The 144,179-nt window shown below is 41.6% G+C and overlaps 4 protein-coding genes across 4 annotated transcripts; 3 read left to right on the forward strand and 1 right to left on the reverse strand.

Annotated features, from left to right (window-relative positions):
• The first annotated feature begins 11,135 nt into the window (after positions 1 to 11,135).
• mphosph6 (M-phase phosphoprotein 6) lies at positions 11,136 to 14,730 on the forward strand. Its single transcript, XM_086158328.1, has 5 exons — positions 11,136 to 11,326; positions 12,230 to 12,342; positions 12,484 to 12,574; positions 12,674 to 12,774; positions 14,450 to 14,730. Exons 1-5 carry the CDS (start codon positions 11,276 to 11,278, stop codon positions 14,577 to 14,579), a joined length of 486 nt encoding a protein of 161 aa, XP_086014454.1. The 5' UTR covers positions 11,136 to 11,275; the 3' UTR covers positions 14,580 to 14,730.
• A 5,927-nt stretch (positions 14,731 to 20,657) lies between these two features.
• LOC147227984 (glucose-6-phosphate isomerase-like) lies at positions 20,658 to 34,827 on the reverse strand. The gene is made up of 18 exons (XM_086158327.1): positions 34,607 to 34,827; positions 33,742 to 33,832; positions 32,611 to 32,679; positions 25,716 to 25,835; positions 25,551 to 25,634; positions 25,227 to 25,373; positions 25,078 to 25,149; positions 24,947 to 24,991; positions 24,127 to 24,180; positions 23,681 to 23,741; positions 23,103 to 23,146; positions 22,561 to 22,713; positions 22,339 to 22,468; positions 21,902 to 21,978; positions 21,683 to 21,811; positions 21,462 to 21,537; positions 21,275 to 21,341; positions 20,658 to 21,132 (listed from the first exon to the last, which is right to left on the reverse strand). The coding sequence occupies exons 1-18, from the start codon at positions 34,723 to 34,725 to the stop codon at positions 21,009 to 21,011; spliced, it is 1,662 nt and encodes a 553-aa protein (XP_086014453.1). The 5' UTR covers positions 34,726 to 34,827; the 3' UTR covers positions 20,658 to 21,008.
• Positions 34,828 to 37,998: 3,171 nt separating this feature from the next.
• Positions 37,999 to 67,913, forward strand: nup160 (nucleoporin 160). Its single transcript, XM_086158329.1, has 34 exons — positions 37,999 to 38,112; positions 38,865 to 38,973; positions 41,336 to 41,546; positions 43,285 to 43,510; positions 43,597 to 43,790; positions 43,919 to 44,155; positions 44,337 to 44,434; positions 45,076 to 45,160; positions 45,248 to 45,316; positions 45,425 to 45,508; positions 45,579 to 45,749; positions 46,288 to 46,387; positions 48,886 to 49,051; positions 51,180 to 51,313; positions 52,084 to 52,244; positions 52,414 to 52,550; positions 52,839 to 52,909; positions 54,536 to 54,683; positions 54,984 to 55,053; positions 58,530 to 58,628; positions 58,695 to 58,814; positions 59,388 to 59,483; positions 59,747 to 59,841; positions 60,021 to 60,117; positions 60,208 to 60,313; positions 60,448 to 60,608; positions 60,709 to 60,769; positions 60,906 to 61,016; positions 61,095 to 61,218; positions 61,409 to 61,510; positions 64,924 to 65,065; positions 67,033 to 67,158; positions 67,381 to 67,476; positions 67,760 to 67,913. Exons 1-34 carry the CDS (start codon positions 38,022 to 38,024, stop codon positions 67,841 to 67,843), a joined length of 4,182 nt encoding a protein of 1,393 aa, XP_086014455.1. The 5' UTR covers positions 37,999 to 38,021; the 3' UTR covers positions 67,844 to 67,913.
• A 4,633-nt stretch (positions 67,914 to 72,546) lies between these two features.
• LOC147227986 (laminin subunit beta-1-like) lies at positions 72,547 to 120,041 on the forward strand. Its single transcript, XM_086158605.1, has 33 exons — positions 72,547 to 72,778; positions 73,914 to 74,128; positions 80,443 to 80,575; positions 83,565 to 83,638; positions 84,767 to 84,955; positions 85,043 to 85,106; positions 85,197 to 85,399; positions 85,573 to 85,693; positions 88,188 to 88,376; positions 88,597 to 88,773; positions 89,595 to 89,707; positions 90,423 to 90,502; positions 90,857 to 90,992; positions 99,816 to 99,974; positions 100,051 to 100,178; positions 100,428 to 100,548; positions 100,620 to 100,821; positions 102,331 to 102,474; positions 102,607 to 102,838; positions 103,338 to 103,501; positions 103,833 to 104,054; positions 104,242 to 104,459; positions 104,637 to 104,733; positions 108,858 to 109,218; positions 109,289 to 109,473; positions 109,670 to 109,911; positions 110,039 to 110,221; positions 110,341 to 110,485; positions 111,248 to 111,455; positions 118,753 to 118,894; positions 118,971 to 119,135; positions 119,207 to 119,366; positions 119,539 to 120,041. The coding sequence occupies exons 1-33, from the start codon at positions 72,742 to 72,744 to the stop codon at positions 119,673 to 119,675; spliced, it is 5,346 nt and encodes a 1,781-aa protein (XP_086014731.1). The 5' UTR covers positions 72,547 to 72,741; the 3' UTR covers positions 119,676 to 120,041.
• Positions 120,042 to 144,179: the final 24,138 nt, after the last annotated feature.

Here is a 144,179-nt window from a genome sequence, read left to right on the forward strand (position 1 = left end):
TGAGCGTCTCCATTTGGCAACTGAGATAGTACCAGATGTCAAACATCTCCTGCAACACATAGGGAGCAGGCTTGTAATAATAACAATAATAATACATGGGATTTTTATAGCGCTTTTCATGACACTCAAAGACGCTTCACAAGTAAAAACAGAAAGAACAGAACATACACAGAATTATTGGGAAGAAGTCCATAATTGCAGAGTGTGGCGATGAGCGCCAGTCCAGGGACAAGCTGGAGGAGCTTCGCCAGTGTGCAGCTGAGTGTCGTGCTGCTGTGAGGAGGCAAGTGTTGGAGCTGGATGTCGGAGATGGATTTTTGGTGGAGGGAGAGATGGTGGAGCAGGAGGTGCGAGAAGATTTCGGCCGATGGAAATGCCGTCTTGCTAGGCGCCATCGGGATCCGGAGTTTCGAGAGGCTGGCCGGCTAGCTAGCCAGCTAGCCAGCCAGCTCAGGTCACCGTCGAGATCCAGAATTTCGAGAGGCTAAGAATTACATGTCTTATATTAAGGTAAAATAAATGGGGAATATTTACTGTTCTGGTAACATAAAAATAACATATAACATGCAGTAATATATAACAAATGACATATGTATCATATTATCATAATTTTTACATCCATTTGGTTATGAAAATAAACAGGAATGGTAAAACAGACTAAATGTAAAAATCAATAGATTGAAATATGGAAATGATGATTAACCCTCAAGACCAGCTGTCTACTTATTACTTTTGAATATCTTTGTGGCTCAGATGTTCTATAAATAAAATATACAAATAAAACAAACTTGTGAAATTACAGGCAACTTGGAAGTATGTCTCTTTTTACATGCCAGTCAGGGTAAGTGCAGCTAGACTTAACTAGGCATAATCCAAACGTACTATTGATTGTGATAAACATGATTATAATGTTAATAATGAACATAATGGAAATATGTTTCCTAAAAAATTATTTTGGTTAATTCTAACTACATAATTTAATGATTTAAAATTATTTAAAAATACTTAATTGAAATTTAATGTACTCATAATGTAGGTACAACTGAGTTGCAAACTAATATTTATTTGCAACATTTATGATAAATCCATAAGCACACACATATTCCTCTTCAGGAAGGGGTAGTTGTTCTCAGCTGTGCTAATAAAACATTTATCTTGTGGAAATCAGATTAGCATACACAGTTAATTCAGTGCAATGCTACCAACACAGAAAACTATGTGTCTGATAGAACAAACGGTTTATATCACACAGTTAAATGACCGCTCCGCAATGATATTTATTTTCAAAAAACCTACTGACCTGAGCAGCTGACGTATTTTGGTTATGAGTTTGAGTTGAAAAATCTGTGAAATTTACAAAACGGTGTCCCCATTTTCCTGTTTTGATAGACTATAGAGTGGCCAGCATCGATTATGGCCATCACATCAAGTTCTATCCTCTGAAAATGCTCAATATGTTCAATAAAATAGCTTCATGATCATTGATATTGTTGTTGTCTTTTTTTTTCTACTTCTTTTGCTTCTTCTTCTGATGGTTGTTAGCTATCTATATAAGGCTTTTATTTCCATGATAAGTCACTTTTGACTTGCTTATATGGGTAATAAATATGACTCATATTTCATATATATAGATACACATAAACTTATACAGTATGCAATTTAAATTAGAAAAATGCAAATCTGGGTTTAGCTTTGAATAAAATGAACGCAGTAACAGATGAGAATTGTCGTGGAATATTTCTACACTATACCATAACTTTTACTAATGACATCATTGATTATTCTTTTCTATGTCAAAGCTCTCCTACACTGACTATGATCTGACTCTTACTATGATGACTATCATAGCTTACCCAAATACTTATATTCTTTTCCTACTTTGACATCGCAGTTTCCCCCTAATCTTCCACTATAGTACCAAATCGTAGAAATCATCAGAAAACAAAAAATAGAACTAACATTTCTCCCCACAGTGCTCTACATTATATTTTTGATAAAAATTTTGATTTAAAAAAAACTTCTGTTACTTAACTGATATATTTTCAGACAGAATTCAGCCATTAGGCAGAAATATACAAAGGAAAAAAATGAGAGTACTAATGATAGTGCCAATTAGTATAGACTCAATACTTTAGCATGTTACAAAAAAAGGAGGATTTTGTAGTGTTGTTTACACAGGATGAGGGGATTTCCCAAACACATCCAAGGCTCTGATGATGAGTGGACTTGGCAAACGCCCTGGCAAATGCTGCCCTCCTTGCCCACCCCGCAACCATGGTGTCCATGGCTTTATAGACAAACAGGTCTGACATAGCCATGGGGGGTGGTCGTTGTAGTGAATGCATGCAACCACTTGCAGTTTTTAGCCACAAGCTGCAAGATAGCAAACACAAGTACAGCGTTTTGCACCTTGCAACCCATCATTTTCAGTTCCTGCTGGAAGGTCAATCTTTCACAACTTATGTGGACCATAAATCGCTGATTTTCACCATGTCTAAGGTGACTGAGCCGTAATCTGCTTGACAGGAACACCACCAGACATCCATCTAAGAATTTCCCAACTGACATTCTGCATGTGACTGGGATATCCAATCCTGTTGCTGATTGCCGCTTGTGTTTATGTTTTTTAGCCCCTTGGGAGGAAATTGGATGTCCTCAATGTCCAGGCCTCAAGCTAAAGGATGCAGTGGTGCAGGAAAGTAGTCCTGCCCTCCTCTGTGACATCTTCACTAGCCTTCCTCGCACCGAGGTTTCATGGCCTGGCACCGTCGAGTCCAGCTCAAATCAATTCCTCTGAAACCTTTGCAGTTATACTCAGAAACTCCCCATTGGTCATTGGAACTGAAGAAGCCTCGGAGGGGGAGTGAAACATCTTCAAGTGAAGAAATCCAGATCCATTGTCAAGACAAGAAGATTTCAACAAGAATTCGCCATGACCTGGGTGACTTAGAACCTCCACGGACACCCTGACACCTTTCTTCACCCATTCCAACCTGCTTGAACCCATTTCTTTACCTATTGTCCACACTCTCCATTGCTCTGGACTGTTGACCCTAAGTATTTGCAATCCTTCAAACTCTTTGTCGCCACTCCCTAATGCCTCACTATTGCACCCAGATTCCTCTCATTCACACACATATATTGCTACAACGTACTTCATTCCTCCTTTCCTGACAATATACAGTAACTCCACCTCTCCAGATCTTCTTCAGCCTGCTCCACGCTCTCACTACAGATCAGAATGTCATCTGAAAACATTATGGTCCATGGAGATTTCTCAGCCATCACCCTTAAAAACAGGAAGGGTCTCAGAGCTGATCCTTAATGAAGTCCCACCTCCACCTTGAACTTCTCTGTTACACTTACAGCACACCTCACTGCTGTCTCACAGCTTGCATACATGTCCTGCACCAGTCTAACATACTTCTCATACACTCTTCTACCAGAACAATGCACTGCGGACTGCAAAGTACGAATTTCACTTTGCAGGGAAACTCGTTTCTACACTGTACATGTGACAAGAAACACTTTGAATCTTGAATCTTCTCTGCCGTTCCAGACTTCCTCATACAATAACAGAGTTCCTCTCTCTGCACCCTGTTGTATGCTTTTTCTAGGTCTACAAAAGCACAATGCAGCTCCCTATGACCTTCTCTGTACTTCATCATTACAATTCTCAAAGCAAATACTGCATCTGTAGTACTCTCATCTCATCTCTTTCTAGGCATGCAGCCATACTGCTGCTCACAAATGCTGACTTCTGCTCTCCAGAAAAAGGTGGCATTCAATAAGGTGACAATAATATCAATATCATGTTCAGTAGAGCTGAGACAGTGGCGCAGTGGTTAGCGCCTGATTTGATTCCATCAAGGGGACCTTTCTGTGTGGAGTTTGCATGTTCCCCCCCGCGTCTGTTTGGGTATCCTCAGGGTTATCTGGTCCTCCAATAGTCCGAAAACATTAAGCAGGTTAATTGGAAAAAAAATTGCAAAAAATTGTCCCAAATGAGTGAGTGAGTGAGTGGATGGTTGCATATCTGTATATGTGGGCCTACGATTCACTGTTTCACCAGTCCTAGGATATACTCCACCTCTTGCCCCATGAAAGCTGGGATTGTCTCCACCCTGAGTGCAGGATAAGGAGCAGATGATGGATGGATGGATGGACGTTCAGTCGTGACTGTACTGTAATTTTGGAGCCTTCTGGCAAAACAATTTCCTTTTAGATTGATAGAGTTCTATTCTATTCTATTCTATTCTATTCTATTCTATTCTATCAGCAACATGCATAAAATTTGACTAATACCTGTGTTTATGTAACTGTTTGTCCTTTTCTTTGAACTCTCTGTGTTTTGATGCAGAGCCTTGTGTTGGCTCGGGTCTGACCAACTGTAACAGTAATACTGACAGTCAAAAAAAAAAGCGCCTTTTTTTTTTAGCAGCAAGCCTGACAAAATAAATGCGATCAACCCTAAGTCAATACCAATGTGGTATCTAAATGTGGTATTTAAACAAGATTGAAATCAGCCAGAGTAGATTGGTGACTTGGATTTGTGCTGCAATTCTACATTGTATGCTATTGTAACTCTGGTAGAAAAATAAATCAAAAACATAAAAAATAAACAATACATTTAATGCATGTTTTATTCAGTAAGTAGATGAAAATTTGAAAAATTGTGTCTTCTATTAAAACCCATAATGTGTTATGTTTGTAATCATCATCAGAATGCGATGTCCTGTCCAGACATGGTGGTTCTCCTGTGTTGGACCATCTGTTTGTACAGAAGTTGTTTTGTTTCTTGAATGTAGACTATCATTACAATCCTTAGTGCAGATTACAATGTACACCAAATTTTCGATCTTGTGTCTGGGTGTTTTTTCCTTGGAGTGCACAAGTCTTTGCCTCAGGGAATTGCAGGGTTTGAAGTGTACTCAATTGGTGTTTGTTTAAAACCCTTCTGAGTTATTTCGAAACACCAGCCTCAACACCAACAGCCTCAGGGGGCATGGAGCAGCGTCTCCCTGAGCCGGTCCCAAGCCTGGATAAATGCAGAGGGTTGCGTCAGGAAGGGCATCCGGTGTGAAACTTTTGCCAAAACCAAACATACAAATCAAACCTGATAATCTCATACCAGATCGGTCGAGGCCCTGGTTAACAACGACTGCCATTGGTACTGATGGCCTACAGGGTACCAGTGAAAATTGAGCTACTGTGGGTCGAAGAAGGAGAGGAGGAAGGCATGTTAGGAAGCGTAGAGAGAACAGAAAAAGTCTGGGGCTGAGAGTAGGGACTTTGAATATCGGGAAGATGACAGGAAAAAATAGACTGGCTTGACATGATGAAGAGAAGGAAGGTGGATATACTATGTGTCCAGGAGACCAAGAGGAAAGGTATTAAGGCTATAAGCTTAGAAGCAGGTTTTAAGTTGTACTACCATGGTACTGACAAGAGGAGAAATGGATTTGGGAGGAGTTTGTGCGGAATGTACTGGAGGTGAAAAATTTCAGATAGACTTCTGAGTCTGAAACTGGAAATTGAAGGTGTAATGCTCAAGGTTGTAAGTGGCTATGCCCCACAGGAGGGATGTGAGTTGGAGGAGAAGTTCTGGAATGAGCCAGATGAAGTGATGCAGAATATCCCCAGAAATGAGCGAGTGGTAGCTTTCGCAAAAGGATGGAAATGGCTGTAGTGAACAGAGAAGAACATGGGGTAACTTATAAGAAAACGCACCAGATGTCCTACGATTTCTCTGGAAGCTGATGAGAGTCATGTGGCAAAAGAAGGAGATACCGTCGTCCTGGCGGAGAGCTGGAGGGATCCTTATCCCCAAGGAAAAGGATTCATCGGAAATCTGCCAGTTTTGCCAAATCAGCCTTCTAAATGTCTTCTAAATGTTCTAAAAATCTTCTTCAGCGTGATCGCTCACAGACTAGCAGGATTCCAGAAAGCATACATCACAGGCTTCTCCGGGTGTGTGGAGCATGCTAGTGGCATCTGGCATCTGATCCAGCTTGCCAAGAGGGAGGGAACAGATCTTCATGTGGTGTTCTCGGATCTTGCGAACGTCTTAGGCTCAGTCCCTCACAACCTCCTGTGGACAGCCTTTTACTACTTCGGTATCCCACCAGCTCTTACAACCCTTGTCAAGGCCTACTTCCAGGACGTTCAACTCTGTGTGACAACAGCAGAGTACACCACAGCATGGCAACAGCTAGAAGTGGGAATCATGGTCGGCTGCACCCGCTCCCCGCTGGCCTTCACCCTGGCCATGGAGGTCATCATACAGGCCTCGCGGTGGGTGGTTGGCAGACAGCGAACAAGACCTTGACTGAGCCTACATGGATGACCTCACAACACACACCACAACCAAGGCTGGTACAGTTCGGCTACTAGGAAAGCTCCAAGATAACATCGAGCTAGCTCGCATGAAGATCAAGCCAAGCAAGTCCAGAGGCATTTCCATTGTCAAGGGGAAGCTGTTAGACCACCGGTTCCACATTGGTAAGGAGCCCATTCCAACAGTCTCTGAGAAGCCTGTGAAGACCCTAGGACATTGGTATGATGCCTCCGTCAAGGATAAAGAGCAAATAGAGCAGCTCAGGAAGAAGGTTGCCAGCGGCCTGGAGAACATTGACAGAACCCTGCTTCTGGGCAAGCTGAAGCTCTGGTGCATGCAGTATGCACTACTCCCACGCCTCCTGTGGCCACTAACCCTCTATGAAGTCCCTCTATGAATGACTGGTCAACTCGTATGCAAGGAAGTGGCTTGGCCTTCCCAGGTGCCTCACTGGGCTCGATAGCAAAGGGATGCCACACTTGCTCATTTCCTGTCTGGCAGAGAAGTACAAGTGCGCCAAGGACAGATTGGAGATGATGCTATTGGGCTCAAGCGACCTATTTGTATTCCAAGCGCCCCCCATCCCGACATCCTGGGAGGAAGTGGACCCTGCTGGCTACAACTGAGCAGGGAGAGGCAGCACTCAGACACAGGAATATCATGGGTCGAGGTCAGGAGGGGAGGAGAGGTTTTGGGCTTGAGGCCAGTACACCAGCCTGGAGCAAGGCCAATCCAGCCCAGAGACGCAAGCTAGTGGTCCAGGAAGTTTGCCGGGACAATGAAGCAGGAAAGCATGCTTGCTGTGTCGCAAGCTAAGCAAGGGCAGTGGATTCCCACCAAATCTCCTTATCTACTTTCCTTTCAGATGACACACTAAGTACTCCTCTACCTATCTCTCTGATAACACTAGCTGTTGTTGTCCAATCATCTGGAAGCTCTCCCTGATCATCCAGACCCTTTCTCAACTCCTCCCTGAAAACCATACAATACTCCTCCCTTTTAAGCTTCCACCACTTTGTCCTCTGCTGTGCCTTTGTCCTCTTGATCTTCCTTGACACCAGAGTCATCCTACAAACCACCATCCTATGCTGTCTGGCTACACCCTCAATAAAAACTACTTTGGAGTCACTGATTTCTTTTAGGTTACCTCGTCTATACAAGATGTAGTCTATCTGGGTGATCCTGCCTCAGCTCCTATAAATAACCCTATGTTCCTGTTTTTTCTGGAAAAAGGTGTTCACTACAGCCATTTCCATCCTTTTTTGCAAAATCTACCACCATCTGTCCCTCTGCGTTCCTATCCTGTAGACCAAATCTGCCCATCTCTTCTTCACCCCCTCTATTGCCTTCACCAACATGTCCATTGAAATCTCCGCCAATTACCACTCTCTCATTTCTGGAAGTATTCTGCATTACTTCATCTAACTCATTCCAGAACTTACCCTTCTCTTCAAATTCATATCCCACCTTGCGTGGCATAGCCACTAACAACACTGAGCATCACACCTTCAATTTCCAGTTTCAGACTCATAAGTCCATCTGACATTCTTTTCACTTCCAGAACGTTCCTGACAAACTCCTTCAAGATAACTCCTGCTCTCTTTCTCTTCTTGTCAGTACCATAATAGTACAACTTAATGCGTACTCCTAAGCTTCTCGGCTTACAACCTTTCCACCTGGTCTCCTGGAAACACAGTATATCCAACTTCCTTCTCTGCATCATGTCGACCAACTCTCTACTTTTTCCCGTCATAGTCCCGATATTCAAAGTCCCTACTCTCAGTCCCAGGCTCTTTCCATTCCTCCTTTCTCTCTGCTTATGAACAGCCCTCCTCCTTTTCTTCTTCTTCAACCCATGGTAGCCCAATTTCCACTGGTACCTGTAGGTTATCAGTACCAATGGCGGTCCCTGTTATCCCGGTCCTCAACCGATCCGGTATGATCTGGTTATGGTTGACGCACATGTTTGGTTTTTGCAAAAGTTTTACGCCAGTTGCCCTTCCTGACGCAACCCTCTGCATCTATCCAGGCTTGGGACCAGCTCAGGGAGACGCTGCTCCGTGCCCCCCAAAGGCAGGCTTGGGGAGACATGGGCCAGTGCCGCCCTGAGGCTGCATTTTATTTTTCTCACCTTGATACTTAAACATAAGTATCAATATAAGTAATCTTTCGAAAGCCGTCAGTCAAAGGCGGAGCAGGGCAGCGGACCTTCAGCTCAGGTAATGGCGGGACTTCCAGCACTGAGTGAAAGCCTGCTGGGAACTAATCCTTTAATGCGTGATATAGTGAGCTTAATGATCTTTTTGGATAGAAAAGAGGTGAAGTGACAAGTTCAAGCAGGTTGGAATGGGTAGAGGAAAGTGTCAGCGGTACTATTTGATAGAAGACTATCAGCCAGAATGAAAGGAAAGGTGTACAAGACAGTGGTGAGACCAGCGATGCTGTATGGCTGAGAAACAGTTGCAATGACGAAAAGACAGGAGGCAGAGCTGGAGGTTGCAGAGATGAAGATGCTAAGGTTCTCTTTGGGAGTGACCAGGATGGATAGGATGAGGAATGAGTCTATCAGGGGAAGAGTACATGGTCAGGGAAGGTCAGAGAAGCCAGACTGAGACAGTTCGGTCGTGGTTCGGTCATGTACCAAGGAGGGATAGTGAATATATTGGTAGACGGATGCTGGAATTGGAGCTGTCAGGCAGGAGGTCTCGAGGATGACCAAACAGGAGATTTATAGACGTAGTGAGAGAGGATATGAAGGCAGTTGATGTGAGAGGGGAGGATAGAGAGAATAGGCTTAGACGGAGACAGTTGATTGGAGAAGAAGAGTGATCTTTTTGGGTAGGTGGCTGCTCTCTGAGTCCTCTCGTTTATTTTAGGCAGGGGGAGGGGGTACCCTAGAACCAGTGGTGGCTAATGCATTTTACACCTAGGCCTTCAGTAGTGCTCCGAATCAATCCACCCCCCAATAATTAGTTTATGGCGATAAAAAACATCTTATAATGCAGAAATGCAGTATAAAGAGAGGTGCATCACAGATAGATAACTCCTGTAGTGTTAATATTCGCCCGCGGGAACACATCACGTGACGACAACGGGATGCCCAACTCTGTACTCTTCCACTGACACCCCCCGCGCGTAATCATCACGCACCCCGTGGCTATGTCCGGGGCGCGGCCCGGCACCCCAAGTGCCCAAATTCCAAGAGTGTGTAAAACAAGTCCTTATTAGGTATAAAATGGTATAAAATGGTATAGAATGGTATAAAATGACAGCGCCCCTCGACTCGGGGCCAGAACCTCCTCACCTACACATCTGCTGGACGCGTCTCAGCAGGTATGAAGAGAGGGTGAACGATCCTCTCGGGGTGACATTCATTGTAGCTCGGGATATCTCTGGCCTGTGATACCTCGTAAGTGTATTTCCTGACTTTGAATAAACCATTCTTGTTTGATCACTTCCTGACCGTTATGTCGTTTTTCCCTGAATGAAATCTGAACACACCAGGACAACAAAGTCCAGTCCCAGTGCGGGAGCCACAAAAACAGTTGCCACAATAAATGCCTTTATATCAAACGGCTGCAACACATAAAAAAACACCAATAATAACCTTATAAATTTGCAGTGTTATTGAGAAAATAGCAGCATTTTACTCACTGAAATTTCTGATCACTTGAAGACAAAATCCATCCTCCTTCCTTTCCTCAAAAAGAGTCCAATTATTCTGTCGTACAGACTATCCGTGCACATCGTCTCCAAGCACTCCCAGCAATACAATTTGCAGTGTACCTCGGAGCCTGTGAGCTATCACTACCGGTCATAGTTCGTGACTTGAAAATGTCGGACAAATCATTTTCCTGGTTGTGACAGGTTCACTACCTTAGATGTTGCCCGGCCTTTCTTTACTTTGTCCAACTTTTCTTCAAAATTCCATCTAGAAAATGGCTTTAACAATATATTAGCAAAAAAATATGTTTCTTCTCCTCCTGCAGCCGTTGTGGGTTGACAAATCGATATTAAACAAACACAACTTTATTTCTGTTCGCAGCTCGCTAGTACACTTCTCGCTGATACACTTGTCCACTCTCTGACCATCCAATCAGAGGGTGTGAATACGCTGATGTTGCTGTAGCCTGCTAGAAGGCTTTGATGTCGCCAACTCAAAATCTGATTGGTTGAAGCAACAGCGTCATCCACACATTTTTTTTTCTGTAAAGGGCTTGCAGAACCGATTGTGCCGCCCCCCCCCTCCCCAGGCAGATTTCTTTGACTTTGACCCTGCCTGGCAACAGATGATGGCTGAAATACGATTGGTTAAATGCTTTAATATGAAAATGCATGTCTGGAAGCTGCACAACCAGGAGAAAAAATATGAAATTAAGTGAACAGACAATTTGGAATTATTTAATAAGTATTAATTAACAAAATATAATGAACATCTGATATTTTTTTAGGCCAACAGAGAAGGTCTTGCAGGCCCTGACGGCCCACCACAGCCTAGAACTGGTGAATGTAGGGTATAAGACTAATGGACAAACCTACGCGGAATGATACGCTTCTCCCCACTCCAGTGTTGTTGTTACAGCGGCGCATTGATATGAGTATGTTCGATGGTGTCCGAACCAGCTCCTCAGTACACGGACGTTCAGCCCTCCCCCCGATCCGTCCCTCACTCTTCAAATGCTCTTACAAGATCTTACCACCGTATGAGTTATTCGAGACGAGGAATTGTGACACAAGTTTCGAACAGTTCGTCCAGGACTCGCACATCACTAATCGGGAGCTGCGGGCGGCGATTATAGCGGCACTCGATTGGCCCTGTCTAAATTCCTCGTTGCCACCGCCAGTGTGCATGCTGTCTAGGCAGTGGTAGGTTATTTACGTTACAAGTCCGTTTGATTAAAGTAACTAGTGTCTCATTTGATACGTTAGCTCGTGATAATGGCAGTGGCGGACTCCGTCAAACTTTCAAAAAACCTGTTACGCATGAAGGTGAGTGACGCAATGTAAAAAAAATCTTTGTATTGTACCGGTCACATGGGTGCTAGCAGATGGGACTAGCACTAGCTTGGTGCTGTGATGTGTCGAACGTGGTCCTGTATTGAATCGTTAAAGTTTTAAACTCATTGGGTTTCTTTATCGACGTGTAGAGCATTTATTAATTTCTTCCGTATTTCTGCTCAAGACTAAATTTGTACTGACAACTTTAATCTTAAGTGGCTTATTTACAATAAGACACGCTTTGGTTTCGCTATGGTCTTTTGGACTAGTTCATTGATAATATTGTATTGAAAAATACTTTTTTTGACCAACAATCTATCAGTCTGTCTGTCTGTTTTAAATAGACAATTGGATTTTGACCCAACAGTAGAAAAATATTTAATGATAAATTGCATTAATAAACGTGTTATTTATTCCAATGAATGTTGTGAGACAAGCCTTGTTCTCATTCCTGTACTGTTACTGTCAGTATAATACTGCACATGACCAATAATGTGTACAACCTTACATTCAATTTCAGAGAAATTAGAAGTAATTTTTTGTTTTGTTTTCTTTCTTTAGTTTGATTCAGTATTGTTATAGCATTTCTCACCAAATGACCTTTTTAGAGCAATGGAGAAATGAGTGAATGTTCTATCAAAATCTGATATGTATGTTTGATTAAGAATGCAGGGATAACTGAGTTATGAAATCTGTCAAAAAGTTAGATGAACAAACTTCCATTTTAAGATTAAATGACATTAAATGTCTCTTATTTTGCTGGGACACTTAAAATGTAACAGCTGTAAGAGGCACCTAATAGTTATAGCGGGTTAATGGATGCATCTTTTATATTTCCATTATTGGGTTCCTACTATGAGGAGATGTTGATAAAGGATTTGTGGAATATCGAAGTTCATGCAGAGGCGGCTTGATGTGGAGCAGAAGCTGCAGTTGGATGAAGATGAGAGGAGGATCATCAGTGATGAACGTTGGTATCTGGACCTGCCAGAGCTCCTGGCCACAGAGTAAGTAAAGTCAGTTTGAATTGCTCCTTACTGATCCTTACTAGAGATGTAAAGGTGTCTTTGTTTACTTGCATGAACCACTTGGGTCCCAGGCCCTTAAAGAGAATTAAAGTAGAGATTTGACAAGCATTTTGCTTCTAGGAATATGGTCATAGAGGAAAGGAGTTTTGTTTGCTGTGAAGGCCTGACATTTGGACGGATTTCCTTTAAAGGCTTTAATCCTGAAGTTGAGGTTTGTTGTGGTCATTTTTGTGGCTTTGGGAAGGGGTAGTGTGAGAGGTTATGTGATTGTGAGCTGTTTTTAAATCAGGTGTTTGTTGATATTGGACAGAAATTGATGCAATTGCTGAATTCTCCCGATAACAACCCACAACACAGCAGTAATCCTACTGGCCTCCAAACGGACATCACGGATGAGGAGATGGCGATCAGGTATTGTTTTGACAGTCCCTGTTTTCACAGATAAATCCATCCATTACCTACCGCTTATTCTACACTTAGGGTCGTGGGAGATCCTGAAGCCTACCTATAAATCCTACCTGTTTAATTTATTTTGGCAATACAGTTTGAAAACATTTTTGTTAAACAGCTCGATTTAGTAATAAGATCAGTTGAAAGTTTGCCATCAGATGTATCTTTTAAAATATATTCTTTCTAAACTATCTGCCATCATGTACCATCTGATCAACTGAAGGGATTAAGAAATATGGCAATTTTCCACTACATATTTCCAACCTCTTAGCTTGAATTTATTTGGTTTTGTACTTTGTCACTGGGGGTTGGGTTGTATCAGCACAATGGCTTGTAACTTCAGTGACTTTGTGTTATACATGACTAAACACACAAACGATTTGTCAAGTCAAATTGTATTCATCTACTGTTGACTGTATGTACAAATATTCCTTATACTGTATATGTATATGTATAAGTATGTATAAAACACCCTTTACCATTCAGCTTCAAGGCTTGCCACAGGGAATCAACCTCCTCCATCTAACTCTATTCCCCATATCCTTTTCTCTCCCACCAACTAACTTCATGTCCTCTTTCACTTTGTCCATAAATCTTCTCTTTGTTCTTCCTCTAGACCTCTCGCATGTCTCCTGCATGATAGGATCTGTCTACCTATATATTCATTATCCTTCCTCTGCACATGACTGAACTGTCTCAGTCTGGCTTCTCTGACCTTATCTCCAAAATTTCAGGCTTGACTGTATATAACCAATTAACAACAGAAGTACTTCATGAGTAAGTCACTATTTAAAATCATAAACAGGCCAATTTGGGTGACCCTCCTTCTCGGTCAGGAAAAAAGACTAGAATGCTAGAATGATCAAAATCAGGAATACTTTTATCCCAGAGGAAATTGAGTGATCGGTGGAGCTATGTAGTGGAAAACAGCAGTTGTGATGGTTATCTTGAGAGTCCTGACTTCAAATCTCAGAGGTATCATCACTAACACTTTTTGTGATCCAATGAAACATCTCTTTATATTGTTGAAGTGGGCACGCCATCTAAAATATTGGACTACCCAACATCTCAAAAATGATTCGGTCTTCATTGTATTTGAGATTAGCATATATGTCATGTGTGATCACAAGTCTTAATCATACCTTCTTCTTTTTAAAAGATAATAAAATTCTGCCCCTTTTCTTTATTTTTAGAAATAGTCCCATAGTCTTGTAGCGACAGTGACATTTTTCCATCTAATTAAAATTTTGTTGTCTTTGTTGTTTTACAACATGTAACATAATTCAGTCTTTATACAGAAGAAGTTCAGTAAGATTTCATTGAGCACAAGAACATTTTGTTCCTGATATTTCTTAGTTGGGTTCTTAAAACATCAACAATGGTATTTTATATCATAATCGTGCAAGTATCTGTTTTCCTGTCAGTGTCAGCTGATAGTTAGTAATAATAAATTATTGTAGTAGATATAATCAAAGCCAATAATTTACCAAAGCAATGTAAAATAAGGTCTAAAACATGTATTCCAAAGTTTAAATTATGTTGTATTAAAGTAGCTGGTTCAAATGTGCATATTTTCTGTTATTAGATAGTGTAGGTAAGGTCACATCATTCTTAAGCAGTGTGTTACTGTTTGTAGGTATGAAAGTTTGGTTGGAAGCATGAAGAAGAGGTTTGCCAGAAAGCGGGTAAGACCTACCACCATAGAAGACCTCAACCAGAACACAGTGGACGGTCCAAAACAGAATGAGTTTCTGACACCTCAGTAGTTAAACTGACTTTCAAAATGGAGCTGAAGAAAAAGACTTGGAAATTTTCTTTTGGAGGAAAACATGTCTCTAAGTTACTGCAGTTTTTGGCATATGTCTTTATGAAACCACTTTTTTTACTCATACTGACTCAATGTTTAGGGGGTTTCAATGTAAGAAATACCAGTCATTGTCATATTGAAAACACACTTTGGGTTTGGTTTTGGCCTTTACATTAATTTTCAGAACCCACTGATCTCCACAGGGTGAGTGTTAAATGAATGATGATATTTTTCACAGTATAGTGTATATTTTACATAAAAGACCATCTCTATGTAGTCTGGAGAATATGATTTCTGCATTTTTTGATTGTCTGGATCATTCTGATTAGAACTGGTCAAGAACAACTGGCGGTTTGCACAATGTCATCAAAATTTCCCTTCCTTATTCAGCCATATAAAGAATAGTTTTGTATTTAACTGAAATGATAGAAATATTTGTGTGGGTGCCAGGGTCTAGCTTATCTTGAGAACACATACTATACATATGAATACCAGTAAGATGACTTGATCATAGTTTTATGCATTTTCTTTTTATTTAATTTGTTCTTATTACATCTTTATCAGTTTTTCTTATCTTTGTCTAGAAATTACCTCAAGGATCCTCAACTTGTACCAATAATTGTTTTTGCAGTAAAAAATTCAATAAACCTACAACAAGACCTCTGTGTATGATTGAATGCAGAATTAACCCCCCCCTCGAATGTGGATCAGATCATAGTTCATCATGCCTGCAAGCAGGTATAAAAAGGGTCAAAGTTCCCATTGTATTCGGCAGCCAGTGAAGGGATATGAGTTGGACCCACAGGCAATTTAGAGTATTAAGAGATTTTGAACTCTGCAGTCTAATTTTGTATGAGTAATTGAGGCAAAGTTTTGGCAGGATACCTGAAAGAGTAGTTCCCTTTGGCCTCTTTGGAAAACAAGAACTTCTGCACAAACAAATGTGTCACCCAAAAGTGTGGATTATTTGTCTTCTAGATGGGAAGTGCACTGTTTTGACTGCAAACTGTAGGAACTTGTCTAAGTTTTCCCCTTGATTATAGCATCCCCTGTTGATGGAGATGCATGTTGGTGTATCCAATTGGCTCTTGGTTTTACAGAGCTTTGTGATGGTCTTGCAGACAATTGGACTGAGTTACATGGTCATAGGATGTATTGTTGACATCTACCAATAAGGCCCCATTAGAGAAAATTCGGGAAAAAAGAAGGAATCAAACAAAATTCCCTCAAAGAATTGCCTCTTAATTTCCATGTGGGTCATTGTGAAGAGGCCCACATAGTCTCACCAGCCATGGTGTAGTTGTGACTATTGACAATAGGTGTATGTAAGAGTCAGACTGATTTATAGATTCTGGAATGGATCTAAGAAAGGACCTTATATGTTTTATGTAAAAAGGATTTAAGAGGCAGAACCCACACAAAGCAGCAGGGCCATCCACCCTAGAGCACTGTGCTGACCAGCTGTCTCCAGTGCTTACTGACATATTCAGTATCATACTGGAGACATGCCATGTACCAGCCTGCTTCCATTTCCCCGTCCCCCAAAAAAACAGGGACAACAGAACTCCATGATTACAGACCTGTTGCCCTGATGCCTGTAAATGTTTTGTTCTTCTTAGGGGGGCGCAAGAGAATAAAATTGAGAAGCACTGCCCTAATCCAAAGACACAAGAAGGCTCTTATCCCTGACCTGGAGGGTGTGCGCTAGCTTTTTCTGGCTGAGGGCCATGGTCGTGGACATGGCTGTCAAACTCGTTTTGACAGAGGGCCACATCAGCATAATGGTTGCCCTCAATGGGCCGCATGTAATAGTAAGAGTAGAAATGTAATTACTACTCAATGTTAAAGAACTCTAAATTTATTCCTCATTCAAATCCAAGATATTACATATGCATTTCCATCAACCTCCAAACAGCCATCCATCTGCATCAACCTTTCTCTTCCTGGACATTTAGGGATCATTTATATTTCTCAAATCCACTTATTGAAAATCACATTGATGTGGACCCAGTACAATCAAATGGCAGGATGCCGTCATTTTGCGGGTAACATGATTGCCATGAATTGTGGGGAATGTATTTAATGGTTAATGCACACATTTGACTTATGTATTTTGAGACAATCAGACCTTCTAAGACATTCTCAAAGGCCACATAAAATGACGCAGTGGACCACATTTGGCCTGCGGGCCTTAAGTTTGACATATGTGGCTTAGGATTTTGAGGTGCTGATTTTCATCCCAGCTGCTGCACTTAAGATAAACTTCATTGATCCCCATAGGTGAAATTCCTTTGTCACAGCAGCGCAACAGTTATGTCAAAAATAAATATGAATATAGGTAGGCAGACCATAGCAAGAACAAATATGAACAAATAGACAGCAGGGAGAACAACAGTAACATCATCAGGGATAAGAATGGACAACATAATGGAACTGTAAGGGTGAAAAATAGACATACAAAACAAAATAATGTAAATGGAGTGACAATAGCAATAAGGAGAATAAAATAAATAAACAAAAATAGGCAGGATGGGTGCATACTGGGAACAACAAGGATAAGAAAGACTGCAGAGTTTGGGCATGACATGTGAATGGGTGAGGTAGTGAGGTTGTGGAGGCCGCACTGATGCACCTCAGGCCAGTCAGAGTTTTTAGCCATTCAGACTGCTGTTATACAGTCAGATGGCCGCGGGCACAAAGGAGCATCTGAAGCGTTCGATTCTGCACCGGGGTGGGATGAACCGTTGGCTGAAGGAACCTCCCATCAGCCACAGCTCATCATGCAGGATGTGGGAAGGATTGTCCAGGATAGCTCACAGTCTGTCCTTAATCCTCCCCACTACACCCAATTTCCTCAGTATCTTGTTATCCTATTGACCTCACCAGTCTTGGCACCACCCCACCAGCGCACTATACCAAAGAAGAGTGCGCTGGCTACCATAGACTGATAGAAGGTCTTTAGGAGCCCACTACGGATGCCAAACAACCTAACTCTCCTCAGGAAGAAAATCCTGCACTGACCCTTCCTGTATAGTGAATCAGTGTTGTGTGACCACTCCAATTTATTGTTAATATGGATCCCAAAGTACTTGTAGGAGTCCACTATCTTTACCTCTAAACCCTGGATGGTGATTGTTATCTGTCTCCTCTGATTCTTTCTGTAGTCCACAACCACCTCCTTGGTCTTGGAGATATTAAGTAGGTGGTGGTTCTGGTTGCTCTACTCCACAAAGCTTGCGTTCAGACCTCTGTACTCCTCGTCATTGTCATCGTTGATGCAACCAACAATGGAAAAGTCATCTGAGAACTTCTGGAGGTGGCAGGAACCAGAGTTGTACCGGAAGTCGGAGGTGAAGAGGGTGAAGAGGAATGGAGACAGGACCCTTGGGGCACTCGTGTGCTGCACGCCACGGCCTTGGAAACACAGCCATCCACCCTAACATACTGCAGCCGTCCTGTGAGGTAGTCCAGGATCCGGCTGGCTGTGTGATCACCAGGGTGAGGTGATGTGTCTAGTGCAGTCTGCTAAGTGAGCCATTGCATGTAGAAATGCATGCAATTTCCCGTCCTAAAGCCTCTACCGCTGACTGCCCCTGATGGGGTCCAGGAAGCAGTTCGTAAGTCTTCTGTGGTCAGTACATAGCCCCCCTCCTCACCAAGACTCTCACTATGCCTCCTTGTGGTAGCCTTACGGCCCCCGTTTTCGTGGCTGCTTAATTAGTGAGAGATCTCGGAGCTGCAGTGGTCCCCGGAGATGTCAACCACTGCCCCACTGCCACATGCGTAAACCTGGGATGGCATGAATGCTACGGGAGTAAACCCTGAACACAAATCTACAGACGGGGCCACGCAATAGGCGAAGCCTAGCAGACTTGACTGCCAGCCATCCCCTGCAGCTCGAACCAGAGTGAGGGGCATCATGAGTTTCTCATGCCACTGGCAACTACTCTGCTAGAGCAAAGAACATTGGGAATGAGGACTGCGCACCCACACACTCACCTTAAACTCTTCCCTTGTGCAAGCTCCTTGCTCCATCCATCCACCCCGTTCTCTACACCCCCATAAGCCATGTGGCAATGTGGAATGGCGGCAGGCACAGGCCAAGGATGTGGCTGGGAGTGTGTAATCATACACACAGGCAGCAGTGGATTGAAATGGCATCAACATCAATGTTGAACCCCCCCCTTGGAGCAAGTGTCATCATTGGACATCATCACAGAGGTACACACTGACATCAACAAGCTGTACATAACTGCACCTTTTGAACTGAAGCGACCGACTAGCAGCTACTCTTTAGTGCACAAGAGGTGGCTGTGCATAGATGTCAAGACATTTTTTTCCCGACAATCTGGACTGTGTCTCCAAGCTCGATGTCCTGGAGATGTCCTGACCCAACTACCAGTATTGCAGACTGCACCCGAAGACCTTCGAGAGACAGCTGTTGTTCCAGATCGTCAGCCGTCTCTCGTCCCCGGGGATTCATCCAGAGGACACATCACTTCTGCCAGCAACCACAAATCAACCAACACAACCGTCATCGGAACTAGTCCTTCCGTCCCCGGAACATCACAACACTGATCAACTCATTGCAAGGGGCTAGTATTGGTATCTGGGCAAGTATGAGTCATTGATCAGTGCTATGTTAGTGCTTTAATTGCTGTTTACCTTTTCATGCCTTAGGTCATCCCTACATTCCCATACCACCGCTATTGTCACCTTGCTAACTTAGCATGTTGCTACTTGTCTGATTCTCTCTCTGCTTTCCTTTCTTCCTTTCGAACATACATCCACGTACATTTACGTAGGACATTATTTATCGGCATCCAATTAATTTTGTTGTGCCTTCCGGCCACGATCACATGGTCGCAGGTGGTAGCCTTTTGACGCCAACTGCCACCTTTTACCGGTAATAGTTTTTCACTAAGGCCACCATTTTTGCAGTCCTTTAACACACGCACACACACACATTTTAGGTTGTTGAATTAACTTTGTTATATCTTAAAAAGGAAGTTTAACTGTATTTTGTGTGCGCTTATTGTGACAAGACTGTGTGACAGTGTCAGTGCTCAAATTTACACCTTCTTCATCAAAATATTATTGTTGAATATTGACAATTTTAGATAAATACCTATTCTTGACACTGTATTTAACCAGTTAGTTATTATTTTCCAGCTTTGCTGATGGTGCCCCATATGAAGGTCAGTATTTTGATGTAGTTAATGATATTTTGATAAAATTGATTAATAACTAATAATCATCATTTATAATTATTAGTAATTACAAATTCTTCTTCAAGAAGAAGAAGACAAATTAATTAATTCTAGCCTCGTCCACTGCAGCACAAATGGTGCTCCATGTGAGGCTAGAGTAGAACAGTGCACACCACTTCGGACATTCGGATGATATAATGACAGATTTGGTTTTAAAATAAAAATTATTCAGTTAAAATTTAAAAGATAGATTCACCCTTTTAAATCACAAATCATAATTTATCACTGTTAATGACAATACTGTGCAAAGATGATATCCTTGAAACTAATAATTTTGGGGGGAAATACAAACCTGCAACCAGACCTGGAGTCTGGGTTTGCATTTTCTGGTAAATTGATGTCCTACGTCTAGAATATACAGTTCTTAACTTTGTTCCCCAGGTTTAGGTATAGAAATGTAAAAAGTCCTTATTACTGATACAGAGAGTGTGAAATGTATGCTCCTATCTGTGGAGGTTCTCAGTCATGCAAGTCATGGTGAATTCTTGTCGGAATCCTCTGCAGATCTTCAGATCAGTGCAGTTGCTACAACAAGAAGATTTCAACAAGAATTGGGTTCCTTATGTAGGGGTCTTTACCTTCCTCCAGCAGTCCAAAATCATGTTAATTGAAGAGTAACTTTTTCATGGTTTTCTATCTTGATTTGTGGTTTGATCTATCCATTTGCTTCTTCACTTGGCAAACTGGGTGCCTGACTTTTGACCATGGCTTGCCAAAGATGTTTGTGCTCCCAATTAATATAAGCTATATGGCCCCGAAGAGAAAAATATTTTGGGGGGATTTTATTGTTCGGACATTTAAAAATGATACATTTCTTTACTGTTTACTGCCTTAATTTAAAATGTTCATTCTTTGGACTTGGCAATATTCATAGGCTATGACAATATTTAAGTATTAAGTAAAGAAAAGTGACAGAGCCAAACTTGACTTATATTTAAGAGACTCACACAATATATTACGAAGCCACATTACTAATACAAAGATGTAATTTGGTCAAAACTAACACAATTTGTTTTCGTACCAGCAAGGAAGAACTATGAGGGGATGCTAAAAGGTGGAGAAATGATTGGCTGCTGCATCATGATTAAGGAAAAACTGAATAAAGACCTCCCGGTGTTTCAGGCGAAGTTCTTTTTCAAGAAGTTAATAAGGCCATTGGTAGATGAGTCATGGGTTGTGACTGCTACATCATCCTTTAGCTCAGGTTCAATCTTCTTTGCAAGTTGCTTACCCAGTTCCACCCTGGGGAGATAAAGTCAAATGAATATTGACAGCATGTATTTTCATCTTAAAAGTTTAAATTTGGATCTGTTGGTGCATTCATATCTATTCTTTATCTGAAGGACGAACTAAGTTACTTGCAGGTGCTAGCAACTGAACTCACCCCCACTGATCGTAGCTGTTGATATCCCATATGATGCCCTGGACAAAGATCTTGTGCTCATACATCGCTAAGAGAAGAACAATATTCCTGCATCTTTAAATGCCCAAACTACGTTATCTAATGCTTAATTCAGATGCAATTCAAATGTTGCTCTTAAAGTATGAAGGCTGACAGATTCAAGACTCACCGATTAGAGCTCCAAGTGTGTAGGGGGTTAACTTCCTGAACACAATGGAATTACTCGGCTTGTTCCCTTCAAACACCTGGGAAAAGAAGTCGCAGGTAGAAGCTGAAGAAAACATCCAGAGCATCCACACAACCTTCAGAAAGATTGGCTGACTTTGTCCTGTTTTGTTTTTTAAGCTCTGGAAGAAGTGATGGGAACAGACACATGGCTGGCATCCTCACTTTGTGTGGTAGTAGTGCTTCCAGAGCAGGACCTTCAAGACCTTTAGCCTCCAGCTCTCTGCGAGCCTCCCCAGGGGTTTTCCCCCTCATCAAAGCCTCAGTCTGGGCAAGGAAGTTTGCAACAAGGATCTGAGCCCAAAAATACAATTACACACCTTACTGATTAAAAAGCCATTACCTTCACAAGTTAGAATCCTTAGATCTGTGTGAGTTTATTACCTTATGATGAAGATGGTCTCTAATTGGATGCTGGGACTGAGCAGGAATTAGGAAGTCCGCAGGAATCAAGCGGGTCCCTTCAGGAATGAGTCAATTTCAGATGATCACTAACCTTATGGTAAAGCAGCATGACAGACAAAACTAACTGTATAAAGATTCCCAGAGTACATTTCAATTGACTTCTTCTTCCGTCGGGAAAAAGGCCAAACCGTGAAAAGCAATATAACTTGTGGTGTAAAACTTTTGAGCTAAACCACTATGAATTCACTGACTATCAGTGAACATGCTGCAGAGATGGCAGGTTTTCCATCTTATTATTTTACAAAATAAGTTAGTGGAATTTAATTTTTTTTAAAATAAGTAATTGGTTCTGCAAGCAGGAAAAAATGTAAATAGCATCAAGTTTGGCTCTGGCACGAGCCAGCAACAGACCTCACCTTGGTGAATCAGTTGGTAGAAGGCATGTTGTCCATTGGTTCCTGGCTCCCCCCACACAATTGGTGCTGTATGGTACGTTACACGGCGACCATCTTTAGCAATTGACTTCCCATTGGACTCCATGTCACCCTAATAAAATTTGCACATACCCTTGCATGGTTATGTTATTGCCATTTTTTTCATTTGTGCAAATCTGGTGGTAAAATAGCCTTCTGGCTCACCTGCTGGAAGTAGGCGGCAAAACGGTGCATGTATTGGTCATATGGTAGTAAGGCATGCGTTTCAGCCTGAAAGAAGTTGATGTACCAGACACCCAACAGGGCAAGTAAGACCGGTAAGTTTTGGTCCAAGGGAGCTAAGCGGAAGTGGTTGTCCTGCAATGACAGAAAACATTTTAAAAGTGTGTCCGATGATAAAAATAGCACACCATGTTTTGATCTTAAAAATCAAACAGTATCCCATTAATTCTTGAATAACTAAACACTTATTTACTTAAATCTCTAACAAAAGTAATACTTAGTATTTACAATATTAATTTGAAGAATCAAACCTTCAAAAAGGTGTTTATTGAGGTTTATGTCCAAATAGATGAACATCTTTGTTCTGCTTCCACATTTGAATATTTTAGTTAACAAACTAGTACTGGATTTGTACGTTGATCAATTACACAAATGCTATATTAAAATATCCGCCAGAGATGCTATCAACAATTTAACATTTAAAAATAAAAAAAGGCTGTAAAGAAAGATGATTGACAGGTTACCATCCAATGAGCTCCAGCAAGGAGCTGCTTGAAGTTTTCATAGCCTAAGAAAAACAAAAAAAGACCAAATCATCATTGGATACGCTATCTAAAGGGCAATAAAATCAGGAATAAAATTGGTTAAAATTTGGAGAGGGATTTTTTTTTCATTTGTTGTGCTACCGATAAACTATCGAGTGAACACATCAACACGTATAATAATAACCCATTATGACTTACTTATTCACAGATTTCCTGGATATGATATAGAATATAGAATAGGATATAGGATTTCAGAAGTTAACACGTTGATCAAACAAATTCATCTTGTGGTTTTAAATTGAGAGAAAAAACAAAGTGTTAAGTTTGTGAATCCCTTTTTCATTCATTTTGAAACACTGGTGGATTGCATTCTTATTATTAATAGATCTTTAATAAGTGCAATTAAGTTTGAAAGTCAATTAAAGCAAGTTCCCTAATTCAATTTTCCTTCCATGTTCATTCGATTAATATTATTGGATACAATAAAAGTGGTAGTTCAGATTGGTCAAACAATCAATCAGCAGTCAACGTAATATCAGATATATGGGCTGACATACCAATGTGTAGAGCAATGGACAAACCAATGGCTGACCACAATGAGTAACGCCCCCCGACCCACTGGGAACGACATCACATTTTCTCAGGTAATCAGGACAGCAAAGCATTTTTTAGCATTTTAAAATTAAACCGACAAGTAGGAAATAACGACTTGGGCCACATATACCACATCTTGTTCCAGGTATAATATATCTGTAAATATTCTTGTCCAAGGAAATAGAAGTGAAAAAGTGCTTCAGCAACATGCAGTTGAGGGTATGGAATTGTTCTTGACCATCTCTATTTTAAATCTTTAAATCTTACATGTCCTTTTCAAAAGTAGTTTCCAGATGAAAACTAATCTAGATACATTTAACTTTGCTGGCAAATATATCAGCTGACTGACAGCCTGGGTATAGGATGTAGCCCTTAAATTCTACACAACGGGTACGGTTATAAAACTTACATCCCAAAATTCGAACATGTTGGCTGGGTCGATGCCAAAGTCCTTAACTTTGTTCTGTAGAGAGACCATGATTAACTGGTTACAAAATTCCTTCTTACATTTATAAACTATCAAGAAATTAACTTAGGCAAAACCTTGAAAATATTTCTTTAGTTCACCTACCCATAAGAGATTTGACCTAAAAATGGATGATGAGGCAATATATATTTTGTTTGTTTATATATTTTTGTTTTACACAGATTAGATTTTGAATGTTCACTAATTTATTTCAGCTTTAAAAGCACCAAGTGTTTTATTTTTGTCCTCATTCCCTGATCTTTTATCACTGAGAGCATTACATCTAATCTAACATGTAATAGTTTGAAAAACTTCTCTCTTGTTATTATGATCCTTTTTATTCATAAGTATTATTGATAAGTCATTTAATCTTTCACAAATTGTTCACATAATGTATACTTTTTCCTGCCATTTTGACTTTGCCTGGCATTTCTGTTTTTCTATCTGAATGATTTTCAATAATCCTAAATTTTTCAAGATGATACAGAAAATGTCTTCACTGAAATGCCTGCGTCGCAGTGTCTCTGACTACTGTAGTCAACTGGTAAAGTTCTAGTACTCTGATGTGAATATAGTCAAAGCTAGACTGAGAACATCGTTAATCTTATAGCCTATTACTTCACTTGTGATACCAATTATTGACAATTTGGGTTTTTTTGCTTCTGGAAAGCAGGATTGTAATAATCCTTGCTTTAATAGATTTGAATTTATGACCTGTTACATGTTGACTGCCAAGATACACACAATGCAGAGAGAGACTTACAGTATTGGTGGAAAGCGCCACAAAGTGTTTGGCCACTGCTGATTTCTGAAGATGAGAAAGAGATATAATGGAACTCAGGCTGATGACATTTAAGCTTTTATGTGATGTACTAAGACTGACAGGCCACTCACATCCTTGGAAACCTGGAGGAACCAGTCACGGGCAGACTCAGCATTGGTAATGGTCTCCTGGGTTGTGAAGGTCTAAGGAACGAGCTTATCATGAAATACAGACGAACAGCACCATGACACAACACAGAAACTGACCAATTGCACAATACCTTGGAGGCAATGATGAAGAGGGTTGTTTCTGCAGCAACCTGGGCCAGTGTCTTGGCCAAGTGGGTGCCGTCAATGTTAGACACAAACCATACATTGGGACCATCGGCTGAGTACTGCTTCAGGGCTTCAGTCACCATCAAGGGCCCCTGGGGACCACAAGAAGACAACGCTTGGGACCATATTTGTTCTTAAATTCGGAACCAATGATGACTTAGCACTTCAGCAACCAGCAAACGGTAACATTACTAACATCAAAGTCAATGGGATGTTGACTCATCACTGACACACTGATAACATTGGCACACCCCATATGTCTGACTCACCAAGTCAGAGCCTCCAATGCCAATGTTTACCACATCTTTGATGCTCTTCCCACTGAAGCCCTTCCACTCACCACTCCGTACTTTCTGTAGAACACACGCGTCAAAGGTCAGACCCTCTCACAAAGCCGGTGCAGAGTACCTTCTTTACATTGACAGGACACACACATGAGAGAAGTCTTCAATCTTGCCCAAAACACGGTTGACCTCTGGCATTACATCTTTACCATCCACCATGATCGGCTTATTGGATTGGTTCCTCAGAGCCACATGGAGTACTGCACGATCCTGAAACCATGCATGCAAGAACACACACACACAGTCAGAAAAACACAGATACAAATTTTTATTTAATGCCTCAATGTTAAACCACCCGATATGATGATGAATAAACAACGACAAAAAACAATATTGACGCTAAAAACTGTTTAAAATAAATGGTGTTTTTGTGTGTTCATACACAGAAGCCACTCACTGGGCCAACACAAAGATGCTGACACAAATTTGACATCTTGACATTTTCTTAAATCTGATCTAGTAAAAATCATTTAAAAAAAACTTAAAGCGGCTACACAGGCTACAATGTGATTATACAGATTCAATAGCACAGAGGTTTGGACTGGAAACATTCATAACATTTATGGAAATAAGTTTGTAATAAGAATGTATGTATTAAAAGATTATTGAAATACCACAAGCCTCAGGTCTGCCTTTCAGTCATACTGTTCCTACTCCCTAAACTGTTCTCTTGCTGAGTCAGTATATTTGGGTGGACTGTTATGGAGTCATTAGTTGAGTCAAAGAAATTAAAAAAACTGTATCAACAACCTTTACAAAGATAGAGTTCTGTAAATCACAGAAATTACAATCCTTCATTGGTTCTTTTTCATGTATTTAATAATTCCCATCCTTTTAAACTTACATCCAAACAGTGTGACACACACACACATTGTGTAACACTATTCTGCCATGGTGTCTTATCTTTTTCAACCTGATGAAATTTGTTTTTGTTCAAAAGTGAAGGTGAAAGCAAAATTTTTAAATCCAAGAAAATGTAATGCTATCATTCTCTATGTCAACACTTAGCTCAATGAGGACATCTATCTTACATTGTCATTTCTAAGCATTAATTTCACGCTGATTAAATAAATATATCTCACCCCCAAAAATGCATTTCTCTTTATTCCTTACTGGTGGAGTGAATAAAAGCAGATATTTAGCAGGATATAGCTGACAAAATCACAGTTTTTTCTGATGGTGCATATTATGCTAAATTCATTTAATTCATTTAATTTTAATCATTTTTAAGTTTCTCTAAAAAACAAATTGATAAAGACAAGCAATGAATACTCACCATCCACTTGACAAGTAACCTAAGTCATCATTGACATCTAAAGCTGATAGAAACTCCTGACAGAAAAGTTATTTTAACTGCAAGTCTCTAATCAAGAGGAGATGTCTGCACGCCTATAAATATGATATTTGGAATATTTCTTTTTCACTTAATATAATCCACCCTACAAATCAACTTATTTTCATATGCAAGACAGGAGAACTATTTGTTATTTTAATGGAAAGCTGCTTCTGTCTTGTTGTCACAAAGTGCGGCATAATTACATGCTTGTGTTCATAGACCTATTAATATAACCCCAATTCCAAAAAAGTTGCATAACGATAATGACTTACGTTAAACATAAAATCAGAATAGAATGTAACAATTTGCAAATTTAGTATACCCCTATTTTACCTTCCTGTAGAACCAAAACAACATATTAGAGACATTTTACTTCTCCTTTCGGCTTTTCTCTTCAGGGGTGTCGCCATTGCGAATCAATCTTCTCCGTCTAACCCTATTCTCTGTATCCTCTCTCACACCAAAAACCCTCATATCCTCTCTCACTGAGTCCATAAATCTTCTCTTTGGTCTTCCTCAAGACCTCCTGCCTGGCAGCTCCAATTCCAGCATCCGTCTATCAGTATTTTCACTATCCCTCCTCTGTAAAGGACCGAACCATCTCAGTCTGGCTTCTTTGAGCTTCTCTCCAAATAGACTCATTCCTGATCCTATCCATCCTGATGACTCCCAAAGAACCACAGCATCTTTATCTCTGCGACCTCTAGCTCTGCCTCCTATCTTTTTTTCATTCTAACTGTTTTTAGGCCATACATCGCTGGTCTCACCACTGTCTTGTGCACATTTCCTTTCATTCTGGCTGATTGTCTTATATCGCATAGTACCCCTGACACTTCCCTCCACCCCTTCCAACCTGCCAGAACCCGTCTCGTCACCTCTTTTCCACACTTTCCGTTGCTCTTGATTGACCCCAAGCACCTGAAATCCTCCAAATTCTTAATCTGCACTCCCTGTAGCCTCACCATTTCACCTGAGTTCCTGTCTTTCACACACATATCCTCTTGCTGCAACCAACTTTTATTTCTTTCCTTTCCAGCGCATACCTCCACCTCTCTGGATTTTCCTCAACCTGTTTCCTGCTCTCACTACCGATCACAATGTCATCTGCAAACATCATGGTCCTTGGAGATTCCTGTCTAACCTAAGAATCTCTGTGGGAAAGGGACAAAGATGAAGGTCCAAACTGGAATATCCTGCAATGAAGTCCCTAAACTGTTGAACAGCTAGTATCCTGCATCAGATAAATATGGAGCAATACACCTTTCCTAAAACTCCAGAAACTTGGATCCTTACTTCCCATACGTCACAGTTTCAGCATCTGATTCATTTTTTTGTTCTATTGTAAATAAAAAGCAGTTTTATGCAAATCATTGCATTTTGATTTTATTTACAAATTAAACATCGCATTTCTCTTGTAATTGGTGTTCTAAAAGACATTGAAACAAAGCAGTGTTTGAATTGTTCTTTGGGCTTGATACTTGCTGAAGACAACTGAAAATTGAGATTTTAAGAAATATTAATTTATCTTGAAGCCAAGGTTTCATGAAATATATACATGTAGCCATACGTTTCTACTCAAAGCAATCTTCAGTTTTTGTTTTAAAGTTGAAAAAGTAGACAAAGTAAACTAAGTTAAAAGCTTAACTTCGGGTGCTCTCTCAGAAGTTGACAGGGACCTATTTCAAATTATTTGAAAACATTTTGTGATTTTTTTTTTCTGCTTCATTATTTAAGCAAGCCTGGTGAAATAATTCAGCTACAGCATGGTGCTGTGTACAAAACATCTTAGAAAATGTCGATACTGTAGGCCATTATTAGTCAACAAAATTTTCTTTCATTTCAGCGATTACGTCACCAAAATACTTTTACATGAGGTCATGGCCTGGTCTGCTATGCACTTATGATCATAGATTTCCCCCCAAAAAACATGGGAATGGTAAAAAAAAACTTAGATTCAAAATGTGGAAATCAAATGTAACTAATCATTTTTACAGGGTCCCCTCAAGTCAGTGCTTCTCAATTATTTTCTGTTATGCCCCTCCAGGAAGAAAAAATAATTTTGCATATATCATTTGCAAATAAAATTGTTATAAATACACCTGCTTAACATGTTATCCTTATTGACATTAAAGAAAACAAAAAAAGAAAGAAATATAGATCAACTTACAACAAAGAATAATTTTATTACAATTGCTTTTTTAGAGAAAAAATTGAAAGTGCAAAAATTTGCCTGAAATAAAAAAGAAATTAAATCCTTACTTAAACTATAAACTTTTTTTGACCGACTTGAACCATTTGATACTTCTTCTTCTTCTTCTTCTTCTTCTTCTTGCGGCTTTTCCCTTCAGGGATCACCACAGCGAATTAACTTTCTCCATCTAACCCTATTCTCCGTATCCTCCTCTCTCACACCAACGACCTTCACCTCCTCTCACTATGTCCATAAATCTTCTCTTTGGTCTTCCTCAAGACCTCCTGCCGGGCAGCTCCAATGCCAGCATCTGTCTAACAATATATTCATTATCCCTCCGCTGTACATGACCGAACCATCTCAGCCTGGCTTCTTTGACCTTCTCTCCAAAACATCTAACATGTGCTGTTCCTCTGATAGACTCATTCCTGATCCAATCCATCCTGGATACTCCCGAACCTCAACAACTTCATCTCTGCAACCTCTAGTTCTGCCTGCTGTCTTTTGGTCATTGTAACAGTTTCTCGGCCATACAGCATCCCTGGTCTCACCACTGACTTGTACACCTTTCCTTTTATTCTGGCTGAAAGTCTTCTATCACATAGTACCCCTGACACTATTCTCCACCCATTCCAACCTGCTAGAGCCCATCTCTTCACCTCTTTTCTACACTCTCCGTTGCTCTGGACTGTTGACCCCAAGTACCTGAAATCCTCCAGCTTCTTGATCTCCACTCCCAGTAGCCCCACCGTTCCACCCGAGTTCCTCTCATTCACACACATATATTCTGTCTTGCTGCAACTAACTTTCATTCCTCTCCTTTCCAGAGCATACCTCCACCTCTCTAGATTTTCCTCTACCTGTTGTCTGCTCTCACTACAGATCACAATGTCATCCGCAAACATTTGATACTGAAAAATGAAATAAAATTAACCCAATAAATAATAATAAATTTAAACCGATCAGCAACATTAACTCGGGAGAAAAATATATTAAACACTTTAACGTACAAAACAAAAAGGAAGAAAACAATTTGTGCTGACTGTTTTCTTTTATCAAAATAAGGAAGTAAGGATTAATGGCTCCAATGAGCATATTTTGCAGTGCACAGCTTTTCAGAGCGGGATTTCAAGCAGCATACTGCAACTCTCAATTCCTATTCAATGTTTAGCTGGGACCTGCACTTGGTCTTCAGCGAGCAACAGTAGAGAAGCCAGTCTCACAAAGGTAAGATGTTGCAAAAGGAAGAAGAATGCCAATACCCTTCTGCCCCAAGAGTGGATACTGCTTCTCTGCACTTAGCCAGAATTCACTCAGTGTCTGTGATGTGAATTGCAGTCTCAATGTGGAGTCAGTCGTCATGTCAATGAATTGGTCCTCCTCTGCAAAGCTGGAACCAGTTGGAGCTGGTGCTTTGAAAGGATCTCTCACCCAGTCACACTGGGAACTGTTTTCATGGAAGTACTTTTTAAAGTATCCCATCAATGATAAAATATGCTGCTTGATATATGGCGTCACTGAGGTGTCATCAGTTAGTAGTGTCAACAAATTCCTGCAGGTTCTCAAATGAACCTGTGTTTCCTTCATGAAGTCGCCTGCCCCACATTGCAAGCTTTCGAGTGAAAGAGCTGATCTTGCCTGTAACCTGAGGGAGGTGTTTATCTTTTCCTTTAAGCTGTAGATTTAGTTCATTTAGCTTTCCAAATGTCACTCAGGAAGGCCAGTTTTGCCAGGAAGCTCTCATCACTAAATTTTTCTGTGACGTCGTTCTTGTGCTCCTGCTCCAATTACATTCTTATCTGCTCTCTGAGCTAAAAACTCAGGACAAGTCTGTTCCTCATGAAAGCCACCTTGCTTCACTGTGAAACAGCAAGGCTTGATTGATGTTCATCTCCCATCTCGACATGGATAGCATAGAACACTTTTTTTAGTTGTCTGGCCTTTATAAAATTGACTACACCAATGTCAGTCAAAATCTCACTTAGTTCAGAGGAAAGGTGCCTTCATCAAAGTGCTTCTCTGTGTATAACAGTGTGTCCACTCAGCTTTAGGTGAGACAGTCTTGATGAGTGCCTGAAGTCCTTTTCTCTTCCTTGCCATGGTTTGTGCACCTTCACTGCAAACACCAAGGCAGTTCTCCCACTTACTCCCATTCTCAGTCAGGAAGCAGTCAAGTATTTTGAATAATTCTTCAGTTGTAGCTCTGTCTCTGACATATTTACAAAAAAGTAGGTCCTCACACAGGGAGTTAGTCATGTCAAATCGTACATAAGTAATCAACAGTCTTCGCTGCTGTCAGTTGCGTCATCAAATTGTACGGCAAAACATTTGTCTTGGAGTTTCTCTACCAGCTGTTCTTGGAGATCTTTAGCAATGTCCTTTATACGTCTGGTGACAGTGTCATTGGGCAGAGGGATTGTTTTTACCTTTGCAATACTTGCGTCATCCAGCATGACAGAGACCGTGTCTACAACTGCAGGCGGTATCAGCTCCTCTGCTGTCTTTTTTTCTTTTTTTTTGCACTAAGCAATTTAGTACGCTTCCTTATATAATGCTAACAATGTTCGCTGGTTTACTGAAATAGCATTCACAAAGTGGGATGATTGTTGGCAATATTGTAACGTCTTCGCTGAGCAAACTCAAGCGGCTTATCATCGCGAATGGGGTGCAATGACTTTTAAATGACGCCTTCATTTATTTGGCTTCATGCTGTCCTCACAGTGAACCCAAGCGCTACATAACCTCCAACATATTTCCTCGTATCAGCTTTTGGTTGACTTTCGTTAGTCTCATTGTTTCCGTCTCTGTCCGCCTTTCTTTTCATCCCCATTTAACTAATTTTCATGGTTTCTTTTGAGGGTTTGTTCGTTACACTTCATACCTCCCGCTCTGTAAAGTGGGCGCGCATACTCGGTGCAGCAACACCATAGAGCTAATACTCTGCGCAAACGGACAATGAGAGCGCCACTGCCATCTACTGTGCTGGGTGTGCAATTACACTTTATTCTAGTACATTTACACCTGTCACTCATGCTACATTCATTTTTATAGCCAAAAATAACTGATTAAATATTCAATTTGGAAAAACAGGCTCTTGTATATGTTTATATGATGAGACCTATACAAAATGACGTGTCATCTTTTCAAAAGATTTATTAGAGTATTTTAACCCCCCAGGTTTAGCAGACTTTCATTATTTGGAGGGGGTGGGTTTTTTAAAGATTTTTTCAAACAGCTACCCCATTGCAATCTAGACCTTTGGATTCTAAATTTGAAAGTTAATAAACTCTACAACTCTATCTCAGTCTTGGTCAAAACCAAGAAGGCAGGTTTTCGTCTCAACACCCAAAAGAACATGTTATCAACATGTCGATGTTTGTTATATTGGTCTTGTAATGTTGCATTTACCATGGTCATAAAAATATTAGGAGGGGACAGACGAAGTGAAGAAACATCACCTCAGTGAAGTTGATCTTCTCACCAGAGAACATCTGCTCTCGAGCCTCTTCTAAACCTCTTGACCGGGCCTGTCAGAAAAGAACATGTAACATTGCTTTGTGTGAATATATTTGCCTTCCGTGACAACATGAGGAAGTGATAGTAAGAGAATGTGCTCACATTGTGATGCAAGACAAAGACACACCATTCCTCTTTCAAAATGAGATTTGAAAACTATCTGGATCCTTGAACCTTTACCTTCATACAAATTTGAACCACATATCAAGGTCTTATCCCATGTATGTGTCCAGGAGAGAGAAATCCAACGAAACAAATAATCTAAAAATGCTGCAATATTAAAATAATATTGCAGCATAGAATTTACTGTGAATTACCCAAATATTTCCTAAAAATAAAATAGGAATTGTCATGAAAGCAATATGAGTCAAACTTTTATTCAATTTTATTGAACAAAATGCAGAAATTGGGTCTGACATTGGGTTCATTAGCCATTACCACAATCACACCCGAAGTGGTTCTGTAACATATCTTATCTATGGTGGTTTATTTAACAATTCATCAAACCCAATTCCAACATCTGTATGTTAGGTTTCAAATAATACCTTTTGAGTCCATTATTGCAAAAAAGCTTCGATACCTAAATAAGAAACATTTTGCTGACCTTGCTGACCCTAATGAAAATCACTTAACCAGGAGATTGTTAGTTAAAAATAGCTCCTTCAGTGAGTGCAAGGTAGAGCTGTTCTTTCGACAAACGGGTGGAAAAACTAATTTGAAGATAAAGAAAGTTTATATGGTCAAACGTGAAGAAAGCTGTTTCAAAGGGGACTGTTGATGTTTTCTATTACATTGCTAAAGATTCCACAAGACTATAAAAGAGAAATGATGATAATGTGACTTGTGTTCCAGATATTATGGAAACTAAAATAAATGAAATTTTTAATTTATATTGGTGTAGAAAGGGCATTTTGTACAATCTGATGACAGATCTGCACTATTCAACTAGTTTTGAGTGAACGATAAGTGTATTTATGGTAGAGAAACTTGAGAAACTACAGCTTTAGAATGTGTGTTTCTGTGTTTGTGTGCGTGAGTGAGTGAATGAGAAAGAGAGCGCAAAAGAGAAATACCATAGCAAACAGCAAGTCCATGACATCTTGGTTAATGAGGTTCTTAGAATAGTCCAGGAGGATGTCTCCATCATCTGTCTTCACAGTTGTGCTGTCCAATGTCAACAAAGTGATATTTTTAATTTCAGAGACACTATAATAAAGGCTAGGTATCTGATGATGTGGGGCTTTAATTTGAAGTGTTGTGAAAAATATGATGCAGTTGACAAATATTGTTTAAATGAAGCGTTTAAACTTATCAAGGTTCATTCAAACATGATAGTTGACAGTAGAATAAACAATCGGGCTTGTCTTCCTGCTTTATACATTGATTATAACAATTACAAATGATAAATGCTAAAGCCATTATTTATTTACAGTAAAATTAACATTTAAAGTTTAACCTGGGACAGAATGATGCATTACATTTAAGTGGATCTGAGCATGATCATTTATTTAACAGTTTTTCCAGTAATTTGTCAGATCCAAGTCCGGGATCTGTTAATCGATGTGTTGCGGATGCAACTGCAAGGGTGTCTACACGGGTTTCGGCTGACCTACTGACGCTGCAGTGTGACGACCGAATGTTGACACGACCATGGCGAGAAAAATAGTAAGCCACTGGATTGGTGAGACATTAAGCGAAAAGCTAGTGTTAGCTGCAGTCTTTCGTAGTGGATGAACGGCCCGAGGGTAATTCCACTCCACTTCCGAACCGTATCGCTTCCGTACCTGCTGTTTCTCTGGGCCGACCAAGTGACGAACACACGAGGAAAACATGCGACTATAGGACGGCACCTTTTAAGACGCTAATGACCAAGAGCCCCTTTATATCCCTGCCTCCATCCGCGCAACGTACTGCCATGCTCGAGCTCGCAGCTCCCACCTGAACGCCTGGAACCTCTGTGTGTCGGATTCGAACATGTCCCTCATGCAGAGGCTGCTGGCATTGGTCTGGTACCACTGCTTGAGCTTCCTGTAGTAAGGGTCTTCGGTGAGAGCCATTGCCTCGGTCCTCCGATGTCCTAACAGGAAATTACCTGGTAGTGTGGCGGCCAGTGAGGGATATAAGAGGATGGGCGGGCCACCGTTACAAACATGCACAACTGCAATCGACGTCCAACCCCATATACCTATCACAGCGTCGTATGCTCCAAAAGGCGGAGCTCATTATCCCTCGGCAGGGATTTACGTCCCCGCTGTTTTGTGGTGCAATGTACAATGCACCCTGTTTTGACAAAGGAGTTGAGGAATGGAGATTGAACTTGCCTTCGTCTCCTCATTCCGCCACAATATATGTTATTTATTATATTATCTAATATGTTATCTTTCCTCATCTTGCCACAATATGAATAAACGTCTCGAACATTTTCTCCTCCTGTCCGCTTTTCCCTTCAGAGGTCGCCACAGCGAATCAACCTTCTCCATCTAACCCTATTCTCTGTGTCTTGAATGAACGTCTTGAACATAAATACTTAAAATAAATACATGTTAAGAATTACAATAAAATACGTGCATTCTTGATGTGAAAATACATGTTTTGACACGATAACACCGTATTGTACCGTATTGTACACCGTAATGTAGTTTCTTTACTGGTCTATTTAATTTGTTCATCTGAAAATGTATCTTTCATTACCTGAAATAAACAGAATCTTAATTTCCATTATTATCATTATCAAAACGAGACACTTTGTCAATATTTTAGTGAGTCACGGATGTTGGGGGTTATGTAGATGCTTGGTTTCTGCGTGATTTTGGGGTTGCTGGGAATTTTGTGGATGTGGTTTGGGGTGCAATGAATCCTGGGGGGGGGGGTACCTGGAATGGGGCAGGATCAGTTGGTTGTATTGCAGGCTTGAGTGGCTTGTTTTCTGCATGTTAACACAGCTCAACAGCAAGCCAAACTCAATCTCACATGCCAGGATCAGAGCGTGTTACTTCCTTTATTAATGGTGTAACCATTAATGGTGTAACCATTTGTCTCATGCCAGACTTTGTTGTTACTAAAGCACAAAAAAAGTATTTTTTTTCATTATAAATCACAATCTTTAACATTGATTTTAACCCAGGGGTGCCACCAATGTTTTAGTAGCACAATACATGCTTGGCTGATGACATATACAGCTTGCTCATGTTAACTTTGGCTTTCCATGCGTGTTAACTTTCACTCTGTACAGTATATAAGGTAATAATGCCACATTGTGCTGCTTTTGGGTGCAATTTCCAGTCCAGGGGAAATAAAGGGACTGTTGCTAGTCTGCACAGCTTTCCAAGGGAGAAGAAGAACAGAAAGGATTGGGAAATTGCTTGTGGATGTACACAACTCTCTAAGGAAGTTGTGCACGTCCTACGGCTGTGTTCTCAGTCCTTCTTTCCAGATGCATATGATGCATTTAGCCCTGTTAAGCTGCAGGAAGAGCTCACGGGTGCTAATAGTTTAAAATAGACACTAAAGCCAAATGCAATGCCCACAGTTTTCTTGCACAAGCTCACAAAAGGTCCTTGAGAAACAAGTGAAGCACGTTTGAAGAAACACCACAGGCAGGAGACGCTGGATGTTCCCCTGCAAGGATGTCAATAACCTGCATTTGATGATGAAAGACCGGACACCAGCACAATCGTGGAGGAAGCTGACAATGAGTCAGTCAACACAGCACTCCATTTGTCTACAGTGAACACCCGATGATGAAAGTGGAGCTCTTTACAGCAATGTAAACAGTGTACCCTGCATCTTGCCCAATGACAGTGCGGCTAAGCTCCAGCATCCCCACTACCCTAATTGCAGGATACGCGGAAGAAAATGGATGGATGGATGGATGGATGGATGGGTGGATGTTTGTTCCACTCTAAATGACATGAAAGTACTGTGGGATAGAGTCACTGGAATCGTGAGAGATGGCGCACCTGCCTTGGCTTGTGTTTGAAGTGGATTATCAATCCTAATCTTTAATAAAGTCAGCAAAGGAGCAGGTTAAGCTATAAAACTCCAATTATTCATACAAAAGTTTCTCATCATATCTATCAATTAATTCTTTTCTATTCACTTCAGAGCCCCGTGTCACCAATATTTTTAACAGTTTCTACCTGACATCTAGGCTGAATACGGAGATGTTATATTTCACAACGATGTAAGATTGGGTGGACTGCTCTGCAACGCCTCTACTCCCTAAGTAAGGAAATTGTGCAATTTTTTGATTAAAAAAATGGACATCCTATGCCAGAACTATCTGATCCATTTTAGCCGCCTTGGGTTTTTAGTTGATATTTAAAAGCATCTGAATGCCCTAAACACAATCCCTTGGGAGCAAAAAGTGGTGATAAACCAGTGTAGTCTCTCTGGAAGGAGTTATTCTCTGAGTTTTGGGGATTTTTCATGCTTTAACCTCTCCTTTCTCCGCAGACCCTGATGATGCTTCGGGCGACCTGCAGTTGGACCTCATTGAGCAGCAATGTGACACCAAGTTGTCCAGTTGACTTTGAAAGCTCTCTCTTGTATACTTTTACCATCAACTGGATAAAGGGAGGTTCCAAAAGATTCAAACATTTGTTAGAAAATGTTGAGCTTGTTTGGCCTAACCGTGTGAGGATAGGACTAAGTGACTCTCACTTAGTAAGCTTTTACTTCATATTGTATGGCCTTCAAATATGAAAATGAGATCGGATTTTGGTGTCCCACATGTGACAATTAATAGTATTGTATCGTTTTAGTCAGGGAAACACCTGTGAAACGGTAAAAATGTTTAATAAGCAATAGCTGTTGTTGGCCACAACCACTGCACAGGTAAACACCCCCCCAGAATTCATTGCACCCCAAAGCACACCCACAAAATTCCCAGCAACCCCAAAAATCACACAGAAAACAAGCGTCAACACAAACTCCAATATTTGTGACTTGCTTCAGTATGATATTTGTGGTAAAAACGGTATAAAATGTAAAATATGTATATATATGTATTTCAATTATTTATGTGCATGCCTTTTTTTACACATTCATTTTGCTCTTGTTCCATAGGTGTTAAAGAACACTGTGCAATCATGTGATTTTCCCTTTTAAAAGGGAAACAGTGTCACAAACTACTGGTATTTTATCGACAGAAAAAAATATAATCGATCATGCCTAAAATGAAGCGAGGTGGAGAGGATAGGTTAACATGGAGGCCGATGATTCGCTGTTGCCACTTTTCATGGGAACAACCGGAAGGGAAAAAGAGATCGCGGCCTTCTACAGCGGAAGAGCAGTGGGCGGAGCTTAAGTCCTGCCATTGAAGCGCAGCCGCACACCCGTGAGGCGAGTGAAGATGGCGGCGACTGCGGAACGGAGCTTCATCGAGATATGTGGTTTTGAGCGGGAAACTGTTCCCCGGTATCGAGAGATTACCGTGAATCTTGGTGAGTTCACAGTCACGTTGTATCCCTCTCCGAAGTGAGCTGTTCTGTTTCACGATGGTTAAACCACTTTGGCTTTCCACCCTTGTCAACCGGCATTCGGAGTTTACGCTGAAGGCAAACGGAACTTGAAATCGACCCTTCATTTTTCCACTGTTATCTTCAGTTTTGCAATTTTACGATCCGAATCACAGCCAAAGTAGCCCGCACTCTTTCTTTTCTGTGAATGAAGAAGATACTTGGATTTTGAAATTATTTTAAAGCGTAAAGTCCTCCCTTCATCTCGTTAAAATTACATTCACATTGATACATTTTTCCGCATCAATGCTACATTTAAATACTGTTAGATTTACTTAAGTAGAATGAAACTGCAACTGTATACGAACATTTTCCATGAATATATTTTGTTTTGAGTGAGTCGAGGAAACGCTTAATTAATTTTCGATATACAGTGACGTAAAACGAACCAAAAGGAATCGTCATGTCTGTAACTACGGCACACTGAGCCACTGAGCCATAATGAATGGCTATTGCAGCTGCAGATCAGATGCTAATTCCTTAGATAATGTAGAAAGGTTACCTACAGTGTATTCCTCAGAGCACTGCCACTTCACTGCTTTACACGATCCAGGTCTGACTGCGTTTTTTGTTTCATTTTAATATATACATATATGTATATGTGGCTGCAAATATATTGGTCTCCAGTAACTGAGAGTTGACGTGAGCTTACATCTGAATCTATGTTCTTTCTGCAGGCCTGTGCCTTCCACATGGGGCTGGGAAATTACCAGACACCGCTGGGGCATACCATTATGAAGACAGTGGGAAGCTGCTTTCGGTCACAAGCAATAGATTCATTCATTGGTAAGGACAAAACACCACACACATATTAGACAAACATTAACTCATTACACAATTGCCATCCAAACTTCCAGCTCCATTTTGGAATGGCTTCTTCTTCTTTATATTTCTTCTCTTTTTGGCTTTTCCTTTCAGGGGTCGCCGCAGCGAATCAACTTTCTCTATCTAACCCTATTCTCTGTATACTCTTCTCACACACACACCAACTCCCATCATATCCTCACTCACTATGTCCATAAATCTTCTCTCTAGTCTTCCACGAGACCTCCTGCCTGGCAACTCCAATTCCAGCCTCTGTCCACCAATATATTCACTATGTCTCCTTTGTACATGACCAAACCATCTCAGTCTTGCTTCTCTGACCTTCTCTCCAAAACATCTAACATGCACTGTTCCTATGATAAACTAATTCCTGATCTTATCCATCCTGGTCACTCCCAAAGAGAACCTCAACATCTTCATCTTAGCGACCTCTAGCTCTGCCTCTTGTCTTTTTGTCATTGTAACTGTTTCTAGGCCATACAGCATCGCTGTCGTTGAGCCCAATTTTTCTGTCTTCTCAACTAATCTTTTTTAATCTTATAAAAAAAAACATAATTTAACAGATCTTTACTGTTTCCATTAATTTCACTGTCATGAAAAACAAACCACTAGAACCCCTATCAAATATTAAACTCACACCTCATATGAAACTGGCTGTACCAAAGTAGTAATTTTGTCCATGCTACCATATGTCTGACTAAGTTTAATTGGACATCAAAAAGGATTAAATCAACAAATTGATCATAGTCTTGTTAATTGACATTGAGACCCGACACTCTCTCAGTCTAGATAGTCACATTGTGTGTTTATGGTGAGGTTAATCAAGTGTCTGAATTAGAATAAAAACAGCGGCTCCCTGCAAAACCCAGTTTTTGCTAAAATACCAATCTCACCAAACCATATAACTACAAAAGCAACCAAATTTTGGAACTTCATCTAAAAAGGCACATACATCCAATATGCAGCAAGTCTTCAGAAGGAAGGTGATATAACCTATGAGTGTTGAAATTTTCTTCCAAAAGCCACTTTGGCTGGTTCCTAAACTATACCAGCTACCATTTTGCCATTGCACCTTTGTATATCATTTATCTGTGTCTGATTTTTAAAGTAACAAAAAATACACATACACACACAGACACGTTACAGCTCACCTCTTAAGATCTAGTACAGCTTGTTTACACCTCCCCCATCTTTTTGAAGTTCTGCATCATTCTCAGTCACAACATCTGTGTTCTACCTGCACTTATTATGAATTCGATCTTAAATAACAGTCATCAAATTTAACTTATCTCCTGACTCATGTCTCTGCATGTTCTCCAAATGTATTGTGCCACTTAATTTCCATCACACAATTCTGGAAACATTGCACATTTTCAATAAAAGTATACTTTGCTGAAACTACAGGTACAGGTATTTACATTTTGCTATTTTCATTGTTTGCACTGAAGTGGTTATTAATGTGCATGCAAGAAGTCAGTGGATTCCTTTTAAAAAAAACTTAACACCATTCATGCTGCTTGCACTGTATTTCTAGAGCAGTGCTTGTCAATTATTTTCTGTAATGATCCCCACCCACCCCGCCCCCCAGGAATATAAGATTGTTTTATGTACACCTCTGCTCAACATTGTATTCTTATTAACATTAAAGAAAAGAAAAAAGAAAGAAATATAGATAAACTTCCAAAAAGAATAACTTTATGAACATTGATTAACATAATAGTGCTTGCTGGTTTACTGAAGCTTTCACAAAGTGGGATGATAAAAAAACCTCAAGTAGCTTATCAGTGTAATAGGTGTGTAATGTCTGTAGATGACACTGTGATTTATTTGGCTTCATGCTGTCCGCTGCCAACACAGTAGACACAGCAGTACTTTCCTCGTCTCCCACTGTAGACTGTAGTCACAGTGAAGCCAAGCGTATATACCCTTTGTCATATACACCCCCCACCCCATCCCCGCATTGCTCCATGTCCCCCCAGGGGGGCACACCGCACTATTTGAAAAGCAATGTTCTAGAGGGAAAGACCTCTTAAGATCTAGTAAACTTCATGGGACTACAGACATACTCCTCCTGTGTAACTCATTTCACTTTTGCACATGTTTATATTGTTTATATATTGTTAGTTGCAATGTGTTAAACTAGTTCTATACTGTCTATATAGATTTTTTTTCAGTGTTTAATGTTTATCTTTAGTTTTCTGTTTTTTATAACTTTTTCTTGCACTGTTTGCTTTGAGTGGTTGAAAATTCACCACTGTGGGATGATTAAAGGAACATTGTATTATATTCTAACAGAAGCTTTCCTGTCTTGTTGAATCTTCAGGTCAACATCTGGTGACACTGTGCAGCTGATGGAAACATCACTTGACGTCAACCTGTTAAACAATGCCATTAGATTGCGTATAACCCACTGCATGCTGCTGCCAGGGGGTGTGGCCATTCAAGAAACACCTAGCCATGTCATCATCCTGCTCACCACAAATCAGAGTGTCCATTGCATACCACTGCCTCATCCTGCACGCATGTATCGCAGTGTAAGTTACAAATACAGTGGGGCAAAAAAGTATAAAGTCAGCCACCAATTGTGCAAGTTCTCACCCTTAAAAAGATGAGAGAGGCTTGTAATTTTCATTACAGGTACACCTCAACTATGAGAGACAGAACGTTGTCTGATATTTAAAGAATTTATTTTCAAATTGTGGTGGAAAATAATATTTGGTCAATAACAAAAGTTAATCTCAATACTTTGTTATATACCCTTTGTTGGCAATGACAGAGGTCGAATGTTTTCTGCAAGTCTTCACAAGGTTTTCACACACTGTTACTGGTATTTTGGCCCATTCCTCCATGCAGATCTCCTAGAGCAGTGATGTTTTGGGGCTGTCACTGGGCAACGTGGACTTTCAACTCCCTCCAAAGATTGTCTATGGGGCTGAGATCTGGAGACTGGCTTGGCCACTCCAGGACCTTGAAATGCTTCTTACAAAGCCACTCCGTTGCTGCCTGTGTGGTGTGTTTGGGATCATGCTCATGCTGAAAGACCCTGCCACGTTTCATCTTCTATGCCCTTGCTGATGGAAGGTGTCCTCTCAAAATCTCACGATACATGGCCAATACATCTCCCAATCGTTTTCTGTATCATCCAAACACTTGAACAAACTTCAGCAGGGCCTGGACATGCACTGGCTTAAGCAGGGGGACACTTCTGGCACTGCAGGATTTAAATCCCTGGTGGTGTAGCGTGTTAGCTGATGGTAGCCTTTGTCACTTAGGTCCCAGCTCTCTGCAGGTCATTCACTTGTCCCCCCCCCCCCATGTGGGCCTGAGATCTTTGCTCACCATTCTTGTGATAATTTTGACCTCACAGGGTGAGATCATGTGTGGAGCCCCAGATCAAGGGAGATTATCAGTGGTCTCTTTTGTCTCCCATTTTCTAATAATTGCTCCCACAGTTGATTTCTTCACTCTGCTTCTTCAGTTGCTTATCTATCGCAGATTCAGTCCTCCCAGCCTGTTGCAGGTCTACAATTTTGTTTCTGGTGTTCTTGTCAGCTGGCCCTAGTGGAGTTTGGAGTATGACTGTTTGAGGCTGTGGACAGGTGTCTTTTATACTGATAAACCAGTTTAAACAGATGCCATTAATACAGGTAATGTGTGGAGGATGGAGGAACCTCTTATAGAAGAAATTACAGGTCTGTGAGAGCCAGAAATCTTGCTTATTTGGAAGTGACCAAATACTTATTTTTCTGAGGAATTTACCAATTTATTAATTAAAAATCCTACAATGTGTTTTCCTGGACTCTTTCCCCCCCCATTCTGTTTCTCATTGTTGAGAGTCCCTATGATGAAAATTACAGGCCTCTCGTCTTTTTAAGTCGGAGAACTTGCACAACTGGTGGCTGACTAAATACTTTTTTGCCCCACTGTACAAGCATTGATACATCTACAACTCAATTATCTACTCTCACCCTATGTACACATGTGTAAAAACACATTAGTATGGGAAACACTCAAGAGAGGTATGGACAAATATGTAACATGCCCATGTTAGATAATGCCTAGTAGTGTGACTGTGGAGCCCCTTGATCAAATATCTGTAGGACACTATAGAAAGACATCGTTCCTCTGCATTTTATATGTACAACCATGAAGCATAAACCTGTACATATGGTATTAGTCGTAAACATAGGTACATATGTACTTTAGCTTTTGTAAACATTCTCATGTGACGTACACCCACATGCACTTAATGTTCTGCTCTTTTGTCGGCAGGAGATTGGTACAGAGCTTCACATGCAGTCAATCTTCACTGATGTGGCGAAGCTGAATCTGCAAGATACATCCCACAGTGCCGTCATTCCAAGCAATTTGTTTAACACAGGAAATCATATGGGAAGTTTAAATGCTGCCGCTGCCTGGGTCTCTCACCACGGGGATGCTCACTATGCCCTGCCCTCGCCTTCAGGGGGAATTATCATTGTCACACTTCCACTGCAAGGTATGCCCTGTGGTTGTAATTGCCACTGATATTATATGTCTTACTGGTATCTGCCACATTTAACTAGTGTGTATGCATGTGTGTAGGGGGAAATGTGTCTGTGGTTGAGTTGAAGCAGAGTTCCATGATGCAGCGTCTGTCTGACTGGATGCCAAGTGCCATCTGGGGAGATACCAGTCCAGCAGACCTGGTCCTCAGTTTGGCTGTCAGAGAACTCAAAGAGGATTCCTTCATCTTCACACTTTGCCAGGATTTCAAACTCCGTGTGTGGTCTCTTAGGGTCAGCTGATCAATTCATCAACCATTCATTATTACTTAGTCAGCCACCAACCTACCATTTTTACTATAATGTTTTGGCATTTCGCTAAAGGTTTGTGTCAATGTTTGCTTATTTTCATGCATGTGCAGGAACAGATGTGTCTGCTGGAGACAGACATGTTAGACTACATGCCAGCCTGTAAGGGCCAGAAGAATTTGTCTGGTCATTGTCACCGGCTGCGCCTTGCCTTTTCCTCCACTGCTGGCCTGTGTGTAGCTGTCTACCTTGGCTTGCCACAGCAGGGACAGTTTGTGATCCTTCAGCTTGCAGCTACAGACACACATCATTGCAGTCTGGACCATATGTCTTCACTCTTCTCCACACAGGTATGAGTGGCTGATGGCCCAATCTTAGATACTATAGTCTGGTTGTTTTAAAGTGATTTCCACAAAAAAATCCATACATTTTTTCCTGATATTCTAAACAGTATTTGCTATCATGATGCTCTCTGATCCTTTCGAAACCTATAGGTGAATCTAATAATTATGAAATGTCTGTGTCCTATAGGAGACTCTGGTGGATTTCACACTTACGTCTACAGACATCTGGGGTGTGTGGGTGGATGACGCAAACACAACTGTCATCAAGTACATCAATTTTGAAGAGTAAGTTGACTCCCTCTGGTCATCCATGAAGTGGTTTTGTAAGAACTGGCTAAACTGGATTCTGAGAACATTTCATCCAACAGGTATTTTTTGCCCTGACTGGTTATAGTGGGCCAAGTATTTGACGTCTAAGATACATTAATAGGTGACCTGTGTCAAGCATATCGTTCAGAGTTGTGCCCAGTTGGTCCTTCTCAGGTGTTCCCACATACTTCTTCTTTTTCTTTCGGCTTTTCCTGTCAGGGGTCGCCACAGCGAGTCAACTTTCTCCATCTAACCCTATTCTCTGTATCTTCCTCTCACACCAACTACCTTCATATCCTCTCTCACTACGTCCATAAATCTTCTCTTTGGTCTTCCTCGAGACCTCCTGCCTGGCAGCTCCAATTCCAGCATCCGTCTACCAATATATTCACTATCTCTTCTCTGTACATGACCGAACCATCTCAGTCTTGCTTCTCTGACCTTCTCTCCAAAACATCAAACATGTGCCGTCCCTCTGATAGACTCATTCCTGATCCTCTCCATCCTGGTCACTCCCAAAGAGAACCTCAACATCTTCATCTCTGCAACCTCTATGTGGTGTTCCCACATACTAGAGAGTGTAATATCCAAGTCAGCATTTTTTTTTTCTCAAACAGTAACTCAGCAGGTCAGTGGAACCAGGTGTTTGTTCAGCCTTCACCTGAAGAGGAAGTCCATACTGGAGTGGACACAGACCCCAGAGTAAGAACCTTTTGATATGGTACCTATTTGCAGGAGGGGAACATCCTGTATGTTCAATTGTGTTTTCATTTTATGTGTTTGAAATAGGAGACATACCTGGAGGTGCTTTTCTCTCCTCTGCGCTTCGCTGCATCAGCCATCACCAAATCTCTACAAGTGAGAATGTACTTACTGGTGCTGCTTTTGCACTCAAGGCCTGATAGGACACATCTTTTTATGAACGGTACAGTAACCAGGTTCTGAAACATGTGTTTGTGTTGCCAGATCTACCGACGAGGCTCTGAAAGCATGGCTGATCTATCCTGGGAGGGTTTGAAGAAGGAGGTGACAGTTGCAGTGGAGAGTGAGGTGAATTAGAGTGATGTTGAGACATGCAGATTTCCAACAAGAGACTGATATCATGTTCTTGTGGTTTTAGCTGCAAAGCAGCATCACAGAGTTTGAATTCTCCCAGGAAGACTATCGCCAGCTCCAAGTGGAATTCTGGTCCAAATTCTATGCTTGCTGCCTCCAGTATCAGGAAGTTTTCGCCTCTCCACTCGGTTTGAGTGTCAGTGCACACACTGGAATGGTCTGCCTGCTCAAGAAGGTAAACTCTCCAGTTAATAATTCTCATCTGGTAATTTTAAAGTAACAAAATGGTAATGAAACATGACTATGATCAAACATACCGTATGTTGACTTCTGTCAGTCATGAACTGTCATCACTGACAACACAAGACTTTATTTACCCAACATTTCAGAAATACATATCAAACCACTTACATAAGAAATACATTACTCAATATGACTCACTCGTTCCAAGCTTGCAGTGTGAGAAGAAGTTCAAGATTTATCAACTTAACAGGGTCTATATTGTGCTTTTATGTCTTACACATCTTGCCTTCCATAGGAAGTCATTGTTTGCACCTATAATTTCAAGATGTGCAGCTGGTTTAATTGTTTTGCCGCTGTGTCAACCATTGTTTATGCGAGGCTGTGCTGGGATCACTTGATGGTCTTAGCAAGTAGCATGGTGTTGCTTTGTTTAAACAGAAAGATTACTACTTGCTTGAAAGTGGCGTTTCTCAGCGTTTGTGTACAGTCATATGTACAATCCTGCTAATGTTGAGACATTTTTCCTCTAGGGTTTTGTTTCCTATCTCCTACCATGTTCTGCAGTGGACCATCTCTACTTGTCGTGCAGTGAGTATCTGCTGTTGGATGATGAGACCTTGCTAACAGATGGTAAGTCGAAACCATAGTCAACTTTATTGTGAGTACCGCCATATCTTCATACATACAGAGCATTGAAACAGTGTAACTCTAAGACCCAAAAAATTATAAATACCGTATTTTCCGCACTATAAGGTGCACTGGATTATAAGGCACACCTTCAATGAATGGCCTATTTTAAAACTTTTTTCATATTTGAGGCGCACTAAAAGGCCAGAGATTAGAAGCTACAGTAATGGCTGGGGTTGCGTTATGCATCCACTAGATGAAGCTGCGCTAAAGGGAATGTCAACAAAAAAGTCAGTAAAGTCAGACAAACTTGATTAATAGAACGTTCTGACAACTCCGTTCACTCCCAAAACAAGTTAGTGCATTCACAATACAGTACTATACGTACTGGTAGTTCTTACCGGTATTTGCTCTGCCTTCGTTGAAAAGTTCCATCTCCATTTACCACAGTTCAAAGCTTTTCATAAAATGAAAGCACCAAGAAGGACCACCTCTAAATTCATTGATGTTAAGTTTGCGTGCTAGCAGTGTTGCCTTCATTTGAATCTGTGTCATTCTGTCTACTTGCTGCTCTGTTCAACAACCCACAGTTCAAGTTTGTCCTCTAACTGTAGCCATCTTGCTTTGATCCCTTAGAAACTCCATTTCGTCTTCTTTACTTGGCGCAGGTCATCTTGTTGCCCCCTCCATTTCCGTACCATTGATTCGTTAATGTTGAATTCTCTCGCAGCTGCTCTATTTCCATGTTCGACTGGGTGACTGATAGCCTTGGGTTTTAACTCTGTGTCGTACACGAGTCTCTTGAAAGGAGCTGTTTTGGGGTCTTTATATGCATGGGCGTGCACACACACACACACAAACACACACACACACACACACACACACACACACACACACACTCACAAAAGGAAATGGAAATGGAAATGATCGCATCGCGCTGTCATATCTCCCAGCACGCACTGTGTTCTACTTGTTCTACAGGAGAAATTGGAGTCTGCGGCTGCTTCCCATAGTTGCGAGACCTCTTGCGGCTCAATATTGATCCATATATAAGGCGCGCACTTTCGGTATTTAAGAAGATTAAAGGCTTTTAGGTGCGCCTTATAGTGCGGAAAATCCGGTAATTTGTCACAAAGAACTACAACAAGTTATGCCAAGGTAGATATTGTGGAGTTTGATTTGTGGAATATTTAGGTGTAGTTGCAAGGAAAAAGTGATAGCAAGTGCAGTTGCATTAATTGTTTTACAGTGCATTTTCATTGAAGTGATTGAGTGAGTCCATGAAAGAGACAGGTACTTGATGACTCTGTGTGTGTGTGTGCGTGCGTGCGTGTGTGATAATATGTATGTATGTATACAATGATCAATTTTCCATTTCCATTATTAACACCAATGCAATGTTTCTGTAGGTGGCCCTCCCTTTGTATATTTGTATTTTTCATTTATTTGTTAATTACATAATTTTTTTTTTGCAGATGACATTGTGATGTTTGCAGATGACATTGTGTTTGCAGATGACATTGTGATGTTTGCAGATGACATTGTGATCTGTAGTGAGACCAGACAACAGGTAGAGGAAAAACTAGAGAGGTGGAGGTATGCTCTGGAAAGGAGAGGAATGAAAGTTAGTCGCAGCAAGACAGAATATATGTGTGTGAATGAGAGGAACTCGGGTGGAACGGTGAGGCTACAGGGAGTGGAGATCAAGAAGCTGGAGGATTTCAGGTACTTGGGGTCAACAGTCCAGAGCAATGGACAGTGTGGAAAAGAGGTGAAGAGACGGGTCCAATCAGGTTGGAATGGGTGGAGTGAAGTGTCAGGGGTACTATGTGATAGAAGACTATCGGCCAGAATGAAAGGAAAGGTGTACAAGACAGTGGTGAGACCAGTGATGATGTATGGCCTAGAAACTGTTACAATGACCAAAAGACAGGAGGCAGAACTAGAGGTTGCAGAGATGAAGAGGTTGAGGTTTTCTTTGGGAGTGACCAGGATGGATTGGATCAAGAATGAGTATCAGAGGAACAGCACATGTTAGATGTTTTGAGAGGTCAGAGAAGCCAGACTTAGATGGTACATGTACAGAGGAGGGATAGAGGTATATATAAGGTATATAAGGTATAATGGTAGACGGACGCTGGAATTGGAGCTGCCAGGCAAGAGGTCTCGAGGAAGACCAAAGAGAAGATTTATGGACATAGTGAGAGAGGATATGAGGGTAGTTGGTGTGAGAGAGGAGGATACAGAGAATAGGGTTAGATGGAGAAAGTTGAAAGTTGATTCGCTGTGACGACCCCTGAAGGGAAAAACCGGCAGAAGAAGAATTGTTAATTATATGATTTAGTTGAGCATTTTAGGTTTTGTCATTTGTTACCACAAATGAAAGAACTGGTTTCATTTTGTAGTGACTTTCAGTATGAACTTTTTCACAGAATTAGATTTTCAAAGAATATCTTGCTCTAAGAAATCTTATTGTATGTTTTTTATGTGTGTGTTCTCAGACCTTGAGTTGGGCCAGGATGTCCTGCAGCTAATTCGGTGTTTACGATTGGTCAGTGATGCGATTTCAGGTGAAATGGCATATAAAATGGAGAAGTCTCTTGAACATGTGGAGGCACCTGAGAGAATGGCAGAGCTGATTCTCGAGAACATACTCTCAACTGACAGGTTAGTACTCTTCTTCTTCTTCACTACCCTATAGTGAAAACACATAATTCTTGAATGTCTTTAAAAATTGAAGAAACATGTCCTTTCATTTGTTTACGGAGGTTCTTAGTCCACCAGGTCATGGTCAACCATTGTCAAATCTTGATGTGGGGCCTGGCCTGGAGCAAATTGAGTGCCCTCATAAACCACAGAAATGCATAGAAATGGGGGGGGGGGGAATCAAAATTTCCTGTCCAACAATAAAACTAATTATTATTTTCAAAAAAGTATTAAAACATTGACAAAATAGGCTCAGAAACTCACCAGTGTCTTTTTTTGTTTACACACTGCCTAAGGTAAAATAATGTCATAAACGAGGAAGTAAAATTAGATGTTTTAAAAAAAGATTTAAATTAAAAAAAATCAATACTTGTTTTTCCTTAGAGGACTCCACTGTTAAAAAATCTTTATAAAGCTGTTATTAATTCCTCAGTTAAAATCTGAAGCTTGAGTTGTGTCTATGCCCATACTTTCATTTAGTGCTAGTTAATAAAATAATCAACTCTGCCGTTTTGTTTATCTTGCTAATTCTATTGTCATCAATCTGTTCCACTGAACTGATCTTTTCAAACTTGTTTTTGCTTTCAGCAAATAAGCGATTGGCTGTCTCTACCATGTATTCTTTCAAAAACTCCACCTCGGAAAATACCTGCTGGCCATGGCTAAGTTGCGTACCAGCAAAAAAACTTGCCCTGGAACTTGACTCTTGAATTCCAATTTTGTCAGTGCCGAGTCATTAAATTAGCAGTCAACCTCTGCACAGTAGCCACCTGTTCTTGTGTTAACTGACTGCTACACTAGTTGGCATGCTTTGTGGTAAAGTGACAGCTGATACTGTATTTTTATTCTAAAAAACTCCAATAGTTTCTTGGTATATCAGACATATGGCTGTCAATATACTTCAATGATATTTTTGTCCACACCTTTTAGACACTAAGCGCTCGTTTTCCACTTTTCTTGGGTTCGCTCATTTTTTTAAGAAAGTAATAAAACACATATACCAGAGAGGTCAATGTGTATAAAGTGCACCGGGGAAATGTGGGCATTGCACATAAAAGGCAACATGATCAAGATTTGATAATTATATAATATAACTTAATATTTTGGGGAAAGATGTGGTGGACCATATACAGTGGAACCTTGACTTACAAGTACCTGAAGTTTCAACTTTTCAACTTTTGCGGTATATGAGTCATTTGCTATGTGATATGGGCAGAGATCTGAGTTATGAGCAAGCAGGATGACAGTGTTTGACATTGATGTGGCCGCCACATCCATGAAGTTAATGAAAAAAAGTTTCACGCACAGGACAGTACAAGGTTGCCCTGGTAAAATCATTGAAAATCACCAGCAAGGTGTGCTGATATTGACTTGCCCATTAGGAGTTGGAGAAGTTGTTGTGAAGTCCTGACCGAGAGCACCTTCTGTGAGATGACATCTCAAATTGATGAGGGTTTGGTGCAGCAGGCAGCAGCACTGGAATAGTCATTTGAAGCCTGTCGGGAATGGTTTGATCATTTTAAAATTAAAACCAGCATTCATTCCCTCACTGAATTAAGTTTTGTGATGAATAGTTTTATAGTGTGCAAGTTAAACCTAGCAATACGTTTTAACATGAAGTATGTTGTGAGTAAGTTAAGTTAAGCAAAAGACCACAAAATGAAGAACTCCCCTAACCTCTGTTTTTGTTGGCATCTTTGTCTCAAGGTAAATACACTCAGTAAAACCTTTTTTTCACAATCTCTTTTGTTGATATTTGTTATTTGTAATGTATGTTTTTCTTATTTAAAACACGTAATAAAGACTACTGGTAGCGCTTCAGTTCATTTCAGTGGTTAATTTAATTTTCTATACAAGCGAATTGATTTATGAACTCTGTCATGAAAGAATTAAACTCATAAATCAAGTGATTACTGTAATTGTTTTTAAAGGAGTTTTGAATCCATGATATTTTGTGATTACATGTTTGTTTTTTTTAATCTCAGACACTCCTGGGGTCCCTTCCATTCCCCTCAGGGGTATGTGCACCCCCTTTGAGAGCATTAAGTCTTAAGTCTGCTCCTAGCAGTATATTCTTGTCTATCTGCAGTGAAAATACCATTGAGGAAATCCAGAACAAACTGCAGGATATTCGCAACCCAACAGCAGCCATAATGGTTCTTCTCCGAGAGATGGACCTTGAGACAGATGCTGAGGTCGGCGGAGAAGGTCTGCTCACACCTGGTAGGATTTTATTGTTTTAATATTTAAACAAGAAAAACAGGCTACACAGAGACTACAACTATGGAATAGCTTATTTAAATTTCAATAAAATTAGCCCATTAGTTCAATAATACCGTGTAATCCTCATTAAGGTAGTTGCGACCTGGCTCACCACAACCAATTAGGCCACCTGCCTGGCAGTTCCAACAGCAGCAGACTTCTACCAAGTTTCATTGTGCCTCCTGTACAAATCCAAACTCTCAGTTTTGCATTTGAGTTTATCTGCAAAACATCTGACACATGCAGACTACCAAATGACAGTCTAATAAGTAGTAAAATAATGGATTTTGGAAAAAGCGGTTAAATATCACAGGGGGATGCTCCAATGGCCAGCATGTTTAGGGATAGTTTTCCATTTGTAACATTTTTCCCCAGGGATTATTACAAATTGAATAAGCATGTCCATGCCGACTCTTGTGACAAAGCTATTTGACATTAGTTAGTGTCAGATGATGTTGAGACTGGAGGCAATCTATACTATCAGTACTTCCCTGATCGGGAAAAGTCACGAATCAGTTAAATTGGGTGCTAATGTAGCGGAACATACTTAGGCCAAATGTCATTAAGGAGCTTTATCATACCAAGGATCCCTTTAAATAATATAATCATAACTTTATATTTAAGGAATATGAATACATGCTATGGACTTCTAAAAGAACACAGAAGCTGCAAAACTCACAGGAATTCTGTAGTGATACACCAGTTGTTTTTCCTGGTGTTTTTCCTGGCAGGTCAGTCCCTGAATATGCGGATCAACCTGTCTCAGTTGTACGGAAGCAGCTCTGCAGTATCTCTTGTCTGTCAGGCTGTCACTCACATGGCCATGACCAGGGTGCTGTTCTGCCGTGACCTGCTTGTCCTGCAGAAACTCCTCCTGCGCTTTGGAGGCAATGTACAGTAGGCCATACATAAGACACTTAGATCGAACACACACTTAATGCTTACAGTTTTCATATGTGACACTGACATCTGATCGGTTAAATATGACAACAAAGTAATGATAAAATTATATCCTTTTTGGTGGTTTAAGATACAGATCTGTGTGTTTCTTGGTTCCTCAGGTATTTCTTGATGGAGGAACTCAGCTACTGCAGCTCCAGCAGGACTTGATTCCTCGGAGCTCCCACCTCCTGTCATCATATTTCCTGCTCAGACAAATCAGTCAGTGCTTTGTCTCCCCTGTTCCTGTGGACACCATGTGAGAATGCACACAAACATACATTTTAAACCTACACTTGGCATCAGAGATTGAAACAAATTTGATTTGCTTGTAACATTTGATGATCTCCTTTGATAGGCGGAAGTTTGAAGACACTGGGTCAGCTTTATATCTACTCATAGCATCACCTTACCAATATACCATATTATGTTCAGTGTCCATGTGCTGTCCGGGTTCACTATCCTGTTGGTGTAAACTCCATATTAAGAAAAGGTATACTAAACAAACCAACATTGTTTAGTACATTTGATCACTTTTCCCCCCCAGAGACACCAACCTGAAGCACCTCACTGTGTTAGAGCTGTCTGACTCTCCAACTATTAACAGCAACACAACAGGTGGGCGAGCTTTCTGATACTCAGAGCAGATTTGCAAGTTGGCACAACTGTCTGAGGATAACTGCAGTGATCACTTAAAACCTTACAGGAAGGTCTACGTTTGCCCGCAACAATACTGAGCTCAAGAGACCTCCCAAAAACCTTACCTGTATCGTTCATAACAACGCTTTGTTGAACAGAGGCTCTGCTCACTCAACACAAACTTTTTCAGATATGTCAACTTCATTCTCATGATTATGTATGCAAAAACTTTTGCTATGGATTGTCTTTTTCAGTGAGTATATGATCATTGTCTGTTTCAGATCACTCACTGATTTTATTTGACATTTTTATTCCCAATTTATTAGCCTTAGGTAAAGAAGCATGAATGACTAGCTCACCTTGTTATTTCAGCCTCAATACCTTTTAGAAAATTAAGTCTAATTCTGGCATATTAACAGGTGTTAATCGAACAGGTGTTCTGATGTACCAATTGTCTGCACTTGACTTTCAGGTATTTTAACAGTAAGATTGCTAATATCAGCGCCAAGATTACTGATTCTTTCAGTATTACGGCAGGACGCGCTGTTGCTATACACATACTTAAAGAGCATACTTTTACCACGATTTTCAAATCATCACACTGATAGCGCTTAATGAGGTTGCAATTAAGGCCCGCTGTACTTCTTATTCACTGGATTCTTTTTCAGCTTGGGTTTAAGGATTGCAGTCAACATTAGGGCCTTATGTTTTAAATATTGTAGACTCATCATTATCCTCTAGCTTTTTCTTCTATCTAGCTTTTTTAAAGAAACCAAGCCAGATTCCTTGTTCACTTCAAATGTGCTCTGTAGATGATCTGCAGCCACATATGCCATTGAACATAGTGTCCAAGGTCTGTAAATTATTCAGAATGGAGCAGCCACATTCTGGGCCACATATAGAGACGTTCTCTCATTCACACATCTGGCCATTTTAGGATCACTAACTGACCTGATGCAATTTTTTGGATTGTGGGAGGAAAGTGGTGATGCCCCCTGTCAGAATCAAAGAAGGGACCTTTTGTGGCCAGCTGGAAGTGCTAATGACTGTGCCATTTTTGCGGCCCGAAATGTCTTAAGTTTTTTCATTCATTCATTGAATCATTTATAGTATACTCATGGGCACTATTCCCTCTAAGCTGCGCGTGTGCGCGCAATCGCGTACTGCTCCAGTGTTTTCCGCGCAGAGCAAATCTATGCTTTACACAAAGAATATCCAAGCTGAACTGTTAATTAAATAAATGTGTGTAATTTATTTACAGTTCAGCTTTGTTGTGAAAGCTGGAGCAGTGCGCGATTGCGCAAACGTGCGGCTTAGAGGGAACAGTGCTCATGGGTGGCATTGTGTGCAGCTTCCACCACCCAGCTAGGAGATGTCTAGCTCAGTCTTGGCAAGTGTCTTTTCTGTGTGGAGTTTGCATGCTCTTCCCTGTCTGCTTGGGTTTCCTCCAGGATCTCTTTTCCTCCCTCAGCCCAAAAACGTACAGTATCTTAAAGGGAGAGTTAAATGCAGTGATAAATTATATGGTTTGAATTATGCTGTATGTATATCTGAATGAAACAATAAAGGTCTTTCTCCTTACCAACTATATTATTTTAATTGCAGTGCTCAGTCCACAGACGGTTTTAGAGCTATTCTACCAGATGGTGGGCAGGAAGTTGATTGTTTCCCAACTATTCAGCTGTCAGCAGAATGCTTCGCATCACTGGCTTGAGATGATCTCCAGTGTGGTCAACCTACTTGCCCAGCTGCTGTATCCTTTACTACACATGTTCATAGAGCACCTTTCCTATTATGTGAAACCCAGCTGTAGCGTTTTCATAAACATTACAATTTGAGATATCTTTTTAAAAATAGAACTTTATATGTCTGTTCTTATTCTATCATAATTTTAACTTTATTTTAAAATGACTTCTTGATCATTTTGGGTTAACTGTTGTCCTGCAAGCTCAATGTCCTTTTAAGCATAAAATGGATATTAAAATTTGTCATAAGTACAGATGATGTGAATTCCAGTCCAAAATTTGATTTAAACTGACCTGGTGTTCTCCAGTTGGCCCAGTAACCCTGGTTTCCATTTCCCTGAGTGTCTGATGGCCAACTGTCAGTATACACAGCTACAGGTCAGTCAAACATCATTATCTTTTTGGTTGTCATCATTGTTTATTTCTACACCTGTTTCACAAACCAATATTTGTTTATCTTCTAGAACTTACATGAATTCGGCAACTTTAGAAAGTAATTTGGTTGTTCAATCAGACTTAGTGTCTTTCACAAAATCTTGAAAGAAGAGTAAGTGGAACCTTTGTTGTCACGTATGAAATGTCCATCCATCCATGGCTTACCCCAGTTATCCAGAGTCGGGTTGTGGGGGTAGCAGCCGGAGCAGTGAGGCCCAGACCTCCCTCTCCACCACCACATGGTCCTGCTCCTCTGGGGGATCCCAAGGCATTCCCTTGCCAGCCTCGAGACATAGTCTCTCCAGCGTGTCCTGGGTCTTCCCCATGGCCTCCTCTCAGTTTGACATGCCCGGAATACCTCCCCAGGGAGCCATCCAGGAGGTATCCTATCCACATGCTCGAGCCACCTCATCTGTGTTCTCGATGTGGTGGAGTAGTGACTGTACTCCGAGGTCCTCCCAGTTGACCGAGCTTCTCACCCTATCTCTAAGGGAGAGTCCAGCCACCCTGAGGCAAAAACTAATTTCTGCTGCTTGTATCCAAGATCTCATACTTTTGGTCACTACCCATAGCTTGTAACCGTAGGTGAGGGTGGAACGTAGAGCGTCTTAAATTGAGAGCTTTGCCTTCTGGCTCAGCTCCCTCTTCACCACGTCAGACCGGTACAGAGTCTGCATCACTGCAGATGCTGCACCAATCCACCTGACGATTTCCTGCTCCATCCTTCCCTCACTTGTGAACAAGACCCCGAGATACTTGAACTCCTCCACTTGGGGCAGGGCCTCTTCCCCGACCCAAAGTGGCCACTCAACCCATTTCCAGTTGAGCACCATGGTTTGATTTGGAGGAGCTGATCTTCATCCTGAACCACTCCAGTGAGAGCTGGAGATCATGGCCTGATGAAGTGAACAGAACCACATCATCTGCACAAAGCAGTGACTCGATCCTGTGACCACCAAACCAGATCCCCTTGATGCCCTGACTGCGCCTAGAAATTCTGTCAATGAAAGTTATGAACACAATCGGTGACAAATGACAGCCCTGGCGGAGTCCAGCTTTCACCGTGAACAGGTCCGACTTACAACCAGAAATGCTTACCATACTCCAATACCGATCATACAGGGACCGAACAGCCCATATAATGGGGTTCGGTACCCCATACTCCCAGAGTACCCTCACGGGATTGCCCGTGGGACATGGTTCAATGCTTTCTCCAGACCCACAAAATGTAGACTGGTTGGGCAAATTCCCATGCCCCCTTGGTGACCCTGCCGAGGATGTAGAGGTAGAGCTGGTCCACTATTCCATGACAAGGACGAAAACCACACTGCTCCTGGATCTGAGTTACAACAGCCCGACGGACCCTCTTCTCCAGCACTGCTGAATAGACTGTACCAGGGAGGCTGAGGAGTGTGATCCCCCTGTAATGGAGCACACCCTCTGATCCCCCATTTTAAAAAGGGGGGTCACCACCCTGGTCTGCCAGCCCAGCTGCACTGTCCCCCGACATCCACGCAATGCTGCAGAGAGGCTTGTAAGTCAGGACAGCCTTATAGCATCCAGAACCTTGAGGAAACCAGGGCGGACCTCATCCACACCCGCAACTGGAGTTTTTTGACTGCTTCAGCAACTTCATCCCTGCAAATAGGTGCGTCTGCCTCCAGAGTTCCCCTGACCTTGCTTCCTCATTGGAAGATGTTTTGAAGGGATTGAGGAGGTCTTGCCACTGATCTACAGCATCTCGAGTTGAGGTCAGCAGCGCCCTGCTCCCACTGTACATAGTGTTGAAGGAGCGTTGCTGCCCCCCCTTAGGCTGCCGAATGAGTGACCAGAATCTCTTCAACGCTCTTTGGATGTCATTTTCAGTGGTCTCCCCAAACTTCTCCCACACCTGAGTTTTTGCCTCTGCACCCACCAAAGCCGCATGCCGCTTGTCCTGTTGGTATCCGTCAGCTGCGTCCAGAGCCCCACAGGCCAGAAAGGCCTGCTAGGACTCCTTCAGCTTGACAGCATCTCTCACCACTTGGGTCCACCAGTGGGTTAGAGGGTTGCCACCTCAACAAGTACCAACCGCCTTATGGCCGCAGTTCTGGTCTGCCGCTTCGACAATGGAAGCATGAAAAATGACCCATTCGGACTCAATGTCCCCTGCTTCCCTTGGGACGTGGTTGTAGCTCTGCCAGAGGTGGGAGTTGAGACTCCCTCTGACTTGGGACTGTGTCAGATGTTCCCAGCAGACCCTCCCGTTACATTTGGGTCTACCAAGTCTGACTGGCAACCTCCCCCACCATCTGAGCCATCAGGTGGTGATTAGTCGACAGCTCCACCACTCTCCCCACCTGAGTGTCCAGGACATGTATCCGCAAAGTCTGACAACACGACCATAAGGTTGATCAAAGAACGGTGGCCTAAGGTGTGTTTGTGCCAAGTCCGCATATAGACACCTTTTACGCCTGAACATGGTTGTTATGGACAATCTGTAATGAGCACAGTAGTCTAGTAACAAAACACAGCTCGGGTTCTGATCTGGGGGGGCCGCTCCTCCCAATCACACCCTTCCAAGTCGCACTGTCTTTGCCCATGTGAGCTTTGAAGTCTTCCAGTAGAACGAGGGAGTACCCAGTAGAAGCAGTGCCCCTAGGGACCCAAAGGGTGGGTAAACTAGTCGGAACCTCTCAGCCTTGTGCACCAGCATGTACATGATACATTCCATGCACCAAGAGGCAGCTTCTATACCCGAGGGTCGGACTGCCATGATCCCCCACTCACCACCACCACCACTCTGGTACCCTATTTAAAGAGGGTTTCAAAGTGGAAATATTTTTATGCATTTGACCTCATTCATACTGTATGTACTGCTTATCCTGTACTCAGGGTCAGAGGGACCCTGAAGCCAACTGTCATAGGAGCAGGGCCACATATCAAGAAAAACAGTCTCATTCACACATCTGGCAAATTTTGGGTCTCCATTTAACCTTCTGCATGTTTTGGGATTGTGGGAGGAAACTGGAGAACCTGGAGGAAACCCACGCAGACACAGGGAGAACATGCAAAATTCACTCAGAAAGGCCTCCCGTGGGATTCGATTCAGTCTTTATTGCTGAGGTTGTAACGTTAAGTACTGCACCACTGTGCCACTTTTATTTTGGAGTGTGACCCTAAAATAACAAAATTACAGTAAAGGCTTTGGTCTTATCATTTAGGGTGCTTTGACATATAGTCAAGAGCCAAATCGTGTTTAATGTTCTCTGACTAGTTAGTCTACCTCACTAGTATAGAATGCCATATTATATGATGGAACATGAAGAATCATTCATGACAAACGCAGTGAAACATTAGGCAGATGATTGATACAGTACAGGAAAACATGTTCTCTTTAAGGTAGACAGGAATTTCCTAACAGGTTTTTCTTTGTACAGGAGTATGTGCGCCTGATAAGCCCCTGGTGTCAGGTGAACATTGGTTCCTGCCACTTTGTGCTGGGTCAGTGTTACCTTGCTAATTGTGAAGGCCAGAAGGTAGGTTCACTTTCTGTCATGATGGCAACAAAGCGCTTCAGTTCACTTAGTGTTGTTTCCTATCAGGCTGTGCAGTGCTTCCAAGAGGCTGCAACTGAGGTGGAGAAGGAGGAGTTTTTAATTAAACTGACTGGCGGGGTAGATGACGAAGCTCTTACAACACCCAGACTGCAGTACTACAACAAGGTCTGCTCATCCTTAATAATAACCATTTGTTATCAAATTGAATGGGGATGGTTCAGTAAATTTTTATTTTGATACCTCATGCATTTACTTTTTTGTATCGCTGGCGCTTATGAAGAAAGGAAATCTTATAATCTTACTATGGTGCAGCGTGGCACAGGAGGTAGAGCAATCGTCTTTGAAATTGAACATTCCTGGTCCGGTTCTTGGCTCCTCCTAGTGTGTCGAAGTGTTGTTGAGCAAGGACCGCTGAACCTAACTGCTCCCCTGACACTAGTGGACAGCAGCCTACAGCTCATGGTTCATCCATGATGGGTTAATTGCAGAGAACGAATTTCCCCAAGAGTGATGAATAAAGGATAAGTTGTTGTTATTATCATTAAGTCTGGAATCTTAATCTTCAGTATTGAATTTTCTTTCGCTTTCTTACTGAATTTCAGATTGTTTGAAGTACAGGATTTTTTTTCCTTTGTGACATGGCATTCTTAATTCAAACTGAAGATCTGTCTTTGTTGTTTCTTGTTCATCAGTTCTGGTGTTTATAATTAATCCAAATGGTTAAATTGATATGTTCAGGTGCTGCGGCTTCTAGAGGACATGGGCCTACCTGAGTTAGTGATACAGGTGGCTTCTCTGGCTATATCTGAGTCCATCAGTGACACCAGCAGTCAGGTAACCTCTGGAAAAGGCTCTTTTCCTACATTTTGATTTATTAGCAATGTGACTCAACAGAAAGTAGCTCAAGTAATTGGCTTAAAAGAATCATAAAAATCTTTGCTGCATGACTCCGCAAGATGGGGTATGATCTAGGTAACTTACTAGTTACGAAGTTTCAACTACTGACCACCTCTGAACTGTAGTGATAATTAGAACATGATTTTATTTTACAACAAGAATCCATTCTCTGGCTCTCTGACTAAACTGTTTGCTCTTAGGCATCGCTGTGGACAAGAATTTTCAAACACCATTTGGACCTTGGACACAACAGTGAAGCCTATGAAGCCCTGACCCAGAATCCTGACTGTAGCATGTATGGCTTATGAATAACCACATTAGTTCTATTACCATAACGAGTAAACAAAGTAGTTAGAATCATGCCAACACAAGAGCTGTTCATGCAAACTTTGTGTCTTGGTTCTTTGTGCTGTTTGGACTGGTTCTATATTCTGCTTGTATAATGTTATTGTACCCAATTCATTCACTTTGCAGGCAATTGGATTGCCTACGTCAGCTTGTTGTGGTTCTGTGTGAACGATCGCAACTTCATGATTTAGTCCAGTTCTCGTACATCAATTTGCATGATGAGGTAAACTATTACCAAATTAAAGTTATTAATGTGTTTAGATATTTTAATGATCTTGAGTGATATAGTTCATTGATTGAACATTTCCTTCAGGTTGTGGGTATCATAGAGTCCCGGGCTCGGGGACTGGACCTACTTGCCCATAACTACTATGAGCTACTGTATGCTTTCCACATCAATCGACACAACTATAGGAAAGGTAATGTGCAACCTTTGTCAAACTCATGACATGAGTGTCAGACATCTCAAAATGACAATTTAACTCATTTTGTAACTGGCTTGTATAACCTGTCTTAAAGTGACATGTACCACAATCTGCCCTTGTGTTTTTAGCTGGGTCAGTGATGTATGAGTTGGGTATGCGTCTTAGTAGAGAAGTCCGCACTCTTCCAGGCCTTCAGAAGCAGGTCAACTGTTACCTGGTTGCCCTCAACTGTCTCCGCCTAATTAGGCAGGAGTACGCCTGGATCATCCAGCCTGTGCCCGGTGCTGCGGTACAAAATCACATAAACTTGAATAAACACATAAAGCAACACGATGTGCATATATTTGTAAAATAAGGTTTATTTAGTTAAGTTTCATGTTGTCCAACAGTATGAGCGTGCTGGAGCTTCCCCGAAGAGAAACTCTGATGGCGAGTTCACTTCTGAAGTAGGTAAGTGAACAGCAAAACTTTGGTTGTGAGTTCTCTGCTGAAAAGAATGATGCAGACCTGATTGTTTCAGTGCAGCTGCTGTCAAACCCTCATTTTATTTGAAGAACATATTCTGACTGTCTCTGTCCTCCTGCAGTAAAACATCAGGTCGACATTCTGGAGATCAAAGATCTAGAAAAAGAATACATTCTGGCCCGTAGCCGCTTGACACTGGCTGAGCTACACCCAGCCTCTGCTGCCATTGCTGGTATGCCTGTTGTGTGACCTGCCACCTCCCTGACATCTGTCAAATGAGACTAACAGATTATAGTCTCTGTCCTCTCAGGAAATGCAACAGCAGTTGAAATGACATCCTTGCTGGTACAAACAGGACTCTTTGACTGTGCTCTGAGTCTCTGCCAGACCTTCAAACTGCCCCTGACCTCTGTCTTCGAGGGTCTGACCTTCAAGTAAGTTCAGAGTTTCTGGTAGATTGGGGCCATATTCTTATAACTTCCAATTCCAACTACTTTCTCTTTGGGACAAAATAAATGAAAAATTTTGAATAATATTTTCTGAGCAATTTATCATACAATTGAGACCAGTCGAGAAATGGATATTGTTTCTTTTGTGCGTATGAATTGTCATTTGTTGTTTTAGGTGCATCAGACTTCAATTTGGAGGAGAAGAGTCTCAAAATGAAGCTTGGAATTGGTTGGCCTCGAACCAGCTCTCATCTGTTGTAAACACCAAAGAATCTAGGTCAGAGGTTCAGAGTTGCTGAAACTGCTGTTTTAGAACAAATTGGATTGATCTGATTCATCAGTGTAACCTAACTAGCACTTTAGTTTTTGTAACCGAGGTATTGAGTGGGAAGGTGCGTAGCACACAAATCAGGAGACTGAGCTATAATTTTGGTGTGTCTGAGAACAGGTTGATTTGGATGTGTTCAGAAGCTTCTTCTTTTGACTTTTCCCTTCAGGGGTCGCCACAGCGAGTCAACTTTCTCCATTTAACCCTATTCTCTGTATCCTCCTCTCTCACACCAACTACCTTCATATCCTCTCTCACTATGTCCATAAATCTTCTCTCTGATCTTCCTCGAGACCTCTTGACTGGCAGCTCCAATTCCAGCATCTGTCCACCAATATATTCTCTATCCCTCCTCTGTACATGACCAAACCATCTCAGTCTGGCTTCTCTGACCTTCTCTCCAAAACATCTAACATGTGCTGTTCCTCTGATAGACTCATTCCTGACCCTATCCATCCTGGTCACTCTGAAAGAGAACCTCAACATCTTCATCACTGAAACCTCTAGTTCTGCCTGCTGTCTTTTGGTCATTGTAACAGTTTCTAGTCCATACATCATCGCTGGTCTCACCACTGTCTTGCACACCTTTCCTTTTATTCTGGCTGAATGTCTTCTCTCACATAGTACCCCTGACACTTTTCTCCATCCATTCCAACCTGCTTGGACCCATCTCTTCACCTCTTTTCCACACTCTCCATTGCTATGGACTGTTGACCCTAAGTACCTGAAATCCTCCAGCTTCTTGATCTCCACTCCATGTAGCCTCACCGCTCCACCCGAGTTCCTCTCATTCACACACACATATTCTGTCTTGGTGCAACTAACTTTCATTCCTCTCCTTTCCAGAGCATACCTCCACCTCTCTAGATTTTCCTCTACCTGTTGTCTGGTCTCACTACAGATCACAATGTCATCCGCAAACATCATGGTCCATGGAGATTCCTGTCTAACCTCATCTGTCAGCCTATCCATCACCATCGCGAACAAGAAGGGGCTCAGAGCTGATCCCTGATGGAGTCCCACCTCCACCTTGAACTTCTCTGTTACCCCTACAGCATACTGTACCAGTGTCTCACAGCGAGCATACATGTCCTGCACCAGTTTAACATACTACTCTGCCACTCCAGACTTCCTCATGCAATACCAGAGCTCCTCTCTTGGCACCCTATCATATGCTTTTTCTAGGTCTACAAAATACAATGCAGCTCCCTCTGGCCTTCTCTGTACTTTTCTATTAGCATTCTCAACACAAATACTGCATCTGTAGTACTTTTCCTAGGCATGAAGCCATACTGCTGTTCACAAATGCTGACTTCTGCTCTCAGTCTAGTTTCCACTACTCTTTCCCATAACTTCATTGTACGGCTCATCAACTTAATCCCTCTATAGTTGCCGCAATTCTGCACATCCCCTTTATTCTTAAAAATAGGCACCATCAACCTTTGTCTCCATTCTTCAGGCATCTTCTCACTCTCTAAGATCCTATTGAATAATAGGTACATCATCAGGACCAACTGCTTTTCCACTCTTCATCCTCTTCAATGTCTTCCTCACTTCACTTTTACTATTTTGTGCTACTTGTGGTCTACAATAGTCACGTCTTCTACCCTTGCCTCTCTTTCATTTTCCAAATTCATCAGTTCTTCAAAGTACTCTTTCCATCTTCCCATCACTCTCCATCCTTAATAACCCAGACCTGTTGTACATCCTTTCCATCTTTATCTCTGTTTCGCCAACCTGTATAGATCATTCTCACCCTCCTTACTATCCAACCGAGCATACAAGTCATCATACGCCCTTTGGTTTGCCTTTGCTACCTCTATCTTTATCTTTCGCCGCATCCCCCTGAACTCCTGTCTGTTCTCTTCAGTCCTCTCAGTATCCCACATCTTCTTTGCTAACCGCTTTCTCTGTATATACTCCTGCACTTCCTCATTCCACGAGCTGTAGTTGTTGTCCAATCATCTGGAAGCTCACCCTGACCACCCAGACCCTTTCTCAACTCCTCCCTGAAAACCATGCAACACTCCTCCATTTTCAGCTTCCACCACTTTGTCCTCTGCTCTGCCTTTGTCCTCTTCATCCTCCTTGTCACCAGAGTCATCCCACAAACCACCATCCTATGCTGTCTGGCTAGACTCACCTACAACTACTTTGCAGTCACTGATCTCTGTCAGGTTACCTCGTCTATACAAGATGTAGTCTACCTGCGTGCTCCTACCTCTGCTCTTATAAGTTACCCTATGTTCCTGTTTTTCCTGGAAAAAGGTGTTCACTACAGCCATTTCCATCCTTTTTGCAAAATCTACCACCATCTGTCCCTCTGCATTCCTATCCTGGATACCAAATCTGCCCATTACTTCTTCATCCTCTCTATTGCCTTCACCAACATGTCCATTGAAGTCTGCACCAATTACCACTCTCTCATTTTCTGGGAATATTCTGCATCACTTCATCTAACTCATTCCAGAACTTCTCCTTCTCTTCAAATTCACATCCCACCTACGGGGCACAGTCACTAACAACATTGAGCATCACACCTTCAATTTCCAGTTTCAGACTCATAAGTCTATCTGACGTTCTTTTCACCTCGAGAACATTCCTAACAAACTCCTCCTTCAAGATAACTCCTACTCCATTTCTCTTCTTGTCAGTACCATGATAGTACACCCTAAAGCCTGCTCCTAAGCTTCTAGCCTTACTACCTTTCCATCTGGTCTCCTGGACACACAGTATATCCACCTTCCTTCTCTGCATCATGTCAACCAACTCTACCTTTTCCTGTCATAGTCCCGACATTCAGAGTCCCTACACTCAGTCCCAGGCTCCTTCCTTTCCTCCTCTCTCTCTGCTTCCGAACACGCACTCTTCCTTTTCTTCTTGTTCTTGTTCTTCGACCCACAGTAGCCCAATTTCCATTAGTACCCTGTGGGTCATCAGTACCAATGGCAGTCGTTGTTAACCCGGTCCACGACCGATCTGGTCAGATATGGTTATGGTTGACTTGCATGTTTGGTTTTGGCAAAAGTTTTACGCTGGATGCCCTTCCTGACGCAACCCTCTGAATTTATCCGGCCTTGGGACTGGCTCAGGGAGACACTGCTCCGTGCCCCCCAAGGCAGGCTTGGGGAGACAAGGGCCAGTGCCGCCCTGAGGCTGCATTAAGGATGTGTTCAGAAGCTAAATAGTCTTTATGATCATTTGGATTGATCAGGCATATGTTTATGGAATGATGACTTCCTAGCATAAGAATGAACTGTGATATCTGTCCTGTCTTGGAGGTCATTATGTCACTTTGCTTTTGAATACTTTCAGCAAAATCTTTGGAGAAGAGTTGAGACTCTGTTTTTTGCTTTCTTCAGTGCTACAGACGAGGCATGGCGCCTGCTGGCGTCCTACTTAGATTGCTTCCACTCCACTAATGGACTCCACTATCGCTGTGTCATTGAAAAGCTGCTGTCACATGCTATCCCTCTGCCTGACTGGCTGATCAAATCTTATAAGGTGAGATCCTGGCAATTGGGGAGGAATTGAACTTCAGGTTGTGATACAGTAACCCCTCTTAACACACATGCACACCATAAGACATACAATGATATTCACAAACTGTATTAAAGAGATTTTTTTTATTATGTTCTCTATGGCAGTGGTCCCCAACACCTTTTTGCTACTGCGGAGAGGTCAATGCCATAAATACATTTATAAAGAAAATGTTATCTTCATGAACATTTCAAATATTTAAGAATATAGAGTCAATGTCAAGAAACCTTAATATTTCTCATTTCACATAGAGCTGTCTTTCTCTCAGCTTCTGCATGCTTGTGTTCCTGCTAAGACTCACAATCTTTCCTCTCCTCTCGACCACTGCTCTGACTCTGGTGATGTTTAAACATTTCTTCAAAAAAAAGATACGCCACAAATACATTTTTAAAGAAAATTTTGTTTTCAAAATACTCCAGGGGCTTGTCTTTTAATCCTGGGTGCTTGGTCTCTAAGTAGCAAAGCAGTTTTGACGGCTTTATTGCCTTGTTAGAGAGTTGGTTGCCACCTATTATGCAGAGTGGCTTGGTATGTGAGAATCACCTACCGGGTTAAAACCATATGTCAAGTAGGATTCCTGGTATTGTCTGATAAAGCAGTCTTTTTTTTCTTGGAGGTAGGGTCTTCTCCTGTCTCTTCACTGGGTATTTTCCCCTTCGCAAAGAAACTCTCCAAAACTCTCTGTTTCTTACTCATTTTGGTAGCTTATGGGTTCAATTTTGGCGCACAAGTGACCCAGACATCACTGGGACAATAATTTTTCAAAATAAAAGATCGTCCAGACTCAGAAAATACATAAAGTGGGAATAATTTATTATTTCTTGTGCGGCCCGGTACCAATTGATCCATGGACTGGTACCGGTCTGCAGCCCAGGGGTTGGGGACCACTGCTCTATGGTATTCTTTACTTCATGTTGGCACAATTTACCCACACTAACACATAAATACTATTTTTTTGTTTCTTTGTTTTACTTCAAGCAATATATATTTTATTTATTTGAACTGAGTCTATTAACCTTGACAATGGTAAATTCAACAGCCAAGGAATTATACAATATCTTGTCCATCCATTTTTCACTGCTTATTCTGGGTCTGGTTACGGGGACAGCAGCCAAAGCAGGGATACACAGTCTTTCCCCTTGCTGGCCACAAGGTTGCACTCTTCGAAGGATAACCTAAGGTGTTCCCCAGCCAGCTGACAGACATAGTCTCTCGTCCAAAGTGGCTGTTTTTGCCTTGGTAACTATTGAAGCTATATGCTTCTGTGCCTGCTGGTACTGTCAGTATCCTCCAGAGACCCTCAGGCTAAGACGGTCCAGTATGACTCCTTTTCAGCGTGATAGCATCCCTCACTACCGATATCCTCTAAAGGGCTCAGTAGTTACCGGTACCACCTTGACAGGCACCAACGACCTTACGGCCACCTGGACTTGATGTCCCCAACTCCCTTGGGACATGGTCAAAATTCTGGCGGAGGTAGGAGTTGCAACTTTTCTGACAGGATACTCTGCTGTGATGTTCCTAACAGACCCTACATTTGGGTCTGCCAAGTCTGACCAGCATCCTCCTTCACCATCGGAGCCAACTCCAAGGTGGTGATCATTTGACAGCTCTGCTCCCTTCACCCAAATGTCCAGAAATGCAGCTGCATGTTCGATGACAAAACCAGAGTCGATCATCAAACTGTAGCCAGAGGTGTGCCGATGCCAAGTGTACATGCACACCACCCTTATCCCTAAACATGGTGTTTGTTATAGACAGTCCGTGATGAGCACAGAAGTCCTATGCAATTGTCTCAAAATGCATGTATATGTTGAAACTCATTCATGTGTTAATCACAGGCTATTTGTTGCGTGGTCTCAGTCTGACAGTGGATTACTGACCCTTTCCCTTCAACTTTTTGACCTAATTTGTCATGTTTCTCTCTGTAGGAAGTGGATACAGCAGCTCTGCTGCGCCTCTTCCTGAACTATGACCTGCTAGATGCCGCTGCTGAAGTGGTAATAGAGTATGTAGATGCTCTGCTGGGAAGAGGACATCAGTACTTTGGAATCCAGGTATAGTGGAGCAAATAAAGACCCCCAGAGAGACAGTAGAGGAGCCAAAAAGGTCCCTGTACAATCAACTAGTACATGACACTTTTATATAATCAAACAATATGGTAACCAGTAAAGATCCCAGCAGTGGAGCTCGTAAGCATCCCAGAGGAACCCATAAAGGAACATTAGGAGTACGCATACCAGGAAAATCTGCATACCAATCCAATGCGTCTGTTTCAGGCGCCATTGTCTGCTTCAGCTGCATCAGTGTGGCTTCCTTACACGACCATTGATTTACTGCTGCATGCACTCAGTGGAAGTCAGACCAACAGGAAGGTGAGTCTCAGGGTATGCTGTGTTTTTGCCTAAGAAGTCACTGCCGTTCTTTGTTAACAAAGAAGCTTTTGTCGATGATCCGTGACTATTCGGGATTATAATTAGACTGTACTTTGACGATCAGTCCTTTTAACAGTTAATTGGTCATATTTGATGCTAGTCCCCTCATATGCCCCCCTTTACAGTGCCAGAGGTGTTAGTAATTATGATTTATGTTTTTCTTCTCATGTAAAATTATCTGAAATGAATAGAATGATGTTTGAAATAATTGTTGTCTCCGCAGACTTATTCGAGAGTTCGAGAAAAACTGGATGATTACCACAAGTTGTTGGATCAAACAACCAGAGTGAGGCTTGTGGCTAGATAAAAAAAATAGAGGGCTGTTTTTTTGAATGACTTTTTTTCTATTTGTGAAGTCAATAAAGTTTTGAAAGATGTCATTTTTGAGGTTTGTGTCTGATTACCAGATTTTAAGAATCTTGTATTGTGCATTTTAATCTGAAATCAGACACTGATAACATTGACAGTATAAAAGCAAGACTTGTACTCCTGCAGTGCATAACACCTCCCCAGGGATATGGATAAAAGAGCAGTGATTTTCAGCCACTTTGTTTATGAAACAGACAATACTTTTAAGCTCTTGCATTCTGTGACACCTACATTGTCCAGACAGGGGCCAATCCGATGCTCATATGCCCCCTTGCTGGAGTAGTAATAGGAAGGGACTGCTTTGGAATGTGTGGCTGTAGACATCCAGCCCCCTTCCTGGTTAGAGTATAGGGTAACGCCATTTTTGTAGCTATGGATTATTTTCACTGGCTGAGTAAGGAACTGATTTTCATCCCTGCAGCTTTACACTTGGCTACAAACTACTCTGGTGAAAGTTTAAGAGCATGGCCAAGTGAACCATATATCTGCAATCAGAAGAGACCCAATCCTATGGCCACCAAACTGGATTCCCTCAACTCCTCGATTGAGTCTACAAATTCTTTGTATAACCATAGGGAAAACCACACAGACCCTATAGTCTAAGGTTCGACTATCCAATGGACCCTCTGCTGCATGGCCAACTAGACCTTACTAGGGAAGCTGAAAAGTGCCTCTATAGTTGGAATACACCCTCCATTCCACCCTCTAAAATAGGGGTATCACTACACCGGTTTGTCGGCCCTCACTATTCTTTTTGCACGTCAAGCAACACAGCCCCACAACATACAGATACTTTAGTAAAATCCTGGCAGATCTATCCAACCCGGATGGCCCTGCATCTGAGTAGCTTTCTACCACCTTGGGGACTTGGAAAACTGAAAGGAGAGAAATGGAGGTTAGCTGCAAAAAGACAAACTGTGGGAATGAGAAGGACCCAAGTGGAATGATGAGGCCTCAGGGAATAGATAAAAAGAAGGTGGAGTGTCAACAGCCCAGAGCAATGTAAGGTGGGGGAAGAGGTAAAGAAATGTGTACTAGCAGGTTGGAACAGGTGGAGAAAAGTGTTGCATATAATGTGTGATTAAAAAATTAGCAAGAATGATTTAAAAACCTTCTTTTACTGCTGCCTTGAACAAAATGCAGCCTCAGGGGGGCACAAGTCAGTGCCTTTGAAATAGTCCCAATCCCAGGTAAATGCAAAGGGTTGTGCCAAGAGGATCATCCACTGTAAAACTTATACTTCAAATCAAATATGCAAATCAATCCAAGGACTCTCATACCTTGATCGGGCAAGGCCAGGGTTGACAATGGCTGCCACTGGTGCTCTTAACCGACAGGGTACCAGTAAAAATTTGGCTACTGTGAGTCGAACAAGGAAAATAGGAAGTCGTGTTCAGAAGCTAGAGAGGGAGGAGGAAATGCAAGTCTGGGACTTTGAGACTGGGCTTTGAATATTGGGATGAAAGAGAAGTGGAGCAGGAGATTTCTTGAAGATGGTACTGTACTAGTGACAGCCTATTGTAGCAGTTACCAGTTTTTCATTGTTTATTTGTATGTAGCGCTTGTAGACTTGGACCTGTAAGCACTACACATCTACTGAGGCTCGGGAGAGAGGTATGGCATAGGTATCTCACAAAAGTAATAGGGACCGTTAAAGTTAATTGAACAGTAAACAAATTTATTGACTAAATGAACAGGAAAAAGAAGAACTCCTCGAAGCAGCAGCAAAAATAATATAGTCCTTTGACCAAAAATAAATTTCAAACAATATAGCCCCAAAAAATGTTTATTATCCAATGACTGAGTTGAGCCAGTAGGAGTCCTCTTATTTGGTGTCTTATCTTGTCAAAGTGATTCAATATCTGAGGAAATCACACGGTTGGCCACACTTGCTTTTTTGACCATCCTCAGTCTTCACTGGGCTGGGCTCAGCATCTTGGATTAGAATTGCTCACCAAAAAAAAACAATCTACACAGAGAGCAAGAATAATGAATGATTCCATTCTGATTATACTGTTATACATTCATGTAACTAATAACCAATGGTTGCGCTGTTATGCAGCACCAGCAATTAGGGCAGGGGTCGGGAACCTTTTTGACTGGGAGAGCCATGAAAGCCAAATATTTCTAAATATATATCATTGAGAGCCATACAGTATTTTTAGATTATAAACATTAAGTATAGGAATCATTAATTACTTTTAATGCGACTTCTGGCACTGCATGGATTTGTTCGAAGTGTCGCTTTATATTTGACCGTTTCATCGATGCAATATTATCACTGCATATTAGACAAACCACAGATCCAAATGCAAATACTTTTGTCCACTGTCCTGGGATGCACAGTGATCATTGTATTTTTTTTCTTTTTGCCATCTTTTCTGTTACAAGGATAAACTAGTTGGCTATCTGATAAAATTGATTTCTTCACCTTGACCCAGACATGCTCAGAAGTCATTGGTTCCCAACCCGACCAACGGGTGACCCGTGAAATTTATCTTCAAATCTAATTTCTGTTTACTTTAAAATGAAAGCATTATGAAGAAATGTCACTGGCTTGTGCCTCCCTGAGGGTCCATTTAGACCAGTGGTCCCCAAACTACGGCCCGGGGGCCCAATACGGCCCGCCTCCACATTTTGCCCAGCCCCTGAACAATACCAGAGATGCCTTATTATTTGCTTTATGATTATAAAATCATAATACAAATATAATCATAATGAAATCTACTGGGATAAAATCCATTCTACAACCATACTGGTAGTGAAATGTGTTGTGGTGGTAGGTGTTGGTATCAGTTTGGTTTCATGGACTGCTTGCTTTCTGGTTTTCACAGTGAATTTAATATGAGAGAGCTGCAAACAGTTGTGTTCCTTGTTTTTTTTTTTCCTTCTGTGAAATACTTGAAATGGGTTATTTGGTCATCATTTATTTAATAAATTGTGTTATTTATTTCATTAAAAATGTTATTTATGTTCTGATTTTTTTTCCTATCAAGATCCCAGAAAGGGTTAAGAGACCTCTGCGATCGTCACACTTTTTGTTACAAACTGGGCTGGCTTCTCCGTCAGAGAAGGAAAAAGTTATTTGGCCCTTGCAGGAAAAAGTTTGTGGACCCCTGATTTAGACACTGTTATCCTCAACATCCCAATTATGTTTATCATTCTTAGTATTAAATAATGATCACAACCATCAACATTATACTTTTTTCATCCTTCACATTGTTCATAAACTCCAACCCTCCAAAACATAATTTCCAACTTCATTCTATAATGGTACATAAATTCTGTTTCATAGAGAACAAGAATGACCACAGTCTGGCAATATCACGGGCCATGTCTTCAGTACCTGCACGACCATTTTCACAATTTTCAAGTAACATACTTATTGTCACTAGAAAATCTAAGAATGTTTTCCTATAAAAGAATATTTGTTTACATAGTTAAAAGTGTAAAAGGAATATTGTTATAAGGTTTTGATTAATTTCTAAAATGGATCTTTTGGGTCAATATAAATTATACCCTCTGACATGTAGTCATTTTCACAGACCAATTGTGTACCATTTTTCCTCAGACTCTGAAACGTATAGACCCATTCACAGTAATGACGACTCCACAACCCAGAGGAGGAGTGCAAAGATTTTACCGAGGTAACCAGAAGACAGGCAGATTCTCAGTGACTGGGTGGCTGGGTTGGTAACAGGAAGGCCGCTGCTGCTCTTGTAGAAAATGACGATCTGGCGACAGAGTGAGTGTGGAGCTGGTAATGAGTTGCCTCTGTGTATCCAGGTGAGGTGAGTGAGCTGACGAGGTGGGTGGGCCTGGATGAGGCGACTGAGATGGGACCAATAGAAAAACACTGAAGGAATCATGACAGAATCTTCAGCCCAATCGGTCAACATGCAGGCTGTTGTGTGCTTTTTCTTCACATCCCCTTCCCAAAAAGACAATCCCTTGGAAATTGATGAGCCGTTAGATGTACTTCAGGTTGGGGATGGAATTCTGAAACACTCCTCTTATTTGCCCAACACTGGCATGCAAGAGTGTATGTGTGTGTTTGTATGTCTTGGGGAGGGGTGTTGGAATGTCTCTACAGACAACCAGATCCAGATGTAGAGGAACACATGGAAATTCTTAACATATTGGAAGAGAATTTGAATAACTGGTAATCTGTCAGAAGTGCAAGATGACTGAAAACTTTCAGACTTGTTCCTGCTATTTGACATTGGTTTAACACAAGCAATCATATGTCTTGAATTTACATGAAATATCACACACACACACACACACACACACACATACACACATACACACACACACACACACACATACACACACACACTTGCGTCCATGCAGGCATTCAATATAAATTTGTTACCCATAGTTTTAATAAAATGAATTACCGTTATTATTGTTATAATCTCTTTCTCTCCACTGCTCCCTTCAGGGGTAGTCATCTGCATCTTCTCCTTTCACACCAACAAACTTAATGTCCTCTTTCACTGTTTTCACAAATCCCCTCTGTGATCATGCATAATGATTTATTAAATCGTTTTGCATAATTTACGGCGTTTGCATTTTTGTGACCGGATGTAGTTTCTAAGCGCCAGCGCTGTTGTGTCGTACATATGAGGGTGGGGGGACAGAGAAAGAATTCAGTTAAATCCTGTGTTGGAAAGATTCCTGGAATTAGCTGTCTACTTGATATTCTAGAATTGGTCCCAAATCTTGAAATTTGAATAAGAGGTATTAAATAATCTGGTTAATTTTTGCTAGTTTTGGAATAGTATGTCCTTGTCGGATTTCAGCGAGGAAATTTGCGGTGGATTTTAGATCCTGATGAAGATGTTGGAGGTTCAGCTCAAGCTATTGGTCGGTGAGTCTCAACTGAAAACGGATAAGGTTTGGGTAGTTGAAATAAAGTTCTCATTTGCTGTCATTATAATAACAGTAATAATAAACTTCGCATTACATCAAAGGTTCGTGAATTATTAGAGACAAATCATTCAAATAAACGGACATTTATTGCTCCGCTCCTCACGACGTTTCTTTGTGAGAACCCAATCTGCCAAGCTAACCAACTATCGACAGTTGGTCTGAAGCTTTCCAACTTCAGTGTTTGAGTTTTTTCCAGTGAAATTAAAACCATTGGGGGTATTTGTAAATCAAATATCAGAAAAGTAAGCCCAACCATTTCTTTTTTGTTTGTTCAATCAATTCCCCCAAACTGTGTCTTAATATGGGTCTTATTTGTGAATAATGAACCAGTGATTCACATGGTGAATGTCCTGGTAGAAATTCTCAGTTACCTCAGCAATTCATCTGCCTCCTGTCTCAAACCATGTAAAATGGCCTGGAATTATTTTTTTGAAATGCAGCTTGAATATTTTCAGATAAAATTCTAGACATCAATAAACACATAATCCATAACAAATAGGCACCTTTCTGGGATTTAAAGAATTCACCAGTAAGCGAGAGTTTCTCAAACTAATATGCATTATCAGGTAAAGCAGGCTCATCTAAAATACAGTGGGGACGGTGTATACAGTGTAAAATACAGTATTATATTGTAGCGAGTCACAAATGTTGAGGTTTATGTTGGTGCTTATTTTCTGTGTGATTTGGGGTTGCCGGGAATGATGTGGGTGTGATTTGGGTGCAATTAATTCTGTTTTCTTTTTAAAGCTGGAATAGAGCAGGAACAGTTAGTTATATTAAATGCTCGTGTGGCGTGGCCCTGGCCAACAACTGCTATTGCTCATTAAACAGACGTTCTACTGTCTACCGGGTGCTTCCCTGACTAAAATGTTACAATATTGTGGACATTGTGATTGGCAACACGGGCAATTTCTGACATTGTCAATGCAACAGCGTGTAGTTCACCAATCACTGTCTGAACAACACCACCTATGGTGGGAACCGTATCAGCGACTCACCACAGATTAATTAATTAATTTAATAAATTCATTGTTTAACCTAACTATTTGTTAAATAAATCCTTTTTTCCCAAGCTCTTCAGGTGCTCACTGGAGCCCAGTTGAGTTGGGCCTTGCTTGATGAGGCTACAGATGTCATGAGGCTCCTGGAAATGAGTAATGTCTGCACCGAGGGAAGTTGCTATCCTGCAACAGGAGACCTTCTGATCGGCCGAGCCCAACGGCTGTCATCAACCTCCACGTGTGGTCAAAATCAACCCGAGCCCTTTTGCATCGTCAGCCACTTGCAGGTATGCACACACACACACACACACACACACACACACACACACACACACACACACACACACATGCGCACACGCACGCGCACACACACACATACACACACACACACACACAGTCACAAGTAAAGTTACACCTTCATAAGTAGACAGAGAGAAAAATTGATGTGCATATCATTAGATTCAGTCTCATTTTGGTAACTTTTATCCATGATATTGTTCTTTTGGATACTATCCTCAGCCCGTGAAAAGAAGGCAAGGTTGGGAATGTAGATCAAATGGTTAATTGAGAGCTTCGCCTTTTGGCACAGTACCTTCCTTACCACAACAGAATGATGTAGAACCCGCATTACTGCTGGCACTAGACCGCCTGTTTATCTCTAGCTCCATTCCTTCTCATCCGGGAACAAGACCCTGAGACCACCAAAGCGGATCCCTTCAATGCCCTGGCTTGACTTAGAAATTCTGTCCATTAGGGATATGAACAGAATCAGGAGCTCCAGTACCCCATACCCCCAGAACATACCCCTAAGAGCTCCTTGAGGGACACAGAATGCCTTCTCGTAGTCCAAAAAGCACATGTGGACTCGTAGGGCAAACTCCCATGAGCCCTCCATGACCCAGCTGAGGGAGTAGAACTAGCCCACTGTCCCCAGGATGAGAACCACAATGACCCTATAAATCCAATGTTCTAATGACTGGTGGTTTCTCCTCTCCAGGACCCCCAATAGACATTTTCAGGGAGGCCGAGGAGCGTGATGCCCCTGTTGTTTGAGCATATACTCCAGTCCCCCTTCTTTGCTGTAGAGGCATGTCAGCCAACACAGTCTCACAACATTGAGAGACTGCAGGAACTCAGGATTTTCTGGCACTGAGGAGCTTTTTCTCAACTTTAGGCCCAGACAAAGGAAACCCACAAACTCTTGGAAGGCATGGGATTGAGGAGGTCCTTGAAGTCTTGTATTTTCTGGACTATAAGTCATTCCGGAGTAAGTTACGCCAGCCAAAATATTCATAATGAAGAAGAAGAAAGCGTATTTAAGATGAACTTAACTATAGGTCGCATTTTTGGGAGGAAATTTATTTGATAAAATCAGAGACCAAGAACAGACATTTCACTTTGAAAGGCAAGTTACAGTGTAATGTCCGAGTAGATGTTACCAATAACGATTCACCATTTGCAAGTTAAACCTTATCTTTATTAGAACAATTATAACAGTTAAGCAACAGTGGCTCCACTTAATTTTTTCCGTCTCAGAGCTCTCTCTCCTCCCATCCCGTGCCCTCGCTCTCTTTCATCCCAAAACACATTCACAACCAGCAGAAATCACAGAACTCTGAATATTCCTCTGTGTAGCATGAAGCAGTAATACCAAGAAATTCCCCCTGTTAAGTAATTGGCAACTACCTGGACGTGTAGACATAGCTGCACCATTGACAAGCCTCTTCGGGCAGCATGTTGTTCAAGCACCCATCTGTGAACTTTTTCCTCTAGTTATGTCCGTCTAGCTTAGCTTTTAGCCCGCAATTTGCTTTTTTTAATTTCTTCATTGCAATTGGAATATCCTCCGCTTTTCGCCAGTCCCTCACTAGTTTCTCGTGCATCCCAAATTTTCTGTCTGCTGCTTGATTACCATTTTCAGCTGCATATTTCACTACTTGCAGCTTGTAATCTGCAGAATATGATATTCCTTTTGGGGGCATTTGCATTCAGTCTTTCTCAGTTGGTCTTATAATTGATGTGTAAATTTAAAATTTTCCGTTGTAAAGTTATAGGAGCTGCAGATACTGGCACACAAGCCTAGAAACCATGAAATAAAGTGTGACTTATAGTCTGAAAAATATGGTATTCCCACCACTGTCCTACAATTTCTCAAGTCCAGTTCAGCAGTGCTCCAATCCCACCATACACGGTGTTGATGGTACACTACGTGTCCTTCCTGAGCCGCCGAATGGTGGACCAAGATCTCCTCGAAGACACTTGACAGTTAATCTCCATGGTCTCCCTGCACTCCTCTCACGCTTGCGTTTTTGCCTTGCCACTGAAGCTGCATTCTGCTTGACCTGCCAGTATGTATCAGCTGCATCTGGAGCCCTACAGGACAAAAAAGTCCAATAGAGCTCTATCTCTTCTCCGTCTCAGCGTTATCTCATCCCAAAACACATTCATAGCCAGTAGGAAATCACAGAACTCTGAACATTCCTCTAAACAGTACCACAGGATATTTTCAATAGTAATGACAATAACATAACATATTAAGAGCTATTCAGATAACTATACCAAAAACAACATAGCATAAAAGTTTACCAAACTCTTGATCTCACTCCAAATCACTAAATCTGTTTAATTTTTCCTTGTCAGCGTCAGTTCTTAGCAACTTGGCAAACTTGGGAGATAAAAAGTACTCCGTTTCCTCTTCTGCGTGGCCTTTTTTGGGACATAGCTGTCTGTGCTCAGATAGAGGTGGTTCCGTAGCATGAAGTGGTAACACCAAGAAGGTCCTCCCGTGAAGTCATTTATATTCATCACCTCGGCAAGTATCTGGGCATGAAGACGTAACTGCACTGTTAACAAGCCTGTCCCAGTAGCATGTTGTTCAAGCACCCATTTGTGAACTTGTTCCTCAAGCTTTGGCCATCTAGCATTTAGCCTGCTATTCACTTTTTTTGCTTTCTTCATTGAAGTTAGAGTATCCTCCCCTTTTGGCTAGTCCCACACTGGTTTCTCGCTTAGTCCAAAACGTTCTTACTGCTGCTCAATTAGCGTTTTCGGCTACATATTTCACGACTTGCAATTGTTCAACACCTTGCCTCCCTCACATCCCCCTCCTCCTTCCCACCAGTGGTAGCTTCCAAGGACACTTCCACTCACCTCACCTCACCATCTCCTCAAACCTGGATGCAACCACTATCTGCCCCCCCCTTCCCCCGCCCATCCATAACTGACTCGGACACCCCCCCACCCCCCACACCACTCCTTCCCCCCGAGCACAGACATGGGCACTACCGGCCCCACCGACCAGGAATTTCCACACACTGCCTCCCCACCCTGCCTCCCCATCTCCTCAATCCCGGATACAAACACAACCACAGACAATGCCCCCCCTCCACCACACCATCCCACCACCCTGAGTACAGACATGAGCAAACACTTCCTTCCCCCCTTGAAACTTCCACAGACATCCCCCCCAGCCCCCTACTACTTCCATGGGAACATTAACATACAGACAACCCCTATCCCCCCCTTTCCCCCGCCTACCAGCAGTCCCCTCGGTCAGTATCCCCCCACATTATTGCCCCGCATCCCCCTGAACACTGATGCAGACACTCCCCCCACCCTCTCCCCATCCACGGCCTCACCCTCACCTCCAGCCAGGTGCAGAGGGAGTTCTCCACGTTGAGGCAGAACAAAGCCAGTGAGCAACATCTGCCCCAGGGTCCTCAAGGTGTTTGCTGGGCAGCTTGGTGGGGTCTCCCAGCACCTCTTCAACCTCTCTCTAAGGTTGCTGAATGTGCCTGACCTCTGGAAGACCACCTGCTTTGTCCCAGTACCCAAGAAGCGACGGCAGAATTTTCTCAATGACTACAGGCTGGTGGCAGTAACATCGCATGTCATGAAGTCGTTCAAGAGGCTTGTTCTCCAGCACCTGAAAGACTTGCTATCTGCTTCCCTGGACCCTCTGCAGTATTTGTACAGGCAACACATGGGTGTGGTGGATGCAATCATCTTCCTCACGCATAGGGCCATATCCCAACTTGAGGGTAAGCACCGTGTGAGTCACCTCCTTTGACTTCTCCAGTGCCTACAAAAGCATCCTAACTAACCCCCACCAAGGACCAGCTGCAGAGTACGCAACTTCACCCTGACATCACTGCCTGGATCCTGGAATACCTCACAAGATGGTCGCAGTATGTTTGGGTGAATGGCTGTGTTTCTAAATGCTGTGTTGTGCAGCACAGGAGTGCCCCAAGGTACTGTCCTGTATCCATTCCACTTCAGCCTCTTCAGCTCTGACTTCCAGTACAACTCTGGTTCCTGCCACCTCCAGAAGTTCTCCGATGACTCTTCCATTGTTGGATGCATCAATGATGACAACGAGGAGCAGTACAGAGGTCTGATCATGAGTTTTGTTGAGTGGAGCAAGCAGAACCACCTCCTACTCAATATCTCCAAGACCAAGGAGGTGGTTGTGGACTTCCAGAAGAATCAGAGGAGATGGGAACCAATCACCATCCAGGATGAAGAGGTGGCCATAGTGGATTCCTACAGGTACTTTGGGGTCTACATAAACAACAAACTGGAATGGTCACACAACACTGATGCAGTCTACAGGAAGGGTCAGTGCAGGATGTTCTTCCTGAGGAGACTGAGGTTGCATGGCATCTTTAGCGGGCTCCTCAAAATCTTTTACCAGTCTATGCAGCCAGCTCACTTTTCTTCAGTATAGTGTGCTGGTGGAGCGGTGCCAGGACTGGTGAGGTCAATTGGCTCAATAAGAAAGTGAGGAAAGCCCACTTGGTGGTGGCACTGAACCTGGACTATCTTCAATCGTTGGCTGTGGGGAGAGTGAAGGACAAACTTGGAGCTATTCTAGACAATCCTTCCCACCCCTTGCACGACGAGCTGTGGCTGATGTGCTGCTTTGTCAGTCAATGGTTCATGCCACCCCGGTGTAGAACTGAACGCTTCAGACGCTCCTTTGTGCCCATGGCCATCAGTATTTTTCACCCTCACTGTTCCTTGATGTTGTCCATTGTTATCCCTGATGCTGTTGCTGTTATTGTTGTCTGCTGTCTATTTATTCATGGATGTCTTGCTATCTTCTGTCTTTATATTTATATTTATTTTAGTTTTTTTTTGGACATTATAACTGTTATGCTGCTGTGACAAAGGAATTTCCCCTGTGGGAATCAACAACGTTTATCTTATCTTATAATCTGCAGAATGTGATTTTCTTTTTGGGGGCATTTGTGTTTAGTCTTTCTCAGTTGTCTTTAATACAGGACTAGGATCCCGGCACACAAGCCGAGAGCGCACTATCACGGCTGTCAGTGTGAAAGTAATGAAAATGTGACATTACCGTAGATATTTTAATATAGAAGTCACACCTGCGTATAAGTCGCAGGACCTGCCAATCCATGAAAAAAAGTGTGACTTATAGTCCGAAAAATACAGTATTTTATTATTGCTACCTATTTGGCTTCACTGTAGACAGCAGAATACAAATTTCATTGTACAGGGAAACTCATTTCCAGACGGCACATATGACAACAAACACTTTGGATCTTTTGAATGACATACCTCACTGCCTTCTGTCAACCATCTGTCACGACAGGCATTGTCCGCCTTATGGCCAAAGCTCCTATTGGCTACCCAGATAGTTGAGATTGACTCAGCACAGGGCCACCTGTAGAGACATACAAAACATACAGTGGAGGAGGAGGCATCGTTGTCAAACAGCAAAAATATTCACTTTCAAGTCTCAATAATGGAGAAGTATTTCAAGAGTTTTAATGTGGGAATTTCTTTTTCATATCCATGAAAGCATGCCAGATCTATGTAAGGATGTTTATAACTGTTTTGTTCTGTGAAGATATTTCATTTTAAAAATATGATGAATATGGTGAGTTAAAGTACACGATGAAGAAAACTTTGCTGGCCTGCTAATTGCAAAAATCTAAGACAGAATAAGTACACAGCAAGAACACATCTTGTTTGTTTTTTTTTTCTGTTGAACAAGGCAAAGACAAAAACGTGAAAGAGACATCTTGCAGTTTATCTTCTTTGTGTTTGTTTGTCCCTAGATTTGGTTGTGTGTTGTCTGCAGTACTTCCTCTGTAGCTAGCCCTCCCTCAGACTGCCTCTCAGATGTTTGCACAGCTGCTATTGTACAGTTTAATCCTGACTTCTTCCTCTATTTCTCTGGGATAATGAAGTTAATTGACGGTGAACTGACACTACTCTTGCCTAACTGATTAAAGATAAGCAAACAGCACAGAAACAGCAAACAGCATAGAATGAGATCTTTTACCAACAAAAGGTTGGTAAAATTTGTTCATATATATCTGTTTCACAAGTGAATTAAAAATCTTCTAAAAAACTAAAAAACATTTCCTCAGATAAAGCTTGCGGTTGAAGAATATTTCATTTACTAATGTTTGCAACTAACTTCTTCATTTAATGGAAAGAAACTTTATCTTTTTTTTTATTTTTGTCTTATTTTTTTGATTTTGTAAAGAAAGAAGTAGAAAGATTGGAATCTTAGGTAGTATCCTTCACCATCTACCATCTCTGCTCTACTCCTCCTATCCCCCCTCCACAGGACAAGAAAAAGTGCTTTATCTGTGACTCAGCAAGCCCTGATAGTGACAAAGTCAGCAATAGTCATCATATTGACAACGTTGTCACTACATTTGCTCCAAACAGATTGAAGACCTGGTGGCAGTCAGAGAATGGTGAGAGAAACTTTCAGCAGTCATATATGGTCTTAAAATTACTTATTTCAGCCCCGACAAGCAGTATAACAAATAGCTCATAAAGGCTAGACTGTTGCATATAAATTCCATGAACACCTGAATAATGAAAAACCCTCAAAAACAGTAGCTTACTGTTACTAGTTTGAAAAAAACAAAACAGTTGACATGATATTCATTCTTCTTCTTCTTCTTCTTCTTCTTTCGGCTTTTCCCTTCAGGTGTCCCCACAGCGAATCAACTTTCTCCATCTAACTCTTTTCTCTCTATCCTCCTCTCTCACACCAACTACCTTCATATCCTCTCTCACTACATTCATAAATCTTTTCCTCGAGAACTCTTGCAGCACCAATTCCAGCATCCGTCTACCAATATATTCTCTATCCCTCCTTTGTACATGATCGAACCATCTCAGTCTGGCATCTCTTAACTTCTCTCCAAAACATGTAACGTGCTGTTCCTCTGATATACCATTCCTGATCCTATCCATCCTGGTCACTCCCAAAGAGAACCTCAGCATGTTCATCTCTGCGACCTCTAGTTCTGCCTCCTGTCTTTTTGTCATTGTAACTTTTTCTAGGCCATAAAGCATGACTGGTCTCACCACTGTCTTGTACACCTTTCCTTTCATTCTGGCCAATAGTCTTCTATCACATAGTACCCCTATCACTTTTCTCCACCCATTCTAACTTGTTTGGACCTGTCTCTTCACCTCTTTTCCCCCCTAGTTGCACTGGACTGTTGACCCTTATGTACTTAAAAATCCTCTAGTTTCTTGATCTCCACTCCCTGTAGCCTCACCATTCCACCCGAGTTCCTCTCATTCACACACATATATTCTGTCTTGCTGCGACTAACTTTAATTCCTCTCCTTTCCAGAGCATACCGCCAACTCTCGAGATTTTCCTCTACCTGTTTTCTGCAATGTCATCTGCAAACATCATGGTCCATGGGGATTCCTGTCTAACCTCATCTGTCATCCTGTCCATCACCATTGCAAACAAGAAGGGGCTCAGAGCTGATCCCTGATGGAGTCCCACCTCCCCCTTGAACTTCTCTGTTACCCCTACAGCCCTCCACACCACTGTCTCATAGCTAGTATACATGTCCTGCACCGACTTAACATACTTCTCTACCACTCCATACTTCCACATACAATACCAGAGCTCCTCCCTTGGCACCCTGTCATATGCTTTTTCTAGGTCTATAAAAACACAATGCAGCCCCCCCTGGTCTTCTCTGACTTCTGCTCTCAGTCTAGTTTCCACTACTCTTTCCCATAACTTCATTGTATCCCCTTTATTCTTAAAAATAGGCACCATCACACTTTGTCTCCATTCTTCAGGCATCTTCTCACTCTCTGAGATCCGGTTGAATAATCTAGTCAGAAAATCTATCGCTGCCTCTCCTAGACACTTCCACACCTTCACAGGTATATCATCAGGACCAACTGCTTTTCCACTCTTCATCCTCTTCAATGCCTTCCTCACTTCACTTTTACCAATTTGTGCTACTTTGTGAGTCTACAATAGTCACCTCTTCTACCCTTGCCTCTCTTTCATTTTCCACATTCATCAGCTCTTCAAAGTACTCTTTCTGTCTTCCCATCACTCTTCTAGCATCTGTCAATACATTTCCCTCTCTATCCTTAATAACCCAGACCTGTTGTAAATCCTTTCCATCGTTATTTCTCTGTTTCGCCAACCTGTATAGATCGTTCTCACCCTGCTTACTATCCAGCCGAGCATACAAGTCATCGTACACCCTTTGTTTTGCCTTTGCTACCTCTATCTTTACCTTTCGCCGCATCTCCCTGGACTCCTGTCTGTTCTCTTCAGTCCTCTCAGTATCCCACTTCTTCTTTGCTAACCGCTTTCTCTGTATATACTCCTGCACTTCCTCATTCAACCCGCAAGTCTCCTTATCTACTTTCCTTCCAGATGACACACCAAGTACTCTTCTACCTGTCTCCCTGATAACACGAGCTGTTGTTGTCCAATCATCTGGACGCTCACCCTGATCACCCAGACCCTTTCTCAACTCCTCCCTGAAAACCATGCAACACTCCTCCCTTTTCAGCTTCCACCACTTTGTCCTCTGCTCTGCCTTTGTCCTCTTCATCTTCCTTGTCACCAGAGTCATCCTACAAACCACCATCCTATGCTGTCTGGCTAGACTCACCTACAACTACTTTGCAGTCACTGATCTCTTTCAGGTTACCTCGTCTATACAAGATGTAGTCTACCTGCGTGCTCCTACCTCCGCTCTTATAAGTTACCCTATGTTCCTGTTTTTTCTGGAAAAAGGTGTTCACTACAGCCATTTCCATCCTTTTTGCAAAATCTACCACCATCTGTCCCTCTGCATTCCTATCCTGGATACCAAATCTGCCCATCACTTCTTCATCCCCTCTATTGCCTTCACCTACATGTCCACTGAAGTCTTCACCAATTACCACTCTCTCATTTCTGGGAATATTCTGCATCACTTCATCTAACTCATTCCAGAACTTCTCCTTCTCTTCAAATTCACATCCCACGTGCGGGGCACAGCCACAAAAGTTTTACCCTGGATGCCCTTCCTGACGCAACCCTCTGATTTTATCCGGCCTTGGGACTGGCTCAGGGAGACACTGCTCCGTGCCCCCCCAAGGCAGGGTTGGAGAGACACGGGCCAGTGCCGCCCTGAGGCTGCATTAAAATATTTAAACATACTAAGATCATGAATATATAATTGCTTGTGAAAAACTAACAAATGTTAAATTTTTGCTTGATTCAGAATCGATACGTTTTCATTGTTTCATAACTGTTATTTCAAGTAAAAAAATCTTGTGCATTCATGTTTCATCAAAGCAGACATAAATTTCTGTTGAAGTTTTTCTAATCTTACCATCTATGTTCCTATATGTTCAGACTGACATGAAAACAGGATACCATTCTTAATATACTCCAATTCTGTTGTTACTCTACAGGTCTGCAGAATGTTACAATCCAACTTGACCTTGAGGCAGAATTTCACTTTACCCACCTCATCATGACTTTTAAGGTGACACTGTGGAGAATTATTTTCCCCATGATTAATTTGGCTATTTTTGGGGGGTTTACATTACTATAATGTGTAATGTATGATGGCCATTGGCATCCTTTGATTTGTGTTAATGCCAATTATGACATAACCAACTAGAAAATGCAATGAAATAATACTCCAATCAGCTGTATAAAGTGCTCTTACAAAAAATGGGAACAAAAATGTGAACACATAACACAACAGGCACTTAGTCTACTACATCTAAAAAAGGTTTGAGAATATCTAAATCTGGATACAGATGTGGAACACACATGGACCTGTTCTGGATAAAAAAAACACTATATCAGCTTGTCGATGATCCCACTTCTACTGATCAATGATTTCTATAGTTATATGGATATTTTCTGTCTTCCTGTAGAGATTGAAGTGATGTTTTCAGTCCAAAAGACATGATTTGGGATTATTCCCCTAGATTTATTTTCTTTAATTCAGGTAATTCTTTGCACATTGCATATACTTGTGTTGCTGTCAATTTCTCTGCTGCAGCCCTATCAAAATTGCAACCAACAAACATTTAAAAATGTGTTTTTTCAATTAGAGACGTTTGTTCGACACACATTCTGTATGTGGTGTTGTATGTCTTTAATAAACACAAGAAAACAATGCTGCATACTTTGCATGTGTAATGTGTAATGCAATTAGTGTGCCAATTTAGGGCTAATTTAGTTGATTCCTTTATTCTTATAAATATAATCAGATTGGCTTTGTGAAATCATCTCAAGGAGGCATCCAGCTGTTTAAAGTGTGTGTGTGTGTGTGTGTGTGTGTGTGTGTGTGTGTGTGTGTGTGTGTGTGTGTGTGTGTGTGTGTGTATGTGTGTGTGTGTGTGTGTGTGTGTGTGTGTGTGTGTGCGTGCGTGCGTGCGTGTGTGTGTGAATTGCTTTCTTCTTTTTCATTGACCAACTGCATTACTCAGTTTGGCTTTTACACCAATAGAATCATATCAGGTTCCAATAAAATATATTTCCAATCTGATGCAAATACTAACTTGATTGAATTTCATCAATAATTGACTCTGGCTCAATTGGAATTTGGGAAGACTTTCAGTGGTTAATTAAAACATTGCTCTTGTCTGTGTCCACTTAGACGTTCCGTCCTGCTGCCATGGTCATTGAGCGATCAGCTGACTTTGGAACTACTTGGCAGGTGTACCGTTACTTTGCTTTTGATTGTGAATCATCCTTCCCCATGGTCTCAAAGGGTCCTATGCAAAGAGTTGATGATATCATCTGTGACTCACGTTATTCTGACATAGAACCATCCACTGAGGGAGAAGTAAGAACTGATGTCCTCATTTATGTTGAATAGCATCCTAGTTTTTTTATTAGAACTATTTAATTCTTACTTTGTTTATTTTTTTAGGTTATTTTTCGAGTTTTGGATCCAGCATTCCAGATTGCTGACCCGTACAGCCCCAAAATCCAGAGTATGTCTCATAAAGTTCAGAATTTGGCCTGCTAGTGATCAGTTATTAATCAGCTTTTGAGTACTTATATATTTTTCAATCTGTGTTAAGACTTGCTAAAGATCACCAACTTAAGGATAAATTTTACCAAACTTCACACCCTGGGAGACAATCTGCTCGACTCTCGAATTGAAATCAAAGAAAAGTATTACTACTCTATCTATGACATGGTGGTCCGAGGAAGCTGCTTCTGCTATGGACATGCCTCTGAGTGTGCCCCTGTGCAAGGGGGAAGGCAGACACAAGTAGGAATGGTGAGTTTCCTTGTGAATGTTGAGTTTGGTGTTGTACAATTACTTACAGATTATTGATTACTAATGTTTTAGTAATATTAATTTATTGTTACCTGGTTGAAGATTATCAATAATTGATGAATATATATTTGTAACGATGAATGAATAATTTATATTTTCTGACTTGTTTCTAGGTCCATGGTCACTGCATTTGTGACCACAACACCAAGGGCCTTAACTGTGAGCAGTGTCTGGACTTCTATCATGATCTTCCATGGCGTCCAGCAGAGGGACCCAACACAAATGCTTGCAAAAGTGAGAACCGTATTTTCCGCATGATCAATATTGAGCTGGAAGAGTTCTCGCAACTACTGGAAGCAGCCACAGACTCTATTTTCTCCCATACAAGAAGTAAAGCGCGGTGCATGCTGGGATATATGACTGCGCAAAGCGTGCATTTTCATTTCCGTGTGTGTGTGTGTGATGCGTGTGTGTGTGTGTGTGTGTGTGTGTGTGTGTGTGTGTGTGTGTGTGTGTGTGTGTGCGTGCATGTGTGTGCGCACGTCTCTCAAGTAGTAGCGGTAAAAATGGTAAGGGGAATTCCAGTCCCATACCACTTGTGTGTGTATAAAAACCTCAAAATAGTACCTTTTAAGAGACACGCTTACAACGCAGAGTTAAAACTCAAGGCGATTGGTCACGCAGTAGAACACGGGAATAGAGCAGCAGTGGGAGAATTCAATGTGAACGAATCAATGGAGCAGAAGTGGAGGAAGCAACAAGGTGACCTGCGCCAAGTAAAGAAAACTAAACCGGGGTGTCAAACATACAGCCCGCGTGAGGAACCGGCCCGCAAGGAGGTTCGATCAGGCCCGCAGGATAATTTGAAAGTGAAAAAATGCATAAAAGACAAGGACTTAATTTTTTTAATTAAATGCAATTCAAGAATTTTCCACTAGGTGCGCACTATTTTGGTCAGCGTAGACGACAATCCTTATCACTGAGACCAATCAGCAGACGTTATCAATGCACCATCTGCTGCTTGTTATGACGTTGTTTCTAACCTGTTCTCTACCTCCCTGCTACTCCCTCATTAGCCAAAATGTCGTTATCAAAACAAAGAAAAGTACATAAAGACATTTACAGGACAGGTGAATACTTTCTTCCTTACACATTTAATAGCACTCTTTTTAGTTTGTCAGGTGTAGGCAGGGATTCAATTTAGATTTTCTATGCACATGTGTAAATGGTTTAAAAATCCCTTTCTTTATAAGTCTTATTTAATCTTCAAGTGCATTACTATATTTTTTAATACCAATTACTTGTTAATGTTTTGTGCCTTTGTACGATCAGTTGGATCACATGACCACATAATTGCAATGCATACAAATTTTCCAAATGTCCTTGTACTTCTTTACAAGAAAAAAGAGGAAAGACATTATATTTTGGTTATTTATTGCTGAGTATGCTATTATTTTAATTGTTCGGCCCACTTGACATCTACCTAGGCCATATGTGGCCCGCGATGAGAAATGAGTTTGACACCCTTGGACTAAACACAGTTTCCGAGGAAACAGAACAAGATGGCTACAGTTAAAGGACAAACTTGAACAGTGGTTTGTTGAACAGAGAGTGGCAAGTAGAGGTGTCGCTACAGTCACTATTCGAATGAAGGCAACAGCGCTAGCTAGCGACATGAACATCAATGAATTTAGAGGCGGTCCTTCTTGGTGCTTTCATTTTATGAAATGCTTTGAACTGTGACAAATGGAATTGGAAATAAATTGTTTTCAATGAAGGCGGCGCAAATTCCAGTAAGAGCTACCGGTACGTACGGTACCGTATTGTGAATGCACTAACCTGTTTTGGGAGTGAGAGTTGTCAGAACATTGGTTTGTATTCTATTAATAAAGTTTGACAGACTTATCTGACTGTTTTGTTGACATTCCCTTTAGGGCATCTCCATTTAGTGGATGGATAACGGAACCCCAGCCACTACTATAGCTTCTATTATATGCGCCTTATAATGTGGTGCGCCTTACATATAATTTTTTTTTTAAATAGGCCATTCAGTGAGGTTGTGCCTTATAATCCAGTGCGCCTTATGGTGTGGAAAATATGGTAATTTCAAGGATGCAAGTATTTTTATTTACATTCCACTCAGAGAATAATACCAGGAATGAAACAAAATGAGCATTGGTTGATAAACATTACATTACATTACATTACATTGCATTTGGCAGACGCTTTTATCCAAAGCGACTTGCAATAGAGGACATAGGGACTGCAAATACACTTGCAAATACACAAATACAGCACTGACATGATGAGATGTTTTGTACGTACAAGTCAAGTGTATCAGGTAATGTGCAATTTGGGTTGTACAAAGTTACAATGAGGCAAATTTGCCTGTTGAGCAAATCTACAGAGCACCACCACTGATTAGCAGTGTCATTGCTGTGGGGAAGAAGCTCTTCGTCAGTCTGATGGTCCTGCTCCGGATGATCCAAAACTGCAAACACAAAAAGTGTATATGCAGGGTGTGTGTGGTCCTTCAGGATGTTGTTGGCCCTCTTCCTATGATGAAGTGATGACGATATCCGTGGTGGTGGGAAAGCTGCTCAAAACAATCCTCTGTGCCGCTTTAACCACCCTATGGAGACCCTCCTATGGCACAGAGCAGCTGCCATGCCACACATTAATGCAGGAGGAGGGGACACTCTCCACCACACACCACACTTAGATTGTCCATTTGATCAAGTTGCCTTCAAGCAATTTCCTGTAATCTTGTTCTTTTCCTCATCCTTAGAGTGTAACTGTAACCACCACGCATACTCCTGCCATTTCGACATGGCTCTGTTTGTGGCATCTGGAAACACCAGTGGGGGTGTGTGTAACAACTGTCAACACAACACAGCGGGACACCAGTGTGAGCATTGTAAGCCTTCCTTCTTCCAACATCCTGAGAGAGACATTCGAGACCCTTCTGTCTGCCAGTGTGAGTCTTGCTACCCCTGCTTCACATCAGATCAGTTAACAGTCATAGGAGTCTAATCACTTTCCCAATTAAAATTAGGGTATCTATACTTAATACAATTATTGCCATTAAAGCTTCTGGATGGCTAAGATACTATAAAAATATTATCATAATTTTCAGTTTGCATTCGTGCTTTTCTGTTTCAGTTTTTTTTAATTTGGGGATTCATTTTGTGTTGTAGCATGTAACTGTGACCCTCTTGGTTCTCTGAATGGAGGAATCTGTGATGGAGTAACAGACGTCCAATTAGGATTAATAGCTGGCCAATGTCGCTGCAAAGCTAATGTGGAAGGAGAACACTGCAACCGGTGCAAGCAGGCGCACTATGGGCTGAGTGACACACCTGACGGATGCAACGGTACAACAATATCTATGACTTGATGTACAACTTTATATATGAGACATTTCAAAAGATGCAGGACATGAAATATGGCACAGCATTACAATATGATGTACAATGTGACATAAGATAATACTTTATTGATCAGATCCATCCATCGTCTGCCGCTTAGCCTGCACTCAAGGTCAATCGCAGGACTACATATACAGACAGACAACCATTCATTCACTCAAGCCCAATTTCTTCTAGTTAACCTGCTGCATATTTTTGGACTGGGAGGAAACCGGAGAATGGGCAAACTCCACACAAAAAAAGGTTCCTTGTCAGAATCGAACCAGGAGCCTTCATATTGTGAGGCCGAAGCCCTAGCCATTGCCCCGCAGTACTTTTTTGACCCCAATAGGAGAAATTTTTTTCTCACAGCAGCACAACAAGAAATATGAATATAAATATAAATAGAAGAGGCAGTTAAAGGGACAAAGACAACAACAAGGATAAAAGTATACAATAGAATGACAACAACAAGGATAAAGATAGATAACAAAAAGAACACAACAAGGATAAAAATTGAACAGAATTAACAGAGTGAGGACATGACGTGTGAATGAGTGAGGTAGTGGTGGGACAGATGCACCTCTGGCTGGTCAGTTATGTGCTGCCCAGACTGCTGCTACACAGTCTAATGGCCAAATTTATGTATGAAATTAAATATAACAACATACCACATGATGTACAAAATGCTCTAGTATGATTATGTAGTCATACTGTAAATGATGTACAGTAAGATAGGGACAGCATAAAATGTATGCTCATTGCTGACACACATATTTGCTTTCCAGCTTGCAGTTGCAATCCTCTTGGAACAGCCTCAGGACGAAATCCCTGTGACACAAAAACAGGAATCTGTGTCTGTAAACGACTGGTTACTGGACGAGACTGTGACCAGTGTGTGGTAGGATAAACATAAACTCATACACACGCTCAGACACATACCCACACCCACTCAACAACACAATCATATAAAAGCAGACAGACACATAGATTGGGGTCACTGCTGATGATGCACTGATCTGCCTGTTGATCTATCGCTGCCACCGAGAAGCTTCATTTCATCACTCTTCCCGTTGGCTGGCCTCATCAATGTAGGCATGGGCATAGTACCTCAGACTCAGTGCCCCCCCACCTACCTACCCCACCCTGTCAAAGTTCTTGTGGAGGGAGTTGAAACACCCTCTGAAAGGGGAATCTGCCAGACATTCCCAGCAGATTCACAATATATTTCAGCCTGCCTCTCCTGACATCCTCCTCCACCGGACGATGCTAGTCGAATGTCAGAACCACATAGTTTATCATTGAACTGTGGCCTAGGCACAAACAACAGTCAGAGCCTGTTCCCCCAACCTTAAAGCTGATGGAGCTGCTCTCTTGTCCAGCAAGCCTTTGGGCAATGCATTTGCTCACACTGCAACTGATCACCTTGGCCCCTCCTACTACTGGTGATGAGCCTGTGTGAAGGGGGACCTGCATTTTGGGCTAGGCCTGGTTGGGCCACATAGGCACACACAAACACTATTATTTCCACCATTTAGAAAGGGTACTTTCTGGAAAATAAAAATGCGGGTTAAGTTGTACAAATGAGTTCATGTATCTGTACCTCTGTGTGTCAGTCGGATCATTGGGGACTAAGTAATGATCTTGATGGGTGCAGACCATGTGACTGTGACCTTGGAGGAGCTGTGAGCAATGAGTGAGTTCATATCCACCTAACTATTCACATCATACTGAAACAAGTAAGCTGTTGACAGCAAACTACTAACTTTTCTCCACACAGTCAATAGTCTCATGTAGTTACAGTAAACTTGTTAATTCCTCATGCAATTTGCTGGATATTTCTGGACTAATTTGATTCATTACGTGACTTGTTTTTCATTATTTATTATTTTTTCCCAACTTGTATGAAACCTCACATAACTTAGTTGATTAACCATATGAATCAGCATGTAATTCAGTTGATTACTCATGTAACTGGAAATTTAGAGTCTTGAAAGACTTGAGGTTGTTACAGTTATATTATTTTGTTTACCTTCCTGTTGTCTTTCAGGTGTGATCAGCTGACTGGTCAGTGCATGTGCAAAGATCACATGGTTGGTCGTCAGTGTGATCAGGTCGAGTCAGGTTTCTACTTCATCCACCTGGACCACTACACCTATGAGGCTGAGGATGCTGAGTTTGGTCCTGTGAGTTGTTTCAACATCACACAACGGAGACAATTTCAATTAACCGTAGCTTGATTGAATTTCAAAAAAGTTACATTACTTTTTACATTGTTCTTTTCACCTCTTCCATGTTTGTTTTTTTTTCTGTTCATTAGGCTTTGAATATCATCAGCAATTCAATTGCAATCATTCAAATTAATGATATGCTCTGTGTTTTACACTCAAAACTGTGACTGATTTTCAAGGAAACTAGTTTCTGCGATTTTTTAGGTTCTGACAAATCAAATCAACCCTAAGTTGGATCACTTAATGTAACCATGTTAATTATCCATCCATCCATTCATTTTCTGACGCTTATGAATGCCAATGCAGGTTCAGGAGTCACTGCAATGACAGACATAGATCACCTTAGGTTATAGCTTTGGCTGGCTGCATAATCAATGAGGGTACAGAACATGGATCCATTTTATCATATATCAAGCATATGTGGTAAAGTTTAGTCTGTCTGATGCGACTAGTCTGATGGGACTTGCCAGTGTATGGCTAGTGGACTGTTATAAGTGACCCATGTAAAATAAACAGTGTCTCACTCTTTCGTTGTCAGACCTGTGTTCACTACTTAATGTAAATTCAGAATTCTATTCCTTTTGGTTGTTTCTTTCAGGAGTTGCCACAGTGAACCGGTTGCTTCCAACAAATCCTGTTTTCTGCATCCTTTTTTTCCCACACCAACTAAAGTCATCATACTACATCAATAAATCTTTACTTTGGTCGTTCTCTGGGGCTCCTTCCTGGCAGTTCCAACCTCAGCATCCTTTTACCAATATGTATTTGCTATCTCTCTGTACATGTCCAAGCCATCTCAGTCTAGCCTCTCTTGGAGACTTTATCTCCAAAATATCTAACCTGTGCTGTGTTTCTAATGGACTCACTCCTAATGCTATCCATTCTTGTCACTCCCAAAGAGAAGCTCAACGTCTTCATTTTTGCTAACTTCAGTTCTTTCAGTGCCATTATCCCTAAACCACACAAGATTGCTGGTCTCGTCACTGTCTTGAACACCTTACCTTTCATTATGGCTGATGCTCTTTTATCACATGTTCCCATCTAAAGTTTTCTCCACCAGGTCCAACCTACTTGCACACATTTATTGACCTAGCCCTTCTTCAACCTGCAGTAGCTTAATGAGCACCAATGGCGCTCATTGTTAACCCAGGCTTTGACAAATCTCGTATGGGAGTCATATCTTGATTTGTGTATTTAGTTTAGCACAAGTTCATTATTAGGACACAATGTTACTATCCCTGAGGGGTGTACATCAGATGCCCCTTCTAACACAATCCTCTGCATTTAACAGGGCTTGGGACTGGCTCAGTTGTGCCCACTTGGGGCTGCATAAATCATTATTCTTCTGTCATTATATCTTGGTGTTATGGGGAACATTATGAGAGGTTGGGAAGCTGAGACGCTTGTTTCTTTTTTCATGTTAATCAATCTCATAGGAGTATTCAAAAAAGTATGGAGTTTAATGGGAAACCACTCCATTTCTTATGGTGAGATGGGATTTTTAACATCGATAAAGAGCATAGATTGCTTAAAGTGTGCACATGGTGAATAGGAGATATTTTTCTTGTTGGTCTGTAGAATACTAAATTAGACTCAAACAAGGTATGAACAGTTAATTCTTTCTCATGACATTTGAAAAATATAGATGCTTCTTGATGTACAGAAAGCACATATCGTGGAAAACGACTGACCAATTTCACTGTCATTGAAAACATGGAAAATGAAATGATGAGCTTTTCTTGGAAAAATGCAAGTGAATGTTCTCAGTCCTTCAGGTTATGGTCAAATGTTGTCAAACGACTGAGGAGTTTCTGGTATGTAAATGCTGGGATTGGGGCTGGGTGGTAGAACCAAGATGAAAGGGTTTATGTTAATGAGTGAGTTTTTATTTGGCACTTGAGTTGCTATGTCAATTTTGTGTGTCATCATGTGTGTATTACTTGAGGAACAAAGTAAGAAGGGGGACCCACTTGCATTGGAGTTTGAAAAATTAATTTTGAAAAAAATTAAAGAAGTCTTTTTGTTCACTTGGGCTGAAGCTCAGGTGGGTGTCTCAGGGGCCTGGTATGAGTTGTTGATCTTGCCCAGTGAATTGTAGGCTGCAGATCGATCTACAGGTGTGTATGTGATGATTTATCTTGTGATAGTGACTGTGGAAGAGATGGTGCTCTTGAAACGTCTTCAAAGAATGAAAAAGTCCAGTTGCTTCAATAAACAGCAACAATTGACCATGACCTCTCAGACTCATCGCTGCAAAATTTGGGATGACCACCCTTTGACACAGAAAACACTCAGACACAGAAGCTATCTACATTTCAGTTTAAGATGCAGGAAACATAGGATTTTATCGAATAGCCTTCACTTGCTCCTCTGTCATAATGCAGAGCAGAAAGTATTCCTTAAAAAACTCAGCATCAACTCTTTCTTCTTCTTCATCTTCTTTTCCTTTTAGCTACTCCCTCCAGGGGTTGTCATCGCAAATCAACCTCCTCCATCTAACTCCATCTAACTAGATGTCCTGCCTGGCAGTTCCAGTTCTGTATTTCTCCTCCGCACATGACCGAACCATTTCAGTCTGGCCTCTTTGACCTTATCTCCGACACATTGAATCTGTGCTATCCCTATTAATTGACCCATTCCTGATCATATCCATCCTTCTCACTCCCAAAGAGAACCTCAACATTTTGATCCCTGGTCCCTCTAAGCTTCACTTTCTGTCATTCCTTCAGTGCCACTGTCTGAAAACTAAAGAGTATGGGTGGTCTCTCCACTGCCTTTCATTCTGGATGACTTGAAAACCTTCACTATTATTATCTCCACACCCTGCAGCCTAATCGTTTAACTTTGGTTCCGCCGATTCACACAAATAAAAACTGCTCTTCTCGTTGTGGCTAACCGTCATTTCTCTCCTTCTCTCCCCACCTGTTCTCTGCTCTCACTGCAGATCACAATGTCATCTACAAACATCATGGTCCATGCGAATTCCTGTCTAACATCATCTATCAGCTTGTTCATCACAGCTTCAAACAAGAAGGAGCTCAGCACTGATCCCTCATGCAGTCCCACTTCCTCATTGAACTTCTCCGTCACACCTGCAATACACCTCACCACTGTATCACAGCTCACATACATGTACTGCCCTAACATACTTCTCTGCCACTCCAGACTTCCTCATACAATTTCAAATATCCTCTCTTGGCAACTTGTATGCGTTTTGTAGCTCCACAAAGGCACAGTGCAGCTCCCTTTTACCTACCCTGTACTTCTCTACCAGCATGAAAGCAAATACTGCATCTGTAGTACTCTTTCTATGCATGAAACCATACTGCTGCTCACAAATGCTGACTTTTGCTCATAGTCTGGTTTTCCACTATTCTTTTCCCTTGCTTTCATTGTATGGTTTATCAACTGTATTTCTCTATAGTTACCAGAATTTTGCACATTTCACTTATTCTTGGGCTCTTTTCTTCCATCCACCAGGTATTTTCTCACTCTCTAAGATCCTGCTGAATAATCCAACCACAAACTCCAATGCCACCTCCACTCGACACTTAAGTATCTCCACGGGAATATCATCAGGGCCAAAACCCTGTCCACAGTTCATTCTCCTCAATGTTCACCTCACTTTACCTTGACAAATCCCTGCTACTTCATCGTCCAAAAAAGTGACTCCCCATTCTCTTCTATTTTCCTCATTGATCAGCATTGCAAAGCACTTATCTTGCTCCTGTCAATACATTTGACAAACCTGCCCATCAGTTCTTCCTCACCTCTAATGCCTGCACCAACATATCCACTGAAGTCAACACCAATTCTGTCTCTCGCCTCTTGGGGATATTCTGTATCACTTCATCTAACTAAATCCAGAAATAATTCTCCTTCTTTTACTCACATCCCACTTGTGGGACATATCCAGTAACAACAATGAACTTCACATCAACAATTTTCAGCTTGAGACTCCTCAGTCTATCTGATGCTCTCTTCTCCTCCAGAAAATTCCAAACTAAATCTTACTCCATTTCTCTTCCTCTAAATACCATGATAGTACAACTCAAAACCTGCACCTAAGCCTTTAGCCTTGCTAGCTTTCGACCTGGTCTCCTGGACACAGTATATCCACCTTCCTTCTCTGTATTGTATATTTTTACCAACTCAATAGCTTTTCCTGTTATCATCCCTATATTCAAAGCCCTTAGTCTCAGTCCCAGACTCTTACCTTTGTCTTTTTCTTTGGCTTCTGAGCACACCTTCCCCTTCTCCTTTTCAGACTCATAGTAGCCCAATTTTCACTGGTACCCTATAGGTCAGTGATGTCAAACTCAGTCAGAGAGGGGGCCAAATATAAAAACTGACCCTAAATCGCAACCAGCATAAATATTTGATTCATATGAAATATGAATTTAACTGTTTCCAACTCATAATAAAGAATTCAGAACAGCACAATAAGTTCACAGATAAAACAAGTAATGAGAACAAATTTTAAATAATGACACATCAGTCGCCTTTTTTGTGTTACTCTATTGGAAGATTTTTGCTTACTTATTTCCAATGAAAATGTTTGTTTCTTACAAATTCAAAACTAACTCAATATGAAAAATAAAATAGGTAATAGAACTTGAAACAACTATGCTTCTGCTTCCTCTCCTTTTGGCTTCTCCCTTCAGGGGTCGCCACAGCGAGTCAACTTTCTCCATCTAACCCTATTCTCTGTATCTTCCTCTCTCACACCCACTACCTTCATATCCTCTCTCACTACGTCCATAAATCTTCTCTTTGGTCTTCCTCGAGACCTCTTGCCTGGGAGCTCCAATTCCAGCATCCATCTACCAATATATTCACTATCTCTTCTCTGTACATGACCGAACCATCTCAGTCTGGCTTCTCTGACCTTCTCTCATAAACATCGAACATGTGCCGTCCCTCTGATAGACTCATTCCTGATCCTATCCATCTTGGTCACTCCCAAAGAGAACCTCAACATCTTCATCTCTGCAACCTCTAGTTCTGCCTGCTGTCTTTTGGTCATTGTAACAGTTTCTAGTCCGTACATCATCGCTGGTCTCACCACTGTCTTGAACACCTTTCCTTTCATTCTGGCTGATAGTCCTCTATTGCATTACAGCTAGTGCTATCAAGGAGACACATAGGAGAGTACTTGGTGTGTCATCTGGAAGGAAAGTAGATAAGGAGGCTTGGCGGTGGAATGAGGAAGTGCAGGAGTATATACAGAGAAAGCGATTAGCAAAGAAGAAGTGGGACACTGACAGGACTAAAGAGAACAGACAGGAGCACAGGGAGATACAACATAAGGTAAAGATAGAGGTAGCAAAGGCAAAACAAAGGGGGGTATGATGGCTTTATGCTCAGCTGGACAGTAAAGAGGGAGAGAATGATCTATACAGGCTGGAGAAACAGAGCGATAAAGATGGAAAGGATATACAGCAGGTCTGGGTCTTTGAGGATAGAGTGGGAAAATATATTTACAGATGCTAGGAGGGTGATGGGAAGATGGAAAGAGTACTTTGAAGAGCTGATGAATGTGGAAAATGAGAGGCATGGGTTGAAGAGGTGACTACTGTAGACCACAAAGTAGCACAGATTAGTAAAAGTGAAGTGAGGAAGGCATTGAAGAGGATGAAGAGTGGAAAAGCAGTTGGTCCTGATGATATACCTGTGAAGGTGTGGAAGTGTCTAGGAGAGGCAGCGGTAGAGTTTCTGACTAGATTATTCAACAGGATCTAAGAGAGTGAGAAGATGCCTGAAGAATGGAGATGAAGTGTGATGGTGCCCATTTTTAGATTAAGGGGGAAGTGCAGAATTGCAACAGTTATCGAGGGATAGAGTTGATGAGCCGTAGAATGAAGTTATGGGAAGGGTAGTGTTCAAGGTTGAGGTGGGACTCCATCAGGGATCAGCTCTAAGCCCCTTCTTGTTTGCAGTGATGATGGACAGGCTGACAGATGAAGTTAGACAGGAATCTCCATGGACCATGATGTTTGCAGATGACAATGTGATCTCTAGCGAGAGCAGAGAGCAGCTAGAGGAAAATCTAGAGAGGTGGAGGTATGGACTGGAAAGGAGAGGAATGAAAGTTAGTTGCACCAAGATAGTATATGTGTGTGAATAAGAGGAACCCGGGTGGAACGGTAAGGCTTCAGGGAGTGGAGATCAAGAAGTTGGAGGATTTCAGGTACTAAGGATCAACAGTCCAGAGCAGCTGAGAGTGGAAAAGAGGTGAAGAGACAGGTTCAAGTAGATTGGAATGGGTGGAGAAAAGTGTCAGGGGTACAATCAGCCAGAATGCAAGGAGAGGTGTACAAGACAGTGGTGAGACTAGGAATGCTGTAGAATTGTGTCGTAGGACTTCTCGCCAGGACTGCATAATCTGGACACTTGGGCTAAGAGGGGCACGACTGTCAATCGATTGCCACTAGGTAGTGAACTGGCCCCGATGGTGGGGAAGGATGCTGGTCAGACCTGGCAGACCCAAACGTATTGTGGGGCTCTTTTGGAAATTTCTCGCAGAGTCCGTCTGTCAGAAAGAGTATTGCAGAGCTTCAACTACGTCCGGAGGGAGGGGGGGACATTGAGTCCAAGTGGGTCATGTTCAATGCTTCCATGGTCAAGGTGGCAGATAGAAGCTGTGGTCGGTGGTCCATGACTGTCCAGATGGTAACCTGTAACCTGCTGATGGACCCCAGTGGTGAGGGATTCTGTCCAACTGAAGGAGGCTCCTATGGAGTCTTTCTGGCCTGTCGTGCTCTTGAGGCAGTTGACAATTATCGGAAGGTCTGCCCTGGGTTTCTCAATGCTCTGGATGTTGTGGGGTTCTCCTGGCCTTCATGACTCAGCAACATTGCATGGACGGCAGGGGCAATGCTTCTTGATTGGCAAACCGGCTGACGATCCCCCTCTTAACAAAGGGGAATCATAGGGTGTGCTCCAACTACAGGGGGATCATACTCCTCAGCCTCCCTGGTCCACTCGGTTGTGCTGGACAGGGGGGTCCACCGGGTCATTGAATCTTGGATTTAGGAGGAGCAGTGTTTTTCAACCCAGTCGGGGAACAGTGGACCAGATCGTATATCCACAGCACGGTCCTTGAGGGTACATGTGAGTTTGTCCAACCAGTTTACATGCGATTTGTGGACCTGGAAAAGGCATTTGACCGTGTCCGTGGGGGATCTTATGGTGGTGCTCAAAGAGTATGGGGATGGAATCCCATAATATGGGTCGTTTGGTCCCTGTATGACCGGTGTTAGAGCTTGGTCTGCATTGCAGGTTGTAAGTCAGATTTGTTCCCAGTGAGAGTTGGGCTCCACCAAGGCTGCCCTTTGTCACTGATTCTGTTCATAATCTTTATGGACAGAATTTCTAGGCACAGTCAGGGCGTTGAGGGTATCTGGTTTTGTGGCTGCAGGATTGGGTCCCTGCTTTAGGCAGATAATACAGTGGGGCAAAAAAGTATTTAGCCAGCCACCAAGTGTGCACCAAAACAACATACTTGTTAACCTAACAAGCCATCTTAACTTAGACCAGGGGTGTCAAACTCTTTTCTCATCGCGGGCCACATACGGCCTAGGTAGATGTCAAGTGGGCCGGACCATTAAAATAATAGCATATTCAACAATAAATAACCAAAATATCATGTCTTTCCTCTGTTTTGGTGTAAAGAAGTACAAGGACATTAGAAAATCTTGGAATTTAATGACCAATCCCTTTACATAACATTTCATGAAACACCTCATATTTCCTTAGACAAAAGTGCAATTTACTTCTATCATTCACATGTATGAATTGCAATCATGTGATCATGAGATCCCACTGATCGTACAAAGGCACAAAACTTTAACAAGTAATTGGTATTGAAAAATATAGTAATGCACTTTAAGATTAAATGAAGACTTATAAAGAAAGGGATTTTTAAACCATTTACACATGTGCATATAAAATCTAAATTGAATCCCTGCCTACACCCTCCAAACTAAAAAGGGTGCTATTAAATGTGTAAGGATTGGAGTATTCACCTGTCCTGTAAATGTGTAAACTCCATCCATGAAACATGCATACACATACAATACATACTGAAAATGTATGGAGTTGCATGAACAGTAGAATTCCATCATACTAGTTTGTAGTGAAGCTGGTGACTTAACTTTAAATTGCACATATTCGCTAGCAATTAGCTAGCTTGCTTTTACCGCTGCTTCACTGATTTCTCGGCTATCGGTGAAAGTGGACCGCTGTTTCCTCAGACCCGCCAGCAATTGGTTGATCTTGTCTCTACTCAGTTGTCTTTACAAGCTGTCATATTTTTCGCTCTGATGAGTCTCGTAGCGGCGCCGTATATTATATTCCTAGAATACCGAAACTTGTTGCAAACACGCTAAGCACAAAGGTTGACGTAGTCAATTTTTCTTGAAAATTCTACACTTTTTAACTACTTTTCTCTGTTTTGATAACGACGTTTAGGCTAATGAGGGCGTAGCCCTGAGTCTCACCAGTTATATACCAAAATCTTCCCACAGTCCTTTAGAGCTGAAGAAGCCTTTTGGCGGAATATCTTCAAGAGTAGAAATGAAGTACAATTCCCACAAAAATATTTGACAGTGATTAACCTGGAAGACTGAGAACCTCCATAGACATACTGGGAAATAATTTAGAGAAAAGGTGGAGGGCAAAAAGTGTTTTTTTTTTTTTTTAAGGCTATGTGACAATGGTGTTAGACGTTTGCAAGGGCACATTGGCTGTCATCATAATTACAAGATGTCTCCTCAGGGTGTGTTTGCTGTTCAGAGGCCCCATCCCAAGAACCGTAACCAAACCTGGACAGGGATTGGCCTTGCGCACGTCCCAGTAGGAGCTTTCCTGGAGTTCTCTGTGGACAACATCCCTAGGTCTTTAGAATATAATGTTCTAATCCGCTATGAGCCTCAGGTAGGATGTTTTTAGCAAGCTATTACAGCTGATTTACAGTCAGCCTTATTGAATAAATTTTTGAAACGTCATCAAGATTCCAAGCGTATGGGAAGAGGTTCTGATGACAGTGGTGAGGCCTGCTCCAAGTGGAGCAGAGAGTCACTGCAACAATGCAGCGCCAGAAGAAGACCATCAGGTGACATCTCTTCACCCAGCCTCAAGGTAACCTTCCAAGAGTCAGATCAGTGATATGAGGTTTGATATAATTTCCAATGTCTGCTGAGGACCCTTAAGGGATACTGCTCTACTTTGTTTTTTTCTTCAACTTAACTTTAACTTTTACTGTCTTAAGTCATCCTTGTCCTGGTGCCTGCCATATTCTGGATAAATCAAGGTGTTATGGTTCTGAACCAAAAAGTCCGTTTTTTGTTTTATTTTCTGACCAGTCTATTTTTTCCTGTATATCCTCAGATATGTGGTTTTTCCCAGATCAGTGTGCTTTGAATCTGGTTTGAATTACACCCTCCGTCTCAGTCTACCCCTGTCTTCTGCACTCAACAACTTCAAGTCTCCGTACATACTCATCGACTCGGTGAGAAAATCTGTCAATCTTAAGCTCCACAAATCATCTGTATCTCAGCCTAATGGGTTTTCCTTTGTCAGATTGTGTTGATGCCACACTGTAAGAGCTTGGACATCTTCTCTGCCCTGGAGGGAGGCAGTTCTTTTGAGAGAAGTGGCTGGGACAGGTTCCAACATTACCGGTGTTTAGAGAACAGCCAAAGTGTGGTCAAGACACCGATGACCGACATCTGCCTGAATTTCATCTTCACCATCTCTGCTTTATTACACCAGGGAGCAAAAGGTATTCTAACCTGCTTTTAAAACTCCTTGATTGCTAAAATATATGAATACTTCTTCTTCTTCTTCTTTCGGCTTTTCCCGTCAGGGGTCGCCACAGCGAGTCAACTTTCTCCATCTAACCCTATTCTCTGTATCTTCCTCTCTCACACCCACTACCTTCATATCCTCTCTCACTACGTCCATAAATCTTCTCTTTGGTCTTCCTCGAGACCTCTTGCATGGGAGCTCCAATTCCAGCATCCATCTACCAATATATTCACTATCTCTTCTCTGTACATGACCGAACCATCTCAGTCTGGCTTCTCTGACCTTCTCTCATAAACATCGAACACGTGCCGTCCCTCTGATAGACTCATTCCTGATCCTATCCATCCTGGTCACTCCCAAAGAGAACCTCAACATCTTCATCTCTGCAACCTCTAGTTCTGCCTGCTGTCTTTTGGTCATTGTAACAGTTTCTAGTCCATACATCATCGCTGGTCTCACCACTGTCTTGAACACCTTTCCTTTCATTCTGGCTGATAGTCCTCTATTGCATTACAGCTAGTGCTATCAAGGAGACACATAGGAGAGTCCTTGGTGTGTCATCTGGAAGGAAAGTAGATAAGGAGGCTTGGCGGTGGAATGAGGAAGTGCAGGAGTATATACAGAGAAAGCGATTAGCAAAGAAGAAGTGGGACACTGACAGGACTAAAGAGAACAGACAGGAGCACAGGGAGATACAACATAAGGTAAAGATAGAGGTAGCAAAGGCAAAACAAAGGGGGGTACGATGGCTTCAATATGAAAAATAAAATAGGTAATAGAACTTGAAACAACTATGCTTCTGCTTCTTCTCCTTTTGGCTTCTCCCTTCAGGGGTCGCCACAGCGAGTCAACTTTCTCCATCTAACCCTATTCTCTGTATCTTCCTCTCTCACACCCACTACCTTCATATCCTCTCTCACTACGTCCATAAATCTTCTCTTTGGTCTTCCTCGAGACCTCTTGCCTGGGAGCTCCAATTCCAGCATCCATCTACCAATACATTCACTATCTCTTCTCTGTACATGACTGAACCATCTCAGTCTGGCTTCTCTGACCTTCTCTCCAAAACATCGAACATGTGCCGTCCCTCTGATAGACTCATTCCTGAGCTAAAATATATGAATACAATTTGTATAATTCCGAAAAAAATCACCTGCTGGAAGATCACACTCTGTACACCTGCCATTTTCAGTATGTCAGGGAAAATGTTAACACTGTGTTCTGTCAAACACATTTGACATGAATTAAATAATAAAAATGTACTCTTCCTCATTCACTGGATATGTTTGCTGATTTCTGATTCAAATCTCTTGTTTCTGTGGTATCAGAAGTTAAGTTAGTTAAGAGTATTTGTTCATCTCAGTTGATCTCAAATAAGACGTTTTTTTTATGAAATTACTTGTTTTTTTCTGTCCCCTGCATAGTCTCTCTCATTTAGGCCCATTCACTAAGTTTACTGATTGTGTTTTATTTCATTACGCAGAATGCCAGTGTGACCCACAGGGCTCCTTAAGCTCCTTGTGTAACCCCAGTGGGGGCTCCTGTAAATGTAAAGCCAATGTGATTGGAAGGAACTGTGACCGATGTTCTCCAATGACATTCCATTTTGGACCCAATGGCTGCAGAGGTTTTATCTATTGATCCATCAATATCTATCATGTTATCCAAACAAATGCCAACCTTAGTAATACAGTCCAAAGTTGAACTTCTGTGAAGACATTTTAATCTTTTTCTTGTCTGTTTTATTTCTCTTTTGCAGTGTGCAAGTGTGACCCTCAGGGGTCACAGGATCCATTCTGCAGTCAGTTTACTGGTCAGTGTAACTGTCTTCCGGGGGTGCACGGTCTTCAGTGCAATCGCTGTCTCCCTGGTCACTGGGCCTTTCCCACTTGCAGACCTTGTGCTTGCAATGGACATGCTGAAAATTGTGATTCTCAGACAGGACGTTGTCTCAACTGCAGTGACCACACCACTGGGTTCACTTGTGATAGGTATCTTAGTTAACATAATGACTTTACACAAGACTGTCATACAGGGAAGACTAGATTCAGGGAAATAGGTTCAGAGTGAGGCCTGACATCTTAACCCTCATATTATGTTAAGGGTCAATTTGAAATGGGTCAAATGGGTCAAATTGACCCATAACATAATAAGAGGGTTAAGGGACAAGATTCAGCAGTGCAAGCTTGATGGATTAAAGTTTGAGGAAAGGATACTAGGTTAAAAGTTTTAAGGCAGTCAGAAGAGGGTTGTGAGGTAGGAGTGCCAGAAAACAAGGGATTAGATACATATATACATATGTATTTTAGAAATACCTCAAGGGAAGTATTTCATGTTCTGATAGTACTTACTAAGTTGAAATTGGAGAGTTTATCTGAGGGGACTTAATGAAATGGTTTTGACCAAATTTAAATGTGTTCTCATTATTTGATTTAGGGAGAGAAAAACCAAGGGAGGTTTCTCATTATTTCTTCCCATACCTGTCATTAGGTGTCTGGATGGTTACTATGGTAACCCATTGCTGGGGTCAGGAGACCATTGTCGTCCCTGTATGTGTCCGGATGTTCCTGGCAGCATGCAGCATGCAGCAGTTACTTGTTACCTTGACAAAGAGTCTTGGGAGGTCATCTGTGTCTGCAAAAGTGGTTATAGAGGTAAAATGATAAAAGAATCTGTCATCTTCTTTGTCTGCATATCTGAGTCCATGGTCGTGGATTACTTGCTGTCTTCTAAAACAAACACTCTCTGCATCAGAGATTTAACAAAACCAAAGCAGCAATGAAATCAAACTGAAAAACTGATGTGGAAAAATAAAGGATCAAATATATTACTACCGTACATTTTTCTGGTGAATTATTGTCTCCTATTAAGCGAAAAAAAAGTCAAGGATTTCAGTTATAAAATGCAGAAAAGGACAAATGGAAGTTTGAAATATAAAATGTATATATGTTTAATATAACAATCAAATGTGACCTTCACCTATAGGTGCTCGATGTGAAGAGTGCTCACCAGGTTACTTTAGTAACTTCAGTGAGAATGGGCAGTGTCACCCCTGTCAGTGCAGCAACAACATTGACATGATGGATCAAGAGTCATGTGACAACCGATCCGGCAAGTGTCTGCGCTGCCTCTACCATACTGAGGGCCCTTCCTGCAAGAGCTGCAAACTGGGTTACTTTGGTAATGCCTTGCTGCAAGACTGCAAAAGTGAGTTTAAAATACAAAGTTAATAATTATTAACCCATTTTACTTCTCTTAGATAATTGTTTTGAGTCAAAAGCAAAAGATTGATTTTGATTGAAAACCATAATTCATACATCCAGAGTACATCAATTAACACCTGAAATGTTTCTTTGATCCTGATGCCACCTAACAGAGTGTTGTTGTATTCCAGAATGTATTTGTAACCAGCTGGGTACTGATGCTTCCAGCTGTTTGTCATTTAATGAGTGTTACTGCAACCAAACCAGTGGCCAGTGCCAATGTCTTCCTAATGTCGTTGGTCTGGACTGTAGCCGTTGTGCAACTGGCACTTGGAACATGGCAAATGGCAGAGGCTGTCAGCCCTGCAACTGTGAGGCCGAACACTCGTATAGTGTGTCCTGCGATGAGGTAAAGTCAGTTGAAAATAACCGAATGCTCTTTAGACATTTAGGAATAAAGGTAGTTTCATTATATATATATAATTATGTATAATATTTTAGCAAAATAAATTAAGATGACTGTTGAATACAAACATCTGGGAATGAGGTGACAATTTGCTGCATCAGTATATCCGGTTTCTTACAGATCAGCGGTCAGTGTTCCTGTCTGCCAGGTTTTGGAGGAAGAACTTGCAGCGAGTGTCAAGAACTTTTCTGGGGAGACCCAGAGGTCCACTGTCATGGTAGGGGATTCTGTTCCCTCAGGAATTTTAACACTGACTTTGCTTGTGGTCATCATTACATGAGACCAAAGTTACTTCAAAAACATAATGTGAAGATGAATAATTCAAACAACAAAATACATCCTCTGCAAGCAAAGAGCAACAAGAAGTGAATTCATTATTTGTTAGGGGAAATTTATTAATGATTTAAGGGAAAACACAACTGCCTCAATAATTTTCTCCAGTCTGTTGCAGGAACATTATGACATGTGTTCATGACTCCAAATTTGGGATGTCATAAAAAGAAAAAGATTTGTGTCAGTTTCCACTAAAAGGCTGAGGCAGAAAATATCTTAGAGTGATGAAGATTAAAAGCTGATGTATACCACTGTCATACTCATAGGTCAAAATTCAACATTTTTCAGGCTGAGAACTCCAAAACTTTTGGTAAGATGGAGCAGGGACCCTTATTATATATAATGTAAAAAAATGTGTTTCGTGTGAAACTGAGCCTGGTACTATGTTTAACCATGGGTGTCCAAACTTTTTAAAAGAGCGTCAGATTTGAAGCATTGAATATGATTGAGGGCCAACCATTCTGCCTGACAGTCTTTGAACCATTAAAATTAAATGCAATTTAACAATTTGATGGAATTTCTACTCTAAAAGATAACATTCGTACACGTACGCTGAACTGTGGAAAAAAAAAATCAGGCAGCAGAAATATATCTCTGGTTAATTTTAAATATCTGTCCATCCTTCCTTTATTTACCGCTTATCCTACAGTTAGGGTCCCAGGGGTGCTGGGGCCTATCCCAGCTGTCATTGGACGAGAGGCAGGGTACACCCTGGACTGTAGCAGTCCAGGGTGTTAGTTGGCAGTCGATCACAGGGCCACACATAGCACTGAACAACCCACTCTTGTCAAAAATCTTCTTCTCATAGCAACTGGACTTGATCAAGTTGCTGAAGCAAGATTCTTAATTGTCATTGTGCAGGCACAGTGAAATTTTGCAGTGAGAGCTCCCAGCTCGGAGTATGTGCAGGATAATAAATTGACAACTTATACACATAGTGCTTTGGTGTGATCTATACAATGGGTGAGAATAGTATATACAGAAGGACATATTGTATACATTAGCAGCAGGACGGCACGAAGGGTGATATGAATATAACTGGTTTTAAAGTGCAGCTTAGTGTAGGGAGGTGTTGGGTGTGAGATTCTTGGGTGAGAGTGAGATTTTCTCTGTGGGAGCCTGAGGATGGAGTGGTTGTTAGCAGGGGGCATTGTGTAAATGAGTGTGGATGCTCTGCCAGGGGATGGGGAGTGGTTGCTTGCAAGGGGGAGGGTTTGGGGGGAGATTGCTTTTGCAGCTCTTGGGTAGAAGCTGTTTTTCAGCTGAGATGTGTGAGTAATGATTGTCCTGTACCGCTTTACTGATGGGAGCGGCACAAAAAGGCTGTTGCCCAGGTGGGAGGGATCCATTGCAATGTCCCTGGCCTTCTTCTGCATCCAGGCATTGTAGATAGAGCCCAGATCCAGGAGAATGGAGCCTACAATGCCCTGTGCTGTTCTCACCACCTATGCCAGCTCATTTCTGTCTCATTCTGTGCACCCACCAAACCATACTGTAGCACTGAAATAGACCATGATTTTGATCTGTAGAAGTTAATGAGCAGCTGAGAGGGGAGGCCAGTTCGCTTCAGCTTCCTGAGGAAGATGAATCATTGCTGGGCTTTCTTCACTAGCTGTGAGGTGTTAGCGGCTCAGATCAGGTCATGGGATGTGGAACCTGAAGCTGTCGACGCGCTCCATCGTATCCCCGTGTATGTGGAGTGGAGAGCGTGCCATTCTCCTGGACCAGAGGTAATCCACAACCATCTCCCTGGTCTTGCTTATGTTGAGGATAAGGTTCTTGTACCACTGACTTGGGTGCCGGAGCTCTTCTCTGTAGTGGGTCTCATCATTGTCTGATATGAGATCAACAGGGAGGCAGGCAGACCCAGGTTGCAGAGCCTCACTGCCAACTTTTCTGGGAGAATGGGGTTCTGAAGTCCACAAACAGCATCCTCAGATAGGTTTTGGGGTGTTGTAGGTGGGAAGGGCCAAAGTGTTAATGAGACAGCATCTTCCATGGAGTGGTTCTCCTTGTAGGCAAACTATCGACTGTCCAGCCCAGCAGGGATAGCGTCCTTGATTTGCATGAGGAGGATCCCCTCAAAGCACTTCATGATTACTGGTGTTAGGGGTGACAGGACGGTAATCATTGAGGCAGGTAACGGCTGATCTTTTCAGCACAGGCACAATTACTGAGGACTTGAGGCAGAAAGGGACCGTGGACAGATGAAGATTTCCAGAAAGACCCCTGCCAGTTGTTCTAGGCATGCCTTCAGGGGCCCTTTGGGTGTTGATCTTCCACAGGGTAGAACTCACCTGATGCAGCTTAAGGACAAACTGGTGCCTCACTGCTGGCTGAGGAAGATGTGTAGCCTCTCTGCAGTTTGGCAAGTCAAAGCAAGCAAAGAAGCTGTTCAGAGTGTCAGGCAGGATGGGGTTGTGACTGACCTGCTGGGCACTGCCTTTGTTGTCAGTGATGGCCCTGATTTCTCTCCACATGTGGCGTGGGTTGTTGTAATTGAAATGGTCCTCGATGCGTTTGTACCTGTTTTTTGCCAGCTGAATGCCCTTTCTCAGATCTCTCCAGGCTCTGGTGTAGGTCAGCCTGTTGCCTACTCTATAGGCTGCATTCTGGACTTCAAGCAGGGGCCTCACTGTGCTGTTCATCCATGGCTTTTGGTTAGGAAATATTGTGTCTCTGTGGGTAGGACAGCGTTGATGCAGAAATGAATATAGGACAAGACAGCTGATGTGTATTCCTCAATATCAGGGCCCTCTATGAATAGGGCCCTTATTGGGCCCTCTGGATTTGGATCCATCTGCCCTCTGATCAGGCAGTATGACTCCTCCAAAAGCAAATTAACTGATATTTTATTCATTTCAGTTTACATAAAAATATAATTTGCTTGCACTAATGTTTTGTCTGTGAAAAAATGTAATCCAGTCATAAGGACAGGGAGTGCAGAAAGCTGCAGCATTACATCACGAGCAATGGGAAATGGAGCAGACAGTGAACACAGGAACAACTTTACATCATCCCCACAGACAGTAATCATATGGCAGCTCCATACACTACCTTCCAGGCAATACTAAGTGCTGAGTGGCACATAGACACAATCAAAATGAATATTGAAATGCAGCTCAATGAGCTGGATCTTAAAGTGCCGTTTAAACTTCCCAGCCAGAGGTGCGATGTTGACTGCATACGTCCTCGTTTGCTCACTGATACTGTCTTGAGGAAAACTGCTCATCATTTCGTGCAGCACTGAAAAATGTGTGGTGTTAGATTGTGTTCAGACAAGTGTCTTTGGAAAAACTTACAGCTTTGTTTCATTTGCTTTGATGTTTGAATGCAGCTGGTTCAGCACTGCATCTTGCCCCTGTTGTCTTGTGTAAATACATTCCGATCCTTTTTTATATCAACTAAAACCCCCAAATCAGCCAGCCAGGTAGGATCATATAGTTCTGACTTTGGATGTTCATTGTTCGCCAAGAATTGTTCGATTTCCTTTCCAAGAGAGAAGAAATGACTGAGCCATCTTATTGATTTGATATAAAACATCACTGTACTTAGTCTGGATGTCAAGTAGAAACTGTTTAAACTGGCGGTGGGACTGGGCTTTTGATCAAATAAAATTAAACAAGATGTTTACATTTTAGTCTTCTAAAATTTGTCAGTTAGATAGCACCCCTTAGATTTTAGTTATCTAGCACCAAAATGGTACCGAGTTGTCTCATGACACATGTAGAGCAGGTCTGAACCACATGCTTTCAAATTATTTACAGAAACCTAACATTCCCCCATGAGCAAGCACTTGGCGACTGGGGCAAGGAAAAACTGCCCTTTACCAGGCAGGAACCTTGGGATTATTGAAGACTTCTGCCATATTTTATTATTTGTAAGCTGGTGTTTCAGCTATAGTCTTATTCTTTGTAGGCTCGTGTCAATCTGTAGCATCTTTTCATTTCATCTTTGATCTTGTTTACCTATAGAGACCAAATTCTCCTGTGTTGTTTGTTCTGCCAGAATGCCAGTGTAACACCTATGGAATATCTCAGCAGCAGTGTGACAAAACCAGTGGTCAATGTGTCTGTGTTAATGGTATATCTGGACCACAATGTGATGTCTGTGCCCGTGGATACACTGGAATATTTCCAGACTGCCACACCTGCCACCAGTGCTTTACTGAGTGGGATTCCATTATTGGGCAGCTTACAAGTCAGACTCACCACTTTGTTAACAAGCTGAACTCCATCAAAGATGCTGGAGTCACTGAGCCATTCCTGAAGTTTGCCAACAGTATAGAGAGGGGTGCCATTGACATCCTGGACCAGAATGTGGCCTCACAGCCGCTGACTGAAATTGAAGAACTGCTGCAGCAGGGCAGGTAAGTCTGAAACAGGTTAAAGTAAAGTTGCTCTGATAAATTCAGATTGTGACCTCTTTCTGTCCTTCAGAGACCTGATTTGGTTATTGAGCCAGACATTGAACCACACAGAGCAAAATCTCGTTGAGGTCAATGGTTTGACAAACAGCATGAATCATAAAATGGAGTCTGTGATGGCAGATGGTCAGAAACTGGAGCAGACAGTTCGGGATCTATTGCATCATGTTGATTTCATCATAAACTCAGATATCAATGGTGAGCAGCCAAAAGCCAGAAATGTTTTATGATCATATGTTGACTTAAGTAAATGGGTTAGTTTGTCTTGAGATAGTCTACAGCTTACATTGGTTAATTTCTTCTCAATATTTACAGATACCTAAATCTATAAAAATCAGAAAAAAGCACTAACTTTTGATAAAAATTAATCTTGAAATTTATGTTTCATTGCCAGGGGCAACCAACAGCGTTACTAAGCACTTTGAGCAGTCACTGGCTGCAGAAGCTCGAGCAAACAGATCCACAGACATCCGTGACAGTCTTGTGGAGAGCTCAAGCCATCTGCGTGGACTCACAGATGACAAAGTGAACCAAACCAAAGATGTGTTCCTAAGTAGGCACACTGACCACATACAAAGATTAGATAACCTTGCGGTGGAACTTCAGGCTACGGACCTATCCGAGCTCAATCACCAGGTGGGAGATGGGGTCACATCAGGACAGCTGAAGAATGGACGAGTAATCAAGAATGATCAACAATGTCAGTTTTTGATGTATTCAATATTGATTAATTCAAATATATATGTCTATTGTGAATCTGCAGACCTGTTGTAGTCCAGCAGGTCTGGATTTGCACTTGTCTCCCTGTGGCAGTTGGGACTGTTTGGATACGGAAGGCAGACCTCTGTGCGAGGGCAATCAATGTGAGAGCCTGTTAATGAGGACTCACAACTGTGAGCAGGAAATCCAAAGCGTGATGATAGAAGTTGAGAAATTGTCCTACATGGTAAGGGTTTGGTCCATGTGCTATTATGAGTTTTGGTTCTGATTCAGGTCATTGAACTGATTTCAGGCCATGTTGTGGTTCAGACTTTTTGTATGTTCTGTCGACTGATTTATCACCAGGTGTCAGTGGTAAAGGCTAAAGCAGACAAAGAGAAGCTTAGTGCTCATGACATCCTGATGAGGACCAACAGGAGCAAACAGGAAGTTGACTGGAGCAACAAGGAACTTAGAAGCCTCATCCGTCAAATCCGAGATTTCCTGATATGTAGGCACTGCTTCTATAAACAACACAAAGTGCCAGTAACTTCCTGCTTTACATAATAAAACGTTGCAAGTTCACTTATTCACAAATACTCCAATGTCATTATCCACCAGTTTGATATACAGTAAAGATGTACAGTAATGATGTACAGTAAAATGAGCTACCCTTTCACATGATTATCAACCCAAGGAATTGTAGCTGTTGTGTCTGTTTTTGCCTGAATACAACAGTGTTTTTATTTTTTTCAATTGATAGGAATTGTACCAATGTCTGACCAAAACAAGGTTGTCTACTAGGCTTAACCACACAAGTGTAAATCACAGAGTACAAATTCGACACTTTCAGAAGAACCTGAAATTCTTTGACAGAAAGTGGATATTATATATGTTTGAATTCCAAAGTATCTGGTATGACCTTGAACAAATATTCTTTACAACTTCTTTAGATCAGAAGGCAGATTTTACTGTCTGAGACCAAACCAGAAAGACCTGCTTAAGCAAATAACTAGCAAGGACCTTTCAGTGCTCACAATTGGTTTTTATTGGTCAATCTGTGTTTTACAGTTGGCAATAAAAGATGCTCCAAAACAATGTGCTGCATCTATTGGCAATGGCTCAATCAGAGTTTTTAAATTATACTTCCAATGTTTTTTTTAAAAAGGGAGTGTTTATAGTCAAATTACATTTCAACATAACCGCTTACATTTAATACATAACATCATAATTTAACAAATTTCTTGTTTGTTGACTGTTATATGTCTCTCAGATGATGCTGCTGACCTGGAAAACATTGAACTGGTAGCAAATGAGGTCATGGCCATGCAGATGCCTGTGGGGCCAGCTCAGTTACAGAACATTACTGATGAGATTTGGCAGAAGGTTGGAGAGCTTGACCACGTGGATACCATCCTGCAACAGACTGCCAAAAACATCCAGAGAGCTGAAAACGTCATGAACCAGGCCTGGCAAGCCAGGTAATTTCCCTTGCATATATAAATCAATTGGAATGCCTCTTGTAGGATACAGTGTTTTCATCATTATAAGACATTGTCCTAATTCTAAATCCTCTTTAGGGTGGCTGAAATCTGTAAATTCAGTATATGCACAAACATTAATAGAACAGATAATGTAGAATTTCTCTGCAATAACAACTACCGTAATTTCATATTATTGTTTAAAAATAAGAGGATACTTGTGAGTACAGTAATACCCTCGCTATTACACGGTTCACCTTTTGCAGCCTCACTGTTTCGCAGAATTTTTTTAAGTGCAGTTTTTTTAATGCTTTTTTTTTTTTTTTACAGTATAGTATGTTGTGTTCTGCAATCTAATTGGCTTAAGGACGGTAGACCAGTGTCAACAATCTCCGCACCTTGTCTCTGTACAGCTTTCCAAATTTACGCTTGCAAATTTTCTCCATGACAAAACCCACAATGTTGACCAAACGTTCTGCGCTGGCAAAGGCACCTGACGATGCGCCCAAAAGGAAGAGCAAAATGTTAACTGTCGCAGAAAAAGTTAAACTTTTGGACATGCTGAATGAAGGTAGAAGCTATGCGGCTATAGGGTGCAGTCACGGAATAAATGAATCTTTGGTTCATTACATAAAGAAGGAGAAAAATAACATAAGGACGACAGCGGCGATAAGTTTTAACAAGGATGCAAAAGGGTTATGATTGTTGGCAACAAGACCATTATAAGAATGGAGTCTGCTTTAGCTTTGTGGATTAATGACTGCAGGTAAAAGAACATTATTTGTGAAACCTTTGCTGACAGCAATGGCATTCATGACAGCGAGGAGGAGGAGGATCTCTGGCCATTGCCGAGTGTTGTTCACGCAGTATCATGCCCATTTATTGCCAGCTAGAGCTGACTACTAAAGCTGACTACTTCGCGGATTTCACCTATTGCAGGTTATTTTTAGAACCTAACCCCTGCAATAAACAAGGGTTTACTGTACAAGGTATTTATAGGCTGCCATCTGGCTGAGGCAAGATGTCCTCGGAAAAAAGGCCAGATGCTCTGTCCTGTCAATTGGGAGTAGGTTTTATAACTTCAGGTTAATTTGTCATCTCACACAAAATACATATGAACCAGACTTTATCATCACAAACAAGGTGACAGCTTTCTTTCCGAGCCTTGATTTTCTTTGAGGTCAAATATTTGAAGAAAAAAAGCTGTTTGTTTTGTTCTGTTTGTTTTGTACGAAATCACCATATCCAGCGACTGTCACAAAGCCAAACTAAAAGACTACCGAACCATTGCACTCTCAGCAATTATCATTAAGGGGTTAGCAGAGTCGCCAGCCTGCCCATTGTGTTCCAAGAGAGGCACCTTGGAACACGTCCTAAGCTGCTACCACAGCATTAGGAGAAGGGCGCTACCGATGGAGGCATGACCAAGTCCTGAAGACCATCGCTGAGGCACTCAGCACAGGGTTGGTTTGGGCAAAGCAGTTCTGTCCTGCCAAGAACTCCATTGGCTTTGTCAGGGCTGGGGAGCAGGCGGCCACAGCTAAAAGAACACCAGAAGGCATCCTGACATCTGCAAGAGACTGGCAGCTGCTAGTGGACCGTGAAAAACAGCTTAAGTTCCCAAGCCATATTGCAACCACCACCCTCCATCCTGACATTGTCCTTGTATCAGAGGCCACCAAGCAAGTGATAATGCTGGAGTTGACCGTCCCGTGGGAAGACCGCCTGGAAGAGGCTTTTGAGAGGAAGCTCTCCAAGTACACGGGACTGGTCAGTGAGTGCCATCAAGCAGGATGGAGGGCAAATCAGCCAGCCAGGTAAAAGCCTTACAGTGAAAGTGGGCTGCAGGGGCTTTGCGGCCCGGTCCTATGCCAGTGCTCTGGGTTGTCTGGGCATTGTCGGGCAGCATAGGAGAAGAGCCATCCGCAATACCACCGAAGCAGCAGAGAGGCCTCAAGATGGCTGTGGCTCAAGAGAGGAGAGCCATGGAGTCATTGTAGCTAGTGTGCCAACTGGACACAAGCCTGGGTCTGATCAGCCCTGGCTGGGTCACATGGATGAGGGTGTATGATGTTGAAAGACCCGAAACACCCGATGATCCCAGGAACATCACTGAGGATGTGTCCAGGTGCATTAGTATATGTATTTACACATTTTCCCACCGTGTTTGAAATCTTCTGCACTCACTTGCTTTTGTTTCTTCGGTGCTGCCATTTCTGGTGACTCGTGGTAAATTTTTTTCTTTGCTTAATTTTGTTTAGTGGAGAAGCACCTTTTCCGTTACTGACACCATCTAGTGTTGAAACCTAGTAGTGCAACAGAGTTGAGCTCAAGTGCCATGTGCAGGCCATATTCAACTATATTTTCAGAATTTGCTGCGGGCCAATAAAAACTGGCCCGCAGGCCGCAGTTGGCCCGTGGGGCATAGTTTGGACACCCCTGATATAAAGGGCAGCCAGTCAGATGACTCCTTACTTTTTCTCACACTGAGGTCACTGCAAATGCACAAACAACAGCATGAAGTGCGGCAAAACTAACAAGCTACTCAGCAAGTTACCTCCAATTTTTAGTCCTCGTTTTTTTTAATCTTAAACTTAAGAAGGGGTATAAAGTGAGTGGAGGAGCTGGACCAAATTAGAAGATAAAAACTTATCACTTTCATACGGAATGGGATGAGGACTTTTTTCTCACGATGACATTTCGAAGTGCGTTTGCCTCATCTGCCAGTCTACCATCACAATACCAAAGGAGGGTAATTTTCAGACTGTTCATGGAAAACACGACATGGAAATCCCGCCGAAAAGCGAGCTGAGAAAGGTGAAGGAACTAAAGTCCTTTCACACAACAGACTTCAAAAGTGAAAGCCGCGACCAAAAGCATTGTTCCAGGTGAGTCACGTCATCGTTAATAAGGCTGGCTGTAGGCAGCCACTGTCCAGACTATGCATCCCTGGCTGATTCAATTCAGTGCAAGTCATCAGAGTGAACTTGGGTAATGACAAAAAATGTGCATAATTATTTTGTGTTGTGTAATATTGGCTCATGCGGTTATGCAAGGTACATCAACATACATTGTACATTTAAAGAGTGTTTTGCATTCTTGTTGTAGGTAGATCATTTTGACTTGGTCATTTTTTAAGTAGCTGGCATGCTGAAAAAGTGTGAGCACCCCTGACTTATTCCTTTGCTGGTTTTGGTTATGAAATCTGGATATTTCGGCAATGACAAGTGGTTTTGGGTTAAAGTGATCCTGTAGCAGTTTAATTACACCCTTATACAATTTCTGGGCTGGCTTTTGTGGTGCTGTTAAACTTCTTAGCAAGTTGTAGGTCTGAGCATCATAGCAACTGAGCAAAACTGCCACCTCCTTTTTTTTAAATTTGGTTGTCATGGCAATATTGGTAACAAGGCAATATAATAAGGCTCTCAATTCTTAAGTGTCCCATTCCTCTGCACTACTGCCAAAAGCATCTACACTACCAACAGCAGCAGCCATGACTTCATTTTAAATGTATTCTCTCTGATTTCTTTAGTCAATTACATTACTCAAGACCCCTTTGTTCCACTTGTTTAACTCCTCCCACCATTGCAGAGTGGTTACTGGCTTGCTAGCTAGACAGTCGACAATGCAGACTTGCAGACAGGAAAAATTAATTGTCTGTAGAATTGTTGAAATTCTTGAAAACGTATTGTCTTCCTCGTGATTCCTTGTAATTCTCATCCCCAACTGTTACGTTTTGCAGTTAAAATTACCATTACACGAACACGAGTGAAATTGGTTTTACTTCATTTTTATATTGAGACGTAACATTGCTTTGCTTATTGTGCACTACTGATCCCTTGTATCAATCTGCCACTTTGGTATTCCTTGGGTGGTCATGTTTGCCTCCACATCATAAACTCATAATCTCCTCTTTGTGATTATAATGCAATTTGCTCCATGAGGTTAACCCTTTTTTGGGTCTCTCATTATAAAGAAATACAGTGGTTACTTTGCAGTATAGCAGAAAGTACAGCAGTACTTCACGGTTCGGCTTTCACACCCTTGCTACTTCACAGGGTTTTTTTGTAATTCAGTCATCTTGATTTATTGTTCTTAAGCATTTTTGCATTATTTGAACTTTTTTTTTGGGATGAAATAGCCTAAGAGTCGAAAAATCTAAAAAGTCTGGTATAGACCCCAAGTGTAGCAGTAAGACGATGACTATTGCTGAAAAGATAAAACTTCTCAAAGGAAGGCATAAGTTTTGCTGAAGTTGGTCGCCATTACATTAATGAATCTGCAGATTGTTACATTAAGAAAGACAAGGCTAACATAAGGAAGACAGTGACCTTAAGCTTCAGTGAAGCGGCAAAACAGGTGATGACAAGACTAAATAAATCAACTGAAAAAGTGGAAAATGCTTTGGCCGTGTGGATGGCCAATTGCAGGAAGAAACATTTGACCTTAGACTCCAACATCATAAGGACAAAGACAAGGAGTCTCTACAATACTATTAAAGCTACTGCACCAGAAGTAGAGCGCAATGAGACAACAGCAGTGATGAACCACAACCAGGAACACTGAGTGATTTGCAAACCATATTGACGTCCTTCAATGCCAGTAAGGGCTTGTTCGACAAATTTCCGAAACAATTTGGCCTTAAAAGCATTTCGCTGTGGCTGATTCAAATACAGCAAAAGACTACGTCGAGAACAAATTCAAAAAAATAATCGAGGATGGACGTTATGTATCATAGCAAGTCTTCAACATGGATGAGACAGGCTTGTTCTGGAAAAAGATGTCTTCCTGTCCCTCAATTTTTAAAGATGAGGTTAAAGCCCCTGGCTTCAAAGGCTTGGTTCAATCAGTGGATTGGTTCCATCAGTGCTTATACCCCAAGTGAACGTGTATCTAGAGGAAAAGGGACTATTTTAAGTGCTTTTATTTATGGACAATGCTGGAGGCCACACTACCAATCTCCATTATGATGGTGTGAAAATAGAGTTCCAACTTGCAAATACTATATCATTGACCCAGCAGATGGATCAGGGAGTGATTCGCGCCTTCAAGGCCCTCTACATCTGTTATGCCCACTCCAATCTAGTGAAGGCCATTGGATACCGAGGAAAAATTTTCACTGAAGGGGTTTTGGCGAAATTGCACGATTGCAACATGCCTTGAAAGCCTCCAGAGGGCACTGGAAGAAATGAAGTGAGACAATCGATGCCAGCTGGAAGAAATTGTGGCCTGAAGTTGATGATTATAAGGGCTTTTCACTTACCGAAATTCTAAATGCTATAGTGGACAGGGCACTGAAGCTAGCACATATTCTTGGGGAGATGGTTTCTCCAACATGACTTCTGACAACATCAATTGACTACTATTCAGGTCCATTGAGATACGAAAACCTCACCAAGATGATGACGTCTGTCAGCAGGTAAGAGGAAAAGATAGCAAGAAGAAGAGGAAGAAATCAAAGAGACTGGTCTCACGCTCGCACAACTTGCAGCTATGACAAACACCACAAAAGCCCTGCAAAATATGTTGCAAGATTGGGACGACAATATGGTTTGGTCTGTCCACTTTTGTAACTTGATAGATGGGGCCATGGCAATTTATAAAACCATTTTCAACCAGAAAAAAGCAGAGGCAGCAACCACCTTTAACAATATTTCTAAAGAAAAAAAAACACTAGTAAACCATATGCCTGCATCTTCAGCAGAAAATCCACAAGAATTTGAAGATACTGTACCACCCGACGAATCGGTGCTAGAGCTGCCACAAAAAAATTGTAAAGCTCTCATTTGCTCTGCGGTTCCTCATCAGTATTCATCACCATAACTACTTCACAGCAAATTCATCATCATTCAAGCTCCGGCGCAGCAAAGTATTTTCAATGGTTTGTACCCTATAAAATTATTTATTAAAAGTATCAAATTTGATTTATTTCCACAACTAATTTCTATTTACATTTATTATGATTTTAAATTTAGTAATTTACTGTACATTTTGTATTGTATTTCAATCTTTATTGTATGTTATTGTACGTTACAATTATCTTAAAGTGTTTAGTATACTGTTTGAGTGTAGGAATGTGTATACATCGAGTGTATACAGTCGATGGTGGGTTGATAACAGTTTGCTGGAGGTTCGTAAAAGGTTGACTGAGGTTCGTCTAAGGTCAATGTATCTGTTAATACCATCAAAATTATCACGTCTCTACTTTGCGGGAATTAACTTTTCACATGGGGTCCTGGAACTTAACTCCCGCTAAAAGTGAGTGTCCACTGAACTTGTTTTTTTTTTGGAGAAAGTTTCCCAGCAGTATCTTGACACTCATCTTTTTGCGTCTTCAGTAACTAGTGGCATCATGGAAGGGAGTGCACATCAACACCCCCCTTCATTTTGTTCTCTTAAGCTTGAGGCCTTAATTTCTAAATATTTCTATGACTGTCTTTGATCTGTTCATTTAAGATTCAGTGGTTGTTTGTGCTTGGTTGTATAATCATAGTGACAATAGTATCTCCTTTTTAGTGATACTCTATACAAAAACTGACTCTTTTCTTTTTGATGTTGAAACATCCTCACTGTGGGATGATTAAAGGCACATTCTATTCTTATCCCTAATTTCTCCAATAGTATTAATATTCAGAGAACGGTTCCTCTTACCACACTCAGGGCATTTACGCATATCCATTAAGAAACTACATATTACATACTAAAGGCACCAATCAGGAAATGCATACATTGCTTTCATTTATATAGAACATAGAAATTAAACATTTCTCTGACCAGTTATCTGAATTTAGTCTCATGTCATGTCATATTCTCAGTCATTTGTAATCTGTCTTTTAATCTTTCTTTTCTCTTTTTTTATTCTAATTTGTTGTCTTAATTTTAATGGGGAACTTATGACTACTTCAAATGGTCCCTGTTCTTCAAGTTTTATGCTTTTCAGTATTGGCACATTTTTTATATGTATTTCAGTCTGTTGTTGCCGGTTGACAGTCAATCAGCATGATACTTTTATGCATTATTGGTTGTATGGCCATACAGCTTTCAAAGCATACACAGTTGTGACAGTACAATTGCAGTTTCACATCCCCTTTTCCTCTATTATCTGGGAAGTCCCAGTACTCTTATTCTCTTGTCATGCTAAGTGTCATGCCTTTATAATTATTCATGCAAATTAGTGATTTGTTGACTACACAATAATTTTACATGATGAATGATAAAGCATATAATTCCCCTAGTTTGTTTGGGTTTAAAGAATTCACTATAGACTGTATTATTAATAATTTCCTCTGTTCCCCAGTGAGAAGGCGGCCGATGTCAAAGCCTCTGCAGAGATAATCCATCATATTTTGCGCGATGCTCAGAGAGCTCAGTCAGCTGCCAGCAATACAATTCAGCAGTCGATGGAAAATATCCAGAATACCAAGAAGCTGCTGTCTTCTGTTAGTACATGTTAAGTTCAAATATTACATTTTCATTTAAAAATGAAACGCTAACATGTCCGTCAACTCTGTTAAGATGGAGATCAAGATGACAGATGTCGAGTTGAAACTATACAACAACCTTCAGAAACAACAGTTGCTAAATAAAAATATGCAACTGATGAAAGACAGTACTATTCATGACACTTTGAGCATTCAGGATAATGGGCGTATCACACAGATAGTAGAGAAGATACAGAAGGTGAGAATATGTTAACTTTCAGCCCTTTTTTCCCCTTAGATGTAGTGTTATTAACTACAGTGTGTGTCCAGGACCTCAACTCTGAGCTTCAGCAGAAGTATGACAGTATGGAGCAGCTGATTGTCCAGAAAGCAGAGGGTGTGGACAATGCAAACAAGAGGGCAGTGTCAATGCAGCAAGAGGCAAAACAGCTGTTGCTGCTCACCCATGATAAGCTCCAACTGCTCAAAGGTGACTCCACCCTGACACCCCATAAAAAGTATTACTATGGCTCTACTCCTGACAGATGTGTATTTTTATGGGTATGCAAACCAACAAATATGAAAAATCCTGTTCCTGACAATCAGTAAAATTAGTTGCCACTTCCTGTTGCTGAGTTGTTATCTTCCGTGGGGTGTTCTAGATCTTGAAAAGTTATATGAAGACAATCAGAGGACTCTGGAACTGAAAGAAGAGCAGCTTCATGAGCTTGAAACCTCAGTGAAGGAACTCTTGCAACAGATCAGCCACAGGGTCACCATCTACAGCAGCTGCTTCTAGGGTCAACCATCGCAAACTTTTCTTTTGATGTCACCTAAAACTACCAAAAAAATTTTACATGACACATTAGCCATTAGATTGTAATAAAGATGTTGTGTTAATTTGTTGATATACATGGTGTTTCTCAATCTAAGGTGTACAAGACATGGTTAGAAAATTAATCATAAGTTCAGACTGATCCATGTTGATTCAAGTTCCTCTCACAGTTTGAATTTAAAACATTTTACTACAACAAAATAGCCGAAAGATTAACTGAAACTTCAACATCCAATAAAGAATAATAAATAATCTTATCATATGCCAATCGTAAATATAAAGTGAATGACTTATAAATTTAAATGAATTAAACTTTTTTGTTATACTCTACTGATTGATAACATTGGTGTTTTTTTGTTTGCTTTTCTGTTTTGTTTTTAAATAAACTCGAACCAGCACCACTATTTTGCCAGCCACAAACCAGGAGAGCATGGCTAATGACACAGGCAGTTGATTCTGGAGGAAAAAGCTAAAATACCATTGAATGGTGTGGGCGACAAGAGGAAGGGAGACCGTAAGAGACACCCCTTCTGGGTCATGTTGTCAGCGCATCGAGGTAATCACTGACAGATAGCAGTAGTGAGGGATTGGTCTGTCCCCTGTAATGACCACCAGTAATTTATGAGAAACTTCACTACCATTGCCAGCCCCCTACACACCATCTAGAAAGGATGACAGATAGGATTAGGACTGTTGGTTCTCTGTCATTGCCAACAAAGAGTATATAAGAAAGTATTGAGATGAACAGCTGTTCTTGACCAAATACTTATTTTCCACCGTAATTTGCAAACATTCTTTAAAAATCAGACAATGTGATTTTCTGGATTTTTTTTTTCACATTCTGTGTCTCATAGTTGACCTGTACCTATAATGAAAATAACAGGCCTCATCTATTTAAGTGAGAGAACTCTCACAATTGGTGGCTGACTAGATACTTTTTTACCTCACTGTATAATATGACATGACATGTTACCAGTGAATTTGACATATATTGTGTAGAATCCTGTCACATTCATATTTCAGCATCAAGGACCACTTTTAAAGAATTCAATATTTATTAACTTGTGCATAAAGGTTCTACCTTGTGAAAAATACACTTTTTGACCAAATGGATTTTGAACCAGATTTTGGCATATATTGTCTGGAATCACATCATATTCAAGATATTTCAGCACCAGACACCAGCTTTAAGTTATACCAACGTTCTGAACAACTTGTGCCAAAATGCTTCAACTTGGTGAGATGGACACTTTTTTATGAAGTTTGACATATATTGTGGTGAAACACCTACTAGTCAAAATATTTCAGCACCAGACACAGCCAAAAACAATTCTATAGTTATTTACAATTTGTACCAAAAAGCTTCCATTTGGTGAGATAAGCACTTTTTGACCACCAGGCTATATATTTTAAACCTGTGGCTGGATTTGAGTGATTTTGAAATATACTGCTCAAAAAAATAAAGGGAACACTTGAACACAATGTAACTCCAAGTCAATCACACTTCTGTGAAATCATAGTGTCAACTCAGGAAGCAACACAAATTCATTTTGACTTGTTTTAAGGACATTACATCAAAGTTGGATCAGCCTGGAGTTTGTTTTTACACTTTAATTTTGAGTGTGATTCCTAATCCAGACCTCCATGGGTTGATACAATTGATCATTTTTGTGTGATTTTGTTAGCACATTCAACTGTGTAAAGAGCAAAGTATTTCATAAGAATATTTCATTCATTTAGATCTAGGATGTGTTTAAGTGTTCCCTTTATTTTTTTGAGCAGTGTATATTGTGCAGAATCAGGTCATATTTGACATATTTGTCACGATGCGCTGGGGCGGACTCGAGCAGGGAACCACACTTCGGGACAGAGATGGGTGGAAAGCGCTTTTATTCGGTTGAAGTTGCAGACTGGACTGGCCGGGTTGCAGACTGGACGGGACGAGTTGCAGACTGGACGGGACGAGTTGCAGACTGGACGGGACGAGTTGCAGACTGGACGGGACGAGTTGCAGACTGGACGGGACGAGTTGCAGACTGGACGGGACGAGTTGCAGACTGGACGGGACGAGTTGCAGACTGGACGGGACGAGTTGCAGACTGGACGGGACGAGTTGCAGACTGGACGGCAGAGGCTGGGCCTCAACCGTACGGATTGCAGACGGGGCGGGCCCCAGGCAGGGTGGCAGACTGAACAGTACGGGATGCAGACAGGACGAGTTGCAGACAGAACGGCAGAGGCTGGGCCTCAACAGTACGGGTTGCGGAAGGGGACAGAGGTCACGCCGGCCGGCTGGGCCTCAACAGTACGGGTTGCGGAAGGGGACAGAGGTCACGCCGGCCGTCTGGGCCCGGCCGTGACTCGGGAAGGGGACAGAGGTCACGCCGGCCGTCTGGGCCCGGCCGTGACTCGGGAAGGGGACAGAGGTCACGCCGGCCGTCTGGGCCCGGCCGTGACTCGGGAAGGGGACAGAGGTCACGCCGGCCGTCTGGGCCCGGCCGTGACTCGGGAAGGGGACAGAGGTCACGCCGGCCGTCTGGGCCCGGCCGTGACTCGGGAAGGGGACAGAGGTCACGCCGGCCGTCTGGGCCCGGCCGTGACTCGGGAAGGGAACAGAGGTCACGCCGGCCGTCTGGGCCCGGCCGTGACTCGGGAAGGGAACAGAGGTCACGCCGGCCGTCTGGGCCCGGCCGTGACTCGGGAAGGGAACAGAGGTCACGCCGGCCGTCTGGGCCCGGCCGTGACTCGGGAAGGGAACAGAGGTCACGCCGGCCGTCTGGGCCCGGCCGTGACTCGGGAAGGGAACAGAGGTCACGCCGGCCGTCTGGGCCCGGCCGTGACTCGGGAAGGGAAAGGAAAGGAAAGGCGGTCCTACCTGGGGTCCGGTCATAGCAGGGGTGGGGTCCGGGTCGTGGCAGTCTCCCACAGTAATCCATGAAGACCACAATCCCCCGGCGCCAGGCAGAGAGTGCCGCTGCCCTTTATAGGGATCTCGATTAGCGGCATCTACTGCAGCTGGCGCAGATTACAACGGGGATCAGCTGTGAACCCTGACAATATTTCAGCATCAGATGAATAAATGCTTCAACTCTGTGAGGTAAGAACTTTTTGACCACATGGCTATAATCTTTAAACTTGCATCTGGAATTGAGTGATTTTGACATATGATTTGCAGATTCATGTCCCATTCAACATATTTCACCACCAGATTCAAGTTTGAAAGAAGTCATAAGTTATTAACAGTTTGCATCATAAATGCTTCAACTCATTGAGATAAGCACTTTTTGACCACATGGCTATATTAGTACAATTAGTACAATTAAGTGTTTCATCTCAGTGAGATAAGCATTTTTTGACCACATGGCTATATCTTTTAAACCTGCGGCTAGATTAGAGTGATTTTGACATATGTGATGCAGAATCACGTTTTATTCAACATACTTCAACACCAGATTCAAGCTTGAAAGAATTGATAAGTTGTTTACAGTTTGTATCATAAATGCTTCAACTCATTGAGATAAGCACTTTCTGACCACACGCCTGTAACTTTTAAACTTATGGCTGGATTTGAGTTAATTTGACATACCGTAATTACCGGACGATAAGCTGTGACTTTTTCATGAAAACAACGATGCGGCTAATGTATGGCCTTTTTTTCGGTGGGGGTGTGGTGTTTCAGGCGATGACTGATGGCGGAGTCGTTAGATGAGTTTGAATCTTTATTGAAACACCAACAAATAACACTGAAACTTGAACATCTGGGACCGTCTATATATGCCTGGCTTAACCACGCCCCTCGACCCCTAGTCCCGTGGGGTGAGAGGCTTGGACAGGGGGCGGCCCCGGCGGGTTACCTGGAAAGGGGGCACATCTTCACCTGCCCCTATGTGCGCCGGTTTCAACCTATCCAGCGTGACGCGCTCCCTATGCCCGCCCATGTCTAAAAACAAAACTCTTGGTGCCTGCCTCCAGCACCCGGAACGGCCCATCATATGGGGGTTGCAGTGGTGAGCGGTGAGCGTCATGCCTAACGAACACGAAGCAAGCAGACACGAGCTCCGCTGGCACAAAAGAACGCAGGAAATAGTGGTGGGCCGGGTCCAGAAAACGCAAACCCAGGGGTGCAAACGGCTGGACAGGTGGAGCAGACCTCTCAGGCAAAAACTCCCCTGGCACACGCCGTGGCTGACCAAGCACTAGCTCATCGGGGGAGGCATCAAGGTCATCCTTAGGAGCGGAGCGTAACCCCAGCAAGACCCACGGTAAATGGTCAACCCAATCGTCGCCCGAGAGCACAGCCCGCAACGCCGCCTTCAGGGACCAGTGAAACCGCTCGCACAAGGCATTAGCCTGGGGGTGGTCTGCCGTCGTACGGTGCACTGTCATCCCAAAAGACCCAGACAACGCTGACCAGAGCGACGACACGAACTGTGGACACCTGTCCAAAGTAATATCTGATGGGGTACCAAAACAGGCAACCCAAGAAGACAGACATACTCGAGCCACGTCCGTAGCAGCCGTGGAGGACAACGGGACCACCTCAGGCCACCTAGTAGTCCTATCCACGATGGTGAGTAGGTGGGTAAAACCCTGCAAAGCGGGTAGAGAGCCCACCAGGTCGACGTGGACATGGTCAAAACGCCTGGCCGGAACCGGGAACGGCGCAAGGGGTGCTCTTACGTGCCGATGAACCTTGGCACGTTGGCATGCCACACACGCGGCAGCCCACTCCTTCACATCCCTTCGAATGCCGGGCCAGACAAACTTGGCGCACACAAGTTTCACCGACGCGCGGACTCCCGGATGTGAGAGCAAGTGAACAGAGTCGAAAACCTGACGCCGCCAAACCTCGGGGACCACCGGTCGGGGCCGGCCAGTGGAGACATCGCAGAGAAATGCAGGGCTACCGTCCTGAACAGCCACATACCCCAGCACGAGACCTGTACTTGATGACCGCAGTGCAAGGACATCTGTGTCACCGGGCTGGTCAGCGGCCATAGCCGCAAAATCGATCCCCACATGCACAGGACAGACGAGAACCCGCGACAAGCAATCTGCTACAACGTTGCACTTCCCCGACAGATGCCTTATGTCCGTAGTGAACTCAGAAACAGCTGCAAGGTGTCGCTACTGGTGGGCGGACCGGCTCGGCAACCCTCCCCATGGCGAAAGTCAACGGCTTGTGATCCACATACCCCGTGAAGGAACGACCCTCCAGAAGAAAACGGAAGTGCCGCGTAGCCAGATGCAGGGTAAACAACTCCCTGTCGAAAAACACTGTATTTCCGTTCGCTGTCCCTCAGTTTGTGGCTAAAGAAGGCAAGCAGCTGCCAGGTATCCACCACCCACTGTTTGACCACAGCCCCCACTACCACATCAGATGCATCAGTCGTCAATGCTATTGGCGCCATGGGTGCAGGATGGGCGAGGAGGGCCGCCTTCGCCAGGGCGCGCTTAGCCCCGTCAAAAGCCTGAACCCGCGGATGACGTTCTTTTGTTTATAAGAAATCCTCAGTCATCTATACCGGCCCTTATGCAATGCCTGAGGGACTATGGGGAGGTGTCAGGGTACAAGGTGAACGAGGGGAAATCAGAGGCAATGATGATAACAGGATGCTGGCCGACATCCTTGGATGGACAGGTGAAATTCAAGTGGTCAAAAGGGGGCTTTAGATACCTGGGAATCATTCTCACACACGAAACAAGTCAGCTATATAAGGCAAATTATAGTAAACTAATTTCTCAGATCAAAAATGACATGGAAAGATGGGAGGTGCTTCCTTTGTCCTTAGTTGGGAGGATAGAAAGTATCAGGATGAATGTCCTACCTAGAATGCTGTTTCTGTTCAATGCTCTGCCTATCACTGTTCCTGTATCTACCTTTGCATTACTGGACAAGCTCATTTCCAAATATATATGGCAGAACAAGAGGCCTAGAGTGAGATTGAAAATACTCTGTGCACCCAGAGATAAGGGCGGATTGGCCTTGCCACACTTCCAAAGTTACTACCTGACAGCACAACTTAGAAAATTGGTCTCATGGATAAAACTAGATATGGACACAAGATGGGTGCATATAGAGCAAGGTTCAGTTAAAAATGTGTCGCTTTCAACTCTTCCCTTTCTAAATTCAAAAGCAAGACGTGGACTTAAAATGAACATGTCAACCATACACTAAAGGTTTGGGAAAAGACAAGACGATTCCTGAATCTACCTCTATCTCTATCGAGGGCAGCAAAAATAACAGCAGCAGGTGACTTTCTGCCAGCAAAGATGGATGGTGGTTTCATTAGATGGGCAGGGAAAGGTTTAATCACAATAAATCAATTATTTGAAGGGAGAACTCGGAGGGCTTTTTCACAACTTCAGGCAAAATACGACATTGACTAAGGATTTATTTAGATATTTTCAAATTCAACATTATTTAATGACACACAAAGAGTGGAACAATATTAGAGAAGCTTCATCTAATTTTGAACAATATTGGATTGAGATAGTTGAGAACAAAATGAACATTAAAAATGCAATATTAGATATATATGGCAGGATACGTATGGACACTTAGGTGGACACACTGGATTTGAAAGCTAAGTGGGAACTGGAATCTAATGCCATGATTGCTGATGGAGAATGGGAGAGTTCTTGGTTGCCCTGGCAAAAATGTTTAAGCAGCCCAACATGGAGGGAGTTCAGCTGGAAGTTAAGAATAAGGTATTTTAAAATTCCCTTGATAATAGCTTCTTATGATAATAACTGTTCTCCCCTGTGTTGGAGGGGCTGTGGCATAACGGGGGACTTTTCCCACATTTTTGGGACTGCCCTAAACTGATGAAATTCTAGGAAGAGGTAAAAAAACAAATAAGTGAGATTTTAAAATTAAACAGACCAATTGATCCACAGCAATTTATTATGGGTACAGCATCAACAAGCAATTTAAGGAAAAAACAGGTGTTTTCGCTTAGAGTTCTTCTATTAATTGCACATAAAATGATCCCAGTAAACTGGCTCAAACCCCACCCACCTACCCTGGACCAGTGGCGTCAGAGGCTTAAGGATGTAAACTGCATGGAACGCATAACAGCAAACTTACGACTTCAGACAGACCTATATCTTGACAAATGGGCATCCATCAAAAAATATTTGGAAAGTTGAAGATATTATCTCTATTTGACTGAGCTAGATTTTTTTTTTAATCGCTTGCTAGTGAGGAAATAAGTGACCCATAAAGAATATTGTATAATGTGTATCTTGTCTAGAGGTTTTGTAAGAATGTGTGTGACTGTCAAGGAACCTGTTCTAATAAATGTTCAAAAAAAAAAAAGCCTGAACCCGCTCTGGAGTCCAGTCAACCGCGTCTTTGCATCCCCGTGCACGTGGGGGATGCAAAGCTTCGTACAGCGGCCAAAGGAGGTGAGCAGCATGAGGGAGGAAACGGTTGTAAAAATTAACCATGCCTAGGAACTCCTCCAGCACTTTGACCGACTCCAGACGTGGGAAATCAGTCACCGCCTGGACCTTCGATGGAACTGCGCCCTGCGGTGAAATGCGGCGCCCTAAGAAATCAATAGCCTAAAGACCAAACTGGCACTTAGCCGGGTTGATAATGAGGCCATGCTTGGCTAGGCGTTTGGCCGATGGGCTGGCCACCAGAATGACGTCGAGGTAAACGAAAACGAACGGGAGGTCACGCAGCACTGAGTCCATGAGCCGCTGAAAGGTCAGGGTGGCCCCCTTCAACCCGAAGGGTATACAAAGAGATTCGAACAGACCAAAGGCGGTGATCACCGCGGTCTTGGGCACATCCTCTGCGTGTACGGGTACCTGGTGATAACCACACACCAGGTCGACCTTGGAAAAGATGGTGGCGCCCGACAGCCACACGGAGAAGTCCTGGATGTGGGGAATGGGGTAACGGTCGCCCATGGTCACATTGTTCAACCTGCGATAGTCGCCACACAGACGCCAAGAGCCGTTGGCCTTGGGCACCATGTGAAGTGGGGAAGCCCACGGACTGTTAGACCGCCTCACGATCCCCAAACGCTCCGTGGTAGCGAACTCCTCCCGAGCAGTCACTTGTTTGGCAGCGTACAGGCGCCTTGCCCGCGCAGTGGGGATAAAATGCTCCACTCCGTGTCTCAATGAATCGGTGGAAAATGTGGGCGTCGTCAGCGACGGAAACTCCGCCAATAACCGATGATAAACATCCCCTGAAACCAAAATATTGGCGTGTGCACGTGGCCCAAACCCCTCTGTCTCACAGGGATAGGTGGCAAAAGACACTGCGTCAATAAGACGGCGGTTTGAGACGTCTACTAACAGGCCGTTGGCGCACAGAAAGCCCGTGCCGATAATTGGGGCTGTAATGGTGGCAATCACAAACTCCCACTCAAAATGGCGGCCATCAAAGCAAACCGACAACGACTGTGAACCGAAGGTGTCTATGGCGGACCCATTCGCCTCGCTCAACAGCGGCCCGCTGCCTCTGGCCCGCATGTCCTCTGGCCCGCATGTCCTCTGTTAAAATTCGCACGAGATTCGCGCTCGGGAACGCATCACGAAATGGCAAAAGTACACCCAACTTTGTATTTTTCCACTAACACCCCCAGTGCACTAGCAATGACGTATCCCGAATGCCCGGAGGCCCAGTCCTAGACACAGCCTGGTACCTAGTTGCCCACTTCCAAAGAGTGTGAAAAACAACTCCTTATTAGGAAGTAACCTTGACCATCGAGATAGTGGTCTAAATCACTGCCACTCCCTGAGAGTGGGGCTGAAACCTCCTCATCTGCACATCCGACTGGTCACGCCTCAGCGGATGTCTAGAGAGGGCTAACGATCCCCTCTGGGTGACATTCATTCGGCCCGGGAATTCTCATAAGTGTATTTCTTGACCTCTAATCGACCACTCATTGCCTAATCAGTTCCTGACAGCGCTGATGTTTTTCTTGGACCACATCCGAACACACTGGGACAACAAAGTCTGGTCCCGTGGCGGAGGCCGCAAAAATTGACAAATTGGTGACCCTGACGTTATCAAACGACGTGATCCTCCTGACGTGATTCTCAGCAGGAGAAAAGCAGGCTTGAGGGTATTCGAGGACGGGAAACCGTTGATTCCACACAGTGGGCACGACTAAAGATAAGCAGTTTCCTTTTCTAAAAACTGCGATTGGATATTTTAAATTATTGGAATCGACAGACGACTGTAATCTGATACAGAGTAGAGCCTGAAATTGGGGAAAAAAAAAAAAAAGAAATTGGAAAATTAATCAGATAAAGAAATTAAGAGAAATTGGAACTGGTTAAGCAAAGTGGAGAGAGGGGAAAATTGTGTGGGATCCAGAGTTATCGAAAGAAAGAGAAGTCGAGGTTGAGAGAACCTCCGGAGGAGTTGAGGACTCTCAAAGAACGGTGATTAATCTGTGATCAGTTGAGGTTAGGAAAACCTCTGAGACACAGAGTAACGAGTCAGTGGGAGTTGATAATTTCACCTAGCGGAGTATCGGACATAGTGAGAAAAAGGTCCATGATCTCTGTTAGTGTTCAATATACCCCATCCGGAGAAAGGGAGGAGGTGATTTGATGTAAGATTAGTTGAGGTTAGGAGAACCTCTGAGACACCGTGAAAGAAGACAGCGGGAGTCGAGGACTCCACCTAGTGGATCAGCGGAACTGATCGCACCATGTGGATTGCAAGGGTTCAAAATATTGTTCCTATTTTTATAGTAAATGTTTGATTTTGTGTTGGTGTGAATGTTGTGCTGAATCGGTGAAGCAGCAGTGTCAATGGAAACCTAATGGTGCAAACGTAAACTGGCAGCCTGTTGAAGTAGGCGTGAAAGTGCAGATTGCTGTTTGAGGGAGAAAAGAAAAAAAAAAAAAAAGATCATAAGATGGCATCGGCGGAGGAGTGTAGAGGTGGCCCCCCCACCTTCGCCGAGAGATGGAAGCTGATCGTTGAAACGCTCACATCTGGGGCGTATACAACCACCCCCCAGATGATGACTAGAAGAGTCAAAAAATTAGAGAAAAATGAGAAACAACGAACCTATTGGCCAAAGCCAGATTACGTAGGATCGCTCACAAGCATGTTTAAATAATGCAGCCACAGGGCGGCACTGGCCTATGTCTCTCCAAGCCTGCCTTGGGGGGGCACGGAGCAGTGTCTCCCTGTGCCAGTCCCAAACCCGGATAAATGCAGAGGGTTGCATCAGGAAGGGCATCCAGTGTAAAACTTTTGCCAAAACCAAACATGCGAGTCAACCAAAACTATACCATACTGGATCAGTCGCGGACCGGGTTAACAACGACCGCCATTGGTACTGATGACCTACAGGGTACAAATGAAAATTGGGCTACTGTGGGTCGAAGAACAAGAACAAGAAGAAGAGGAGGAGTGCGTGTTCGGAAGCAGAGAGAGAGGAGGAAAGGACAGAGTCTGGGACTGAGAGTAGGGACTTTGAATATTGGGACTATGACAGGAAAAGGTAGAGAGTTGGTCGACATGATGCAGAGAAGGAAGGTGGATATACTGTGTGTCCAGGAGACCAGGTGGAAAGGTAGTAAGGCTAGAAGCTTAGGAGCAGGCTTTAAGTTGTACTATCATGGTACTGACAAGAAGAGAAATGGAGTAAGAGTTATCTTGAAGGAGGAGTTCGTAAGGAACATCTTAGGGGTGAAAAGAACGTCAGATAGACTTATGAGTCTGAAATTGGAAATTGAAGGTGTGATGCTCAATGTTGTTAGTGGCTGTGCCCCGCAGGTGGGATGTGAATCTGAAGAGAAGGAGAAGTTCTGGAATGACTTGGATGAAGTGATGCAGAATATCCCCAGAAATAAGAGAGTGGTAATTGGCGCAGACTTCAATGGACATGTTGGTGAAGGCAATAGAGGGGATGAAGAAGTAATGGGCAGATTTGGTATCCAGGATAGGAATGCAGAGGGACAGATGGTGGTAGATTTTGCAAAAAGGATGGAAATGGCTGTAGTGAATACCTTTTTCCAGAAAAAACAGGAACATAGAGTGACTTATAAGAGCGGAGGTAGGAGCATGCAGGTAGACTACATCTTGTATAGACGAGGTAACCTGAAAGAGATCAGTGACTGCAAAGTAGTTGTAGGTGAGAGTGTTGCCAGACAGCATAGGATGGTGGTTTGTAGGATGACTCTGGTGACAAGGAAGATGAAGAGGACAAAGGCAGAGCAGAGGACAAAGTGGTGGAAGCTGAAAAGGGAGGAGTGTTGCATGGTTTTCAGGGAGGAGTTGAGAAAGGGTCTGGGTGGTCAGGGTGAGCTTCCAGATGATTGGACAACAACAGCTCGTGTTATCAGGGAGACAGGTAGAAGAGTACTTGGTGTGTCATCTGGAAGGAAAGTAGATAAGGAGACTTGGTGGTGGAATGAGGAAGTGCAGGAGTGTATACAGAGAAAGCGGTTAGCGAAGAAGAAGTGGGATACTGAGAGGATTGAAGAGAACAGACAGGAGTTCAGGGAGATGCGGCGAAAGGTAAAGATAGAGGTAGCAAAGGCAAAACAAAGGGCTTATGATGACTTGTATGCTCGGTTGGATAGTAAGGAGGGTGAGAATGATCTATACAGGTTGGCGAAACAGAGAGATAAAGATGGAAAGGATGTACAACAGGTCCGGGTGATTAAGGACAGAGAGGGAAATGTATTGACAGATGCTAGAAGAGTGATGGGAAGATGGAAAGAGTACTTTGAAGAGCTGATGAATGGGGGAAATGAAAGAGAGGCAAGGGTAGAAGAGGTGATTATTGTAGACCACAAAGTAGCAAAAATTAGTAAAAGTGAAGTGAGGAAGGCATTGAAGAGGATGAAGAGTGGAAAAGCCGTTGGTCCTGATGATATACCTGTGGAGGTGTGGAAGTGTCTAGGAGAGGCAGCAGTAGATTTCCTGACTAGATTATTCAACAGGATCTTAGAGAGTGAGAAGATGCCTGAAGAATGGAGACAAAGTGTGATAGTGCCTATTTTTAAGAATAAAGGGGATGTGCAGAATTGTGGCAACTATAGAGGGATTAAGTTGATGAGCCATACAATGAAGTTATGGGAAAGAGTAGTGGAAACTAGACTGAGAGCAGAAGTCAGCATTTGTGAACAGCAGTATGGCTTCATGCCTAGAAAGAGTACTACAGATGCAGTATTTGCGTTGAGAATGCTAATAGAAAAGTACAGAGAGGGTCAGAGGGAGTTGCATTGCGTTTTTGTAGACCTAGAAAAAGCATATGACAGGGTGCCAAGAGAGGAGCTCTGGTATTGTATGAGGAAGTCTGGAGTGGCAGAGAAGTATGTTATACTGGTGCAGGACATGTATGCTAGCTGTGAGACACTGGTACGGTGTGCTGTAGGGGTAACCGAGAAGTTCAAGGTGGAGGTGGGACTCCATCAGGGATCAGCTCTGAGCCCCTTCTTGTTCGCAATTGTGATGGATAGGCTGACAGATGAGGTGAGACAGGAATCCCCATGGACCATGATGTTTGCGGATGACATTGTGATCTGTAGTGAGAGCAGAAAACAGGTAGAGGAAAATCTAGAGAGGTGGAGGTATGCTCTGGAAAGGAGAGGAATGAAAGTTAGTTGCAGCAAGACAGAATATATGTGTGTGAATGAGAGGAACTCGGGTGGAGCGGTGAGGCTACATGGAGTGGAGATCAAGAAGCTGGAGGATTTCAGGTACTTAGGGTCAACAGTCCAGAGCAACGGAGAGTGCGGAAAAGAGGTGAAGAGACGGGTCCAAGCAGGTTGGAATGGGTGGAGAAAAGTGTCAGGGTACTATGTGATAGAAGACTTTCAGCCAGAATAAAAGGAAAGGTGTACAAGACAGTGGTGAGACCAGCGATGATGTATGGACTAGAAACTGTTACAATGACCAAAAGACAGCAGGCAGAACTAGAGGTTGCAGAGATGAAGATGTTGAGGTTCTCTTTGGGAGTGACCAGGATGGATAGGATCAGGAATGAATCTATCAGAGGGATGGCACATTTTCGATGTTTTGGAGAGAAGGTCAGAGAAGCCAGACTGAGATGGTTCGGTCATGTACAGAGGAGGGATAGTGAATATATTGGTAGACGGATGATGGAGTTGGAGCTGCCAGGCAAGAGGTCTCGAGGAAGACCAAAGAGAAGGTTTATGGACGTAGTGAGAGAAGATATGAAGGTAGTTGGTGTGAGAGAGGAGGGTACAGAGAATAGGGTTAGATGGAGAAAGTTGACTCGCTGTGGCGACCCCTGATGGGAAAAGCCGAAAGAAGAAGAAGAACATAAATGCTTCAACTTGGTGAGATAAACACTTTTTGACCAGATGCCTATAACTTTTAAACCAGTGGCTATATTTGAGTGATTTTGACATATGTGGTGCAGAATAACGTCCTATTTCACATATTTCAGCAGCAGAAACAAGCTTGAAAGGATCCATAAGTTATTTTCAGTATGTAACATAAATGATTTAACTTGGTGAGATAAGCACTTTTTGACCAGATGCCTATAACTTTTAAACCAGTTAGCTATATTTGACTGAATTTGACATATGTGGTGCAGAATAATGTCATATTTAACATATTTCAGCAGCAGATAAGAGCTTGAAAGACTTCATAACTTATTTACAGTTTGTATCATAAATGCTTCAACTTGATGAGATAAGCACTTTTTGACCAGACGCCTATAACTTTTTAACCAGTGGCTGGATTTGAGTGATTTTGACATATATTATGCAGATTAATGTCCTTTTCGACATATTTCAGCAGCAGAAACAAGCTTGAAAGAATCCAAAAGTTATTTACAGTATGTATTATAAATGCTTCAACTTGGTGAGATAAGCACTTTTTGACCAGATGCCTATAAATTTTAAACCAGTGGCTATATTTGACTGATTTTGACATCTACAATGCAGATTCATGTCCTATTGTATATATTTCAGCAGCAGAACCAAACTTGAAATAATCCATAAGTTATTTACAGTATGTATTTTAAATGCTTCAACTTGGCGAGATAAGCAAGTTTTGACCAAATGGCTATAACTTTTAAACCAGTGGCTAGATTTGGGTGATTTTGACGTATGTGGTGCAGAATAACGTCCTATTCAACATATTTCAGCACCAGTCACAAGCTTAAAAGACTGCACAATTTATCTACAGTATGTATCACGAATGCTTCAACTTAGTGAGATAAACACTTTTTGACCAGATGCCTATAACTTTTAAACCAGTGGCTATATTTGAATGATTTTGACATATGTGGTGCAGAATAACATCCTATTTAACATATTTCAGCAGCAGAAACAAGCTTGAAAGAATCCAAAAGTAATTTACAGTATGTAACATAAATGCTTCAACTTGGTGAGATAAAATCTTTTTGTCCATATGCCTATAACTTTTAAACCAGTGGCTATATTTGAGTGATTTTGACATACACGATGCAGATACATGTCCTATTGTATATATTTTAACAGCAGCAACAAGCTTGAAATAATCCATAAGTTATATACAGTATGTATTATAAATGCTTCAACTTGGTGAGATAAGCACTTTTTTACCAGATGGCTATATCTTTCGAACCTGTGTTTGGATTACACTTAATATGACATATATTGTGCAGAATCATGTCCTAAACAAAATATTTCAACAGTAGAAACCAGCTTGATGAAATTCTTTAGTTATTTCCACTCTGTATCAAAAATGCTTCAACTCGGTGAGATAAGCACTTTTTGAACGAATGGCTTTATTTTTTCAACCTGTAGCTGGATTAGACTGAATTTGACATATATTGTGCAGAATCATGTCCTTAACAATATATTTAAAAAGCATAAACCAGCTTAATGAAATTCATTAGTTATTTACACTCCGTAAAAAAATGCTTTAAATCGGTGAGATAAGCACTTTTTGACCGAATGGCTATATCTTTTGAACCTGTGGCTGGATTACACTGAATTTGACTTATATTGTGCAGAATCATGTCCTAAAACACATATTTCAACAGCAGAAACCAGCTTGATGAAATTCATGAGTTATTTCCACTCCTAATCAAAAACGCTTCAACTCGGTGAGATACGCACTTTTGAACGAATGGCTATATCTTTTGAACTTGTAGCTGGATTAAACTGAATTTGACAATATTGTGCAGAATCATGTCCTAAACAACATATTGCAAAAGCAGAAACCAGCTTGATGAAACTCATGAGTTATTACCACTCCTAATCAAAAAAGCTTCAACTCGGTGAGATAAGCACTTTTTGAAGGAATGGCTATATCTTTTGAACTTGTAGCTGGATTGCACTGAATTTGACATATATAGTGCAGAATCATGTACTAAACAACATATTGCAATAGCAGAAACCAGCTTGATGAAATTCATGAGTTATTTCCACTCCTCATCAAAAACGCTTCAATGCGGTGAGATACGCACTTTTTGAACGAATGGCTATATCTTTATAAACTGTGATGGAATTACACTGAATTTGACATATATTGTGCAGATTCATGTCCTAAACAACATATTGCAACAGAAGAAACCAGCTTAATGAAATTCATGAGTTATTTCCACTCCTCATCAAAAACGCTTCAACTTGGTGAGATAAGCACTTTTTGAAGGAATGGCTATATCTTTTGAACTTGTCGCTGGATTAAACTGAACTTTGACATATATTGTGCAGAATCATGTCCTAAACAACATATTGCAACAGCAGAAACCAGCTTGATGAAATTCATGAATTATTTCCACTCCTAATCAAAAACGCTTCAACTTGGTGAGATAAGCACTTTTTGAACGAATGGCTATATCTTTATAAACCGTGATGGGATTACACTGAATTTGACATATATTGTGCAGAATCATGTCCTAAACAACATATTGCAACAGCAGAAACCAGCTTGATGAAATTCATGAGTTATTTCTACTCCTCATCAAAAACGCTTCAACTTGGTGAGATAAGCACTTTTTGAAGGAATGGCTATATCTTTTGAACTTGTAGCTGGATTGCACTGAATTTGACATATATGGTGCAGAATCATGTCCTCAAACACATATTTCAACAGCAGAAACCAGCTTGATGAAATTCATGAGTTATTTCCACTCCTAATCAAAAACGCTTCAACTCGGTGAGATACGCACTTTTGAACGAATGGCTATATCTTTTGAACTTGTAGCTGGATTAAACTGAATTTGACAATATTGTGCAGAATCATGTCCTAAACAACATATTGCAACAGCAGAAACCAGCTTGATGAAATTCATGAGTTATCTCCAATCCTAATCAAAAACGCTTCAACTTGGTGAGATAAGCACTTTTTGAATGAATGGCTATATCTTTTGAACTTGTCGCTGGATTACACTGAAGTTTGACATATATTGTGCAAAATCATGTCCTAAACAACATATTGCAACAGCAGAAACCAGCTTAATGAAATTCATGAGTTATTTCCACTCCTCATCAAAAACGCTTCAACTTGGTGAGATAAGCACTTTTTGAAGGAATGGCTATATCTTTTGAACTTGTCGCTGGATTACACTGAATTTGACATATATTGTGCAGAATCATGTCCTAAAAAACAAATTGCAAAAGCAGAAACCAGCTTGATGAAACTCATGAGTTATTACCACTCCTAATCAAAAAAGCTTCAACTCGGTGAGATAAGCACTTTTTGAAGGAATGGCTATATCTTTTGAACTTGTAGCTGGATTGCACTGAATTTGACATATATAGTGCAGAATCATGTACTAAACAACATATTGCAATAGCAGAAACCAGCTTGATGAAATTCATGAGTTATTTCCACTCCTCATCAAAAACGCTTCAATGCGGTGAGATACGCACTTTTTGAACGAATGGCTATATCTTTATAAACTGTGATGGGATTACACTGAATTTGACATATATTGTGCAGATTCATGTCCTAAACAACATATTGCAACAGAAGAAACCAGCTTAATGAAATTCATGAGTTATTTCCACTCCTCATCAAAAACGCTTCAACTTGGTGAGATAAGCACTTTTTGAAGGAATGGCTATATCTTTTGAACTTGTCGCTGGATTAAACTGAACTTTGACATATATTGTGCAGAATCATGTCCTAAACAACATATTGCAACAGCAGAAACCAGCTTGATGAAATTCATGAATTATTTCCACTCCTAATCAAAAACGCTTCAACTTGGTGAGATAAGCACTTTTTGAACGAATGGCTATATCTTTATAAACCGTGATGGGATTACACTGAATTTGACATATATTGTGCAGAATCATGTCGTAAACAACATATTGCAACAGCAGAAACCAGCTTGATGAAATTCATGAGTTATTTCTACTCCTCATCAAAAACGCTTCAACTTGGTGAGATAAGCACTTTTTGAAGGAATGGCTATATCTTTTGAATTTGTAGCTGGATTGCACTGAATTTGACATATATTGTGCAGAATAATGTCCTAAACAACATATTGAAAAGCAGAAACCAGCTTGATGAAATTCATGAGTTATCTCCAATCCTAATCAAAAACGCTTCAACTTGGTGAGATAAGCACTTTTTGAATGAATGGCTATATCTTTTGAACTTGTCGCTGGATTACACTGAAGTTTGACATATATTGTGCAAAATCATGTCCTAAACAACATATTGCAACAGCAGAAACCAGCTTAATGAAATTCTTGAGTTATTTCCACTCCTCATCAAAAACGCTTCAACTTGGTGAGATAAGCACTTTTTGAAGGAATGGCTATATCTTTTGAACTTGTCGCTGGATTACACTGAATTTGACATATATTGTGCAGAATCATGTCCTAAAAAACAAATTGCAAAAGCAGAAACCAGCTTGATGAAACTCATGAGTTATTACCACTCCTAATCAAAAAAGCTTCAACTCGGTGAGATAAGCACTTTTTGAAGGAATGGCTATATCTTTTGAACTTGTAGCTGGATTGCACTGAATTTGACATATATTGTGCAGAATCATGTCCTAAACAACATATTGCAATAGCAGAAACCAGCTTGATGAAATTCATGAGTTATTTCCACTCCTCATCAAAAACGCTTCAATGCGGTGAGATACGCACTTTTTGAACGAATGGCTATATCTTTATAAACTGTGATGGGATTACACTGAATTTGACATATATTGTGCAGATTCATGTCCTAAACAACATATTGCAACAGAAGAAACCAGCTTAATGAAATTCATGAGTTATTTCCACTCCTCATCAAAAACGCTTCAACTTGGTGAGATAAGCACTTTTTGAAGGAATGGCTATATCTTTTGAACTTGTCGCTGGATTAAACTGAACTTTGACATATATTGTGCAGAATCATGTCCTAAACAACATATTGCAACAGCAGAAACCAGCTTGATGAAATTCATGAATTATTTCCACTCCTAATCAAAAACGCTTCAACTTGGTGAGATAAGCACTTTTTGAACGAATGGCTATATCTTTATAAACCGTGATGGGATTACACTGAATTTGACATATATTGTGCAGAATCATGTCCTAAACAACATATTGCAACAGCAGAAACCAGCTTGATGAAATTCATGAGTTATTTCTACTCCTCATCAAAAACGCTTCAACTTGGTGAGATAAGCACTTTTTGAAGGAATGGCTATATCTTTTGAATTTGTAGCTGGATTGCACTGAATTTGACATATATTGTGCAGAATAATGTCCTAAACAACATATTGAAAAGCAGAAACCAGCTTGATGAAACTCATGAGTTATTACCACTCCTAATCAAAAAAGCTTCAACTCGGTGAGATAAGCACTTTTTGAACGAATGGCTATATCTCTATAAACTGTGATGGGATTACACTGATTTTGACATATATTGTGCAGAATCATGTCCTAAACAACATATTGCAACAGCAGAAACCAGTTTGATGAAATTCATGAGTTATTTCCACTCCTAATCAAAAACGCTTCAACTTGGTGAGATAAGCACTTTTTGAACAGATGGCTATATCTTTATAAACGTTGATGGGATCACACTGATTTTGACATATATTGTGCAGAATCATGTCCTAAACAACATATTTCCACAGCAGAAACCAGCTTGATGAAATTCATGAGTTATTTCCACTAAACGGTTCAACTCGGTGAGATATGCACTTTTTGAACGGATGGCTATATCTTTTGAACTTGTAGCTGGATTACACTGAATTTGACATATATTGTGCAGAATCATGTACTAAACAACATATTGCAATACCAGAAACCAGCTTGATGAAATTCATGAGTTATTTCCACTCCTAGTCAAAAACACTTCAATGCGGTGAGATACGCACTTTTTGAACGAATGGCTATATCTTTATAAACTGTGATGGGATTACACGGAATTTGACATATATTGTGCAGAATCATGTCCTAAACAACATATTGCAACAGCAGGAACCAGCTTGATGAAACTCATGAGTTATTACCACTCCTAATCAAAAACGCTTCAACTCGGTGAGATAAGCACTTCTTGAACGAATGGCTATATCTTTATAAACTGTGATGGGACTACACTGAATTTGACATATATTGTGCAGAATCATGTCCTGAACAACATATTGCAACAGCAGAAACCAATTTGATGAAATTCATATGAGTTATTTCCACTCCTAATCAAAAACGCTTCCACTCGGTGAGATAAGCACTTTTTGAACAGATGGCTATATCTTTATAAACTTTGATGGGATTACACTGAATTTGACATATATTGTGCAGAATCATGTCCTAAACAATATATTGCAAAAGCAGAAACCAGCTTGATGAAATTCATGAGTTATTTCCACTCCTAATCAAAAACGCTTCCACTGGGTGAGATAAGCACTTTTTGAACAAATGGCTATATCTTTTGAACTTGTCGCTGGATTACACTGAATTTGACATATATTGTGCAGAATCATGTCCTAAAAAACAAATTGCAAAAGCAGAAACCAGCTTGATGAAATTCATGAGTTATTTCCACTCCTAATCAAAAACGCTTCAATGCGGTGAGATACGCACTTTTTGAACGAATTGCTATATCTTTATAAACTGTGATGGGATTACACGGAATTTGACATATATTGTGCAGATTCATGTCCTAAACAAGATATTGCAACAGCAGAAACCAGCTTAATGAAATTCATGAGTTATTTCCACTCCTAATCAAAAACGCTTCAACTCGGTGAGTTAAGCACTTTTTATACGGATGGCTATATCTTTTGAACTTGTCGATGGATTGCACTGAATTTGACATATATTGTGCAGAATCATGTCCTAAACAACAAATTTCATCAGAAGAAAACAGCTTGATCAAATTCATGAGTTATCTCCACTCCTGATCAAAAACGCTTCAACTTGGTGAATTAAGCACTTTTTGAACGAATGGCTATATCTTTATAAACTGTGATGGGATTTCACTGAATTTGACATATATTGTGCAGAATCATGTCGTAAACAACATATTGCAACAGCAGAAACCAGCTTGATGAAACTCATGAGTTATTTCCACTCCTAATCAAAAACGCTTCAATGCGGTGAGATAAGCACTTTTTGAACATATGGCTATATCTTTATAAATTGTGATGGGATTACACTGAATTTGACATATATTGTGCAGAATCATGTCCTAAACAACAAATTTCAACAGAAGAAAACAGCTTGATCAAATTCATGAGTTATCTCCACTCCTACTCAAAAACGCTTCAACTTGGTGAGATAAGCACTTTTTGAAGGAATGGCTATATCTTTTGAACTTGTCGATGGATTACACTGATTTTGACATATAATTTGCAGAGTCATTTATTAAACAACATATTGCAACAGCAAAAACCAGCTTGATGAAATTCATGAGTTATTTCCACTCCTAATCAAAAACGCTTCAATGCGGTGAGATAAGCACTTTTTGAACAAATGGCTATATCTTTATAATCTGTGATGGGATTTCACTGAATTTGACATATATTGTGCAGAATCATGTCGTAAACAACATATTGAAACAGCAGAAACCAGCTTTATGAAATTCATGAGTTATTTCCACTCCTAATCAAAAACGCTTCAACTCGGTGAGATAAGCACTTTTTGAATGAATGGCTATATCTTTTGAACTTGTCGCTGGATTACACTGAAGTTTGACATATATTGTGCAAAATCATGTCCTAAACAACATATTGCAACAGCAGAAACCAGCTTAATGAAATTCATGAGTTATTTCCACTCCTCATCAAAAACGCTTCAACTTGGTGAGATAAGCACTTTTTGAAGGAATGGCTATATCTTTTGAACTTGTCGCTGGATTACACTGAATTTGACATATATTGTGCAGAATCATGTCCTAAAAAACAAATTGCAAAAGCAGAAACCAGCTTGATGAAACTCATGAGTTATTACCACTCCTAATCAAAAAAGCTTCAACTCGGTGAGATAAGCACTTTTTGAAGGAATGGCTATATCTTTTGAACTTGTAGCTGGATTGCACTGAATTTGACATATATAGTGCAGAATCATGTACTAAACAACATATTGCAATAGCAGAAACCAGCTTGATGAAATTCATGAGTTATTTCCACTCCTCATCAAAAACGCTTCAATGCGGTGAGATACGCACTTTTTGAACGAATGGCTATATCTTTATAAACTGTGATGGAATTACACTGAATTTGACATATATTGTGCAGATTCATGTCCTAAACAACATATTGCAACAGAAGAAACCAGCTTAATGAAATTCATGAGTTATTTCCACTCCTCATCAAAAACGCTTCAACTTGGTGAGATAAGCACTTTTTGAAGGAATGGCTATATCTTTTGAACTTGTCGCTGGATTAAACTGAACTTTGACATATATTGTGCAGAATCATGTCCTAAACAACATATTGCAACAGCAGAAACCAGCTTGATGAAATTCATGAATTATTTCCACTCCTAATCAAAAACGCTTCAACTTGGTGAGATAATCACTTTTTGAACGAATGGCTATATCTTTATAAACCGTGATGGGATTACACTGAATTTGACATATATTGTGCAGAATCATGTCCTAAACAACATATTGCAACAGCAGAAACCAGCTTGATGAAATTCATGAGTTATTTCTACTCCTCATCAAAAACGCTTCAACTTGGTGAGATAAGCACTTTTTGAAGGAATGGCTATATCTTTTGAACTTGTAGCTGGATTGCACTGAATTTGACATATATGGTGCAGAATCATGTCCTCAAACACATATTTCAACAGCAGAAACCAGCTTGATGAAATTCATGAGTTATTTCCACTCCTAATCAAAAACGCTTCAACTCGGTGAGATACGCACTTTTGAACGAATGGCTATATCTTTTGAACTTGTAGCTGGATTAAACTGAATTTGACAATATTGTGCAGAATCATGTCCTAAACAACATATTGCAACAGCAGAAACCAGCTTGATGAAATTCATGAGTTATCTCCAATCCTAATCAAAAACGCTTCAACTTGGTGAGATAAGCACTTTTTGAATGAATGGCTATATCTTTTGAACTTGTCGCTGGATTACACTGAAGTTTGACATATATTGTGCAAAATCATGTCCTAAACAACATATTGCAACAGCAGAAACCAGCTTAATGAAATTCATGAGTTATTTCCACTCCTCATCAAAAACGCTTCAACTTGGTGAGATAAGCACTTTTTGAAGGAATGGCTATATCTTTTGAACTTGTCGCTGGATTACACTGAATTTGACATATATTGTGCAGAATCATGTCCTAAAAAACAAATTGCAAAAGCAGAAACCAGCTTGATGAAACTCATGAGTTATTACCACTCCTAATCAAAAAAGCTTCAACTCGGTGAGATAAGCACTTTTTGAAGGAATGGCTATATCTTTTGAACTTGTAGCTGGATTGCACTGAATTTGACATATATAGTGCAGAATCATGTACTAAACAACATATTGCAATAGCAGAAACCAGCTTGATGAAATTCATGAGTTATTTCCACTCCTCATCAAAAACGCTTCAATGCGGTGAGATACGCACTTTTTGAACGAATGGCTATATCTTTATAAACTGTGATGGGATTACACTGAATTTGACATATATTGTGCAGATTCATGTCCTAAACAACAAATTGCAACAGAAGAAACCAGCTTAATGAAATTCATGAGTTATTTCCACTCCTCATCAAAAACGCTTCAACTTGGTGAGATAAGCACTTTTTGAACGAATGGCTATATCTTTTGAACTTGTCGCTGGATTAAACTGAACTTTGACATATATTGTGCAGAATCATGTCCTAAACAACATATTGCAACAGCAGAAACCAGCTTGATGAAATTCATGAATTATTTCCACTCCTAATCAAAAACGCTTCAACTTGGTGAGATAAGCACTTTTTGAACGAATGACTATATCTTTATAAACCGTGATGGGATTACACTGAATTTGACATATATTGTGCAGAATCATGTCCTAAACAACATATTGCAACAGCAGAAACCAGCTTGATGAAATTCATGAGTTATTTCTACTCCTCATCAAAAACGCTTCAACTTGGTGAGATAAGCACTTTTTGAAGGAATGGCTATATCTTTTGAATTTGTAGCTGGATTGCACTGAATTTGACATATATTGTGCAGAATAATGTCCTAAACAACATATTGAAAAGCAGAAACCAGCTTGATGAAATTCATGAGTTATCTCCAATCCTAATCAAAAACGCTTCAACTTGGTGAGATACGCACTTTTTGAATGAATGGCTATATCTTTTGAACTTGTCGTTGGATTACACTGAAGTTTGACATATATTGTGCAAAATCATGTCCTAAACAACATATTGCAACAGCAGAAACCAGCTTAATGAAATTCTTGAGTTATTTCCACTCCTCATCAAAAACGCTTCAACTTGGTGAGATAAGCACTTTTTGAAGGAATGGCTATATCTTTTGAACTTGTCGCTGGATTACACTGAATTTGACATATATTGTGCAGAATCATGTCCTAAAAAACAAATTGCAAAAGCAGAAACCAGCTTGATGAAACTCATGAGTTATTACCACTCCTAATCAAAAAAGCTTCAACTCGGTGAGATAAGCACTTTTTGAAGGAATGGCTATATCTTTTGAACTTGTAGCTGGATTGCACTGAATTTGACATATATTGTGCAGAATCATGTCCTAAACAACATATTGCAATAGCAGAAACCAGCTTGATGAAATTCATGAGTTATTTCCACTCCTCATCAAAAACGCTTCAATGCGGTGAGATACGCACTTTTTGAACGAATGGCTATATCTTTATAAACTGTGATGGGATTACACTGAATTTGACATATATTGTGCAGATTCATGTCCTAAACAACATATTGCAACAGAAGAAACCAGCTTAATGAAATTCATGAGTTATTTCCACTCCTCATCAAAAACGCTTCAACTTGGTGAGATAAGCACTTTTTGAACGAATGGCTATATCTTTTGAACTTGTCGCTGGATTAAACTGAACTTTGACATATATTGTGCAGAATCAT

This window comes from Fistularia commersonii, chromosome 13 (assembly GCF_037954325.1).
Source record: "Fistularia commersonii isolate RoL2024-O1a breed Wild chromosome 13, RoL_Fcom_v1.0, whole genome shotgun sequence".
NCBI classification, from domain to species: Eukaryota; Metazoa; Chordata; class Actinopteri; order Syngnathiformes; family Fistulariidae; genus Fistularia; species Fistularia commersonii.

Excerpts from the sequence above, each read along its gene's own strand:
- mphosph6 (XM_086158328.1), top strand. The coding sequence starts at position 11,276 with ATGGCAGTGGCGGACTCCGTCAAACTTTCAAAAAACCTGTTACGCATG. Across the intron at positions 11,327-12,229 it reads AAAACCTGTTACGCATGAAG|TTCATGCAGAGGCGGCTTGA; the intron begins GTGAGTGACGCA and ends GGAATATCGAAG. Across the intron at positions 12,775-14,449 it reads GATGAGGAGATGGCGATCAG|GTATGAAAGTTTGGTTGGAA; the intron begins GTATTGTTTTGA and ends TACTGTTTGTAG.
- LOC147227984 (XM_086158327.1), bottom strand. The coding sequence starts at position 34,725 with ATGGCTCTCACCGAAGACCCTTACTACAGGAAGCTCAAGCAGTGGTAC. Across the intron at positions 33,833-34,606 it reads CAGAGGTTCCAGGCGTTCAG|CACAACTGTGAAGACAGATG; the intron begins GTGGGAGCTGCG and ends GACATTGGACAG. Across the intron at positions 22,714-23,102 it reads TTGCTGGAGCTCATTGGATG|GACAACCACTTCCGCTTAGC; the intron begins GTAACCTGTCAA and ends CTGTCATTGCAG.
- nup160 (XM_086158329.1), top strand. The coding sequence starts at position 38,022 with ATGGCGGCGACTGCGGAACGGAGCTTCATCGAGATATGTGGTTTTGAG. Across the intron at positions 43,511-43,596 it reads TGTCACACTTCCACTGCAAG|GGGGAAATGTGTCTGTGGTT; the intron begins GTATGCCCTGTG and ends GCATGTGTGTAG. Across the intron at positions 51,314-52,083 it reads AGAAGGTCTGCTCACACCTG|GTCAGTCCCTGAATATGCGG; the intron begins GTAGGATTTTAT and ends TTTTCCTGGCAG.
- LOC147227986 (XM_086158605.1), top strand. The coding sequence starts at position 72,742 with ATGAAGATGTTGGAGGTTCAGCTCAAGCTATTGGTCG. Across the intron at positions 83,639-84,766 it reads ACCTCATCATGACTTTTAAG|ACGTTCCGTCCTGCTGCCAT; the intron begins GTGACACTGTGG and ends GTGTCCACTTAG. Across the intron at positions 119,136-119,206 it reads TAGTAGAGAAGATACAGAAG|GACCTCAACTCTGAGCTTCA; the intron begins GTGAGAATATGT and ends GTGTGTGTCCAG.